Source organism: Mesocricetus auratus, unplaced genomic scaffold (genome assembly GCF_017639785.1).
Source record: "Mesocricetus auratus isolate SY011 unplaced genomic scaffold, BCM_Maur_2.0 Super-Scaffold_100011, whole genome shotgun sequence".
NCBI lineage: Eukaryota > Metazoa > Chordata > Mammalia > Rodentia > Cricetidae > Mesocricetus > Mesocricetus auratus.
In genome coordinates, this window is record NW_024429195.1 from 11,898,196 (window position 1) to 12,042,374 (window position 144,179).

The 144,179-nt window shown below is 43.1% G+C and overlaps 1 protein-coding gene and 3 long non-coding RNA genes across 7 annotated transcripts in view; 3 read left to right on the forward strand and 1 right to left on the reverse strand.

Moving 5' to 3' along the window:
• Window positions 1-4,631: 4,631 nt before the first annotated feature.
• Window positions 4,632-50,738, reverse strand: LOC101831865 (zinc finger protein 120-like; the record flags this gene model as incomplete). The annotated part of the gene is made up of 5 exons (XM_040755206.1): window positions 50,691-50,738; window positions 6,351-6,477; window positions 6,090-6,150; window positions 4,941-4,989; window positions 4,632-4,787 (listed from the first exon to the last, which is right to left on the reverse strand). Coding segments are annotated over exons 1-5 (441 nt in total), but the record flags the coding sequence as incomplete, so codon positions are not given.
• A 6,136-nt stretch (window positions 50,739-56,874) lies between these two features.
• LOC121143184 lies at window positions 56,875-72,076 on the forward strand. Of its 2 annotated transcripts, none has more exons than XR_005880343.1 (3): window positions 56,875-56,979; window positions 71,421-71,567; window positions 71,941-72,076. It is a non-coding gene; the product is annotated as an uncharacterized LOC121143184 (long non-coding RNA). The 2 variants fall into 2 exon arrangements; XR_005880344.1 differs by lacking the exon at window positions 56,875-56,979 and adding an exon at window positions 65,535-65,640.
• A 25,020-nt stretch (window positions 72,077-97,096) lies between these two features.
• On the forward strand, window positions 97,097-99,065 carry LOC121143053. 2 transcript variants are annotated; one of them, XR_005880187.1, is made up of 3 exons: window positions 97,097-97,310; window positions 97,494-97,572; window positions 98,863-99,065. It is a non-coding gene; the product is annotated as an uncharacterized LOC121143053 (long non-coding RNA). The 2 variants fall into 2 exon arrangements; XR_005880186.1 differs by lacking the exon at window positions 97,097-97,310 and having other exon boundaries at window positions 97,396-97,572.
• Window positions 99,066-138,745: 39,680 nt separating this feature from the next.
• Window positions 138,746-144,179, forward strand: part of LOC110342297 — a 5,440-nt gene continuing 6 nt past the window's right edge. The window contains exons 1-5 of one of the 2 annotated variants that reach the window (XR_002384325.2): window positions 138,746-138,910; window positions 139,016-139,198; window positions 139,745-139,833; window positions 140,919-141,022; window positions 144,077-144,179. The exon at window positions 144,077-144,179 is cut by the window's right edge and continues 6 nt beyond it. This is a non-coding gene — a long non-coding RNA (uncharacterized LOC110342297). Of the gene's footprint in view, window positions 138,911-139,015; window positions 139,199-139,744; window positions 139,834-140,918; window positions 141,023-141,423; window positions 141,553-144,076 lie in introns of those variants that run through there. The other variant, XR_002384326.2, reaches the window with a different exon arrangement.

Here is a 144,179-nt window from a genome sequence, read left to right on the forward strand (position 1 = left end):
ACAAGGAGCACAAATCTCTCTGATGTTCTAGAAGAGCCTAGACTATATAGTGAGTTTCAGGCCAGCCGGAGATTCATAGCAAAACTGTTCTTTAAAACAATAAAGCCGGGCGTTGGTGGCGCACGCCTTTAATCCCAGCACTCGGGAGGCAGAGGCAGGCGGATCTCTGTGAGTTTGAGGCCAGCCTGGTCTACAGAGCAAGTTCCAGGACAGCCTCCAAAGCCACAGAGAAACCCTGTCTCGAAAAAAATAATAAAAAATAAAACAATAAAAAGAAAACCATAGAAAAGAAAAAAGAGCAAATTATCAATAAAAGTTGTAAACGACATTTTTTCAGTGTGACTAATAGAAAACAGGGTTAGATAGTTGTGAGAGATATGCACAACTAAGTATTATAACTGAGCCATATAATGAAAGTTCCCCCACCTCTAGAACCCTCCCCCAACCCCAGCTTCCGTCTCTCTTGCAAGGTGGTCAGAAAAGGAGTAAATGTTTCTTCAGTAGACACATTCTCATCTAGAGCAACCAGTCTTTTCCCACAATGAATTTCTCAGGGAAATTAGAATTGTTAGCCAAAGGGAGAGATATAAATGTCTCTTAGAACACCCTTATTCCTGTACGCATGCAGGTGCCAGGGATTGATGGGGTGGAGGCTGAGGAGTTTTAAGGTCCCAGGGGGGACCACAAAGTGGGGACTGCAGGAAGCTGTCCCTGACAGCTATGTAAGTTGCCAAAAGAGAGTGGAAGACCCGGAGATGTCACCGGACTTCTCAATGGAAACTATGAAAGCCGTATCCTGGACAGATGTCCTATAAATACTAAGGGAACAAGGATGCCAGCCCAGACTACTGTACGCAGCAAAGCTTAATTATCATAGATGGAGTAAACAAGATATTCCATGACAAAACCAGATTTAAACAATACATATCCACAAATCCAGCCCTACAGAAAGTAATGGAAGGAAAACTTCAACCCAATGACGATAACTACACTCACAAAGACATTTGCAATAGATCATCCCACTTTACCAAACACCAAAAGAAAAAGGGAGGGAAACCCACACACAATAACACCACCGCTAATAAATCCAAAACAAACAAGAATCAGCAATCAATGGTCATTAATATCCCTCAATGTCAATGGTCTCACCTTGCCTATAAAAAGACACAAACTAACAGAATGGATACGAACACAGAACCCATCCTTCTGCTGTATATAAGAAACATATCTCAATGTCCAAGACAGATGTTACCTCAGAGTAAAAGGTTGGGAAAAGATTTTCCAATCAAATGGACCCAAGAAACAAGTGGGTGTAGCAATCCTAGTATCTAACAAATTAGACTTCAAATTAAAATCAATCAAAAGAGATGAAGAAGGACATTTCATATTCATCAAGGAAAAGTCCACCAAGATGAAGTCTCAATTCTGAACATCTATGCACCAAATAAAAAGGCACCCGCATTCGTGAAAGAAACATTACTAAAGCTCAAACCACATATAAAGCCCCACACACTTATAGTGGGAGACTTCAACACCCGACTCTCACCACTAGACAGGACCTCCAGACAGAAACTTAACAAAGAAACAAAAGAACTAACAGAAGTTATGATCCTATTGGGTTTAACCGATATCTATAGAACATTCCATCCAGACACAAAAGAATATACCTTCTTCTGAGTGCCACAAAATCGGAAACATAGCAAACCTCCACAGGTACAAAAAAAAAAAAAAAACGGAATAACCCCTGTATCTTATCAGACCACCATGCTTTAAAATTAGAATTCAACAACGCAAATTGCAGAAACCCTGCAAACTCATGGAAATTGAACAATGTGCAATTGCACCATCCCTGGGTCAAGGAAGAAATAAAAAAAGAAATTAAAGACTTCCTGGAATTCAATGAGAATGAAGACACAACATAACTAAACTTATGGGACACTTTGAAAGCAGTGCTGAGAGGAAAGTTCATAGTACTAAGTGCCCATATGAAGAAGCTGGAGAACAGTCGTCATACTACAGAATTAATAGCACAACTGAATGCTCTAGAACAAAAACAAGCAAACTCACCCAGGAGGAGTAGACGCCAGGAAATAATCAAATTGAGGGCTGAAGTCAATAAAGTAGAAACCAGAAAAACATTGCAAAGAATCAGTGAAACAAAGAGTTGGTTCTTTGAGAAATATCAACAAGATAGACAAACCTTTATCCAAACTAACCAAAAGGCAGAAAGAGAGAATGCACATCAACAAGATCTGAAATGAAAAGGGGGACATAAAACAGACACTGAGGAAATCCAGAAAACCATCACGTCATACTTCGAAAGCCTGTACTCCACAATATTTGAAACTCTAAAGGAAATGGACACTTTTCTGGATAGATATCACTTGCCAAAATTAAATCAAGAACAGATAAGCAGTCTAAGCAGACCTATAAGCCCTAATGAAGTAGAGGCAGTCATCAAAAGTCTCCCAACCAAAAAAAGCCTAGACCCAGATGGCTTCAGTGCAGAATTCTACCAGAAATTCAAAGAGGAACTAATACCAATACTCCTCAAAGTTTTCCACACAATAGAAGCAGCAGGTTCACTGCTAAACTCTTTTTATGAGGCTAAAATTACCTTGGTACCCAAGCCACACAAAGACACAACTAAAGAAGAGAACTATAGACCAATTTCCTTCATGAACATCGATGCAAAAATACTCAATAAAATACTAGCAAATTGAATCCAAGAACACATCAGAAAAATCATCCACCATGATCAAGCAGGCTTCATCCCAGGAATGCAGGGATGGTTCAGCATAGGACAATCCATCAGTTTAATCCACCTTATAAACAAACTGTAAAGGAAAAATCACATGATCATCTCACTAGATGTTAAAAAAGCCTTTGACAAAATCCAACACCCCTTCATGATAAAGGTTCTAGAGAGATCAGGGATAGCAGGAACATACTTGAACATAATAAAAGCTATATACAGTAAACCAACAGCTAACATGAAACTAAATGGAGAGAAACTCAATGCAATTCCTTTAAAATAAGGAACAAGACATGGCTGTCCACTCTCTCCAGGGAGGAAAGATGAGCAAAGAGATAAAGAATGGGCTGGTAAACCCACAAACACAGCTGACCTGAACAAGGGGGAGCTCTTGGACACCAGACCCACAGCTTGATGGCCAGCATGGGACTGATCCAGACCCTGAGTGTGAGTGTCAGTGAAGAGGCCTGGACAATCTATGGGGCCCTGGGTAGTAGATCAGTATTTATCCCTAGCATACAAATGGACTTTGTGTTTCCATACCACAAAGAGGGATGCTCTCTCAGGGTGCACTCTTGTGGGGGTCCTAGGCCCTGCCCTGGACAAATGACAGACTCTGTATATCCCATATGGGGAAGGGAGTAGGGTAGGGTAGCGGGTGTAGGAGAAGGGGAGGGAGAGGGAGCTGGGACTGACATTGAAGAAAGCTTGTTTCTAACTTAAAAAAATGTCCTAAAAATAAAAATAAAAGAAGTTGAGAGATAGGCTGTATTTCATTATCAGGGAATGGTTGGTTTCGAGCCCACGGATTGGTTGGTTTTGCGTGTGGGTTTTCAAGGGAAGAGTGTGTTTGTTTGGCTCTGGTTTCAAGACCACAGTGTGTTTCTTTCAGTGGTCCCTTTTAACCATTTGAATCTGGCTTCGGAGCTGGGTTGTTTCTTTGGTATCAGGGTCAGGGAGCGTTTCTTTGGCTCTGGTTTCAGGGCGAAAATGTATGTACTTCTCTTGCTGTGATGTCAGGGTCAGCGTGTTCCTTTGGTTGGCTCTTTTCCCCTACACATATGGATTCATAAATTCATTTTTCCATGAGTTTGCTGATGCAAGCAATATAAAAGTCATCTTAATGCTTGAATAGATTGATGACAAATTATTTCCTACAGAATAAACATGTGTTTTACTGAATGTAAGTGTGTTGGCAAAAATCTTACCAAATTCTTGATAATAAGGAGCCCTTAGTATCTTTCTCAGGTACTCAAAGACTACTGTTACATGCAAAGGCATTAATAGATTGATTTCACACAAAAAGTTTTACTCACCGATAGCCTCCAAAACAATACAGAGAAACCCTGTCTCGTAAAACCAAAAAAAAAAAAAAGTTTTACTCATGCATGAAGTGAAAACTTTACCACACTAATTACATATGTATAGTTTCTCTGCAGAATGATAATTGTCTCATGATTTTGAAGACTACTGATACATGGGAAGGCTTTACTACACTAATCACATTCATATAATTTCTCTCCACTGTGGGTTCTCTTATCTAGCCTGAGACTACTGACACATGACTTTCATGCATTTGCAGGTGACTGGGGCATGCGAAGGCTTTACCACACAGACCGAGTTCATAGGAATTCTCTCAAGTATGGGATCTTTTATGCTGTTGAAGAGTACTGTGACATACAAAGGCTTTACCACACTAATTATATTCACAGGACTTCCCTCCAGTATGTGTCTTTTCATGCATTTGCGGATGACTGCAGTGTGCAAAGGCTTTACCACACTGATCACATTCATAGGGTTTCTCTCCAGTATGAGTTCTTTCATGTGTTTTCAGACTTTTCTTATTTATATAGGGTTTACCACACTGATTACATTCATAGGGTTTCACTCCAGTATGTGTCCTTTTATGAATTTGCAGATAACTTGGGCATGCAAAGGCTTTATCACACTGATTACATCTATAGGGTTTCTTTTCAGTATGGGTTCTTTTATGCCTTTGCAGATGACTGCTATATGCATAGGCTTTACCACACTGATTACATCCATAGGGTTTCTCTCCAGTATGTGTTCTTTGATGTGTTTTCAGACTTTTGTTATTTGCATAGGCTTTGCCACAGTGCTTATATTCAATGGGTTTCTCTCCAGCATGAGTTCTTTTATACCTTTGAAGTGCAAAGGCTTTAACACATTGAGTATATACAGAAGGCTTCTCTCCAGTTTGACTTCTTTCATTTCTGCAAGAATGATTGGCACATGTAAAAGCTTTACCACAGTCAATGCATTGTTGAATCTTTGTATCTGTATGAATTAATTTTACACTTTGGTCCAATTGTAAAGAGGAATCAGATCTTACGTTTCTATCACTGTGTTTACAGTCATGTTGTTCCCCATTATTTAGGGTTGTTTTGCCTCTTTGAAGATAACTGTGGTAGTAAAATCCTTTATTATGTGCTCATATTTATAGAATCTTTTTTCTATATGAGATTTTTCATAAGTTTAAAGTGAACTGGAAAAACTCAGAGGTTACCACCTATTGCATCCATAAGTTTTCATATACTGTGAGTCATACTACATTTGCTAAGTGAACTAGAACAAACAGAAGCGTTTATGCAGTCCTAGTACCCATAGGGCTTTCTGTAGTATGAGTTTGTTGATGTACTAACAATGAAGTTGGACAGCCAATTATTTCTACACTTGTAACAAATTCAACCAGTGTACTCAACATGGGGACTGAGACATATCTTCTGATTGTTCTGAGAGACACATGTTGCATTTTTCCATTGCCCTGTGCTCATATGGCTTATATCCAGAGTGACATATGATAGACCTACTAAGGGAAGAATAACAAATGGTTTCCACACTGAATTCACAGTTTCACTCTCTGTTCCTCATAGACCTGTTGTATAGGGATTAAGGGTTTTCCATAACAACTGCCCCTTGACCCTTAATTCTAACTGCCTCCTCACTAAGCTTAGCATAGTTACAACAAGCTTACTATTTGCTAATTAGTATTTGGAGATTTACTTTTCAATGTATATACCTTTTGTAATATGAGTGGTATGAAATATATGGAATGAAAGTTCTGTAGCACAGCTCTCATGCTGCTATGATTCAAATCTATTAAGGCATTGTTTCTTTGCCTTCTTTCTTAAAAGATTGCTATGCAGATGCAATTCACCTATCTGAAAATGAGGTATATGGTTTTGTGAGAATTTAACAATCATCAATGCACTTTAAGCTGTGCTTATTTACACTGTTGCTTTTGTTTAAAATTTCCAGGACACTTACAATTTCTTCAGAGGCACATTTGTGTCATTTTGCACATGAAAATTACTTTTCATATCTTCTGGAATGTTGATAATATTCTTCAGTACGATGGTCTTCCCAACTGTATCCTAAAATGTAATACCAGAAAATGCATATTACATTAATGAAAGCTGTGAAAAACTTAAGTTACCATCTTCAATGAACCATAGAACTATGCATTATTTTTTCACCTCATTCTTCTTCTTTCTCAATCAAATTGCAGAAGAGCATCAACAACCAAGTCAAAGTTGTCTCCTTATTTAAAACATGAAGGAAATTTCAGTCTTACCTATAGCAGTGAGGTTCCTGTAGGTCTCCAGCATCACATCTTCATAGAGATTCTTCTGAGAAGGATCCAGCAAAGTCCACTCTTCCCAAGAGAAGTCGATGTGCACATCATCATAGGTCACTGCATTCTAAAAATATCCCACACATGTGTGCAACTGAAGATATGATACCAACCACATTGTAAATGTCTACTTCTTTGACAGTATAGTCATACACTTCTGGTGCTTCCCACACATATTAGGTGACAAGGACATTATAATGTAATCACCAAGTCACTTTAGAAGGAAGTTGACTAGGAGGTTCATCTTTGTCATTTCCATACCCTTTGAATAAAACATCACCTTGGAAGAGAAAGACAAGTAAATAAGTCAACAGTACGGAGTACACACATGGGAGAAATTGTATGAACAATTACTAACTACAAAAGAGAAAAATAAGATGGACAAGCTGGGTTTATTGGCTCATGCCTTTAATCCCAGCACTCAGAAGGAAGAGGCAAGAGTATCTAACTGAGTAGAACATCAGCCTAGTCTATGCAATCACATCCAGGACAGTCAGAAGAACATATTGAGACCCTGTTTTCTGTCCAGAAATCTGTCAAACAAACAAACAAGGTAGAAAGAACTCAGAGTTTATGCACAGAAATTCCTACAAAGAGTTATGCGTTCACTCCAGTTCTGTTTTCATCTTCCAGAAACCTGAATTGCCCTGACTTAAACTGTATCATAAATAAGACTTTACTAAAAGTCACTGCATGTTTAAACAGTTAGAAATTAACAGATGAAAACATTAGCAATATAAATGTTGATCGCAAATAATCAACACAGGGCAGAGAGCTGGCTCTGCAGTCAAGGCTCTTGCTGGCCTTGCATACAGGTGGGCTCAATTGCCAGTACTTATGTGCGGAATCACAACCATCCACTATTCCAAGTTCAGGATTTCTGAGCCCATCTTTTGGTCACTGTGAGGACCAGGTACCCATGTAGTACATATCCCTGCATACAGGTGAAATACTCAAATTCAAAATAAACCCAGCAGGCAAGGAGAAGGTCATGCCCCTGCAATCAATGACACAGAATGCTCAGGCAGCATCAATGTCATGAATGCATCTCATCCTGGAAAACAGAATGACACCCTGTACCACATTTTAAAATTCAATATATGGGTGAAGCTCAGTACAACAACCTGTGCTTAACGTGCACAAAAACCTACATTCCAGGCCCATCACCCAATAATACAAAAACAAAACTAGCCAGGAATGTTGGCCCACCATAAATCCCAGGACTTGGGATTGAGAGACAGGGGGACCTATAATTTTGAGGACAAGTATGGTGTACAGAGCTACTTTCAGGACAGTCCAAGAACACATTAGAAAAATCATGCACCATGATTAAGTAGGCTTCATACCAGGGATGCAGGGATGGTTCAACACATGAAAATCCATCAATGTAATCCACCATATAAATAAACTGAAAAAGAAAAACCACATGACCATCTCTTTAGATGCTGAAAAAGTATTTGACAACGTCCAACACCACTTCATGATGAAGGTCTTAGAGAGAATAGGGATACAAGCAACATACCTAAACATAATACAGGCAATATACAGCAAGCCAACAGCCAGCATCAAACTAAATGGAGAGAAACTCAAAGCAATTCCTTTAAAATCAGGTCTTCATATCTCTTCAGTATTGTACTTGAAGTTCTTGCTAGAGCAATAAGACAACAAAAGTAGATCAAAGAGATACAAATTGGAAAGGAAGAAGTCAAACTTTCACTGCTTGCAGATGATATTATAGTTTACATAAGTGACCCGAAAAACTCCACCAGGGAACTCCTACAGCTGATAAACACCTTCAGCAAAATGGCAGGATACAAGGCTAACTCAAAGAAATCAGAAACCCTATTATACACTGACGATAAATGGGCTGAGAAAGAAATCAGAGAAACACCCTTTACAATAGCCACAAACAACATAATATTTCGGGGTAATTCAAACCAAACAAGTGAAAGACCTGTATGGCAAGAACTTTGAATCTTTAAAGAAAGAAATTAAAGAAGACACCAGAAAAACAGGAAGATCTCCCATGCTCTTGGATAGGTAGGATCAATGTAGTAAAAATGTCAATCTCACCAAAAGCAATCTACAGATTCAATGCAATCCCATCAAAATCCCAGCACAATTCTTCACAGACCTTGAAAGAACAATACTCAAGTTCATATGGAAAAAAAAGCCAGGAAACCAAAACAACAGAACCCTCTACAATAAACAATCTTCCGGTGGCATCACCATCCCTGCCTTCAAGCTCCACTACAGTAATGAAAACAGCTCCCTATTGGTTCCCAAATAGACAGGTAGACCAACGGAATCTAACTGAAAACCCTGACATTAACCCACACACCTATGAACCCCTGATTTTTGACAAAGAAGCTAAAACTATACAATGGAAAAAGAAAGCATCTTCAACAAATGGTGCTGGCATAAGTGGATGCTGACATGTAGAAGATTAAGATTACAGATAGATCCATGTGTACAAAACTTAATTCTAAATGGATCAAAGACCTCAACATAAATCCAGCCAACTTAATCTCCTAGAAGAAAAAGTGGGAGGTACCCTTGAACAAATAGGTACAGGAGACCCCCTTCCTGAACATAACACCAGTAGCACAGACACTCAAATCAACAGTTAACAAATGGGACCTCCTAATAATAAACTGAGAAGCTTCTGCAAGGCAAAGGACACACTCAACAAGACAAAACGGCATCCCACAGAATGGGAAAAGCTCTTGACCAAGCCCACATCTGACGGAGAGCTGATTTCCAAAATATACAAAGAACTCAGGAAGCTAGTCACCAAACACCAAATAATCCAATTAAAAAGTGGGGGTATAGAACTAAACATAGAATTCTCAATAGAGGAATTTAAAAAGGCTAAAAGACAAGACACTTAAGAAATTGGTCAATGTCAAAACAATTCTGAGATACCATCTTACTCCTGTCAGAATGGCTAAATCCAAAACACCAACAACAGTTTATGCTGGAGAGGATGTGGAGAAAGGGGAACACTCCTCCACTGCTGGTGGGAGTGCCAACATAACAGCCACATTGGAAATCAGTATGGTAGCTTCTCATGAAAATGGGAATTAGTCTACCTCAAGATCCAGCAATTCCACTCTTAAGCATATACCCAAAGGATGCACATTCATACAACAAGGACATCAATTCAACTATGTTCATTACAGCATTATTTGTAATAGCTAGAACCTGGAAGCAACCTAGATGCCACTCAACTGAAGAATAAATAAAAAAATGTGGTACATTTACACAATGGAGTACTCTTCAGCAGAAAAAAAATCAATGAAATCTTGAAATTCGCAGGCAAATGGATGGAACATAAAGACTGAAGGTGGATCTTATTTTTTGTTTTTTGTTTTGTGTGTTTTTGGTTTTTTTTTTTTTTGGTGTTTTCAAGAGGGGGCTTATCTGTGTATCCCTGGAACTTTTTCTGTAGACCAGGCTAACCTCAAACTCAGAAAATGTGACTGCATCTGCCTCCTGAATGCTGGGGTTAGAGGAGTGTACTGCCACCAAGCAGGTAAAGGTGGATCCACATTAAAGATCATTAAAGATCACGCAAAGAAGAAAACTGAATAACATACAAGGAAAACAGCACTGGAGAATTGGGACAATACAATACCTCTTAAAGTAATTTCAAGTGACTGGCGCCCATAGAACAATTTTCAAAGATAAACATGGCCAAGCATGTGAGTGAGAACATGCCATTAATCCCGGCCACTTGAGAAACTTAACACTTGACAGTGGGCCACCACCTTACCATGCAACCTGAACTTCCTGTCCATCTTGAGCTGAGTATTGTAGGACCCACCAAGTCATAAAGTAGACAGGCACAGCTGTCATCTGTTATCAAATGATAGTGATATAGAAGAGATCAGGCCCAAGAAGGTCCTCAAGTCACAAACAAGTCCCATGAAGGGGTTTCCCAAACGCGTCTGGTTTCTACTTCTGTCACAATGCCCTCTGATGCCAAGCACACACCTATAACCCCATGGGGTGTTCCCTATGATTGGTTGACTGCAGAAGAGAAGACCAGTGGCCTGGTTCACTGATGGTTCTGTATGTCATACAGGCACCACCCAGAAGTGGACAGCTGCAAACCCGGAAAACTCTGTCTCCAGTTCTAAAGCCACCATTTAGAATTGTCTTTGAAGGACTGAATGACAGGGCTGGAGAGATGACTCAGTGATTAAGAGCACTGGCTGCTCTTCCAGAGGGCTGGGGTTCAATTCCCAACAACCACTTGGTGGCTCACAGCTGCCTGTAGCTCTAGTTCTAGGGGACCCAACGTCCTCACACAGACACACATGCAGGCAAAACACCAATGAACATAAAATTAAAATAAAAAATTAAAGTACTGAATAAAATTTAACATCAATTTCTAAATGGAGGTATCTTATTCCATTATCATCCTGACTTAAATGATTTCCCACGTGTGTGTATGCTTCAGTTGCTAAACCTGAAGGTATAAAATTGGAATATTAAAGCTTTAAAAGTACAGGTTAATAATGAAGTTAGACTCTATAAAACGATATGCTTAAGAAAATTTTCGGAGTCTTTTTTTTTGGTTTTTTGAGACAGGGTTTTGTGGGAACAACAGACCTTGGCTGGAGACCCACTTCCCCATCAGCCTGGGAGCAGGCAGCTGTAAGACAATGTTTACTAAAAACATGTTTACTGAAAACAATCCAGTGTCCATAAGAAATGTTTACTGGAATAATAAGTTTCTGAAAAGGGCTCGCCCACGGGAACGCCCTGACCTCGACCTTTCCAAAGACTAACCACCTCTTCCTGACCCACCGACCTCTGGTGTCAGAGCAGAACCAGCCAGGGGTAAGGAAGGGAGCTTTTCTTGAGGGAAGTCTTTCTTGGGAAGTTTTTTCTTGAGCCTTCTTGGAGCCTGTTTAAAGTTTTCTTTACACCGCCGACTGGTCTCTGTGTCATCAATCCTAACACCCTCGCCACATTCTGGGATACAGGCTGTGCAGCGGGTGTGGAGGCTGTCCTGGAACTTGCTCTGTAGATCAGGCTGGCCTTGAACTCACAGAGATCTGCTTGCCTCTGCCTCCCAGTGCTGGGATTAAAGGCGTGTGCCACCAATGCCCGGCTTTCGGGGTCTTTTGCAAGTGAGTAAATTAGGGAAATTTATTTCATATATCATTTTACTTTCAAAATGTGAAGGAACAGGCATCTTCAACACATAATCTCTACTATGCTATCTCACACAGAAAACTTGTTATTTCTTGGGTATTCACTGACATTCACTCTTGATTTGTGTCTGAAATATTTTTGTTTCTGAAATTTTTTGAGTGTGCATTTTTTTCATTCTTTTTTTTCTCTTTGGGGACCCACTACTCAGATCCCAAATAAATTACACGCAGAATTATTCTTAATTATGAATGTCCAGCCTCTGCTTGACTTGCTACTAGCCAGCTTTTCTAGCGTATCCCATTTCTCTTTAACTACATTTTGCCTGTGGGCTTTTTACCTTTCTTTATTCTATAAATCTTTCTTTCCTTCTTACTCTGTAGCTCGCTGGGTGGCTGGCTGCTGGCATCTTTCTCTCTCTTTTTCTCATTGCTCTCCTCTTTTAACATTTTTTCTCCTTTTTATTCTCTCTGCCTGCCAGCCCCACCTATTTCTCTCTCCTGCCTAGCTATTGACCATTCTGCCCTTTATTAGTCCAATCGGGTGTTTAAGGCAGGCAAAGTAACACAGCTTCACAGATTTAAACAAATGCAACATATCTTTGTATCATTAAACAAACATTCCACGGCATAAACACATAGCGACACATCTTCAACTAATATTTCATATCATAAACTAGTCTAAAATGTACAATAGACAAGATCTGGGGCTTATATGTAATTTACAGTGACTAAGCTAGGCCTATGTTAAGACACAAGTTATTATGTGAGTTATAAATCACAGCCCTGGGAAGAACTGGTTGTAACTGAATGTTATGATTGGTAAACCATAATTGAACTTAAAAAAGGTAATTGTAATGGCATGCACGCTGTCTTCTGCTTCGAGTCAACTGTGTCTTGTAAACTATTGACAAGTTCTAAGTGGGATTTTAACGGCTTGCAAGAACGGAGTAAGTACAGCAGAAGATTTGAGGGCCTAGGATCAGCAGGTAGAATGGTGCTGGCTCCCAGACTGTGTGTAATTCAACCTGTGAGGAGCTCAGTTTTGTCTCTGCAGTTGTTTAATTAGAATAACGTAAAGTATCTGGTATGCTCTTCCTAGTAAGTGTGCACTTGATAGGATAACTAATATTATATCTTTTAATAAAATATAAGCACTCATGAGTGAAACCTTTTTGTATGACTTACATATCAAGGATTAGTTTGGGGGTACATATTTAATTAACAAGGACTCCATCTATTGCCTATTTGCTTTGTAATCATGAACTGTAATTTACATCAGTTTGAAAAAATGTTAAGTAGACAAATAAGAAATATATTTACAAATACTGTATGCTTGCTTACTGCTTAATTCTTTTCTTGACTCCCTATTTTTCTGACCTTGTGACGAAAATAAAATGGCAACATTATTCAAATTAAATTACCCTTAAAACTCAGCAAGGTAAACACCACTGACTTTTTATATTGGGTGTGTCAAATTTACCTTCTGAAATGTTTTTCTGAGATACAATTTACTCATGTTGATTTCTCCATGCTCTGATTAGTATATCATTATTTATTTAATAAAAAAGAACTCAATAGTTTTTAAAAATATTGTTTATTTAAGTTAATGTAGTAGGAAGCTTGTATGCCGCCAGTTACCATGTGACTTACTAGAGGCGCATACAGATGAGGCAATAAAAGAGCGGTTTACCACACTGCTAACCACATCCACTTTAGGTATGACTAAAGACGTATACGGATGGACGTAAAAATGTATGCGTACGTAGGCGGTGAACTATGTCACTAGCCAGGCCCACTTTTGGGCATGGCTAGGGGGCGTTACGGGGGAAGGCATAAAAGACCGAAGAACGGAAGTCTTGGTCTCTTTTTCCGGATTTCGGCTTCCAGTTCGGCAGCGGAAAACTACTGGGCTCATCTGGGTTACTTGTTTGGTATCATGTGAGTAATTTCTACAATAAACACTTAGTTTTACTTTCAGTAAGTGTGCCGTTTATCGTTACAGCGTCATTTGGAGCATCAAGTTAAAACAATTTTTTGGGGGATTTTCAAGACAGGGTTTTTCTGTATTGTTTTGGAGGCTGTCCTGAAACTCGATCTGTAGACCAGGATGGCCTTGAACTCACAGAGATCCACCTGCCTCTGCCTCCTGAGTGCTGGGATTAAAGGTGTAAGCCACCAATCCCAGTTCCCTTTTCCTCTCATCCTCCCACTCCCTCCACAATCTCCCTATTCCACCTCCCTCATCCAGTCCTCAGAGAGGGTGAGGCCTCCCATGGTGGATCATCAAAGTCTGGCACATCATTTGGGGCCGGTCCAAGGCCCTGCCCCCTATATCTATGCTGAGAGAGTCTCCCTCCATAGGGAATGGATTCATAAAGCCAGTTCATGCACTAGCCATAAATACTGGTTCCATTGCCAGTGGCCCATAGACTACCCAAGCCCCACAACTGACACTCACATCCAGGGGCCTAGTTTAGTCTTGAGCAGGTTCCCCAGCTGCCAAACTGGAGTCCATGAGCTACCACTTGCTCAGGTCAGCTGTTTCTGTGTGTTTCCCCAGCCTGGCCTTGACCCCTTTGCTCATCACTTCTCCCTCTCTACAACTGTATTCCAGGAGTTTGACTCAGTGCTTAGCTGTGAATCTCTGCTTCTGCTTCCATCAGCTACTGGATGAAGGCTCTATGATGGCATTAAAGGTAGTCATCAGTCTCATAGGGGAAGGGCATTTAAGTTACCCTCTCCACTATTGCTTAGATTCTTAGCTGGGGTCATCCTTGTGGATTCCTGGGAATCTCCCTAGGTTTCTCGTTAACCCCATAGTGGCTCCCTCTTTCAAGGTGTTTCTTTCCTTGCTCTCCTTCTCTGTCCTTCCCCCAACTCAACTTCCTGATCCCTCATGTTCTCCTCCCTATCCTGTTCTCCCCTCCTCTCTCTCCTACCTCTTTGTACCTCCCCCCATGCTTCCAATTTACTCAGGAGATCTTTTCCCTGTCCTCTTCTCCAAGGGTCCATGTATCTCTCTTAGGGTCCTCCTTGTTTCCTAGCCTCTCTGGGGTTGTGGATTGTAGGCTGGTAATCCTTTTCTCTGTGTCTAATATTCATTTATGAGAGAGTACAAAAAGAATTCAATGTTTTTTTTAAACAGGTTGATATTTTAAAGGTATAAAGAATGCTCAGATTAAATATTTCCTCTTGAGAATTCTGGAGTTAGAATCTACAGCAAGTGCTAATTAGTCCTCCCTTTTAATTTTGGGTATTGGTTTCAGCATTCCCAAGCAAATGAGTAGACATTTGTTATGTTTCCAATATGAACATTTTGGGGAAGGGAAATTTTTTGACACAGGGTCTCACAGGAAAACTTAGTCTGGTTTGTAGCTAGTGGTGATCCTCCTGCATCCGATTGCTAAGTACTAAGATCTAAGGTGTGAACCACCAAAAATGGCAAGTATGATGTTTATCTATTTGTTTCATTTTGAGACAGGTTCTTGCTATGTAGACTAACCTGACCTGAAACTCAAAATCCCCTTGTCTCCATATTCAATATATTGGGGTTATACGTGTAGATCACTGTGCCATCTGAAATCTGGGTCCTTTGTCAGCCTCTGATGCATTTCAAAGCCCTCAGCCTTGAGCTGGGAAGTTTGTTGAGAGGATAAAATACTTGCTACCAAAGAGATGACCTCAGTTAAATCTTCTGTATCCGTGTGGTTGAAAGGAGAGAAGCAACTCCAGAAAATTGTGTTCTGACTTTCACACATGTGCTGTTTTATCCATATGTCCACAAACACAGATACATAGACACACATCCAAAACACACATAAACAGGGGTTGGGTAGGAGTATCAAATAAGAATTTAACAAATATAAACAACACCAGTTGTAATGTGTAGTCTTCCTGCCTGTTGCCTGGGTCCTGTTGCTACTTTCAGCCCCTCCAAAACACACAAGACACTGTATTATGAAGCTGTTGGCTGCTTGTTTTTTTTATCAGCTACTCTGACTTGTTTATTAACCCAAAATTACTAATATATACATATTTGTTTGTTTTGTTTGTTTTTCAAGACAGGGTTTCTCTGTATTGTTTTGGAGGCTGTCCTGGAACTTGCTCTGTAGACCAGGTTGGTCTCGAACTCACAGAGATCCATTTGTCTCTGCCTCCCAAGTGCTGGGACTAAGGGCGTGCACCACCAATGCCTGGCATTAATATACATTTTTGTAAGGACTTATCTTTCCAAGGACACAGCCTTATGCGTCCCTCCTTTCCCAGTGATCCCATTCACTACATTTCCCAGAATCCTCCTAGACTCCTAGTCCCACCCATCTTGCTTCCCTATTGGCCAACAGTGCTTTATTGACATATACACAGAAGGACTTCCCCCATCAACCAGTAAATCCTGTCAACACTGAGACCTGATCTGACATATCAAAAACACAAGAAAAGTGTAGGAAACTCTGCGCTTTCACTCTAGAGACCCCTGAGCTCACCTGGGAAGAGCTGCATTGGGAATGATGGGATCTAAAGGCCCTGGCAAAGGAGAGAGGTGGGAGAGACACGCTGTGGGAAGTCAAGCTGGCCTCCCGAGGCTCGAGTCCTAGTCAAGGCAAGGTGTGGCCTCAGCTATTTCCTCCCAAATGTACCCCAGAAAATCTTTGAACATCACTACATCAGAAGAGCCCAGGTAGACTGGATATACGGGAACCTGTAGCTTGCTTGCTAAGAGGCTGGGAACCTCTGGACTTATGAAGTGGTGTGTCCACTTAAATAACATAGAAGCAAGGAATTTAATGGAGGTCTTATTTTTGGAAATTTAGTCAGAAAGCTGTAGTGTAAAAGGAGTCCTTAATTGGTCTAGATAATAAAAAGCCAGAGTCAGAAATAGAGGGAAATGCTGAGAGATCAGAGAGAAGGAGAAAGCCACAACACACCTTACCTCCTAAGTGTTTCAGCAGAGTAGAGAGCAATTTCCTGTTTGTCCCTGCTTATGTCCTGTTTCTGTCTAGCTACATCACTTCCTGTCTGTCTGTACAGACCTCCAGACCTCTATGGTTAGCTAGTGGCCAGCTTCGTTCTCTGACTCCCCCTACCCCACCCAAAACAGGCTTTATTTGTGCAAGAAGGATATCACCACACAGTAGTGAGGCGTGCACAGGACATTCCCTTGGAAACCTAGCTGTCCTCCCACCAGCGGCTCCTTCTACAAGAGATCTTTGCTCATAGCACCATTCAACAAATGCCCTCCTGGAAGGAAGACTTGAGATAGGGGACCTCAGTAAAGCCAGGATGCTGACCGCTCTCCTATCCATACCTAAGCTGGCATTGCCTCAGCACATTCCTTCCAAACTCGAGGAATCTAGATCTCCATGATGCCAAAAGTCCGTCCTCTGACTATCAGTTACGAACCATGGCACAATCTGAAGTCAGTGCCGGGCTCATTAAGAAGCTTGACTTCCTCCTGGTTTCAGCTTCTCTCTTCCTTCTCTGCTCTGTCTTTAGCTCAGTAGTGATCTTATCCCCAGCATTGTATTTGATCTTTAGGAGCCCATGGAATGAGTCACAGCTGTGTGTTGGGGGGAAGTCCTGTGCATTTGTCAATAAAGCACTGCTGGCCAATAGGAATCAAGATAGGTGGGACTAAGAGTCCAGGAGAACTCTGGGAAGGAGAAACATGGAGAGTCAAGATGTAACGCCATGGGGTAGGAAGCCTGGAAACTTCTCTGGTAAGAGACATACTTAGGTTAACAATTATGGGGTAATTACTTAAGTCAGAGCTAGCCAGTAAGAAACAAGCAAGGCCAACAGCTTCATAACTAATATAGCCTCCTTTGTGTTTATTTGGGACTGATGTGGCTCTAGAACCAGGCTGGCGGGAAGGCTTCTCTCAAGGAAAAGGTTTCTCTTTACATAATGGTGATCAGGAATCATGAATTTCCACGTAGAATGGCAAAAGCTTTAAAGGCATTTTAGAAACAGAAGAACAGAGAGAAGCACAGATTTTTGGTAGCAGCATTTTTCTCAGGTGGGCTCTGTTTTGCTAGTGACAAGCCAAGATTCATGCGGCTCACTTACAGGAGTCTTCCTGACTCTGAAACAAACAAACAAACAAACAAAAACCCATCAAGTTTCTTTTAAGAGGCTTTGCTAACGATTTAAAAGTTGTACGTACAGCTGGAAGTGCCAGTGACCACATCTCCAAGCCGACAGCTGGAGTCACGCTTACACCCGCCATCTTGGAAAAACGGCAGTTTAAAACAGCCGCAGTTTTAACAGATAAGACACGTGACCAGAAAAACATAAAGATTTACAATTATGGGGTAATTACTTAAATCAGAGCTAGCCAGTAAGAAACAAGCAAGGCCAACAGCTTCATAATTAATATAGCCTCCTGTGTGTTTATTTGGGACTGATGAGGCTCTGGAACCAGGCTGGCAGAAGGCTTCTCTCAAGGAAAGGTTTCTCTTTACATAGAAGTGAAAGGAAAAGGAACCTCCCTTTTCTCCTAGAAGCCAGCTATGTTTCTAACTCCTGGTTTGTGTGACTCTCTTTCTCTCTGGTAAATAAATATATTGTTTTCCATATAGCATTGAATATCATTGATAGCTGTGGCCTTCTCCAAGCATTGTCACTTCTCAGAAAACAGACCACATTTTCTGAAAGAACTCTAACAAGTGTAACAGCTGCCCCATGTCCCAACCCTCCTCTTACCCACAGATTCTGCAAAGGATTCAATTATCCATTGAAGTGTATGTATGTATGTGTTAATCATTACACATACACACTTATGATATAAATATGTAAAAATATATTATTTTAATTTTTAGTGATTAACTACCCATATATATTTTGCCCTTTTTGCTTGTTTCCTTGTAATCTGTAATCTAAGATATTTAGAAAAACAAGGCAGAAAGTCGCAAACTTGAGGCATGCCTGAATAATAGAGCAATATATTTTGTTTCAAACAGCAAACTCTGAATGGTTATATTTTTCCCATCTTTGTCTGGAATGTACTGATGAACTTTGCTTCTCTCTTATAGTAACTAAGTTTGAGTTTCCACTGACTCTAGTGGACATACCAAGATAACTACTTATATATGATTTGTCTGAAAACAATTATCCTAATCTAAAAAGGTGATACCTATTAAAGTACAAGAGGCATACAGAACACCAAATAGGGCCAGAAAAGAAACAATGCATGACTCATAAATAATCAAAACCCTAAATGTGCAGAGGAAAGAAAGCACTAAATGCTTCAAAGGAAATAGACCATGTCACATACAAAGCCTGACCCATTAGACTAATGCCTGACTCTTTAGTGGATACTCTAAAATATAGATGTACCTGGATGGACATTCTACAAGTTGTCACAGACCACAGATGCCAGTGTAGAACACTACACCCAGCAAAAGTATCATTCACATCCACAGAAGAAGAGAAACTTTTCACAATAAACTCAACTTTAAGCAATTTCTGTCAAGAAACCCAGGCCTACAAAAGGAAAGCACATTAATGGCAAATAATCTTGTAACGGTTCATCAAAGAGGGTAAAAAAACCTCAACAACAAAATATCAGGAGTCATAAACACGACCCATTAATAACTCAACATTAATGCACTTACTTCCCCATAAAAAGACACCGACTAACCGGTTGTATAAGAAAAAAGGCATGCATCTTTATGATGCTTCCAAGATACATACTTTACCATCAAGGTCAGTCATTGCTTATTTTAAAAGGCTTACAAAATATAACAAGGAAATGTACCTAAGAAGAAAGCAGGCATAGCTATTTTATATTATCTGACAAAGTAAACTTCAAACAAGAACTAAACAGAAGAGGTTGAGAAGGATATTATATACTTATTAAAGGGGAAATGCAGCAAGAACGTATTACAATTCTAGACGTGTATGCACCAAATACCAGGGCAACAAAGTTTGTAAAAGGAATAGTAGCACTGCTAAAATCCCACATTGATCCTAACACAGTGATGCTGGGTGACTTCAATATCCTAATCACACAAATACGATGCTCTTCCAGACATAATCTAACATATGGATCAAATGGAGTTGACAGACATCTATGCAATACCACAACCAAACACTAAAGAATGTTGTTTTTTTCTAATGACTCATGGAACTTTCTCCAAAAATTAACCACAAATAAGGAATAAACAAGTGTCCATCGTTATGAAAAAAAACTGAAATAACACCCTGGACTCTATCCCACCACCGTGAATTAAAGATGGATATCAACAATACCAACAGGAAATGTTCAAACTCATGGGAGCTGAACAACTCAGGACTGAATGGTCAGTGTGTCAAGAGAGAAACCAAGAATGAAAATGAAAACCCAGCATGTCCAAAGCTATGGGACACAATGAGGACAGTTCGAAGAGGCAAGTTCAAAGCTCTGAATGCCTGCATGAAAATATTGGTGTGCATTCATATGAATAACTTCATTACACACTTGAAATCTCTGTAAAAGCAATTCAGTCTGCTAGAGGGCGTTGGCTTGAAGGCCTCTGGGATTAGTGCCCAGTTGCATAGCAGGAGTGTGGATTAGGGAGGCAAGAGAGAAGCAGATTTTGAGAGTATGTTTGAGGTGTTTATGGAGCCCTGGGGGAATTTAAATTGTAGTTCCCTTAAATTGACATGGGTCAGCTGATGGAATTCTTTAGCAGTGAGGGTTCCCAGAGTGAAGGACACAGTTGTGGCAATCTTATCGACTAAAACATCACCACCAGAAAGCAGCCCAAGTTGAGATGGGTGCATTCAAATATGGGTGATAAAAATGGGGCATTCTCTTCTTTTAGAGTATATTTGACATTTTTTAATTATTAGTGGGAAGAGGGGGTTACCATCAAATTTAACATAAGGGTTGACTAGCCCAGGGAGCAATGCTGTCTGAATACAGATTAAATGGTTCTTTGCTATATGTTATAACCAGAAAGATGGCAGACGTTTCTTTGAATTGGGGGGACTTATCTGGGAGGAAGAAAAGATAGCACTCAGTGTCATTGTCTCCTTGATACATTGCATATGCAGCCCCTCATCATCCCTACCGTATATGAAAGCTGTGGGACCTGTGGATGGGGGGGGTGAGTGGAGCTATCTGAAGAGTATGGTTGCCAGATATCAGTTCTTGGATGGTGGTTATCTATGTGTCCTGGAAAGCTCCTGAGACTGTTAGCAAAAGAAGTGTGGTTATCTATGTGTCCTGGAAAGCTCCTGAGACTGTTAGCAAAAGAAGTGTGGTTATCTATGTGTCCTGGAAAGCTCCTGAGACAGTTAGCAAAAGAAGTGTGGGTTCTTAGGAGCCACTGGGTATCTGGAAGGGGAAAGGTAGAATAATCTTGTCAAGTTCTTTCCCTATGGTTGGAAAGTGCATTCTCTTCCTGTTTTTAGCATGTTAGATAAAGGGTCAGCCTCAGTTAATAGTCGAGGAACTCCTACTACTGGTGTGTGGAGCCATTCTAGGATCCCTTGAGAGGGGTATAGGGCTCCAAATACCATGGGTAACTTACAGGGTTACGCCATCTATTTAAATTAAACTATAAACAAACAGGCAAACAGACCAAACAACAGTCCTGCAACCCTCCAGACATAACTATGGCTGTACACCCATACAGTTGTCCTGGGGTTTTGTGTTTGTTTTGTTTTTTTTGAAACAGGGTTTCTTTATGTTGCACTGGCCATCCTAAAACTAACTCGGTAGACCAGTCTGGCCTCGAATTCTCAGAGATCTGCCTCCTGAGTACCGGGATTAAAGGCGAATGCCTGACCATCTTTCTCTCTCTCTCTCTCTCTCTCTCTCTCTCTCTCTCTCTCTCTCTCTCTCTCTCTCTCTCTCTCTCTCTCTCTCTCTCTCTCTCTCTTTCTTTCTTTCTTTCTTTCATTTTAGATTGCATTCTTAGTCCAAATGGCAGGAGGGAGGTAAGTGGAAGCAGTGTTTCTGTGTCGCTGATTAGTTTTCAGCTAGGAGCCATTACAAGGCTGTCTTTTTTGTTTTTGTTTTTTTTGTTTTTGTTTTTTTTAGTTGACCAATGACATTTGAGAAAAAGTACGGAAAGTAGAAAGCACGCCCGGCCCTCTGTGAACCGCTTTATTTCACCATGAGAAATGCATAAAGACTGATGTGCCAGGAGAGGTCGCCAAAACACCATCTTGGGATTCGATCCTTTGAACTAGGGACTTCCTTTGGTTTATTTTCACTTGTTCATTGAGGTTCGGTTTGTGTAGCCCTAGCTGCAAGGTTCAGGCATTACGCGGGCCTGCCCTGTTACCTGGCAGAATGCATTCAGGCAGCACTCTGGCCAGCCCAGAGTTCCATGAGAACCAGTCCGCACGCAGGTGCAAAGGACCCCTTTAAAGGACTGACCCCTGCCCGCTTCCGGTCTCTTATCCTCTCTCATCTTCCCTTACTCTCATCCACTCTCTGCTCTTCTCTCTTACCTTACTCTGTGTCTCTCATGTCTGTCTCCCCCATTTTGATCTCGCTATAATGAGCTGTGATTTATATGCTCTCCATGGCTTGTGCTCCGTCTTTCATGCCAGTCCTGGTTCCTTAATTAGCAACACTAGCTGTCTCAGAACTGGCACCGTAGACCAGGCTGGCCCAGAACTCAGAGGTCCTCCTGTCTTTGCCTCCTGAGTGCTAGGATCAAAGTTGATTGGGACCGTGTTTACACATGACTCTGGGCTATGGAGAGCACATTTCTGTTCTGGGACCCCTTGATTACTTACTTACTTACTTATGTGAATGAATGAATGAATGAATGAATGAATGAGGGGGCGTACCTAGGTGTGTATGTGAAGGAGTCTTTTCTCTTCTAACATATGGGGTCTAGGAACACAATTCATTTGCTAGGCTCAGTAGCAAACACTTTTATTTGGTCTGCCGGCTAGGGATGCAGCACTTTGATCCCAGCACTCAGGAGGCAGAGCCTTGTTTTCAGAATAAAAGGAACAAACTAAGAAACAAGGGAAGACAGTGCTGGGGGTCGGTATGACTTATAGAGGAAGGGTTTGATGGGATAAAAACGAAACCCTATCCTCGCTTTGCCCACTCTGCCCTCACGGGCTCCTCCTGCTTCCTGCTGCTCAGACAGCCCTCCTTTGGTCTTCGCAAGGTTCAGCCAGCCGTCAGACACAGTGAACTGTCTCCAAGAGCCCAGAAGGCTTGGGCAAGGGAGCTTACAGCCTGTGAGACAGTGTCTGGGTGTTCTGGGGGAGGGCTCTGGTTTTTTCTGCTCACCACCCACCAGAGATATGGGTTCTTATGCTCCTGACTCCAAACCCACTGTAATGGTGCCTTTGGCCCATCATAAAGGAAGAGGGCGCCATCCATGTACACACATGCTTGTCACCACACACATATGCAAGTCTGCATGCCTGCCTAGCTGTGAACCCTGCCAGTGCCTGGTGCCTTCGAAAGTCAGAAGACGGGGTGGGTCTGCTGAAACTAGAGTTATGGATGGCTGTCAGCTGCTTGTTGGTGGGACGTGAAGCCACCAAAGAGACAGGACAGACAGACAGACAGACAGGGGGACACAGAAACAGGCTGTTTTCCATGTCAGTGTTTCAGAGTTATGTCTGAGGAGCCTCCTACCTACATGCAACCAAAACAAATCCTTTCAAACGTCCTCATGTCCTCTGAGGGGAATCAAATGGTTGTTGAAAAGAGAAACACTTCTTTTAGGTGTTCCCTAAATACCCAGGGACACTCTGAGGACATGGAGAACAGCAAGAGTTCACTGGGCACCTGTTCAGCTCCTGCTGAGTTGCTTCAAGTTTTTCAGGATTTAGGATGATATTGGTTGTAAGAGTCTCGTCTTGTGTGATGCTTTAAGATTCTAGCTTTTATTTGATAGACACATGCTCACTCTAGTCCTGGTGGCCTTCGATCACGAAGGCATGTTGGATTTTTCTGTTTGTGTTTGGTGTTTGAGACAGGGTTTCTCTGTGTAACAATCCTAGCTGTCCTGGAACTCAATTTTGTAGACTAAGCTGGCCTCAAACTCACTGAGATCTGCCTACCTCTGCTTTTCAAGTGCTGGGATTAAAGGTGTTCACTACTCCCACCCAGCTGGCATGTTGGATTTCATCAAAGAATTTCTCTACATTTTATATTTCATCTTTGATTGTTATTACTTGCTTTCTAGTGGGTTCATGTGTGATTTGTTTGTATTTTTCCAATTTTTTTTTCAGGACAGGGTTTGTTTGTATAACAGTCCTAGCTGTCCTGGAACTGTAGACCAGGCTGGCCTCTGCCTCCTAAGTGAGTGCAGGGACTAAAGGCATGAGCCACCACTGCCCAGTTTTCCTAATTCTTTGAAAGGTGTACTGAAGGCGTTTCTTTCTAGTGTTTGATTTGGTTATTTTATGATGTTTGAATTATGTACTGAAATCAATTACTTGAGCTTTTAGATTATTTTTTAAAGGTGGGCAATAGAGCTATAAATTTCCTCATATGACTGATTTTACTGTGTGCCAGGAGTTGCATAGTGCTTTCTTTTTATTTTCTTGATGGAATCTCTCTCTCTCTCTCTCTCTCTCTCTCTCTCTCTCTCTCTCTCTCTCTCTCTCTCTCTCTCTCTCTCTCTCTCTCTCTCTCTCTCTCTCTCTCTCTCTCTCCCTCCCTCCCTCCCTCCCTCCCTCCCTTCCTCTCTCTCTCTCTCTCTGTCTGTCTGTCTCTGTCTGTCGGTCTGTCTGTCTATCTCTCTGTCTGTCTGTCGTCTGTCTCTCTCCCATTCTAGATTTCTGTTTTGTCCCATTCTGCATGCAGTGTGTGATGAGTGATGCTGAGTGTGTTGTTAGCTAGCCCTCTTGTCTCTCTCTCTACCTTGGCACTGAATTTTTGTTGTCTGTTTTTGAGTTTATTATTTCTTATGTGTCGGTGTTTCACCTGCGTGCTGGCCTGCCTGCAAACCCCAGTGTGGAAGGTTTCACATTGAGGGTTCGATTTTGTGCAGGGAGATAGATACCTGTCTGATTTCCTTTTAATGATTTACTTAGGCCATGCACCAGCTGAGACAGAGACTGAGGCTTTCTTCCTTGGGGAGGGGAGGAAGGGACGTCTAACTTGCTCCAATGGATCCAAGAATCAAACTGAGGTGGGTTGGGGGAGGGGACATCACACAACTCTGAGGGATTTTGTCTCCATCTGTGAGGTGAAAAAGGAGGTTTGGAGAGACTGATAGAAGTTCACCCTTTGAGTCTCTTGGCCAGACAGGGTGACTCTTAGCTAACAGGAGGGGTGGTTGGCTGCATAAACACAGGGTAATTTGCACTTAGCAAGCATGCAGTATAAAAAGAAGCAAACTCTAGTGGGGATTCCTGTGATGGGAAAAGGAGGATGACTCCAGAAAGAAAAAGACATTCTGGTTGCTTACACACCTGCTAGGGACACAGTCTTCTTCTCCTTGGTGTTTGTAACACCTCACCGATAGGACCGTTAATAACACCAAGGAAAAATGCATTGTTCCTCCAAATTAGACACTGTTGCAATGGAATCTTTTTATTGTGTGCATGTGTGTGTGTGTGTGTGTGTGTGTGTGTGTGTGTGTGTGTGTGTGTGTAGTTGTCTTTCCTTGGGAAAGTTGGTCAGTCCTTCAACAGTGGTCGTTCATTGGTTTAATGACTGGGCCCCTGAACATTCACTGCTCTGGTCCTTTCTCTGAGGCCCTCCTCCTCTTCCTTCTGTCCCTCCTCCTCCCCCTCCTCCTCCTCCTGCTTCTCCTCCTCCCCGTTTTCAGTTTTTCAAGACAGGTTCTGTGTGTAGCCCTGGCACTCGATCTGTAGACCAGGCTGGCCATCAACTCTGAGACGCCCCTTGCCTCCAGAGTGCAGAAATTAAAGGTGTGTGCCAAGACTCCCTGCTCAAACCTGCTTTTTTGTTATTGTTGTTTTTGTGTTTTGAGATAAGGTTTCTCTGTGTAGCCTTGGCTGTCCTGGAATTTGCCCTGTAGTCAGAAGCCACATTTCTGACACAGTCATCTCAACCACCCTTTAACATTCTCTTAAAGAAACTCACTGTAGAGTTACAGCCATAAGTTAGGGCTATGGCGGTATAGTGTATGGAAATGCCAGTATTTCATCAACTAATGATGTTTGCTTTAAATTTAGAGGTTGCATTTAAGGCATTCTTTGAATCTCCTGTACTTTTATTAACATTACTTTCACAAATGCCATGTATTGATATTAGAGGTGTTAAACTTTTTGTTTTGTGGAGAAAGCATCTTGCTTGGAGCTTTTCTCTTTGAAACAAAGATGGCAGTAGAGTTCTATTCATTTGGAACTTCCTTGCGGCATTTCCTCTGCTCTCCAAAAGGAATCTGGGTTTCCTTGCTATCAAATAGTTAGAATTCATTTAAGATGGAGTGAGTCATGTCAGAAATCATATTGTGAGATAAAAGAATATTTACTCATAGCCCAGATTAATGCTATAGCTGTGAGTAGCAGTGTCGAGGGAGGAAATGCAGATATATTATCATTACCCGATGAAAGCAAATAGATCTAGTCTCTAGAAAGCAAAAGTCTCTGTTCATTTTGCACGCATTCTTATAGGTGAAACAAAGAAGCATACAGTCAGAGGTTTAATATGCCACGAAAGGTCGTGTGTGTGTGTGTGTGTGTGTGTGTGTGTGTGTGTGTGTGATAGAGAATGAAGAATTAATGAGAAGGGGAGGATCTTTAAACAAGGTAGGAAAACAAGAACAAGTGCTCATATTTGGGGGTGTGTGATGGTTGATACTGACTATAAACTTGGCAGGATTCAGTGTCACCCAGGAGACAAGCCTCTGGGCAGGGCTGTGACAGTGTCTCTGGGTTGGGGTAACTGAGATGGAACAGTCCACCTTAATTGTGGACAACACCATAACATGCACTGGGGTCCTGGACTGTGCACACATCACTAATTGCACGCCTAATCTTTGGCACCACCCAATAAAAGCAAAGACACTAATGTCCTGTGCCTCCGTCCTCCAATGTGGTAGCCCTCGGGCCGTATGTTAGTGAATACCTGCTATCTAGCCTGTGTGCTGGAGAGACTGCACTTTCTGCCATAGTTTTAATTCAATTATCATATACATGGCTGCTGTCTGCTGTGCTACACCACATAGCAAATGGCTCTTGGTTCATCATAATAACACAGTTCATTTTTCCTCAGTTTCTTTGTTGTGTATATATATATATATATATATATATATATATATATATATATACCTGCTTCTACTTTTCCAGTGCCCAGCTTTGTTGAGGCTCCAGAACAAGAGCAGCTAACCCTGTCCACACAGGAATTAAAGGGGAGCTGGCCAACATATTTACACCTTCTCCTCCCAACCTGGACACTGGCCTGATACGTAGTGGTCAGACTGGACACCGGGTAGTCTTTCCCAGAGTACCTTGCTTAAGCCACTGAATGTCCTCTGCGCCTTGTTTGGAGTGAGCCCAGCGAATGTCTGTGTGCCCATCTCAATGGAGCTGGGAGTCCAACCTCCGATCTTGTCTGGCGTCCAGGACATACCCTTCCTGGTGCAGTTCCTTGTTCTTCAGAGGGAAGGCACAAGTTCAGCCTGTCACCACAGTGGGGACATATAGAAGATTGTACGTAGAAACCTGGGCTAGCAGTGCCTAAGAGTGAGGACGGGCCCGCCTATGGCCGTTAGGATGTGGTGTGGAGCTGGCAGCTCTCCGAGGGGACACAAGCCTGCTTCCGATGTGGGAAAGTAAACATTTGGAGGTTGAGGCAACATAAAATTCTAAGAGCTCGCCGGAGCCATTCCTGGCAGTTCCTTGAGGTCCTGCTGATCAGGTGAGACCCTCCTGCTTGGACCTTCGAAATGACTGCTGCTTGAATTGTAGCTTATTGCCTGCGTGAATATTAGTGCAAGGGAGAGACCCCGTACCCCAACAAAGCAAATTATTTTGTCATTTGAAAATAGTGATTTTTCTGATCACCATGCGGTCTATGCCCGGAAAGTTTAGGTTAAGATCTACTCTGCTTTCATGGGTTCTGATGTGACATGCCCAGTGTGCTGACTAGATCTATGACAACTTGACACATTATAGTCGGCTGAGACAGAGGCGCCTCGGTGGAGAAAACACCTCCCTAAGATCAGGCTGCAGGCAGGTCTGTAGGGCATGTTCTTAACTAGCGATTGATGGGGGAGCCCACTGCGGGTGGTGCCACTCCTGGGCTGGTGTTTCTGTAAGAAAGCAGGCTGAGCAAGCCAAGAGGGAAAGGCAGTCAGTAGCATCCTCCATGGTCCCTGCTGCATCAGCTCCTGCCTCCAGGTTCCTGCCTCGTTTGAGTTCCTGTCCTGGATTTCTTCCATGATGTGTGGAAATGTAAGCCAAATAAACCTTTCCCACCCCAAGCTGCTTGTGATTATAGTGTTTCATCACAACAATAGTAACCCTAACCAAGACAGAAATTGGTTGGTACTGGGATAGTGGAGTATTGCTGTGACAGAGCTGACCATGTTGTTTTGGGGAGGGTTGTAGGAGGACTCTGGAACTTTGGGGCAGAGAAACCATTGAGTGTTGAGAGCCCTGGGAGCTGTTCTGTAGGAGCTTGGAAGATAGAATGTTGAGAGCCGTGTAGAAGAGGGAGGCCTGGCTTGGGTCAGAGTGTGTGAGCTACAGAGATGTTTGTAGCTGAATGAAATGGCCTCTGGGTGGGCTATTTGATACACACTTTACAAAGTGTCTGCCCTGCCAATTCTGGTGACTCTTTTTGGCATGATTAATATTGGAGTCCCTTAATACTGAGAGTTGTTATGTAACCAGCAACTGCCCAAGTCTGTTCATCACATGTGATTGTTAAGCCGTGTTATCAGATGTAGGAAAGAGAAATTTTGTTTGAGATATAGAGACAGACAGACAGACACACATACACAGACACACACAGAGAGAGAGAGAGATTTGCACATGACTGTGCCAAGCACTGAAAATATTTTTACACTCCCCCTATTTTTAATTGTAAGACATTGAACTTATGAATCCAACTCTCTTTAACTTCACATTTTGACGGTGTTAGCTGTGTGGGCATTGCTTTGTTACAGAGTCTTCTTACAGAACTGAAACAACTCATCAAACAAGCCCCACTCTATCCCTCCAGTCCCTGGCAACGAGCATTCTCCTCGCAATCTCAGTCTCCATGAGTGGGACTATTCTCTCTCTTTGTGCTTTTTCTCCCCTTCTCTGGTCTCCTCCTCCCTCTCCCTGAGTCTCACTCTCTGTCCTACACCACCTGTTTGAATAGCATTGCACTTAGCTTGTGATCCCCAAGCATCTGGGTTATGAATGCTAGGATTCCTTTACGTTTAGAGGCTGAACTGTATGTGTATAGTATATTTAAAAATCTTGGCTGGGCAGTTGATGCACTTCTCAGCTGTTGTAAATAAGGACAGAATTGACATGGGTATACATGTGCCTCTTGAGATCAACCTTCAGCTCCAGAGAAGATAGTACCAAAATGGGATCCCTGACCATATGGTAACTCTATTTTTCAGCTTCTGAGGATGTTCCACGTGGCTTTTCCTGGCAGCCACATCATGCGCATGCCCCAAGCAGTGCACAGAGGTTCTCCACACTCTCATCCACAGGTGTGACTTCTTGGTTCCCTTGGATGATGCTCATCCTAACTGGTATAACTTTGAGTGTTAGAACGTCTGTGCCTCTGCACGTGAGATGCTCTGAGAAGTAACAGCTGCCCTTTGCTGAACACAGCTACAGACAAGGTCCTATCTAAGCAGCCGCCATTAGCTCTGGAAGCCCTCGCCAGGGCCCTTGAAGTCAATAGGATATCTAGCTGGACGAGTTGTCACAGCTATTGTGAGTAGCTGCAAGCTACAGGGGTGGGATCCAACCCCAGGAACTGAGTCAATCTGCCTCTCTCTCCCAGGAGGATGCACATGTGCGCAGTTTATGAGTGTGCTGAGGAGTGGTGAAGCCTGTGGTAGCCATTGAGAAAGATCTGGAATCCACAGTAAAAGACATCAATGTAGAATGTGTGAGTGGGGGCGAGAGAGAAGATTCGGGAGTTAAGAACACTGTCTGCTCTTCCAGAGGACCTTAGTTCAATTCTCAGTCCACAACAGTCTGTCACGGTCAGGTCAGTTCTGGGGGATTCAGAGTCCTATTCTGCATTCTGTGGACACTGCATACATAGATATGCACATATCCAAACTACCTGTACACACAAAGTAAAAATAAGTAAATCTCTAAAAACAACAGTTTTCTCTGCATAGATCGCTTTGTGCTTATTAAAATTGACGATTATGAGGCCAGCATGGAAGATGGTTAAGATTAAGAAAAAGAAGTGGGAAGGATACGTAGGAATACGGGGCTGTGCTATTCTACTCATTGTTGCTATATTAGAGGCACGCGGCATGTTCCATCTTTTCTCTTAACTCTACCGTTCTTAGCACTTTTCTCTGCCTCTGTCCTTTTGAGTTCTCCAGGCTGAATTGTCTCCAGCTCTGGGCTAGTTCCCGATTTCTGCCAGGGTTCATCTACCTTACCATCTAAAGAAATCGGTTGTCATCCCGATGCTAATAAACTCATTAACATCTGGGCTTCACATGGCTCTTTTGTACTCTGCATGTGGATAGACAATTACCTCCTTGACATTTTGACTTGGCAATTTAATGGTTATTTCAAGTGTAACATGTTCAGGATAGATACTTGATTTCTTTCTCTCTGTCTTAAAGAGATTAGAAACCTTGTATTCCACCCCCTCCCTGCCCAGACTTTCTGACTGATCTTCTGTCTCCTTGGAATATCCTTGTACCACTTTTGCTCAGATTCTGCTCAAATACGACCTCTTTAATAAACTGGGTTCATTTAATGTGGTTGTGTCATGACTGTCCCCCGAAAGCTCAGGTGTTAAATGTCTAGTGGCACTCTTGGTCTGTGGTGGCACATTTGAGAGGTGAGGTTTAGTGTGAAGTTAGGACACCAGGGGTATGTCCTTAATGACAAGACAAGCCACTTCCTGTTCCGCTCTTTGACCTAAGGAGAGCAGATCCCATTGTCATTCCCAATTACTGTGGCACACTGTGTGGCCACAGATGGAAAACAGTGGGACCAGGGGCTAAAATCTCTGTAAGAGATGTGTCACTAGCTTGCATTATATGATGTGCCAGAAACATAGACGAACACATTTGTGCCTTTCCACGCTGTCAGAATTTATTGAATAACAATAAATCTATAGAGTTTAGAGGATTCAGTGACAGCAGTGTGTCATATAATCCTACCTCACCAACCTGGCTGAACTGAGTGCAGGTGCTTTTATTCCAGTCTTAATTACTAGTATTAACTCTTATCAGACAGAACATAGGAAATATGTCTTTAAACCTATCTGCGTACTATAGCTCACAGAATGAACCCTAGTTAAGGAGGCCGCAGCTGGGTCGGAAAGGTTTCAGAAGTGGCGGAGAGAGTCCCTGTTGGTATAAGGGACCTGACCGCTGTTCAGAGGCAGCTACTGCTAGAGCTGATGAAGACAGAACTGAGAGCCAAGCTGTAGAAATAATCTGCTGGGTGAAAGGCTTAATGGTCCCGACCAGAATCAGGTCAGGAGTGGGAAACAGTGGGTCAGGTCCAGTGAACGGGAGGACAGACAGTTGACAAGGTCCCATCAACAGCGGGGCACTGAGCCAGGCTGAAACTCCATCATTACATGGGGTCCAGGTGAGGGGGTTCACCTTTTCCTCGTTCTGGTAAGTTGAGGCCTGGATTGGATTCTCTGATGTAATTTTTATATGACTGTGGGTCCCGCAGCCTCAGTTCACTCTGGTAAACGTGCAGATGGCTCCCTTTATATTACTCTAATCATAGCCTGATCTCAGTATACATACTATGCTGATCACAAGAAGATGGAAATAAGAGTAAATACTCTAAGATTCTACTTATTTGGAATTCTAGAAATGGGACAAAACTGTAATATGAAAAAGATCAGTGTTTTCTCTGAAGCCATAATTACTGCTAGATATTGACTGGATAAATAAGCTTTTTTCATAATTAAAAAAATTCATTTTAGCAATGGAGTCATAAATACACATATGTACATATATATGTCGAAATTTGTCAGATTACAATGAAATGCGTATTTTATCGCAAAATTAAATCCCAACATTTTTTGTTAAAAACAAAAAAAATATTGTAGAATGGGGGAAACAAAATAGAGGATTGGAGAAAGGAGAAGAAACAAAACAGAAGCAGACTTTGAGCTGGACAAGTGGCAGGAGAATGCTTGCTCCCTAACCGTGACTGTGGGATCAGCAAAGAGGGCTAATTGCACAGAGGAGAGTCAATGAGCTCATTGTCACCTGAAGCTAGCAGGAAGAGTCACCGTGCCAGGCCTCCTCCTTTCTCTTGTCCCCTCCCGTCATGGTTTCAGGTCAGAGAAAACAGGAATTGGAGTTCCAAGGACACAGGGTTGCAGAATGCATATGGCCGGTGGGAAATGCCTGCTGGAGGGGCTAAGTCGTTTAAACAGGATAATTAGGGGGTAGAGATGAGGCAGAAGTGCTAACCCTTGGGAGAGGCCAAGCGTAGGTGAAAGGTGCTGAAAGCAATAGGAGAATGAGCTGAAACGGGAAAAATTAGCTGCTATCATCAGTTGATATATTAGTCAATTAGAATAGTAATGACAGACAGCTAAGGCTGGATTTAAAAAGCAGTCCCTCTCTCCTTTCTGAGGGGGAGTTTGTCTATAGGCAACATCCTTATCGTTTGTAGCTTTGGTACCCAAATACTTGGCATCATTTTTTACTTATGATTCCTATGGACAATCTTTAAAAAGATTGTTTTCTGCCCAACTTTCCAGTTTGTGGTGAGCCTTATAGTCTGTGATGTAACTCCAAGAAGGAGGTAAGATTTCTGTAGACAAAAATATGGACTGGAATGTCTTTAGCCTCTCAGACCCTTAATGGGGCTGGCGATGGACAAGTCTACAGGGGGAGGGGGCAAGGTGGTCTCTTGGTTCCTCAATAAGGTGACGAAGATTCATATTTAAAGTTGACCTCAAATTATTTTGAAACAATGCACAGAAAGATTCTTGCCTTCCCTATTCAGATATCTCAGACTTATAGCTACAGAGGCAACAGCATATAATCAACAGCAAAAATGAATGAATGTCTATGCATGGCAAATTTTAAACAAATAGACTAGATGTTGTTTTCATTATGAGTTTCTTTTAAGAGCACTAATTGCTCTTGTAGAGGACCCAGACTTTGTACCTGGTACAATTCAGAATTTGTAACTTTAGTTCCATGGGATTCAACATCCTCATCTTGCTTCCATAGGTATCTGCAAGCACACGGTACAAATAAATTCATGCATACATATATAAAAAACTTTAAAATAACAATTACATATTATTATCTTAATTGCCACATTCTTTTTTTTAAGATTTATTTATTTGTTATGAATACAACTTCCTGCCTCCATGTATGTCTGCACATACCAGAAGAGGGCGCCAGATCTCATTACAGATGGTTGTGAGCCACCATGCGGATGCTGGGAATTGAACTCAGGACCTCTAGAAGAGCAGTCAGTGCTCTTAACCTCTGAGCCATCTCTCCAGCCCCATAATTGCCACATTCTTAACATCCTATTAAATTTTGTGCCTCTCTTCATGCAAACATTAGCTTTGGGAAGAAGGCTGAGGAAGTATTCTGAGCCTGAGAAATAGTCCCGGGGCAGGAAACTACACTAAGAAATACTATGCCAAGATCCCTCTCATGCATTATTTCATTTACTCCCGGCAGCCTCCGCCCAAGGCAGCTATGGTCGTTATCATTACTGTAAGGAAGCTGCGTGCCAACACTATTTGCAAGGATAGAGACTGACCAAGCTGGGCTTCAGCCAACGTCTCCCTCCTCTCGAGACTCACTGTTCCTTCTCATCCTAATTGTGCCTCACAGCTCATAAGCAGGGCTAGCATCATCTCAGGCCACAGGCCTGCTTATGAAAGAGGACCCACAAAGGGGATTTGACCAACTGACTCTCAGAGATGCCTGGAAGTTTAAGTCACAGCTTTTCTTTAGCTGATGTTCCTGGATACATTACGTCCTGTGCCACTCAGGTCTGGTGTCCATCAGGGAGCTCAGACTATAGGAGGATTGATGGACTGCACTCTTTCTATGTGTAACATGTGCTACTGTGCTTGGCTGGTGTAGTGTTTGCTGTGCCGTGCCACACGTGGGAGAGACAGTGAGTCATCGAGTGGACTCGGTTAGGCTGTGCATCTGTGCTACAAATGCAGTCATCTGTCTCTGGAAATGCAATCATGTGTGCACTGGAAGGAAGGTAGTTTCTGAGTTTTAAATGTAATTAGTTGCTGTGTGGGATTTTAATCATCCAACCTAATAAGTTTATTGAAGATTTATTTTTAGTATTTTATGTGTATGTGAGTGCATATATGCATATATTGCATGTGAACCACATTCATGGCTTGTCCCCATGGAGGTCAGAAGAGGACAGTGTATGCCCTGGAATTGAACTTACAGATGGTTGTAAACTACCATGTGGGTACTGGGAACTGAACCCAGGTCCTCTGCAAGTGTAGTAAGTGCTCAACTGTTGGGCTATCTCTCCAACCCAAAATACGATTATTTTTCAAGAAGAAGACAGCATAGAATTTTGCCTTCTTTGGATCTACAGATGAAGAACATTCATGGTGATTTCTGTGATCACACCAGGAATCCAGTTCTATCAATACTCTTCCCTATTGTCAACTGTAATTAAGGGATAAGAGTCTTGGTCTAGTGAATGATTATGTGGATTCATAAACGACTGAAGGTAAACCTGGATCCACAGGTATCTCCTCATTCTCTTCTGTTGTAGACACTCTGGGTGTTTGTCACAGCTTGGGCTCTTCTCCACACACAGATGACTACTAAGGTGACATCACCGCAGTTTTGCTTGTTCGTTCTGTCTTGTAACAATAGGCATTTATTATCTAGGATATTACTTTTTGGCTTCCAGAAACTCCTGTGAATAATTTACAGTCTAGTCTTAGCCATTGTCATTCAGATTCCACAATCAAATGGCTCCTTAATTTGTAGCGGGGTTCCGTTATATTCATTTCATCTTTGGATATTTAACACCAAGCATGATATATATGGCATATAATAAATGGATCAATATGACACTTGATTCTTTTTTTTTTATTATGAAGCTGTTGGCCTTGCTTGTCCCTTACTGGCTAGCTCTGCTTTAAGTAATTACCCCATAATTGTTAATCTAAGTATGTCTCTTACCGGAGAATAGTTCCGGGCTCCTACCCCAATGGCGTTACATCTCGACTCTCTTGTCTTTCTCCTTCTCAGAATCCTCCTGGACTCCTAGCCCCACCTATCTAGATTCCTATTGGCCGACACTTGATTCTTGATGGGCATCTTTACCTTCTTCAGCATCATCAAATGTACACACCCTTTAGAAAATGACCCATTGTTTTAGTTTCATTTCTGTTGTCATAAACACCTGTGTGGTGGAATATTATTTTTAAGGTGTGTGACTTTTGTTTATGCTGCATTTGTTTAACTCCATAAGCTGTGATTCTTTGCCTGTCTAAACACCTGATTGGTCTAATAAAGAGCTGAATGGCCAGTAGCAAGGCAGGAGCAAGGAGAGGTGGGGCTGGCAGGCACAGAGGATAAATAAGAAGAAGAAATGAGGAAAAGAAGCAATAATAGAACAAGGAGAAGAGACTGTCAGGGACCAGCCACAGAGGAATAAGGAACATAAGATACACAGAAGTAAGAAAGATGAAAGCCTAGAAGGAAAAGGTAGATGGGATAATTTAAGATAAGAAAAGATGGCTAGAAACAAGCCAAGCTAAGGATGAACATTCATTTTTTATTTTATTTTATTTATTTATTGGTTTTTCGAGACAGGGTTTCTCTGTATTGTTTTGGAGGCTGTCCTGGAACTTGCTCTGTACACCAGGCTGGCCTCAAAACTCACAGAGATCTGCCTGCCTCTGCCTCCCGAGTGCTGGGATTAAAGGTGTGTGCCACCACTGCCCGGAGTTTTTTATTTTATTTTATTTTTTTCCCTCTGTGTGTGATTCATTTGGGAGCTGGGTGGTGGACCTCCCAAAGGAGAAAAAAAGTCATTATTACACACCTAGGCCAAAAGCAACACAGGGGAGGAAAGGATTTGTTTGGCTTACAATTCCAGGTCACAGTCCATCATCTAGGGAAGTTAAGGCAGGAACTCCAGGCAAGTACAGTGTTGTCCCTCTCTAAAGGACTCACTTCCCAGCCAGAGCAGTGGGGGAGGAACTGTGGAGGATGCTGCTTGTTGGGTAGCAGCCATTTGCTTAGGGAATAGTGCCTCCACCATGGGCTGGACCCTCCTCCATCAATTGACAGTCAAGACGCTCCCCTACAGACATGCTTGTCTAAGCAATTCCTCAGTTGAGATTCTCTTTCCAGATGATTCCTGGTTGCATCAAGTTGACAAAGCTAACTAGACACCCATGAACCCAGTTTTGTTTCATACCATCTCAAGATTTGAAAACGAGAACATGAGGCACACGGATTCTATAGTAGGAGGATATCATAAGATAATATGGTCTTAAGTGCAAACATTTCTTTCCAGCTGCACATGGCAGCAATGATTTTATCCCACAACAGTTCAATAGAAATGAGCAGCAATGTAATTATTTGAATCTGCATCCTGTGTATATAAATCAGCAGTCACTGTCTCCAATATGACATTGCTTACTGTCAACCCTGTGAGCACTGATTTAGGTGTTATCAGAAAGGGATCTCTTGTTCAGTCTACTGGGTAAGCAGAGACAAAGGTTTAATATTCTGCTCAGTTCTCCATATTTCTCATCTTTCAAGTGAAAAAAAGCATTGCTGTAGATAGAGAAAAGTAAGCTTGTAGGCTGGAGTTTCATTTCGTGTCAGAAGGGCCCAGTTCAGGTGCTTTGCCCTTGGGTTTTATAGGAGAAGACAGCAACTTCCCTTAGTGTACGGCTATTCAGAGACACTACTGTTCCAGCCAATTTGGATGTTGTGATGGCAGACACACAAAACATGGAAAACATAAAGAGGAAATCAAGACTTAACTTCAGTGGAAGTAGCAAAGGGTAGCCTTTTGACTCAACTGTGACATTCACTGTGCCACTGGGATAATGCTTTCACCTCTGCATACTTTCCTATATAAGAGGGAGGGTGTCTGTCATGCTGGACAAGAACACAGAGTGCCGGCCTCAGTTTTATAGATTTTATACTTGATTTTTACGAGTGCAAGTTTTTATGGCCTCGAAAGTGAGTTTATATCATGAGATGAAATAACCCACTTCAGTGACCAAGATGTCAATTGGGACTAGGAAGATGAAGCCTCTGCCTCACCAGCATGAAAATCTGAGCTGGCATCTCCAGGACCCATGTAAAACCAGGCACAGTGATGTGTGTTGTAGCCCCCTGCTTGAGGACAGAGTGGGAAGCAGAGACAAATTAATCCTGGAAGCTCATTGGCCGGCAGCCAGCATAGCCAATAAGAGATCCCATCTCAAACAAAGGTAGAGAGCAATTGAAGAAAGACAACCTATGTTGATCGTGAGTCTCCATAGGTGCACACACATGAATGCACACACGCATGCACTAACCAGAGTATCATATGTGTATATATATATATATATATATATATATATATATATATATATATATATATATGCACACAGCTTTGTGACAGTAAATTCCCTCCCTCCACCAGGTGAGATCCAGGAATTGAATTCAGGTCATCAGGCTTAGTAGCAAGTGCCTAACTGCCTGAGCCATCTCACTGGCCCCATAATCACACATTCTGTTGCTTATTTTTGTTTGTTTGTTTCTACACACCACATGCCTTCTTTGTCCCATGTCTTCATCCCAAGGTCACATTTACTTTCCTGGTATGTCCTGTTTGCTTCTTTATGAATTGCATTATTTTCTGTATCTTCTTTGAAGTTAGTTTCAACATCTTTAAGGAGAAAGTAGGTAGGCGGCTGTGACTGCACATTCCCGACATCCTAGCAGTTGGGAGGCTGAGGCAGGAAGTCTGCAGTCAATTTGAGGCCAGCCTGGGCTACGTGATGTACACTGGGCCATGCAGAGATACATCGGAAGACCTGTCCCAGACCTGTCCCACAAGGGAGTAGAGCTGCTTGCACCCTTTGTAAGCTAGAATTGATGTGAAGGCATTGCTTGTTTATTTACTTCCTCTTCTATCTGGATGGCTGCTATATATTGGGTGGATTTGAAGTCCACATATCACACATCCAGCAGCTTACATCTTTGTTTTTTAAAAAAACATAGTAAGTGAAAAGAAATTTGGTCTGTGACCCACTGTGCCACAGGGTTGCCGCAAGCAAGTCCATTTGTCTTTCTGGGCCTCATTTTCTTCACATCTGAAGTGAAAAGCCAAACCAGGTTATCTCTAGAGATCCTCCCAGCTACTAATGGCATGCTCTCTGATGCCTTTCCTGCATTTTAGACCTTGCAGTCGGAGCTGCATCTACTATGCTAAACACTATTGCAGAAAGCAAGTGCTCATTGCAGTTGCAATAGGAGGCTAATGTATTCCTATACTTGGCCTCTCACCCCCATTTCTCCAGCAAACTGACAATGTTACTCACCTTTATCCACTTTTTCTGCTTGGAATATAAGGAAAAACTTCAGGGGTATTAAAACGCCAGAAGTAATTGACTCATTTAGTGGATTGTGCTGTGGGCTGAATTTTCCAGCCTCTGAGCTCCACGGCTTGTTCAGTAATCCTTGTGACTTTCATGGTTCAATTAAGGGCCACAGTTGTATTAGAAGAGGAAGGAGCTGCTTCCAGAAAATAGGAAGTTCTTGGTAGCAGCTTAACAGTGCCTGCTTCCCTCAAAGCTCCCTGTGGGAATTGACTGTGCCACTAACAGTGGCTTGTCACTTTCTGAGTGCTTCAGTAAGTGGGAAGGGCCATGGGGACACAGTGCCCATATACCTCCTTCATAGTCGAGTAACTTAAATAAAAAAGGAATTCCTGCCCACTCCTTAGAACTGAATTAAATAAGTTATTGCAGCTAGATTTAGTGACATTTTTGTGTTTTCCATTTGTGTGAGGTCGTTGGCACTGTTTGATTTCTAAGGGTTATTTTTATTTTACCTGTATGAGTGTTCTGCCTGCAAGTGAGTACGTGTACAGCATGTGTACCTGGTGCCCTCAGAAGTCAGAAGAGGGCATTAGAGCACCTGGGAGCAGGGTTATAGGTGACTGAGCTGGGAATTGAACCTGGGTCTTTTGCAAGAGCAGTCAGTGTTGTTAACCCCTGAGCCATCACTTCAGCTCCCAGTTTTTTTTTCTTTTTGCTATTTTTTATTTAAATTAGAAACAAGTTTGCTTCACATGTCAATCCCAGCTCCCTCTTCTTCCTCCCAACCCCCCACCTAATCCCCACTCTGCTCCCCAGAGTGAGGCCCTCCATGGGGGGTCTCCAAAGTCTGTCATATCATCCTGGGCAGGGCCTAGGTCCTCCCCCATGTGTCCAGGCTTAGAGAGCATCCCTCCATGTGGGATGGGCTCCCAAAGTCTATTAGTCTGCCAGGGATAAATAATGATCTACTACCTGAGGCTCCATAGATTGCCGAGGTCTTCTCACTGACACCCAAATTTAGGGGGTCTGGATCAGTCCCATGCTGGCCTCTCAGCCATCAGTCTGGGGTCCATGAGCTCCCCCTTGTTCAGGTCAGCTGCCTCTGTGGGTTTCACCAGCCTGGTCTTGACCCCTTTGCTTATCACTTCTCCCTCTCTACAACTGGATTCCAGAGTTCAGTTCACTGTTTAGCTGTAGGTATCTGCCTCTGCTTCCATCAGCTACTGGATGAAGGTTCTAGGATGGCATATAAGGAAGTCATCAATCTCGTTATCGAGGAAGGGCATTTAAGGTAGCCTCTCTACTATTGCTTAGATTGCCAGTTGGTGTCACCCTTGTAGATCTCTGGAAATCTCATTCGTGCCAGATCTCTCCTCAAACTTACTTTTAAAGATAGTTTTTGTCTTAAAGAATCAGGGAAACAGCACAGAGTTATAAGCCTTCCAGCCTGTGTTAACATCTTCCTTACCCATCTATATACAGACAACTTTGTTTATGTTGACATTGTAATCACAGCATACTCTTCAAAACAGCAATTGCAGCCTTACCTCAATGCTATCATCCAAAAATTAACACAATAAGAGACAAATTATTGACTCCATTGTTCTCACAATCACGTTGGTTTGGTTCCTCATTGTTTCCCTGAATTCCTTGTCTCTAATATTTTCTGAGAGTGTGGCTCAGTAATGTAATGTAATGTAATGTAAATGTAATGTAATGTAATATCCCTCCAATATACTTTGCAATGTGTGTGTGTGTGTGTGTGTGTGTGTGTGTGTGTGTGTGTGTATGATTCAGAGGTTGTGTGTGAGTGGGAAGAACAGGACAGAAGAGATATTTCCTCCAGGTGTCCTATCTGGGCAAATGATGTCTAGATGTCAGGCCTTGGAAGCTGAGTGGCACTGGTTTCAGGACCCACTGTAGACACCAAACTTTTCATTCCTGGTATAAAATGCCACAGTGGCTGCAGCTGATCTGCAAATATCCTCTCACACCCTTCTAGTCATTTCTGTAGTGCCAACAATATCTAATGCCACACACATGCTTTTGTGACGGCTTTTCATCTGTACTGTTTGGAGATATGTGACAAGAACAGATGTCTGAACATGTTAAGTACGGCTGCAGGTGGTTTTCTTCACATGTGTTAGGTGTTTGGTTGGTTGGGTTCATGGCTTGAAAATGAGTGCAGAGGGTTACCTCTGTCTCCATGTTAGTCACAATCTGTTAGCTAAAATGAAGGCAGCCAGGATGCTGCACTCAATGTCTTTCCTTTGTAGCTACTGTATATCCAGAAGGAGCTAGTTCTGTAAAAATACCCTGTGATGCCAGGCTACCCAGTGTCTAGTCTTCTCTGGGAATAAAACAGAAACTTTTGGACTATTTAAATTAACAAGCATCTTCCTTGCTTCCTTAAAATGTAGACTCAATTTTACAAAGGTTTACCACTTCATTTTAGCCCCATAGGAATTGTTTTGTGCTGTTTTACAAGATCAGTTGGCACATGTAACAGAATGCTTGGTGTGTTTTATTCAGAACTTTTTGTTATGTAATGGGAGTTTTTTTCAGATGAACTATACAAACATCTTGCTGAAAATGACCTTGGTTTCCACCTTCCTACACACAGACACCAATGTATGTAAAAGACCTTCCCTGATTTGTGAACCTTTTTTTTTTGTATGAAAAGACAGGCGTAAAAATTTAAATTATTACACAGAGAAATCCTGGCTTAAAACACCAAAAAACAAAAAAGTTAAACTTTTTTATCTGATCTTTAGTCAATCATCCAACAACCCTCTTTGAAAGCATAAAATGATATGAATTGAGACAATCATAGAAAATGCAGGGCATATGTTGTCTGTTCCCACGGCTCATTAGTCAGTGTTCAACCTCTCCATCTCTGATCAGGGCACAGCTGCATCTGTGGACCACTGAGCTCCACTGAAGATGAGGGAGGTGATGTCTACAAGAGAAATAATTGTTTTCAAATGACAGCTACACAGCACAGTTTACAAACCAGTGCTTAGTATTCCTTAGACTTTGACTCTAGGGGCTGGAGAGATGACTCAGCAGTTAAGAACATGGGCTGCTCTTGCAGAGGTCACAGATTCAGTTCCCAGCACACACTTGGTGGCTCACAATTATCCCCAATGCCAGTCCCAGGGGATCATATGCCTTCTTCTGGCCTCTTTGGGCACTGCACACACATGGGATACATAGATACATTGAGTTAAAGTACCTATACACATAAACATACATAATTTTTAAAAATGATGTTAATTCTATCATACGCTGTTTTATTTCGTTGCCCGAGTTTGACTTATATACTGATACCCTTCCAGATCATTTCTTTCCATGGAGGACATTTTCTTTTTTTGACTGCTGCCATCTGTCATCATAATTCATCTTCTCTGCTGCCTGTCTTTGGATGTGACAAGTGCTGGTTTCTAACTCTCGTGGACCTCATGGTTCTCCGCCAAAAAGGAGGACCTCCCTGTGACAGCCATTTGATACCTGACTCATCTGAATTTCCTGCTGAGATTAAAGCTTGAAGAGGAAAGCCAATCAAGTGTTTTCTGTTTAGGCTGGGGTAGGGTTTTTGATTTTGTTTTTTTTTTTGTTGTTTGGGGTGTGTGTGTGTGTGTGTGTGTGTGTGTGTTGGAATGCATTTGTGCTCATTTGGAGAAGGCAGACATACATTGCTAAGCTAAATCCCATCGCTCAGTAAGCAAGGAACAGATGGTGCTGTCAGTTTCAGGCACAGGACAATCACACACCATATGAGCATTCCTAAACAGGGCTGCATATGCAAACCCAAGCTGCCAGCAGTCCCTCTGCTATTCAAATCCCCAGAGCTCCCAGAGAGCATATTGCACCGCATTCCACCGAACAATAGAAATTGCTTGTCATTCTGCTTCCCTTACACATTCCTTCCCAGACCCTGCTCCCCAGGGCAAGTCAGATGAGCGCCAAGCTCACATTTTATGAAATCAACTCTTATAGTCACTTGTTCTGTAAAGCAAAGAGATCTGGACATGTGGCGACTTCAGAAATAAAAGAGGAAATTCATTGCAAAAGGTGGGGCTGGCAATTTGGCTGCATACAGTTCCTGCCTTCAAACCGATGCTGATATTAGAAGAGATAAGACACACAATTGACCAAATACACATGGGGACACCAACTGCCTAGTTGGGAGGGTAATGCAAGCTTCCTAGCTAAGGTAGGAGATTTCAGTTGGATTTTGTGAAAGTCATCTTAAAGTTGCAGGACCAAGGGATATAGTTTACTAGTGATGTAGAAAAACTTAAGTATGCCCCAAGAGTAACAACCATCTCTATCAATGATTGGCCTTTATCCCATGAAAAATACATTAAGCGAGTTGGGGACGTAGGCATTTTCTTCTGACTGAAGCTGCAGTGTTTTCCATCTGAAAACTAATGCCCAGCTAGAACCCTCACAGTGCTGTTTGGGTGTAAACAGGCACCGCCACTTTGTGAAGCTGGCGCTGGCCGTCCTCCTGGGCTGTGTAGTCCACAGTACGCACAGCGGCACCTTCAGTCTGTAGGAAATGTGTGTCATAATTACTTTTCACCATTGGCATGTCAACAGAGATCTTTCAAAGCCACAATAAGGAAGAGTACAAATGTATTGGCGTAGCATTCATGAACGTACCCTGCTGCCTGCTCTGGATTGAGTTATGCCCTCACACCAATGATGAATTCCTAACCCTCCAAAGTAAAGGGATTCAAGGTGGGCTCTTTGAGAAGTAGGTTAGGTAGATGATTCTGGAAGGGGGATTAGCTCATGAATCTCATCAGAATTAGCTACTGCTATCTGATATTGGGAACCTCTGTGAAAACATGTGCAGTATTTCTCTACAAGTTATTGTTTTGTCTCGATTGTACATTTGAACTGGCCGGTGGATACCAATAATTGGGCCGTGATCAGTCTGTGATAATGTACAGTCACAAATGATTACATGAACCACAGCCACTTATCACCTGCAAGGGAACTGAGTAATCCCACCACCCTGGAAAGTGAACCCAAAGCCTATTGCCTCCCAAGTAGAGTCTGCCATGTCTGTATGTTGAGAAAACAATTAACTACTTCCTTCTAATTGGCTGCTAACATGATAACCAATGTTTTTTTTCCTCCATCGACCCACAGGAAAATGGGAAAGCTTTTTATTTATTTTATCTTGTTTAATTAAATTTAGAGCTAGGGGTCGAACCCAGCGCCTCTTGCATGCTAAGCACATCTTTCTCCACTAAGCACACTCCCAACTCCCACATACACTTAGGACACATTGAATTTTAAGAATCCAAAAGTAGCGCTAGCCATGAGGCTCAGCTGGTAGGGTGTTTATCCAGCAAGCACTAAGCTCTGGGTTGAATCCCCCCAGAACAGCATAAACATGGGGGAGGGTCACGTGGAGAGAACTCAAGCATATGGAACGCAGAGGCAAAACGATTAGAAGTTCGAGACCATCTTCGGCTATACAGCGAGTCAGAGGCCAGACTGAAACATGTAAGATCCTGTCTCAAATAAAATAAAATGCAAACCCATTAACTTGGTTATGTTTTTAGAAAACTCAGTCTAAAAATAAAATAAAAAGTCCTTCCCACTTTCAGTTTCTCCCTAGAGAGGATTCAGCTGGATCCAGCCAGCTGACACTGGATCCATACTATTTCATTTAGAGGGTTAGCGTTTATATCTTTAAGCCCAGCACATGGTTGAGGAAAAAACGTTCTGGGCAGCTGCATGGACAGCTACATTCCCTTGGACTATAGCCAAGGGGACAGACTCCCAAGTTCAGAAAACTGGAACCGCTGTCACTCGCCCAGGTTAGTTTGGTGGAGAGGCCCGCAAGCAGGTCTCATGCTTTAAAGGAGTCACACATTCGGCTTTTAAAAATCTCCAAATTTGTGTTGATTTGGAAGATCCTCTATCTGGCTTGCAGAATATTCTGAGTTTGGAAGGCCTAAGTCAGCTTGGTGTCTCCTGACTGGTTTGTCCAATTGGGAAAGACAATTTGGTGTTCAGAGACGATCCCCGAAGGGCTAATTTACATGGCATATCCGGCAGTGCAATCGAACTCTTACAACGAAGCAGATCAATGCTCGTAGCACAGGGCATAGGCTCACAGGGCAGTGTGCCACCACCAAGCTCTGAGAGGGAAGCAATGCTTTTCGGACAAGCCTTTTGAGGTTTTCTCTCACTTCTTATTGGGGAAGGATTATTATTCTACAGTTCGTTAGCAAATTACCAAGCCGCTGGTTCCCAGAGTGGTAAAATATTTAAGCATCGAACTGAAAATACCCCAATTCTCCAAGTAAACTTTCTTGAGGCTCCTGTGTGCTGTTTCTCCCAGCCCCTTGGAAGGGAAACGGCCTTGGAACTGGGAGGTAGCGATGGAAGATCTGGTTTGGTCATGAGTTGCACTTAGTTACTAGGGTGCTAAGCAGCGGGGGAAGGGACCAGGAGGTCCTACGGAAGGGAGCTTGCGTTTGAAAGATCAACACAAATCGGGCGCAGAAAACACTGCCCAAACCTAAGAATTTGCTCCTTGGTCCCTACTGGAAAAGTGGAACAGTGGACTGAAGAATGGTGTGACCAGTCAAAACCAGTCACCACCCAGCAGCAACCACAAGGCTGCTGTTAACTTGCAAGGCAGGAATTGAATGATGGGAAATCACATCCGGAGTGGATCACCCTATCCATCCAGGACCGCGCTCCACCCAATCAGGACTGCTCTTATACCCTTGGAGGGAGTTGCCTGCTTGGAAATTGTACCCAAGGTGGCTCACCCTGAGCAGTGGAGACCTTCCCGCCTCTCACCACATGTGGGTTTCCTCTCTCCGCATGCCGGTTGCTCTCTTCCCAGGGTATCGACTAAATGTGTTTTCTTCTCACTCCAAGGGTTCATGCGCTTAGCCACCCCCCACCGCACAGAAGGTCGTACTCTTTGGGCTGCGTTTGTAGCACGACTGCTGTGAGTGTTACGATTTTCCACTCTGTTTACTGCCCTCCTCTCCCGCTGCTCCTTTCTGGCAAATTAGCCTGGAAGTTTCACAGCTACAGCCTTCTAGGGATGAGGCATGATGGAGGTGACCTTGGCTGCCTCCACATAGTCCGCTTCCCTGAGGCTCTGACCAGACCCAGAACTTTCAGGACTATATGACCTTTCTGCACTATGTCTGGGTTTTAAGCGATTAACCAAGAACTCACCATTGTAAGTGTTTATGTCCAGTCCTCATGATTCACGCATCAGATTATTTAAATTTTTTTCTTTTCAATGTTGAGAATTAAACTCAGATTCTTTTTTTTTTTTTTTTTTTTTTTTTTTGGTATGGTTTCTCTGTATTGTTTTGGAGGCTGTCGGTCCAGCCTGGCCTCGAACATGATCACAGAGATCTGCCTGCCTCTGCCTCCCGAGTGCTGGGATTAAAGGCGTGCGCCACCATAGCCCGGCTAAACTCAGATTCTTACACACTGTAGGCAGGCACTCTACCTGTGAGCTCTATTCCCAGCCCAAGATTAAAAAAAAAAAAAAAAAAAAAAAAGATAACTCTTAACTTGAGGCTACCATTCCGGAGTGTTGTAATTTGTGTTTGAGCGTTATGATATGTATCATGTTTTGTAGATAAAAATCTGCTGCTGATCAAAATATGGTGCACACTTCAAGGATAAAGAATGTATGTAAGTCCAAAATTTTGGCTTTATTAAAAATGGTTGTACATATTCCTGAGGCAAGAGTGCTCATGTTGGCCTCCACTGCTGGCTAATAGGCATGCCGGTCATTTGTAAGAATTTCAAAACAATAGATCCTAAAGCCACATTCCATTTTCATCTTCTCTACAATAAGTAATTTCAAGAAGCAGCCTCTCAAATATATTAAAACTCACACACTCAAGTAAAAAGTCATAGAATCCGGCTGAGCACCCACGCCCCGACTGAGGTGCTTTGTAATTCAATTCCCTTAAACAAGGACATCATTGAGGGGACATTTGATTAGTTACCAGGAGACAACAAGAACTCCGAGGAATGTCAGGTTCAAGTCGCCCGTAGGTAATTACCGATGCGTGTAATTAAATCATGTACAAAGACGCTAAATATTTGACCAAAGTTTGTTTTAAGTCGCTTTACCCCCTTGAAAGACACTAATAAAAAATCATTTTCTCAGGTAAACAAGAGTTAGCTGCATTGGTGGGTTGGCCAGACAACAGCTGCGGGTTTAATTAAACGTTTGCCTAACCATATAAAAAGACAGTGATGTATTTCCATAGCATCTGGTAACTTCACCATCCTCCGGTCATTCTTTAATTAGCATGCTGGTGAATCTAAGAGAAAATGGCTTTAGCACCGGGGCAGATGGTGCTTCTGAGCGACAGGGGGAATGACAATCTCTGTCATGCTTACTTCCTGTGTAGCCCTCTGGTCTGAAAGATTCCTTCAGCGCAGGGCCTGATGGGATCAGGAGTCAGGTTTCAGAGCAGCTGACTGAAAATTGAAAAGTATGACTCCTGAGTCCCTAACCATAAGTCTCATGCTTTAGGATGAAGTTGACCTCCTTAGGCTACAAGTTTGAAACAGTTTCATGGTATTCTTGGGGGTAGATAAAACTGAGGGATTCAGTATAGGCTCTGAAACCATATGCATCATCCCCTTTTGAAGACTAGGAAACCTGAATCGCATCTCCCTCTTGGGCGGGGCTCTGGTAGTTTATAAGCTCCACCCCCAACCCCAAGCATAATGCTGAGAGTTTTGCTTGAGTTTTCCCTGTGGGAACCGGTGATGAAGGGGCATGGTAGTCCCGCAGAACACTGGAATTCACCACAAGAAGGTACTACAGCATGTTACTAGACTGTGCTGGAGTTCAATAGACCTCCTCAAAGAGACCTGGCTCAGAGATGTGCTGAGTACGTCAAGCTCAGGAGAAAAGACCGTACTTATAGGTGCATACGCCTCTCAAGCACGCTCCTTGTCTGCGAAATGTTGTGCAATGGCTGACTTACTACATGGTATTTTCTTCAACTTCCTATTAAACAAATTTCCTGCTAGTACTTTTGGGAAAATGGAGCATCACTCAGAAGTGAGAACTCTGTGGTGTAAATTAATGGTTGATGTAGATGTTTCTGTTTCTCTGGAGTTCCCACCTTGGGGACACATTTAAACTGAAATGAATTCACTTTGCCTCTTGGCAGCAAGTTACTAGCACTTGCTAGTGGCAGTAAACACGGGTATTTGGTGATGGAAAGAAAAAGGTACAGGCTTGAGTTTATTAATACAGAGAAAACATTACAGAAATAGAGAATTAGGGGAGCATCACGGGATGGGGGAGGAGGAGGAGGAGACAGGAAGGAAAGGAAAGGAAAGTTAAGATTACCTAGCTAAAGAAAAATGTGAGGCCAAGAATTCTGGTGCCCTAACAAAGTACCTTCTCACCTCCAGCTCCTCACACATCTTGTAAAACCTTAAATCAAATCAGGACACATTTTATATAAAAAAAACTACAAACAAAAAAACTCCCTGCTTATATTTTCCTGCTAATCACAACTTGGTAAAAAAAAAAAAGTGATGAAGCAAAAATCTAAACCTTAAACTCTCCAAAGAGTGGATATTGCCAATAGCACAGAGATATTATATTAATCTTAGAAATAGAGTTATGAGTCATGTCAATCTAGTCTTTGTTTCTGATCCTGAGCAAGGGCTTGCTACCTAACCTGCATAGCTTTTTATGGGATAGCTTTTTGCTTGAAAAGCCTGTTCTAAATCATCATTGAGTGGATTCTGGAGACTTTTCCTGAAAGATCACATGCACAATTTGCTTAAAGAATCTATGTTTGAGTGTCTAGGCCTTGGCTGATTTTCTTTATAATGGGGATTCAGCCTAGACTATAGAAAGAAATGTTTTATGCATTATAAAAGCCTCACTACAGCATTTTCTTGGAAGCCATAAAATGGTCCATAACCATGTGCAAAGATGCTCTATTTGACTCCTAATAGAGAAAATGTAAATTAATGCAAATTAAGATATTACTTGCTTTATCCATCACTTTGGCAAAAAAATAAAAATAAAAATAACAGCACACTGTCCACAGGATCATGGGAATAGTTATTTTCATACATGACAGGAGCACAAAATGGCATAACTATTGCATCACTCTGCAGAAAACAAAAAGGAACCAATTGCCCACGTGCTTGTGCATGTGTGTACATGCATGTGTGTGTGTGTGTGTGTGTGTGTGTGTGTGTGTGTGTGGTGCATGTAAGTGATGCACAGCAACAGAAGATCCTTTCAAGGATTTGGCCCATGCTGTTATGGAGGATAACAAGTTCTGACACTGCAGGTTGGGGCAGCAGCCTGCAGACCCTGGAATAGCTGATGCTCAAGTTTGACAGGATGGAGAGTTTCCTCTTGCTGTGGTCTTCAACCAATTGGCTGAGATGCAGTCACAATAGGGTTTATTGGTTTGAATTTTAATCTCAATAGTTGCATCCTCAAAGACACATGAAAGGATAATGTTTGACCACCTATATATACACCGTGGTCCAGACATAATGACACAGAAAATTGACCATCACAACCACGGTATAAGAGAATTCAATAATACTATATCTGTATTTTACCTCTTGACCTAACCAACCTTCTGGGAAATTTGAAAAAAGAAATCCACAGCAGGAACTCAAGTTTGCATTGCAGTTGTGTATAAAGTATGAAAATATTGGAGGAAAAGTAGAGTTAATTCAAAGAGAATTGGTTTACAAACTATGACATATCATCTGTAGGACAGATTATAGGCTACTAATAAAGATGCTAGGATGTCCTTATGAGGAGATATACAGCTATTTCTAAAATGCTTGCCCAAGTTTAAAAGATAAGACACAAATTAATACATCATGTTACACTGTATGAGAAATAAGATACAATATATACATAATACATATGTGAAAATACACCCATGTTCATAAAATATAAACATGCACACATATGTACAGCGTTTGGCACAGTTATACATGGGAAGGATAAAAATTAAGCAGGAATATGATTAACTATAGAGGTCAAGTTTAAGTAAGTAAGTGTAAGTGGTATCCTTTCCTGCATTCCACCTTGGATCATTTATTTACAGTTACTGATTGGGCCAGCGAGACAGCACAGGGTAAAAGCATTTCCCACATAACCTCATGGCCTGAGTGAGGAGAGAACTAATTAACCAGAGTGGACCTCTGACTTCCGCATGTGTGACATGTGAACATCTGAACATTCTCTCTTCCTTCTTTTATCCCTCAGTAATAATAATAATAATAATAAATAAATAGAAACCATAAATAGAAATAAGTTATGGATCTTAAACAATTACCATACAATCTACTTAAGATTCATATCCCAGGGGCTGAGAGAGGGCTAGCTGGCTCAGAGAACTTGCCGCTGTTACAGAGGACTTGGATTCTGGTCCCAGTACTCACATGAAGGCTCAAGACTGTTAGGAAATCCAGTTCCAGAGGATCCCATACCCTCTTCTGGCCTCTATGGTCAAATTATGCATGTGGTGTACATACCTGCGTTCAGGTGAATACTTAAACATTAAATTAAAGTGAACCTTTTTTAATTAAAAAAATGTTCAGATACTAGTCACCAAGTCTTGCATTCCCCCCATACGTGTGAGTTAAGAGCCTGAGTTCTGTCGATTCTACGACATAGAAGTTTTCTTCTGGGTGGGGGCACATGGTTTATCTCTGGATGTCAACTCTCTTTCCAGTGACAAGCTTCCCAAAGCTTTCCTAGGTCAGTCACCAGAAGAGGATGGAAGAGAATTGGCGGCCGTTTGAGGAGGCTGAGAGGGAGGAGAGAGGCACGGGGCACTGGATAGCTAATGACTGCAAGGGCCTGAACTAAGGCACTGACAGCAAAGAGACAAGGAAAGGTGGGTGGGTCGTCCCTGTAGATGCTCAGACATTTGACTGCAGCATCTAGATGAGTGGTTCTCAATCTTCCCAATTCTGTGACCCTTTATTTAATCCAGCTCCTCATGTTGTGGTAACCCCAAGCATAAAATTATTTTGTTGTTTTTTCCTAACTGTAACTTTGCTAATGTTATGAATCATGACACAGATATCTGACAGGTAGGACGTCTGATATGGGCCTCAAAGGGTTGGCGACCCACAGGTTGAGAGCTGACGATCTAGGTAGACAGTTGCCTAAGGTGACAATCCTGGCTTATGTACTATGCACTAATGTCAAAAAGGACCACAAAACAGTAAAGCTGACAAACAGGAAATAAAATAAATCATAACAAACCAAAACAAAAAGTGGTTAATATTTTTGATGAACTGGTTCTTTGGGTCCTAATTACATGAGAAAGAAATTACAGATTTTTTTCCTTCCATGCTAGGGTAAAATATAAAATGTGCTTTTCTTGTAGTCTTGAGGATGTTGGGTAGTATTTATCAGTATCCTTTTTGATATCCATGAACTTAGGAGCTCACCTTTCCAAAGTGATGCGGAAAGAATGTGATCTCTATAACCATAACCATACCGGACAATTCTGTTTGATTTGGAAAATGAATACTACCTGATTTCCCTTGGAAAATACTGATGTTTGAAATACAGAGCAGTGTTGATGTACTGGGGAGAAAATGTCAAGCTCTATATTATTGCCTGTCAACCCTGTGAAGAGTGACGTGCCCACCCTACTCGGGCAGGGGTGGGGAGCATGACAGCTGGAAGATCCGCTTGAATGCACAGACATTCTCTTTGCTTTGAAGATTCAAGGGAAATATAGTTCAAGACAATAAGGAAAATATAAAAGATGAGGGCAGGGGTTGGAGTTAATCTCTCCATAATAAGTACTCAAAATGTTCGAATACTGCTGCGGTAGGTTTTATTCTTTCTTCCACAAGTAGGAGCTTTTCTGTGAACCGTCTCTGTTAAGATGTTGCTGCAGGAGGACTGTGCTCTCCTATCCTGCCTAGACATAGCTGTGCAATCCGTTTGCACCCAGTATAGTATGAATTGGGTCAAAGGTGATGCTTCTGAGTAAAATTTATGAAAGCTAATGAATAGTTCTTTTTTGCTTGTTTGTTTGTATTTTGCTCTTGTTTTTGTTTTTCGAGACAAGGTTTCTCTGTATTGCTTTGGAGGCTATCTGGAACTTGCTCTGTAGACCAGGCTGATCTCGAACTCACAGAGATCTACCTGCCTCTGGCTCCTGTGTGCTGGGATTAAAGACGTGTGCCATCAATGCCCAGCTAGTGAATAGCTCGCTATCTCTTTGCCCTCTGATAGACTTGTAAATCCAGGTGGATTTTTTTTAATGTCAGACAAAGTCCCTGAGTGAAACGATGGGACAGAACCTTAGTTGACTCATGATGGCAAACAATGTGAGAAATTGAGGGGCAGATGCTATATTGTGTCCAAAGCAAAAATTAGCCTACACTAACAAAATCATATAGCTTTCTCTACCCATTATACTACATAACATAATTCTGTAGATACACTACAAACTTTCAGTTAACACAGCAAATGAGTTACTTCTTGGAACTGTGGATTTGACACAATGCTAGAGTTCTTGGCTTAGTATTTACAAGTTCCTGGCCTTGATTACCATGTCAGCAAGCAAATGAAACAAAACTGGGTGTATTTTCCTACTAATACAAGGAAAGAGAAATCAAAGACCTGCCTTTGCCTGTAGGAAGTCTTAGGGTCTCTATTGTTGTACTCTCATGTCGAGAAGAACATCCATTGGCCAGTGCAGTCTGTGGTTTGAATAAGAAATGCCCCCATAGGCTGAGCAATTTTAACACTTGGTCCCCAGTTGGTGGAGCCTTTGGAGCTTTGCTAGAGGAAGTATGTCACCGGGGAAGACCTTGAGAGCATGCAGTTCCCCCACTCCCGGTTCTTTTTCTGCCTTCCTTCCTTCCTTCCTTCCTTCCTTCCTTCCTTCCTTCCTTCCTTCCTCCCTCCCTCCCTCCCTCCCTCCTTCCTTCCTTCTTCTTCTCTCTCTTTCTCCCTCCCCCCTTCTCTTTCTGTCTTTGTCCCAGTGTGTGGATGAAATGTCCTGCTCCTGTGATCATGACATGCCTTCCGGAACATGATGGACTTGTATCTTTTAGTAAGTGGGAGCCACAATAAACTCTTTGTTAACTTGCTTTTGGCCAACAGAAAAGTAACTAATAAACAAAGCAGGTAGCTGAAGTCTGCAGCAGGACTGTGCTGCCTGTGTGGTGAACTCCAAGTTTAGGACGAAGGTGGTATACAAAGAGAAGGGAAAACAATAATCTACCAATTGTTCTGAGAGTGTGGGTGACTGTTCATCACCAGGACTGAAGAGTCATAGGAGCTGTGTGCTCCCAGCATGAGAACAGGTCATTGAAGGGCAATGACACTGAATTCTGTGGGATCTGAAGTTTATGCATTTGGTATACCATCTCCAAGTAAAGAACACACACACACACACACACACACACACACACACACACACACACACACACACTGTTAGCTTCACTGGGGTCCTCAAAGAGGCCCATGCAAATCAGAGCCCCTGAAACTTCGATAGCTTCAGATTAAATCATCCCCAGATCATAGGTTCACTCCTGAGCTTTGCTGAGACCACCAACTCGCCCATGGTTTTTGTTTCCCGAATTGTGTGGGTCCTCAAAAAAGCTGAGTTCTTCTGGGTCATCCTGCATTATCTTGATTCCCATCCTTAAGGTAGTTAATTTAAATTAATAAAAGATAAGTTATTACCCTGTAGCCCAGACTGGATATGAACACACTTTTGTAGCCCAGGCTGGCCTCAAACTCACTGTTTCTGTCTCCACTTCTACAAAGCTTGGATTCAAGGCATGCACTCCAATGCCCAGCTTCTTAGGGCTCAATGTGACTGTCCCAAAGTCTTTTTCTCCCAGATCCATATAAAATCATCTCTCTTCCTCGAACCCTCCACTGCTTTCTTAATTTCATTCTTCTCTATAGATGCTACCATTGTCTTACATACATATTTTATATATGTATTTATTTTCTCCCACTAACACGTAAGATTCAGGAAGGAAGGGATTTTCTCTTTCAGTCTTGATTGTAAATACATCAGAAAGTTCAGAACAATGCCAGGGACATAGTAAGCCATCCCAAATACTTATGAAATGCATGACATTTTAAAAAACATGCCTTTTGATATTTTTAATTTGATGTATGTTAAGAAAGAAAATGACTAGAAATAAAATTTATATTAAAACAGAACCAAAGGATGTAGTCCTCAAGTTATAGTCTGACTTTATTAGTTTATTTAGAAATTTAAGCCAAGTGGTGATGGTGATGGTGGCACACATCTTTAATCCCAGGACTTGGGAGGCAGAGGCAGGCAAATCTCTGCAAGTTCGAGGCCAGTGCGATCTACAAAGTGAGTTCATGACAGCCAGGGTAACACTGAGAAACCCTGTCTTGAAAACAAAACAAAACACAAACAAACAAACCCAAATCTTGTAAAGATCTGCATTTTGAACTTTTTGCAAATTTGCCATTTTAAGTAGACCAATTACATTGATCTTGTAAATGTGGCCAGTGAAACCTAAATGTTGTCATAATTTTATACCATTACTAGCCATGAATGACTCCATGAACAGGATTTGCAGTCACAAGAATTCTTCAATCTTTTAGCTTGTATTTTCATTCCACTTCTCTTACATGTACCCTAAGTTACAATATGTTTGTCTGCTTGAAGGGGTGGTTTCACTGGTTATTATATCATAATAAAATAAGTAGCTGTTTATATTTTAATCAAAATCTTCTGTGACTGTAATAAGGTCTAAGACAATTTCTTCCTGGACTCAGCTTAAACTATAATTGTTACATTAAATTAACCAAAGCATCACAAACATATATCTTGCTAGGAAATTATTGAACAAAGAAAGAAGCATTAAATTCGTATTTCTTAATAATATGGAAATTCAAAACAAGTATCTTATATAAATGTTCACACATGCTCATGTATACTTACCAGCTAAAATGCGGTATTCAATATTGATTTTCTTCTCTGTTCAGTATGTTTTGTACATAAAATGGCAAATAAAATCCATTTATAAGTTAATAGAAAGGACTAAGAGGAACTGTGATGGGAATGTGGTTTAAGTCTTTGAATGCCTAGATACCAAAAGAAAATCCCATGATGGTTGAGTATCAAAATTATTTTTACTTATCTTTCATCACTTGACAACAGGATTGCATCCTTTCAGATTAGCTGAGAGCAACACATCGGAGCCCTCTGATCACAGAGGTGCTAACGGCTTACCGTTCAGTACCTGTGTACCTATGTGCATTGCTCTTTTTCGTCTGTTGCCCAACATTTTAGAACACTCCTCCCTAAAACGCCCCCAGAACAAGAGGCGCTAGTGAGGAGAGAGGCACCGACCTCCCTGCACTCCCAGAGGTGATGGAGACCGGTGCCTTCGAGGAAGAGCAGCCTGGACGAAGGATGCCCCAGCGAGGGGAATCTTGGGACAGATTTCTTTCCCTCCCTGGAAAGCCTTTTCACAGTCCCCAGCCCTCTTGCTGCCACCCACGAGGACTTGGACAAGGAAGCGGTGGGAAATGTAAACAGGATGTTCAGTCTTTCCTCTCAAGGGGTTAAATGAGACAGACGCCACTGAGACAGACTGCAAAGAAGCCACTTGGCAGAAATTCAGATGCCTCCAGGGTCAGCACTACTTGAGATCGGAAATACCTGCTCAGGCTTTATTTCTCCCCAGAAACTGTGCAGCTCTGTTTTAGCCGGGTGCATAAGGACTGGAGGCTGAGCTCTGACCAGAGGGAGGCACGGGAACCCACTGTGTCAGGAGTCTCTCACGGACATGCCTGCTTCTTTCTTCGGTGTGGGCACACACTCCTCAGCACACACCCCTCTACAGAGGAAAAACATTTGGCCTCGTGGAAACACTTGTGTCATTTCCTTGAGACCCCTCCCAGACCCTCTTCTCACAGCTGCTGTCTTCTGATGCATCTGTCTGTTTGGCCTGCTTAATGTTTGCCCTGCGCTGATGAAAGACCACATATCCCAAAACCGCTAAACACAAATCAAACCATCACGTGTTAATGATAGCATTGATCTCCCATGCAAATCATTACTAACCTGCTTTATGTTATAATAAACTTGATGTGAGAAAAATGCATTTGAAAGAAAATTGTAGAATCGTGATTGGAGAATTTCAAATTCGAATTAATGTCCATCATAATATAGATTAATGTTAATTTGTACCCAGACACAATGACTTTTATAGACAGAATTTTTTTAAGATTTATTTTTGTGTATGTATGTGTCCATATGAGTATGTCATGTGAGTACGGTGCCCTTGGAGGCCAAACCAGGATGTCAGGTCCATCGTGGCTGGAATTACAGGTGGCTATGAACCACCTGATGCAGGTCTGGGAACAGAACCCAGGTCCTCTAGAAAAACAGTAAATACTGTCAACTGCAAAGCCATCTTTCCAGCTCCACAGCCTGAAATACTTTATAAGACCACACAAATCATGTCAGGGCAACTAATGAAAGACTACCGGACCATGCTTGCTCTATCAGGATTTCTGCCTTAAAATTTAAAGCTAGTTTGTAGTGTTTTTTTTTAACATACCATGCTAAGGGTCCAGAGAGAGATGTCTCGGTAGGAGTACATAAAAGAGAGTGAGTAAGAGCCGCACAGCTGGCTGTGTAGACGAGTGGAGTTCCCTTGGTCTCACGTCCATGTTCATACGTAACATCTTGCTTCTCATCCCAGAGTCTGAATGTTCCTTTGTGTACTTTGAAAATCTTTCAGTTGATTCTGCTCTCTATAAAAATATGATGCCACAAAAACCTCTGAACAATTGTCTGAAACAGGACACATAAAGCAGCTGAACTCTAGGTAATGGGAGAGAAAAGGAAGGACTTCCGAGGTCATGAGTAAACCAAGCACATTCTCGGGCACAGAGAGATGACCAAACTCAAACTATGGAAACTTAAGCAGGAAGTGGAGTGAACACACCTGCCTTTGATTCTACCTGGCACTTATTAGTGGGGTGGGGGTCCAGCTTTCCCCAGCTCCTGCCAACATGGGTGGGGTGGGGGCCACAGTTTTCTCTGTGATGGAAGACGGCATAGAATGGTAACTGTTTAAAACATCCCTTCTTACCAATCTGGCCCTTTGGCTAGAGAGAACTAGCAAGCAGGCGTTTGTTGGGCGTATGTTTGCCATTTCTAGGTTTCTGATTGTTGCTTCCTCAGCCCTATTCCGTTCAAGTCCAGTTTGATGAAGCAGTTTACTTGGGTTTCTTACAGGAGCAAGGGTGACTCCATGACACTTCCCTCTGCAGCATGGGTAACTATCACAAAGACTGCTCCAATGGAAGGCCTCACCTCCAGCTGAACATAGAGGAGGGTGTTGTAGAATATTTGTTTAACTGGGCCAAGATGTGTGACATTTGTTTACGCTTTGGAATATTACTTTAACTCTGTAAAGATGTGCTGCATTTGTTTCTGCGGCATTTGTTTAACGATGTAAAGATGTGTTGCTTTGCCTGCCTAAGACACCTGATTGGCCTAATAAAAAGCTGAATGGCCAATAGCTAGGCAGTAGAGGGACAGGCAGGGCTGGTGGGCAGAGAGAATAAATAGGAGGAGGACTCTAGGCTCTGGAGGAGACATGAGAAGAGAGAATGGGAGAGAGGGAGGGAGCTGCCCCACATCCAGTCAGCCAGGCATCTGTCAGCAGCTGGCCAGACATGGAGTAACACACAGACTGAAATAAGGTACCCCCCCATGCCTTTTTAAAAAATATGTAGATGAAGAGAAACTGGTTAAGTTATAAGAGCTAGTGGGACGAGCATAAGAAAAGGCTGAGCATTCATAACTAGTGACAAGCCTCCATGTCACCATTTGGGAGTGGTTGGTGGCCCAAAGAAAGCCTGCTGTAGGAGGGGCAGGCAGGAGGGTGTGGGGAAGAAAATCTCAGGTGGCAGTCTGGTTAAGAAAGGAATTAGGCTCCCCTTTAGCCGCAAAGGCAGGGCTCATGGTGGGTCATGAGCTAGTATCACAGCACACGTGACCTCTGCTCTAAATTACGTAAATCTCTGATTGGACAGAGGGATCAATGGTGTTTGTGGTCTCCTTGCTGTATCAGCCCTTGATGTGCTCCAAAGCGATCAATCCCAATAAAGAGGTGCCCCCCCTCCGTCTCCATCCAGTTCCTGCCATACATAGGATGCACAAAAGCCTGTTTGTCAGGGCAGCATGGGGACATTCTTCCCTTTGTCCCCTCCTGCTCTCTGGAGCGCTTGCTTCTGTCTTTAACACTAATGTGTGGTCGATCTTTTCACTCCCACTCCCCAGCCCCTTGTGTTTCTCAGCCGTGGGACAATAAACTTGGCAGTGGTTTTGGTGGCTAAGTAAGCCACCCTAAAGTAAGAGCACCAAGAGCCAGGAAAAAACTGTTACATCCAAAGAACCCACATCATACATACACAGATACATGCGCGCACACACACATACACACACACACACACACACACACACACCACCCCTAGAGAGATGTTAGCAAATACATTTCTTTTGTCATAACTGATGCCATTACTGCATTGGTCTGATTGCTCTGCAGTTGTGACTCGGGGGCCAAGGGGTTTTGTAGGTGGCTGCAGGCCCAGTTCTTCCCCACGGCCTGTATTGATGATGTCACACTCTAAGACAAGCTCTACTACAACACTGGGCTTCTCTAGAATGCACTGTGGGATCTCTAAGGTGAAAAGAAATCCCGTCATGCCTCAGGTCTGCAAGCCCCTGTTTCCTCGTCTTCTTCCTGCCTGTCACAGGTTTGTTTTATGCTCTGTCCAGCATAGGGGAGGAATAAGGCCTGAATGTGTGTGTGTGTGTGTGTGTGTGTGTGTGTGTGTGTGTGTGTGTACACTGTACATGCTTCTGTTGACTCTGCTTCACTTTGTCACTCTGAGGAAGACGTTATTCTGTCTGATGTTTTAATGCTTCCACCCATCTTCTATGTTAGCTGCCATTTACTGTAAATACTTCAGAAAAGACTTCATGCTTGTGTTTTTGACTCTAGCCACAGGGGACATTGTTTAGTAAGGGATGTAATAGCCTATAAAATAGAGATGAATTAAAAGGCTCTTAATTTTTCTAATGAATGCATTATTCTGCAGTCACAGTGCCCACTCAGGGGTCTAACCTAGCAGGCTGTGCAAGGAACGCTTTTGTTCTAAACACAACAGAGCACAGAGCATCGACTGGAAGCATTTTTTAGCAGTTGGAAATGCTTTCCTTTTTTTCCTTAAATAAATGTTACGAGGGGCTGTGATGGGAAAAACGGTTACAGTCAATGACCAGATAGATTCCCCAGTTGGTATATACATCGTTGCTGTTTGCAGAGCACCAGAGCATCTCCAGGAACCAGTGCTTAGGGACAGAAGCCGCCTTACACAGCTCCCTGCTGAGGCAGACTGCAAGGGTCTTTGGATTAATCCCGTCCTCCTGATGGAGTCTGCAGGAAACGAATGGCAACTCTTCGGGAGTCCTTCTCCTCCATTTTCAGAGCAGCACTGGCTGCCAGGGAAGCAGGGTGGGCTAGGCCTGCCTGCAGTCTTATAGGGCAGTAGCCATGCTGGTTGGTTATTTCATCAGCCTCATACAAGCTAGAGTCATCGGGGAAGACGGAGCATTATTTGAGGGATGGCCTCCATCAGATTGGTCTGTGGGCATTTTCTTAATTAATGATTGATGCGGGAGAGCCCACCCACTGTGGGTGGTGCCACACCTGGGTTCAATGTTGTATTAGAAAGCAAGAAGCTGAATAAGCCACGGGGGGGGGCTAGTCAGCAGCGTTGCACCACAACCTCCTCTTCTCTTCCTTGATTTCCTGTCTTTAGCTCCTGCCTTGGCTTCCCTCAGTGATGGACTATAAATTTTCAGTCAAAATAAACCCTTTCCACTCTAAGTTGTTTTGGTCCTGGCATGGCTGGTCATGGTTTCCTCATGGAAATAGAGAAGCAATCTAGGACTGTAGCTGAGGGAAATACATAGTTCTGTAGCCTCTGGGCCTATGGTGAGGTAGAGCATTCTGAGGAGGAGCATGAGTGGGACATGGTGACTCAACTAATGGGGCAGGGCAGTGGGAGAGAGAGAGTGCAGGGGTGGGAATCATGCATAACCTTCAAATACAAGCTCCTGGGGGACCTCCTAAAGCTTCTCCCAATAGGTCACTGAACTACAACTCGATCAATGGGCCAGTCAGTTGATAGGGGTAGAGCACTCAGAAGCCAATTATGTCCCGAGGTCCCACTTCTGAGCACAGCCAGATTGCTGCCTCAGCACGTGAGTTCTGAGGGATGGTTTCAATTCCAGCCATAGCAACAGCTATCGGCTGCGTTGGGGCAGTGTACTCTGTGCAGACTGTGCTGTTGTGACCTGGATGTGATTTGGATGTGTTCTGAAGGAGAAGTTGTGTGTTGGGAACCTGATCTTCAGTGTGTTGATGTTGACATGTGGAATGTCATTTAAGAGGAGAGGCCCAGGGAACAGTCACAAGACTGATCTCTCTCCATGCTCTGGCTTCCTGACTGGTGATGTCATCTTCCCCTCTTGTATCAAATCCGTCTCGAATGCCATCTGTCTTGAGGCCCTCACCAGAACTCACCTGATTAACATTATAAACCTGAATCTCTAGCTCCGTGAGTTTAATAAAGTACTGGTCTTTATAAAAGTAACCTCCCTCGGGCATTGTGTAACAGCAATGGAAAACTGATCCTGTCTTCTCATGTAGACCCTAATACGTGCAGTGGGCAGAGACAGAGAAGGGATACTCAGTTCAGGGTCACCGAGTTCTCTTGCTTTGGTCTCGGCTATATTGTGCCTCAATAGTTTACCTTCCTATGAGATTTTATTACTACTCAAAAGTCTTATCTGGCTGGGCACTGGTGGTCCATGCCTTTAATTCCAGAACTCAGGAGGCAGAGGCAGGCAGATCTCTGTGGTTTGAGGACAGTCAGGTCTACAGAGTGAGTTTCAGGACAGCCAGGGCTACACAGAGAAATCCTGTCTTGAAAAAAAAACAAACCAGCAGCAGCAACAACAGCAGTTTCATCTGCTCCCAATAGTCATTCAACTGATTTTCCATAGTTTCTTCACTGGAGATTACAGTTATCTAGGGTTAAATGTGAAGTGGATAGTACAATGATGTCTAGTAGCATCAATGAAGTTGTAAAGTCACTCATATAAGAATATGCTTCCTGGCACTGCCCCCCCAGGAGAGGAAAATTAACTGTCCATTCACCTCAAATGGGGAAGGACCCAACAGACAATAGGAAGATTTCTCTAAATACAGCTTAGTGACCAAATGGGGTTATTGGGTGTTACTTATAGAAACATGGGTGACTTGTACACAGATATGCCACTGAATGGTCCAAACCTAGTCATTTTTTTATTTCATACACTTTAGCATAAAGTATGGCCAGCAGAAGAGAGCCAATAATGGAATCCCCAAGGAGGATATTTTGCAGATCTTGTGACCCCCCATCTTCCTCCTAGAGGGAATGTCTAGAGTGCCATTACAATGACTATATACCTAGCTATCTGCTGTATTGCGATAATTTTATTACCACATCGAATAATCTTGATTTTATGCTTTGTTTAATTGGCTTATTGGAGACTGATGGCCAAGCTTCCAGGGCCTAACCTTTCCCTGGGCTCTAACCCTAACAACACGGGCAAGAGAATCTGACTTCCACAGTGGAAGGATGGTAGGTGGGCTACTCGATGAACTGTGTATTTCAGCTTATAGAAACCAGGTGGTTCTGCTGTTGATGACGGCCTTGAGTCTCTCTGTCTAGTGGGCCAAGATGAAGAGTTCTCTCCCCCCACCACCCAGTGCCTGGCAGATAATGCTTCCCTTCTTATGGGCATCATTTCCTGAGAAGTGCAGAGAATGGTTTCTTTGTTCTTCCCAGGCCTTTTATTAGTACCTGCCTGGGTTTGTCTCTCAGGCACTTACTGAGTTAGAGGCATCAGTGTAATTCATGGCTGCTGTGAAGAGTTCCAAGACAGGAGAGTTCAGCCAGCCAGCCACGTTGTTCTCCCGGAGCTCAGGGAGTGACAGATCTTGAGAACTTACCTGTGCTAGTCCTTCCTCAAAGACCATTTGATGAACCTAAATATGTAGAAAGACAGGAAGGGATTAAGAAAGAAACTTAGAAATAGAGAGTCCCAATAGAATCTGGTCTGTAGGATACAAGTTTAGCAGCCTTCATCGAGGAAGATGCTGACCTGCAAGTCTCTGTTATCCAGAACCCAGAGAGATTTAAACATAAGCACCTGAGGTCTCCAGCACATGTGGCTGGGAGAGATCAATCTTATTTTCAAAGCTGACACAGGAAAAGGAGTTTTCAGTGTGACATCTTCTGAGCTTAGATTTGGAATAAGCTCTCTGTAGGGTCAATATGCTAATCACCTAATAATTCCCATCAAATGAGCTCACAGTCTGAGCATAATTTCTACAGTGAGGACTGACCTCCAGGCTGCTAACACTGTAGGAGGAACTAAATATAAGTCAGCTCACTTAAGAGGAAATGGCGTGTTGGTTGTAACCATGATGCCTGTGGCAACACGTTCTTAGGGTTTCTGCACCTGTTCCCCAACAGGAATGCCCCTTCCACATCATTTCCTGTTTCTTTCCTACTTCCTTCCACATGAGGTATGGCCATGTACAAAGTAAGATTCTGACTTCTCCAGAACCTTTTTCAAGTAAGGACACATGCAGGCAACAGGAAAGTAAAAGGCTGGGTTGTGTTTCTAAAGATGAAGGTGATCAGAAATGAGGTCTCTCCTCAGAGAATTCCAAGTCCTCAATCACCATAACAACTCAGGTCCCACCACAGTTCTAGTCTGGAGGCCCCAGTCCAGGAACTGTTGGAAACGAGGAGGATGGGGTCACTGATCCCTAGCTGGAAGGCTATCCTCAGAACTAAATGAAACTCATCCCTCTTTTCTTCTTTTTAAAATGTGAATGAATATTAAAAGTGCCAGTGTTAGAGTCTAGAAATGCAGCCGAGAAAGTCACAACTCCAGCTAGCTGGGGACATCTGTTGTCACTTGTTTACATGTGTGTAAACAATACTGACTGTGGTGACTTTGGGCTAGCAGCCAGCCAGGAGGACATTTTTATCCATAGCCATTGCTAATTAGGAAAGATGACTCTCAGACAACTAAAAGGTGACCAAAATTAAGAGGTAAATAGTAGAGGAAAGGTATATGGGGTAAGGCCTTTATCCTGAAGAGCTGCCCACAATTATAGAAATTAAGTATGTATTTATTATAGTTGACAAAAATTCCACCAAAAATTTGCTTCTATGCATTGGTTCACATAGTGACAGAGACAAAAATGAAGAACGATTTTAGGAGTCATATAGGATTTTCTGTTGACTTACATGACAGCCTTATGTGTTGTCATTCACTGTGTGATTAAACTTGTTGCTTCAGCCCTTCAGTAACTCCATTTGTAAAATATATCCAAGGGTCTTACCTGTTCTCAGGCAGTCCTGGCCCCAAACTCACTATGTAGCTGAAGATAACTTTGAACTCCTGATCACCATCCTCATGCCTTTGTATGAAGGTACCACAAGGTCTGGATCCACACCCTCTTTAAAGTCTTGAAGCATTGAAGACATTTTTCTTGTGGAATACCACTGGCCTGCTAGAGAAGAAACTATAAATCAGTTGAGAATAAACTTCAACACGTCTAGAAACAATCCAGCCATTACTTATCTAGCCTTTTGGTCAGTTCTCATAAATTTAGCCAATCATGTCACCGTGTCACTCATGTGTGCTGGTGCTGGACATCCAGAGGCCCCCGAGGTCAAATCAGGCAGCTGTATGCTTTCTCTTTCTTCCAAGTCCTGGTTTTTCCCACCTGATACATCTCTGGACATCCTGGTTTGCACTTGATTTCTCCTTTCTTTCAATGGAGACTAGAGGATGCACCACACCAGAACGGACCACCTTCTTCAACGAGGAGCCTCTGTGTGTATGGACAGGTCACAATTACAGCAATGGAGAGCAGACACGAAGGCCGGGACTGGCCAGGAAGCGGTTGGAGTCTCCGTATCCTTCGCTCATTTCCAGTGTCGGTGCAAAGCACACCTTTGTCCTCAATGGCAAGAGAAGGTAATTTATTCTGAGCCAAATATGAGTGACCATGGCCCAGGAACACAGATTCTGTTACCCAGAATTGCAGAAGAGTCCAAAGTCAAGGCATCTCCCAAATACATTAGTTGGTACAGTAAGTAGGCAAGATGCAGGAGAGAGAAGAAAATGGATTTTAGATGTTATCTGGTGGCATTCTTCAATTTCGCCTTTAGGTTGATGGACTCTTGTGGTCTGTTAAGACACTTTAAAGATTTTATCTGAGAATTAAAAGGCTGTTAAGTCATTCACAGATGTGGGCAATGAATGGCCATTTAAGGGGGCTATTTTTACAGATAGCCCAAGATAATTTGTCTCTGGATCTGCAACATTCCAAGCCTGAACAACCATGGCATTCTAACCGGTCAATCAACTTGCTAGGACCTTTTTTGTTGGCATTGTTTTTTGTTTGTTTTGTTTCATTTTTCAAGACAGGGTTTCTCTGGGTAGCCCTTGCTGTCCTGGAACTCACTCTGTAGACCAGGCTGTATTTGAACTCCGAGATTCACCTGCCTCTGCGTCCCCAGTGCCGGGATTGAAGGCGTGTGCAACCACTGCCAGCTCTGGTAGGATCTGTAGCATAGGAATGGCTTTGTCTGTACTGTTCAGTTTACAGTGGGGAACTCTTTCAGAGCACACAGTTCCATGCCTCTGTGTGCTGCTCTCTGGTTATCCCTCAACCCATTTTCAGCCTGCTTTTTGTTCTTGTTGCTCTACTTGAATGTGCCAGATTTACAGGTAATGTCCCATTTTCTTAGTCGGCCCCTCTGTCTTTCTCTTAATGGTGGCTCTTTGTCACCCTTTGTTTTGTTTTGTTTCTACACTTTCCCTTCAGAATTGTGCTGTTGACAAACATTTCACACCCTGTCCCTCTGTTTAATTATTTTCTTTCTTTCTTTCCTTCTGTCTTTCTTTCTTCCTAGAGATTTATTTATTTATTATGCATTCAGTGTTCTGAATGCAGGCCAGAAGAGGGCACCAGATCTCATTGTAGATAGTTGTAAGCCACCATGTGGTTGCTGGGAATTGAACTCAGGCTATCTTCTAGCTTTCATTTTACTCTTTTTTTGATTCCAAATTTAATTCTAGTGTATGCTCCTCTTTGTGAGGTCTAGGTCCTTATGGCCTTGGAACTCCTGGGACATCTTATTTGTATTTCCATGGGCATATCAAGCTCAATGTGTTCAAATCAGGGATCCAAACTCTTTTCTCACCTAATCTCTCCTGTGTTTTTTATGTCTCCATTGTCATACATAATGTCATTTTCCATGTTTGTTGAGGGGGCAGTCTGCACAATACTTTTTGTTTTGTTTTATTTTAAAGTATGGCTGTTTCGCCTGTGTGTATGGCCACGTCCCACATGTGTGTCTAGTGCCCAAGGAAGCCAGATGAGAGTGCCTGCTTTAAAGATGCAGGTTCTAGCATTCCTTTGCAGCTTTGTCTCAAAGGTCTAGAAAAGAGTTCTACAATCAGGAGGAATGTTACACCAGAGACAGATGTGAAAGAAACTCTCTGCACCTCAAATTACTTTCATTGTTTAAGATACCAAAAAGACTTCTAAATTATGAAAAAATATTGTAGGGTAGGAAGGTGGGCAGACTGAATTCCATTTCCTGAGGTTTCAGGAGCAGAGAGAAAGCTGACAGGCATGCTGACTTCTTATCGGTCATGGCAGGAGAACCCCGGAGGAGTCAGGCAGCTGGGAGAGAAAGATGTCATGCAACAGAGCTCAAAGGGAGGGGTTCTTTTTATTAGGGAAAAGGATCATAGAAAGGGGAAAGGGCAGGGGGGAGACTGGCCTGTGGGGACAGGAGCAGCAGGAGAGAGGAGAAGAGAGGAGAGGGAGAGAGGGAGAGGGAGAGAGGGAGAGGGAGAGAGGGAGAGAGGGAGAGGGAGAGGGGAGAGGGAGAGAGATGGGAGGTGGGTAGGGCTCTTTTAAAGGGGAACATATTGAATAGGCACACGTGGTGCTCTTAGTGCTAGCAGCTGAAGGTGTATCTTGTCAGAACTCCAAAGGCAGGCCAATCAAATGCCTAAATACTAACAGGTCACAGCCCCTGCATCAGCCCTTAAAAACAGAGGCCCTGCTGAGAAACCTCACTGCCCGTCTTCAGGCGCCAGAGTTTCCTACCAGGAAGTGAGTTTACACTGAAGAGAGTGTTGGTGGCCATACCTCCTGCTCCCCACCTCGTCTCTGCCTCCTGCCTGGGAGTCTAATAGTCTACCTACAGGTTTGTGCTAAGAAACCTCTCCACCCTCTGAAGGTAGAAGAGACAGTCAGCCCCACATTTACATCACACAGACCCTGATTTTTCCCTTTGCAGCTGGTTCCTTGTCTGTCTCTGGTGCTGGGGTCTGAAGTCGCCTCAGAGCAACTCCATGTTGCTATCTGTCTGCCTGTCCACAGCTTTAATAACCAACAGACTTCCTATCCCCCAACAATCCATCTTAGCGTTGCTCTTGAATCCTCCATCCAAGGCCTTTTGCTTCTTACGGCACATACTCTGGCCAACTATGAGTGACACTATTGGGCACTGTTCATGAGCTGCTAGAGGTGAAATTGACTACTCCCTTTTCCAATACACCATGAATCAGAGATTTTTACAGTCAACTGCTGTGTCTAATGTACTGAAGCTCAATTCAGTTTAATTCATAAAAGCTCAATTCCATTTGTAATTCTAAAACACGGCTTAGAACTGTTGATAACCCAGTTAGCATATTGAGTTGCCCTGTGTTTCTAGCTTATCTGAGGCCACTTATTATTGATCTAAAAATAAAAATGTCATTTTTAAAAGCATGATAAGTAAACTACTCTCCAGAAATGGCTGAAGTCAACATGAATCAGAAATACCTTTTTTAATTGGCATAAATGTAGGGACAGAGGGAAATGGGCCTCCAAAGTCTCCATTTTGGGGTACTTAGCCAAATTATTCCAGAAACCCCTGAATGACTTAGGTCAGTGGTTCTCAACATTCTAAAAGCTACGACCCTTTAATACAGTTCCTCACGGTGTGGTGACCTCCAAGCATAAAATTATTACATTACGACTTCAAAACTGTAATTTTGCTGTTATGAATCACAATGCAAGAGATCTGATATACAACCCCAAGGGTTGAGAACCAAAGGGATCGTGACCCACAGGTTGAGAACCCCTGACTTAGATAATTAGCCAACCAACTTTTGGGAAATCAAAGCAGATATTAAGGCTAATTCATCATTTCTTCAAACTCTCTTCCTAAACTTGTAAAATTGTCCTTGGATTCTCTTTTTCTTTGGAGGACTCTATAGAAACTCTGAGGGAGGGAAGACTTTGGGTCTCCCAGCGACTATAAAAGAAGTCAGCACATTACCAGAACGAGATGAATCAAAGCGCCTTTGATCACTGGCTTAGCTATGTATCTATTCTTTCAAAAGCTGGGACAAGGGTTTATGAGACGATTGTGTTACTTTCCATGAGCGTTTCTTCCCATCCCGTTTCTTAACCTGCCAGCAATGACAGTTGAAAGCAGGTGGTGGCCCAGAAGAGGCTCGTCATCTCCATCTCTATGTTTTCGTGTCTGGCCTGTTGATGTCTTGAGTCTGTGTTGGACCTGTCAGTGGGGGCCTCGAGGAAGCTGTACTGCTGCATACGCTGCTGTGAGTTATGCCTGCCAGTAAAAACACTGCAACCCACAAACCTACCGACTCTCAGTCATGAAGCAAAAACACCTGCCAAGAGAGTTCTATTCTAACTTGTTAATGACAAGGCACAGACAGTGGCCAATGCCATCATTCTAGGGGACAGTTTTACATAGCAGGCTTCTTGCAGGGCATTCAGACATCATCACTAATTAGGGAAGCATCTCTGCAGACATCGTAAATCAGCTGTCACCAGGGAACTGTCCTTCTCTGCATGTACGGAAGTTTAGAATGTGTTAGTACAGAAGCCAAGCACTAAGACATTGAGGCTCAACAGTTCCTAGACATGGCACATCTGAGATGATGAAGTGGCTAATTAGGTGCCATCTTGCCTATTGCAGCACAAGAATAACTTTCCAGTGCTTGTGACATGGGCTGAATTTAGAGAGTAATTCACAAACGGCTAGAACCATCGCTTTATTAAACTTTCCAGTAACTTCAGAGCAGTAAGGAAGTAGATTGGACACTTCCAGGCAAACTCCTCCTATTATCTTGATAGCTAATTTGATGGGATCTTTAATCACCATGGAAACAAACCTCTGGTCATGCTCATGGGGGGGCATTCTAGATTAGGGTAATTAAGGTAGGAAAACCCAGTCTCAGTGTGGATGACACTCTTGCACAGGCAGAACAAAAGGGAAAAAGTGACCCGAGAGGCAGTATTCATCTCTCCCTGCTCACAGCCTCTCCTGGCTGGTTTTGTGTGTCAACTCCACCAGCTAGAGTCATCAGAGAGGAAGGAGCCTCAGTTGAGGAAATGCCTCCACGAGATCCAGGAGTAAGGCATTTTCTCACTTAGTGATCAATGGGGTAGAGACCAGCCCATGGTGGGTGGTGCCATCCCTGCGTTGCTGGTCCTGGGTTCTCTAAGAAGGTGGGTTGAGCAAGTCAGCAAGTAGCCCCTTTCCGTGGCCTCTGCATCAGCTGGGATCCTGCCCTGCTTGAGCTCCTGTCCTGACCTCCTTCAGTGATGAACAGCAATGATGAAGTGCAAACTCCATAAACCCTTTCCTCCCCAACTTGCTTTTTGGTCATGGTGTTTTATCGCAGCAATGGAAATCCTAAGTTACGACCTGAAGTTGCAATGTGGCCATCTGTCTCAAGTTCCTGCCCCCATGCCTTCTCAGCCAGGACAGACTGTTTCCTGAACCGGGAACCAAGTCACCCTTTCTCCCTAAACCACTTTTATCAGGCATTTTGTCACACTAGCGAGACACATCACTCATCATCATCTCACATAGCAAGTGCTACCCAGCCTAACACTGCCACACAGAGTCCCCTAGGCTTGCTATTGCACCATGGATACTGGGCGGAGGCATTCAATGGTATTCATAGCTTCTCTTTATAGGGCCATTGTTCAATATAGCACCACCAACGAACCTGGCGCTAAGCATCATTAGGAATTGACTGTGACCCCACAGAACTCAAATGCTGAAGTTATGATTCTCCATGACTCAGAACATGACTATATTGAGATACCTAGTGTAGTAATAGAGCTAATAACCTCATAACAAAGCCATTAGAGAGAGTCCTAAGCCAGTATGGCTGGTATTCTAATGTCATTGCACGTACAGAGTGAAGACTCTGTGGAGGACCCAGCGGAAAAGCGGCTCTTACAGACCAAGGGGCGGGGTCTCAGGCTGCTGGCACCTTTATCTGATTTAAAATCTCTTGAATTGAGAGAAAATACAATTCTGTTGTTGAAGCCATCCAATCTATGGTATTTAATGACAGCCTGGACACATTAACACAAACCTTCTTAGAATCTCTGTGGGACCATATTTTTAAAATAGATTGTGATTGTCTGATGATCAATGAGAATCACGGTTCCTTGACTCAGCCATGCACAGAACAGGCTGAGCAGTTTTAAGTGGATAGGCTGTATAGAGAGGATTATTAATAATTTGTTTCAATAAATGATTATGCTTATTTCATTTTGCAAAGAGCCGTATGTAGCTTTAAGAACATGGACACTTGCCTAGCTAGTGCTGGTTCAACCCCCAGCACAGGCAGAATGGATGCTATCCGACTTTGTCTAACACAGATGCAGTTTGCGTAATAAAGATCAAGGTGTTTCCATGTTACCTTGGCAGCGCCGTGAGGATGCTACACCAGAGTTCATGTTTTCTCAGTTCCTGCCCTGTGCTCATGCTGTTTCTTTATTTTGTGGCAGAAGCCAAGCGTGGAGGACAAGTGAGACCTTTTCTGTCTTCTGGGAGGACTTGAGTTTAGACCTCAGCACTCACCAGGTGGCTCAACATCACCCGTGTCTCCAGCTCAGGGTATCTGACACCTTTGGCTTCCAGGGGCATCTACACACACACACACACACACACACACACACACACACACACACACACGCACACGCACACGCACACGCACACACACGCATGCACGCACGCACGCACACACACACGCACACAGGCACCTGCCCCTATGGACAATCAAAATTAAATCTTAAAGAATACTTACCGTTTATTCCTTATATAGCCCTTTTGATTAGTGTGCGTAGAAAGAGTGTCCTTAGGCGTTATTTATACATGGTAGATTTTTCTTCCTCTACAGATTTTCTTTCTCTCTTTCTCTGTCCTTTCTTCTTCCTTTCTCTCCTCTTGTTTGAGCAGGGCAGAGGCAGAGAGTCTGAGCGGGACAGACACAGAGAGTCTGAGCAGGACAGATGCACAGAGTCTGGGCAGGACAGATGCAGAGTCTGGGCAGGGTGTCTTCAGGGCAGAGTCTTCAGAACCAATGGTGGGATACTAAGATTGGCAGTGAGAACTGTCCCGTGTCCCTAACAAGTAATTGTGATTAGGAGTGACTTGGAGTAAGGTACATCTGGAAATGATTACTATCAACGCAGGAACAGAATGATTTTCAAAGTGTGGGCCATTTATGGACACTCCCATCACAAGTCTCTGCTTTTGTATCCCCATTCCACAATGTACCCCCACCAACCAACATAAAGCTCGGTACCTTAAATGACAATTGGAATTGGTTTCTAGTATCACTGTGATATTAGGAAACATAATCACACTAATATTTTGTAGCACTTATTATATATAGGCATCATTCTAAATGATTTATTTTAACTCCTCCAACATGTGTACCAATAATAGGTAGCCACTGTTATTGTATAAATATAGGCTTTGGATCTAAATAACTAACTAAATAACTAAAATAATCTCAAAAACACATTTGCTCATTAGATTCCAGCAGTCTAGGTCATTCCCTTGATCACTCAGCTGTTCCCATCTTAAAGCAGGTGCTAGATGTGTGGTCTTATGACATACCCTAGGTTTCTGAACCACATATTTTCAAGCATTCTGTTTATTGTACCTATATAAACAACAGTATTCCAGATACTTTTGGTCACATACAGTAAGTATTTGTAAGTGCATGTAGAAATTCCAGGCACCAAATATTCTAACTGTAGACACTCCAGTAAAAGCTGTAGGCTTCAATGGACGCTGTAACGATATGCGACACACAATTACTGAAAGTAAAGCTAAGTATTTAATGTAGAAATTACTCACAAGATACCAAACCCAGAGGAGCCAAGCAGTTTTCAGCTGCCAAAGCGGAAGCCGAACTCCAGGAAAAGAGACCGAGACTTCCTGTGTGCTGTCTTTTATACCTTCCCCCGTAACGCCCCCTAGCCATGCCCAAAAGTGGGCCTGGCTAGTGACGTAGCTCCGCCTATATACGTATACGTCTTTACGTCCAGCCGTATACGTCTTTAGTCCTGCCTAAAGTGGGTGTGGTTAGCGGTGTGGTAAACCGCCCTTTAATTACCTCATCTGTATGCGCCTCTAATAAGTCACATGTTTAATGGCGGCATCAGACTTCCTCCTACAAAAAGCAATTTCTGTAATTTTTTTTATTATTTCTCTTCAGGTGAGTAAGATGTTAGACTCATAATTCACTGAGATGAAGATGCTTAGCCTCTCTGAACCTTAACCACCTCATCTTGGACATGAGGGTACTCCTAGGTCAACATTACATTTGGTATCTGTCATTTGCATTCAGGTTTGGTTTCACTTCTACAGAAGTAGTGTGTGACCAGCATCATAGAAAATGAGTGTGAAAACTCATTCGTTTCTTCTCTGGTCCAGCACAGCACATTCCTAAGCTAAACACACTTGTCAAATCAACAAGACATTGGCCATCTGTATCTCCAGGTAGATTAATTACCAGTCCCATCATTAAGACTCTACCCTGTTTTATTTATCTTTAGAGAAATGTTCTCTGCTTTAACTCCTAATTTGGCAGCAGCAAACACTCATTCAGGCCATACATTACACTTATTGGTCTTCATGGCCTCTGTTTCCTACAGGCAAGCTGCTTATCCTTCCACAAAAATGGCGGAGTGCACCACACACAAGATATCAGATGAGCGCCACTCAGTGAATACACCATATGAACCAAATGGGACGTGAGGTTCATCGTAATCCCGAGCACAGCCATGAGGACTTGCAAAGAGGTGAGAAATAAGTCATTGAAATAAACTAGAAGAAATAAGAGTTCAAAAATAACTCAGCCAGTTGCAACTGGTTTAACATCTTCATTGAGTTAAGGACCTCTCTCCTGAAAGCACTTTGGTAGATGAGGCATCCAGAGGGCAAGGCGAAAAGAAAGGACATGGCATCCGTGGGCATCATGTGTGTCTCCCCGTGGGCACTGGGGAGAGTCTTATCCTCATAATATACAAATAGCAATAAACATCTGTCTTATGTACAGAGCTCTAACTGCTTCACATATCTTAACTTATTTAATCCTCACATCAACCCCAAGGAATAAGTATCATTTATATCCTTATTTTTATTGACCAGAGCCTCTTTTGTCTTTCTCTACAGGGAAGCCTGCAATTGAAAGGCTCTATCTCAGTGATTCTCAACATGTCGGTCGCAACCCACTGGGCAACCTTTTCTCTCCAAAAATATTTACAGTCTGATTTGTGACAATAGCAAAATTACAGTTATGAAGTAGCAATGAGAATAATTTTATGACTGGGGGTCACCACAACACGAGGAACTGTATTAAAGGGTTGCAGCATTAGGAAGTTTGAGAACCACTGCCCTAGCTGGACACCCACACAGCAACATATTCCTTGTTAAATTGCAGTACCTGTTAAAAAGCAGATTTCAGAAGGAAAAAGTATAGGTCAAGGGCAAATCGGGTTGTAGAATTTCTAGCCCAGCTCCTGAGGATCTGAACTCTTTACTTTTCAGATCCTACAGTCTCTGCCCAGTCTGCAATAATGCGCTCCTAGTTGTGAATCTTTGACAAGATAGACGTCATCTCTCTCTCTCTCTCTCTCTCTCTCTCTCTCTCTCTCTCTCTCTCCTCCCTCCCTCCCTCCCTCCCTCCCTCCCTCCCTCCCTCCCTCCCGTTTATTTAATGCATATGTGTGGCTTGCCTGTGTGTATGCTGGTGCACCAGGGCTATGCCTGGTGCTCATGGAGGCCAGAAGAGGACATTGGATGTGGTGGGCTGGAGCCACACACAGAGGTGAGTCACCTCGTGGGTGATGGGAATTGAGCCCAGGTCCTCTGGAAGAACAGCCACTGCTCTTAGGCCGTCTCTCCAGCCTGCTGTCATCCGTCTTAATGCTACACCACATCACTGAAAAAACCCTGCTTCTGCTCGGCCTTACGGCCAGTGTTTGATCCTAATAGCTTGGTACGTTTTACGGGGCTTAGCTGTAAGTGCTGCTACTGAGGAAGTAGCCAGTCAGGCCAAATGGAGTATTAATCATTCAACACACACAGGCACTGGCGTGCCAGATTGTGGTTTATGGGTTAGATCTTGGGAGAACTTAATCTCTTAGTCACAAAACCAGCATTTACATTAAATCACACTCAGGTTCAGTGAGTTCGTTCATCTCGGAGGAGGATTTACAGGCCTGCGTTGGCAGCTGTTAGCTTCCTGTCCTTACATGTGTCTGAATTCACCTGTATGGAAGCTGAGTATGGAAGCTGAGGCTGGAAATGTGAGGAGGGTTGGCTCCTCATTTGCTGACCTTGTTTTCCAGGGACAACTTTGTTTCATGGGATACAGGAAACGGTTTCAACAGAATCTTACATTACCACTCAAATACACTAATTATGCAAGGCACGAGTCACACTCGTCACACTCGTCAGGGGCCAGCATCATTTACCCTGCTTTCAGAATACCCTACCTTTTGCTGATTGTACCTAGACAGCTAGAGATAGCAACTTCTCAGATGTATTGGTAAGACACCCCCACATCAAAGAAATAGAAGTGATACAAAAACATTAAAAGGTTTCCCACATATGCAAAGTTTCTAGGGATCTATAAACATGTCAGAAATCCCCCTTCTGTTTTGGTTTGAATCTCAAATGTCCCACACAGGTACATGTTTTGAAAGCTTGGTCTCCAACCTGAGGCTACTTTTGGATGTTCTAGAAACATTGAGAGATAGGCCTAGCTGAAGGAGTTAGGTCACTGAGGGAGGTCTATGGAGGTTTGCTATACCTGCTCCTGCTCCCCCCCACCCCCTGTCTCTCTCTCCCTCCCCCTCCTCTCTCTGTTGATTCTGTGCGATATGAGCCCACGTTCACCATATTCCCATGTCAACATGAGCTGAGTTGAACCACTATGAGACAGTATGAATCTTCCTTTTTAAAATGACTTCTTAAGACTTCGTTAGATCTTACTTCCAAAGAGATCAGATTTCCGCCCCTTGCCCTTGTACATGTTCTCTAGAGTCCCGGGTTTGGAGATGTGATGTATTAGTTACACGTCTTCAGGTGAGCTGGTTATCCTGAAACCGTGGATGGACATGTTATAGGAGAAAGACAAAGAGAGCCTTGTCCAACATGCACAAAGAAGAGACAGAATAAGGCAGAGGTGGAGACTGAAGTGATGAGGCCACAAGCTGAGGGATGAACTAGAAGAGGAAAAAATATCTCTAGGGAGTAGAGAATCTGGTCCTGGTGACAGCTGATCTTTTGACCTGCTAAGTGACCTGCTAAGTGGCATGCATTTCAGGTGCATTAGGCCAAAGGCTCCGCAGCAATGTGTGGCTACAGCCACAGACAACAAGGACAGATTTTACTGTGAGAGAAAATACCTGATATTTCTTATCTGCTCGGCTCCTTGCAGCAAGCCTGGATCCTTTGCATCCTAGGACTGAGCAAGTGTTCAGATACAAAACTCCCAGACTATAGAAGGTGCTCTGACTGACAGACGGGTGAACTGTCCACAGTGGTTGTGCCAGGCCAGAGCTGTGGAGGAAACGCCTGGTTGTACAGAATATATCTAAGCTCTGCTCTCCAACCTTCCAGCAATTCTGCAAGGTACCAAGGTTCTTTCAATGCCCCGCCTCTGTGCACAGAACTGAGTCGCTTTCTGCTATTTAACTAAAACCCTCGCTAATCCAGCCCTCCTCGCTTGATTGAGTAATCCCTTAACACAGAAGCAGAGGCAACGATGTCATCTTTGAAAGGGAGCCGAGGAAAGCATACTCAATATGCTCTGACTCGCCTTCTGTTTTCACCTATGAGACGGCATCGTGGCTGACGTCATGGCTGGGTGCTGCCTTTGCGTGTGCTGTATCATCTGTCTCAATATGTAAAGTGTCTGTTCACTACATGGCTGATTGTGTTAAGGAGCATTCTCAAGAGTGAAACTGATTAACTCCAGTCTCGCCGACAGTCACTTTGAATCATGAACTAAAGTGATTCGATTTATCTCAAAACTGCCTCAGTTTTGAGTGTATTTGTTGTATCCATTAAACTGATCATAAAAAAAACTTTCCACAAAAAGGCCTTTCATTCCATCCACACTCTGTTTTAGATGCCTGTTTTTATAAGGTCAAAGTGGAAATAAAACTGTGCCAGAGTGCTTTAAAAATACCATTTCCTGAGTAATATGTGCGAGACAGAATTTCTGGATCCGCTTGCCAAGCTGCCATCAATCTGTCATCTCAAAATATTTTCACTGTCTTAGAGCCACAGAGTCACATGGTGACTGCGATGGAATGAATGTTGATGAGGTGGTGGCAACAATGCTCTTGGGAACCCTGATGCTTCCTGTCTTCCAAGTGGGTGGTGAGATGCAGTTAGCAAAGGAGCTGCAACGGTGTGTGCTAGGGAGGACACTGAGCAGCTCAGGAAAGAGGGGAGGGAGGGCGGGAGGGAGGGATGGAAGGACTTAGGGAGGGGGAGGGAGAGGGGAGGAAGAGAGGGAGGGAGAGGGAGAGAAGGAAGGAGGTGTCAGGACAACATTCATAGACCACAGGAATGGTTATCACAAGTTATCCTGGTCATTTTTGTCCTTTTTGTGTGTGTTTGTGTGTATCTCTGTGCGTGTCTCTCTATATGTGTGTTTGTGTGCCTGTGTGTGCGGATGCGTGTGCACATGTATGCACATTCATGTGGCGCCCAGAAGATAAACTCTCATGTCAGTCCTCAGATAGTCAATGGCTTGGGGCTTGTCAAGTAGACCAGAGTCGCTGACCACTGAGCCCTAGATATTCTCCTGACTAGGCCTCCCTAGTGCTGGTGTTACAGGCCATGCCAACACGCTTGGCTTTTTAAAATGTGTGTTCTGGAATCCAATCCAATGTAGATCCTCATGCCTGCGAGACAAACACCTTACTGACTAGGCCATCTTCCCAGCCCATATACGGGCATTTCCCCACTTAGCTCTCGGGGTCCCTGTTTACCTTGTGCCCTTGCTGTGGACAGAACAAGAGGACGTCAAACAGAATCAGGGCTTTTAAAATTATGTGTGTGTCTGTACACATGCGCATGTGTCTGCACACATGGTTTGTGTGTCTGGTATGTGCCTGGAGATCGGAAAACAGCCACAGGACTTTGTTTTCTCCCTGTAGCATGTAGGCTCTGGGGACTGAACTCAGGTCACCGAGCTGTAGAAAGCACCTCATCTTCCAATCCACCTTGTCATCCCACAAGTGTGGCTTTAATAAAAAATAATTTGCCAGAGATGCCCCTAAGAGTTCCTTGTTGTACGCTAAAGAGATTACTTCAAATTAATTCAAACAAACATGAAGTTTAGTAAAACTATACCATGTAGTCCACGGATCAGCAACGGGCTGGAGAAGGACGGTGGGAGGGTGTCATGGTTTTGCTGTAAAGTAAGTCATCGCACCTGGTCTCCACCTGTCTATCCTTCCAGAGGTGTGGCCAGCTGAAGGAAGTGGGTCTCTCAAGTGCAGGCTGTGTGGTCTATAGCCACCTCTGCTTCCTGCCCTCTCTCTGTTTCTTGTCCTGTCAAAAAGTGAGAGGCTCCTCCCCACCTCACACACTGCCCACTATACCCTCCCACCAACAGCCGCCTGAGTCCTCCCTTCTTTAAGTTGCTCTGCTAGGTATTTTGTCATAAGCATGGGGAAGTAACTAACGTAGAGGATACACAGTCACACCACAGTCCCCAAGTCACACTCCTGAGCTGGTTGCTGTCTTATGCAGCTTGTGTTACCAATATGCTTCGCCTTAAATAATAGCTTAGCAGCCAGGGGATACCACAGCAAGCCCTTCTGTCATATTGTCTTCTTCTCTGTCTCGTCCACCAGAGAATTCCTCCAGGACTTCTCTGAAAGTCCCTCTGTGCCTCTGCAAGTCTAGGGTAGATATATTATAGGATATACGGAAGAAAGGGGGGGCTACCGTAAATTGATGGAAAAATGGTAATTTTTCCCAGCGTTGCATGCAATTTAACTACTTCTGTTGAGAAATGTAGACTCTGATGTAGCCCTTTCCTCTTCTGCGAGGTTCCATCCTTCACTGGCCATGTTCTCTGTCTGAAGAAGCATAGCTAAAGGACATTCAATCAAGTCATTTAACCCTGTTTAGGATCCTTGGGTCAGCCACTGTCCTTTCTGTAATGTCTCCTGTGCCCAATAAACTATAAACTCAAAACCATTTGCTTTCTCATGCATCACAAATACACAAACAGCGTGCAACATCAAAGCAGAAAAAGATAACCGTAGACTCCAGTTTGGAGGAACGGAAGACTAACAACAGCTCACAGAATTTGCTAGTCTTTAGCAATGATGAAATTCCAGGAAGCCGGAAGTAAGAGCAGGAAGCACAGGGACTCTTTTTCCTGCCTATGTGAATCCCAGGCAGTTGTCTCTGATCTTAGAAGTTTGCATGCTCTCTGGCTTTGCTGTCTTGAGTTTTGTCCTCGGTATTATTCTCCAGCCCACATCTGAGCAGGGATTTAGAGAGAGTGCCCTCCACCATGACTGCTCGAACATTCGAGGACTATACAGGCCTACCTTATAATCGTCACCTCCTGTGTTACAGTTGCCCCTCAAATAGGTTCCTGCCCCAGTTGCTTCCAGTTGGTTACATGCACTGTTCTTTTCTCCGTGCTTTTCTTCACTTCACTTCCTTCTGTCTTTGCTTGTAAACTGGACAGCTCTTTCCAAAGTTTGTGGATCTCCTATCTGCACCCGCTGAAGGCGGTCAGTAACCAGCAGACATGTGAACATTCATTTCACAAGCCTTTTGTCTACGCCTGCCTGCACCTTGCGGGCACATGGTCTGCTTTTCGTTACACAATAGGTCATGATTTTGCCAAATACTGTGTTATCACATTTTAGGATCACGACCCACCCTTTTTGTTTTGAAAATCCTGTATTCTCACCAATTTACAATGGGCTACCTACCAAAACACTGATCTACATGTTAGGTAGATAGCCCAAATATTCCACATTCAAGGTATTTGCTCCATATGCTATCAATCAGACATCCTCATTTGAAACACATAACAAATTCCCAGAAATCACCAAAAAAGGGGGAAATCACATGAGCAGGGATCCCACAGAAATTAAAAAAGTTGTTAATGTGAAAAGGTCCTCTATTTTCTTGATTATCAAGAGATTAAAAAATTAGGTGCAGTTTATTATTAGTAAAAATTAAAATAGGGCAAAAGATTTCATAAGGAAGAAGTTTGGTGTTGCTAGTAAAGTTGTAAAAAGTTCCAAACAAAGAAATTCTTGTGTACAGGGTAAGACCTAGTAAGTGCATGGTGATACCGCTTGTGATAGCAAAATGGAAATACCCAAATATTCACCCTCGTAAGAAAGGAAAGCATCTGCCCTCACTTTTATTTCATGGAATGCTGCTCATCAGTGAGACATCACGAGTAGCAGGTGCACTCATCATTGTATATTGATCTCAAAAACAATGTAAAATAAAAGTCCAGAAGAAACCTACAGTGCACTCCACAAATAAAAAGTTGAAAAATATGAAGCAGTGTTTGAAGGATGATCATCATTATCTAATTGCAAAGAGGAATGACATAGCAATAAAAAATTAAAATCATGAATGAACATCGAGGGAAGAAATTGACAAGAGCCACTAGAGTAACACACAGCTCTAGTCTCAAACTTCTGAAGGTGGTCAGAGATCATGGATTGTTTATTTTAGTTATGCCTAAATAGCCACAGGTACATTTACTCACTCTTCTGATATATCACAAGTTTCACCATTTGCTGTGGAATAATACTCATGTTCACTGTAGAGATTTGTCACTCGTATTGGTTTAAGAAAACACTGACTGGCCAGTAACCAGGCAGAAAGTATAGGTGGGGCTACCAGACTAGGATAATTCTGGGAAGAGGAGAGGCAGAGATGCAGTCACCAGGAGATGAGAACGCCATACTGAGAAAAGGTACCAAGCCAAGTGGCTAAACATAGATAAGAATTATGGATTAATTTAAGTTGTAAGAGTTTGTTAGTAATAAGCCTGAACAATAGGCCAAACAATTTATAATTAATATAAGTCTTTTTGTGTTTATTTGGGCCTGCATGGCTGCAGGACTATTCTGTCTACAAGCATTACATTTGTAATTTCTATTTTCTTTTGTTTGTATGTCCAGGTTGAACCCAGGACCTTGGGCGTGCAAGAAAACCTCAATGTGCTGCAAAGTAGATCAGGTACTAAGGAATGTTAATTACACAATAAGCAGATGTTTTTGGGGATGATGAGTGACTGTGGTCATGTGGTAGACTCTAGAATTAGGAATTTTATAGGGGTCCTGCTTGGGATCAGCTTCTTACACGCCTTGCCACCATGCTGAGTGTTCACAACAGGTTTCAGAGAAAAAAGACAACTGAATGGGAGGCATTAGTGAAGGGGCTATGGGTATTCTGCGGGCCCTGGTCTAATAGCTGTAAGGTACCCTACTGTCATGGATTGTGTGTGTGTGTGTGTGTGTGTGTGTGTGTGTGTGTGTGAGAGAGAGAGAGAGAGAGAGAGAGAGCTGTGTGTACACATGCTGCATATTGTTTTTAAATTACAATTTAACTGTCCTTCTCTATGCTTTTTGCCCAATGTCATGTGTTTGATGTCCACACTCCAGGTGCCTCACCCATGGTCTCTCTCTTGTTCCTGTAGTTAACCTCTCCTCCCTCCTGTGTCTCCGATTGTCCCAGCTCTGAACTGACCAGGCTTTAGCCAGGGCATCCATGTTGTAGTGGTCTTCCTTGGGTCTCTTCATGTTTTGTTACCTTTCGCCTCCTAGCCCGTGAGGTCTCGGTTGTGTTTCTCTTCTACCCAGTTACCACCCCTGCGTGAGGAAGTATGGGCGACTTCCACCAGGATGTACTTTCCTGCCTGTGGAGAACACGGCAGGGTGAATTTTAGCCCGATGGAGGTTAGGGCACTTACAGAACTAGGAGGGGCAGGCGTCTCCCCTGGGCTACAGCTGTTCCTCCTCTTGGGTAAACAAAGTCTAAGGCATCTCCTCCCAGTGCAGCGTTCCTTCCAAAATCTTCCAGTGCACATGGGAAGTTCATAGCCTAGAATGAAGCCTCTACCCCCTCTAATTTTAATTATTTTCCAAACAGCACCAGATGCTATTACTTATTATATTAAGAGAGCTACCGAGAGAGATTTAAGCTGAGTTGCATCAGGAAACCCTTTTTTGACCAACATTGGAGTGCTTAGAGAAGCAAGACAGCTATGAAGTCATTGTGGGGCTATTCCAACCGAGCAATCGGTTTGGATGAATGGTACTTTCCCACAAGGGTAGCCTTGGGCAAGTGACCCTACTGCTGACCATCAACTTTCTCCAATACACAGAAATATCAGCAACTGCCCCCCTCCCCAACACCATGAAATAGTTTATATAAAATACCTGGCACATGGCCAAGTTTCAATGTTAGTTATTATTATTATATCATGTACCAATCACAGTGGTCTATGTATAGTATCGAGTCTCTCCTGTGAGCTGTAAGTGAGGGAAGAGGGAGGCCAGACAATCTGAGGAAAACTGAACAGTTCCAACAGCACTGGGCGGTTTCTGCAAAGTACGCATGCCTGTGAAGTGTAACAGGTGTTTCTACAGCACCACAGGCAATAGATTGAAAAATGCCACATAACAGAAAACAGCTTTGAACTAAGAATATTTCTTGGATCTAAGACCATCACTTAAACAAAATAAAACAAAAACAAAAATAAACAAAAACCACACAACCAAATCTTTTCTTCCCTTTTGAAAATATCCTTCCAGAAAGCTGTGTGAGCATGTTTGCTTTTAGGAACAGGCTTGTAAATTTGTCTTCACTTGAAGCTTTCCTCTGAGGTACAACATGGCAAATGAAGGTACATAATTTCTCTCTCTCTCTCTCTCTCTCTCTCTCTCTCTCTCTCTCTCTCTCTCTCTCTCTCTCTCTCTCTCTCTTCTCTCCCCCTCCCCCTCTCCCTCCTTTCAAGAAGACACGGCCAATACAAACTAAACTCTTTGGAGAACAGATTTTTTCAGGGGCGGGGGATGTACCTTAGGTCTGTCAGCTCTGAGGCGTTCAAAAGACCCCTGGGAGGCAAATCAGAGAGCGCTCCAGGGGCCAGAATGGCTGGTCTGCCAACGGCATCAGGGAGAAGGAGCTAGCGGCTCTATTAGACAGACATAAACTTGGAAGCAGACAGTAGGTCACAGAATGCTAAGTTGGTGTGTATTACTTGGGGTGTGATGGACAGTCGAGCGCCCTCTGGAGGTAACAGACTGGCAAAGCTGGTGTGCGTTAACTAGAGTGTGATGGACAGTCGAGCGCCCTCTGGAGGTAACAGACTGGCAAAGCTGGTGTGCGTTAACTGGAGTGTGATGGACAGTCAAGCGCCCTCTGGAGGTAACAGACTGGCAAAGCTGGTGTGCGTTAACTAGAGTGTGATGGACAGTCAAGCGCCCTCTGGAGGTAACAGACTGTGCCTTTTCAACCTTAGGTGCTCAAACCTTAAAAGGACACTTTTCAAGTTGGGGCTTGTAGCTGACAGCACCTTAGCTGTAGTTGACAGTGGCTTGAGAATAGAGAGACGGTGATTTTATTTAACTTCATCATTTAGCTCTCTAACTTTCCTGTCAGTTTCGCTCAATGCACATCTAGGGTCCTACCTGAATGAAAGACTGATATAAATTGTAAAAGGCAGTGAGGAGAGATAAAGAGAGGGAGAGAGGGTAGGGGAGAAGAGGAGGGGAAAGAGGAGGGAGAGGAGGAAGGAAGGCATAAAGGCAGCCTTCCTCTGTAGAGGGCGTGCTGGTGAAGGGACTTGCAGAGGAAGTCACAGGATGCTCAAGTTTGCACACAAGTTTCTAACCCCGAGAGAAAGAGGTGGAGGGAGAGAGAAAGAGAGAAGAGCCTGGATGAGCATCTGCAAAGGTTCTATCTCCAGGACTCAAACACAGTCTCTGGATCTCAGTTCTCCAAGGGAATAGAGGCACTGTGCCACATTCCTTGGCTGAAGGGAGGACACGGGCATGTGTGTGAAGGTAGCTTTGATGGTTTGTAGCAGGGCATGGTCAATAAGCCAGGTAGCTGTTTTAGTCAAATACACTCTGGTGCAACCAGGGTCGCTGGCTATCACTGCCACTGTGGTCTGTCTGCTATGGGAGCATGTCAGTCCACAGCATGTGTGAACTCAGGGTCTACTCTGAGAAGGGGTTTTAATTTTTCTGATATGCCTGAGACAGGCTTACTGAGATTTGTTGTGAAATAATAGGAATTAGATACCAGACACCACCTCTCTGTCTCTGTCTCTGTCTCTCCTCCTTCCTCTTTCATTTCCTCCCTCCCTTTCTTCTACAGATCTGATGACATGCAAGTGATTATTTTACAGTTGTATTAATCATTTATTTTTCCAAGTCTTATTACAAGAATTGCATAGTTTACAAGGTGAGTCTGCTCTGTGGCCACTCTCCTTGGGCACACATGTAAAATGGTACAAGTCCATTTGCACATCCTAAACCAAATCCATGTGCACTTTTTTATTTTTTCTTTTGTTTTGTTTTGAGACAAGATCTCCCTATGTAGTCCTGACTGTCCTGGAACTCATGATGTAGATCAGGATGGTCTTGAACTTACAGAGATCTGTCTGTCTCTGCCTCCAGATTGCTGGGCTTAAAAATATGTGACACCATACCTGGCTCCCACATACAATACCTAAATTTATTTATTTATTTATTTGTACTTGTATGAGTGCTTGCCTGCATGTGTGCCTGGTGCCCCTGGAGACCAAAACCAGGCATCAGATCCCCTGAACTGGAGTTACAGATGGTTTGGAGCTGCTGTGTGGGTGTGGGAACTAAACCCAAGTCCTCTGTAAGAGCCAGAAGTGCTCCTAACTATGAGCCCTCTCTCTAGTCCCCAGATACACCTTTACATATGTAGACCAACTTTCAAACAAACACTTATACCCACCCCAAACCATGAGGTTTTGGGGGGACATGGACTAGAGGAAAGGAAATAGGAATTCAAGCCTTCACTCTCTTATGAATTGATTGTATAACTTTCCTCTTTTCTACTTGGTTTCTTCATAATGAGGCAAGTGGGATTTGAGGATATTGTTTGTTTATTTGCTTTCTTTGAGGAGGCACTAAATAAAGGGATTAAAATGAATGGCTAAGCATTTAAGTCATTTCTAAGCCATAAAGAAAATGGAAATATAATCAACTCTTGGGAAATTTAGGTTAGGCTCACATGGTGACTTTATGCTAATGCAATGCTTGGGGCCCTACAACTAACAGGTTTTCTTCATATTTCAGTATGACGGTTCTCAAATGGCCATCTTTCTCTACTTATTGAGGTGAAATGTTATTCTTTTCTACAGCTCCTGGGGCAGCCCAGCAGAATCTACAGTATTCTTTAAATTGAGATAAAGCTGTCTAATTCCTGCACTTCCCATTCTTATTTGAATCTTTTTTTCCCAACCAAAAGGGAGACTAGCAGAGACTAATCAGAAGTGGCAAAAATGGGCAGAGGACTGCTTCCCAAGGGGACACCGAGTGCCAATAAGCAAATGAAAACACACATTCATCCCCCGACCCCACCCGAGCAGGGGGCTGTTAACTGAAACCTCCACACACTTGGAAATGGCAGAGCCGAGTGTCTGGATCAGGGGGAGGGTGTGCTGGCAGAAACCCATGAGTGTCACAGAAACTATCCATTTCCATCACAGCAAACACGCCTGACTTAAAAAGCATACCCAGCAAGTGAGAACTGTGCAAGAACACAAAAGAAAACTCGCTGAAACATGCATACCATGAAGGAATCACACAGAGATCAGGTTTAATGAAGAAAGCCATAGGCAGGGCATGGTGTCTCGTGCCTTTAATCTCAACACGCAGGGGCAAAGGCAGGCTGGTTAGAAGCAGTAAGAGGGGTTTATTGTGGCTCTCAGTTTGAGTGTGCAGTCCATCCTGGCATGGCAGTCGGAGCCAGAAGAGTTTGTTACATTGTAACTGCAACAAGAGAAGCCTGGGCTCAGCCTGCTTTATACTTCTTCCTTTTCCATTTAGTCTAAGACACTGGCCCTCCGCATGTTGCCACCCACATTCAAGGAGCATCTCCCCTTCTCGGTTACTCCTCTCTGGAACCACCCTCCTAAAACAAGCTAGACCATCCTAGAACTCAACATCTACCAGTGTGTTTCTGTCTAGTATTTGACTCTCACTGAAGAATGAAGACACCTCAGAGTGGTCTTACTCCCCTGGGAATAAATTCCAAGCTAGAGATTTATGGGCATGGAGCATATTTAGAAAGAATACTAGTAAGGGACAAGAGTAAGAGGACCGGCCAGTGGCCAGTTGAACGACTTGCTGACTTAATTTAAACAAATGACAGACAGTTCTTTGGGTACCTACGGAGGTTGGCTACCTTCAGGGCTGTCCCAAACTGAGATGAAAAGAGCCAAGCCTTTGCAGCACACAGCAACCATTCATTAAACGTAGGCTATCATGGAATGAGACATAGGTTAGAGAAAGGCAAGTTCTATTGGCCAAGGCCAGCTTGAGAGAGGTTTGTCTCTGAAGCCTGAGCTTCTAGTGGCATCTAGGAGCTGTTACAGTGCCGTGAAGGGGAAACCTGGTAATGTATCCCATTGTTTGCCATAGCACTATATGCTATGTTACATTACATTACATTGTGTGTGTGTGTGTGTGCGTGTGTGTGTGTGTACCCGCCACAGCCTGTGTGGTAAGTGAGCAGTTTGAGGTTTGAGGAGTAGATTCTTTGCATGTTCTGGCTCACAGCAGCTCTTTGGGCTGATGTGTTTCTTCCTATTATCCTGTGACCATGGTTCAGACACTCGATATTGAAAGGCAAACACATTCCAGGAACATGGGACTGTTCCAGTCAAACTGAACCCTGGTACCTTTCTGAATGGAGGTGCTTCCAAGTATACAATTTGCCAAAATAGTTAATTTAGTCCTTTTGGGGATGGTGTCGATCCTGGTCAGTGTTTATCAGTATTTTGAGCAGTTTGGATGTGCAGAAAGGCAGAAATCTAAATTAACATTATGAGCAGGCATCTATACTTTTGAATGCTTTCTTCAACGAATACTTCAACAAACGCTCAGGCGAGGATTTGCTGTGCCAGAACAGGGCAGCTGATGGAGGAGATCGGCTGACTCCAACTGGTGGAGTCGTTCTTTGCTTGTATTTGGGGAAGCTTGCATGGTGAATACTCTCAGTGTGTGTGTGTGGGGGTGTAGGGTTTATGCACAGGTCACCACTCTTGGTTCCCACTCCTATGGGAGCATCTACACCTTTTCTTCAGCCCACTTTCTGACTGCATTTCTCCAGCTAGACTGCTGGCCATTCGCCACCATTTACAAGTCTGTGTTTATAGCCGAGCACTCTGCTTCCCTTACGTCATGCTAAGCTGTGACGCCTGCATCTCTGATAACTTGACGAGCTCCATTTCCTGCGCATTTAAGTGCAGCTAGGAGTGGGGATACATATCAGTGATCATTTACCTCATGGTTGGACACAGATACCACGTCAGCCTCTCTTAAACCCTTTCCTCCCCTGTCATTTGTCTACAGAGGACAGGAAGTGGCCAGCTGGTGGAAAAGCAGTGGTTTTAGTAGGTAACATAGGATTCTAGCCTGCTAGACTTCAGCTCTCTGGCCCTGGTCCAGAAACTAAGCATGGATCATAACTTTTCATTGAAACACCTTCCGCGGCCTTTGATTGTCCTGATTTCTTTTGGCTCTATGGACTGAACTTTCTGGTTTTCACCTGTCTTGTCCCTAGAAATTCTGCACTGTATCAAACTGTGTTCACAGCTCTCTGTGGTTCAAATTCTCCTAACAGCCCTTGACGTAGCATTGACACTTATTGCATCATTTTATTCATTCATTTTAAGCTGTTAAGCACCCCAAAGTGGCCTCCATTAGTGCAAAATCCTGCCACCTCTTACCTATAAGAGACACAGCTGCACAGTGACACACTGGCCGTCAGCCTGCCCTGTAGAAGACAGACACAGCCGAGCTTTCCAGTGAGGCTGGTTTCCTTTGCGCCCTTCCAGTCCGTGCATCAGAAGGTAGGAAGTAGGAAGCCCAGACTCCTGCAAATCCATTCCCTCTAGGGCATCTGCTCCTATGAGCCTTGGATTTTTTTCCCTGTTTGCCACACCAGTTTGCTATTTCCCCAGGCTTTCAAAAGCCAGGCCCCTGGCATAGACCAAACAAGATCTGTACCAAGATGCTGAAGCCTGAGTCTCAGGAGAATTCTTACCCTGGGTCCACTTCCCTTTTATGACTGGGCTTCCTGCCCTCCATGATCCAGCATTCTCTGGCCCCAGTGTCCTCTTCTGGGTCTTTGTTGGACGTTCTTCTCTGGGGGTAGAGTCCCTTTCTTCCTTCAGGAAGGTCAGCACTTACAGAGATGACTCAGTGACATGAGGCCACACTAAGCACTTTCTTCAAGACAGGATAGTGTTAAGGCATGCTACCATTGCAGAGGAAAACAGGGAAATACTCTACAGGCCCAGAGGGCATAACGTTTCAAAGTTTTTGAATGTATTGACCCATATGTACCATCCCAATTTTCCCTCTCCTCTTCTTTCTTCCTTAAGGCTCTGTGGCCCTGGAGAAGTCAATGTAATGCATTTGATAATTTAATAATCTCCTGGGTCATGAGCTTGGTCTTCGGTCTCTCTTCTGCCTTCTAGCTAGAGAGAAGAAGGGAATCTTTTTAAATGCAATAAATGAACCTCGTTGGCTTCCATAATTTACCTTAAGTAGGTTGTTAATCACCCTGATGGTTTTAGACACATTAGCAAATTTTGACATTCCTGACAGGCTTCACTTCTAACAAATAGAATGTTGCAAAATTGGTGCTGTGTGACTTCTAAGATGAAGTCATAAAAGGCCACACAGCTTCCAGGAGATGCTCTTCCCTCTCTCAGGATGTTTTCTGAAGAAACCCAGCTAGGGAGGAATGTGGCTCTGCATAGTTGTTCATTTGACAGCCAGCGTCAATCGGCAGACTTGGAGGGAGCTAGACTTCCTGTGGGTTCAGCTTCTCGGGTTTCTGCCCTCTTCCATGGGATGCTCATGAGAAAGAGATGAGCTACCTTCTCTGGGGCCCTGCCCAATTTCAAATTTATGAACATATAAATGTCATGTTTGCCACCAAGCCCAGCATGTTTGTTAGAGAGCAATAGCAGTCAGGACAGCATCCCAGCTCTCCACTGCTTTGCTTCAGGCTGTGAGCAGCACTCAGGATCGCTATACTTTTACAAAGACTGGAGTCATCCTTTCCCAGGACCTTCTAGGATGCTCTTATATTGGTACCTTCTCCTTCATTTGCCCCCAGCCAAACTCTTTACTGGTAAAGCCTTAGCTATCACATAGCATGCACAGTCCACAAGGAGTCCAGCTACTCCCAGCAGACAGAAGTTCACTGTTATCTGCCCATAGATTGGACAGCCCCTAGCAGGGGGAAGTTCACTGTTATCTTCCCATAGATGACACAGCTCCTAGTGGAGAGAAGTTCCCTGTTATCTTCCCACAGATGACACAACTCTACAAGTTCATGGATGATGGGAGATGTCATTTTGTAAATCTGTCTCTTATTGGTTATTGAATAAAGCACTGTTGACTAATAGGGAAACAAGGTAGGTGGGACTAGGAATCGAGGAGGATTCTGGGAAAGAGAGGCAGAAAGAGACACCATGTAGACTGCCAGGAGGTCCGGACCCCTTTCTCTGGTAAGAGAAATACTTAGATTAACAATTATGGGTTAAATACTTAAGTCAAAGCTAGCCAGTAAGAAACAAGCAAACGACCAACAGCTTCATAATTAATATAGCGTCCTGTGTGTTATTTGGGGACTGCAACTGTGGCTACACTCTACACATGCTGATTACTGTTTTTGGAGATTTCATGCCCCACCCCACCCTTTTTGTTACAGGATCATGGAGACCAGCTTTGTCTGAGAAGATCTGAGTACAGAATTTTATTGAGGGGTGTTGGGGGGAAGTCCTGTGCATTTGTCAATAAGGCACTGCTGGCCAATAGGAATCTAGATAGGTGGGACTAGGAGTCCAGGAGAACTCTGGGAAGGAGAAACACAAGGAGTCGAGATGTAACGCCATGGGGTAGGAAGTCCGGAACTATTCTCCGGTAAGAGAAATACTTAGATTAACAATTATGGGGTAATTACTTAAGTCAGAGCTAGCCAGTAAAAAACAAGCAAGGCCAACAGCTTCATAGTTAATATAGCCTCCTGTGTGTTTATTTGGGACTGATGCGGCACTGGAACCAGGCTGGCGGGAAGGCTTCTCTCAAGGAAAAGGTTTCTCTTTACAAAAGAGGGGTACACTCAGAAATAACACAGGTTAGGAAATAAGAAAATCAAATGAGGCAGAGAGATAGCAATTGAGCTGTGATATGGTTCAAATAGACTGTAGCTTATAACATGATGCTCTGTGTAGCAGGGATGACCCAATTGTGGCTAGGAAGCTAAGGCCTCTGGGTCTTTCACTAACATCATTAGGAAGCACAATATTGAATGATACAACTCTCAGAGGATAATCTACAGACTGAAGTACAATACTGGCCTTCAGAAGCCAACAGTCCTGGCATCTGAATGAATAAATCCCAGACTGGATTTTGTGGAGAGGACTCCTATGATATGCCACAGAAGATAACAGGAACTGTATCTCTGGGTGATGAGGCTGAAATCCTCACAAGAGGAAGCTAACGAATTTTCCAAGATTGGTAGTGAGTGTCTATTGTGGTGATATATTATTTATGATTTATTAAAGTTTTCCTGAAAGCAAAGTCAGACTCAAGCTATAGTGATCAGGCAGCAGTGGTACACACGTTTAATCCCAGGACTCAGGATTACGAAGTAGACAGATCTCTGTTAGTTCAAGGCCACCTTGGCCTACACAAGAGTGAAGAGTAGCAGAGCTCATGTCTTTGATCCCAGGACCTGGAATTACACTCTTTAATCCCAGGACTCATGAGAGTACATAAAACAGAAGAAGGTCTCAGAGCTGGTGTTCGGTATCAGGCATTCATTCTCCAGCCACATTGAGGACAGGGAGACACTGAAGACTCAGGATTCTCCAGCCATGCTGAGAAAAGGTTTGGTGGAGCTAGGGTCACCTTTCAGTTTTAGGTAAAGTAAGAGCTAGTGGCTGGCTGTTTGCTTTTCTGGTCTTCAGCTTGAAGCTTGAACCCCAATATCAGTCTCTTGATCTTTTATTTATTGTATTAAAAGTCTATGAATTGTTTACATAATTGGTTCACACCCAGTCATGAAACTCCATGCAGTCAAATTAAACAGAGATGAAGAAATGTGTTTTACATTATGCTAGGCAATAGACACTCTTACATACACACACACACACACACACACACACACACACACACACACACACATGAATACAGACACTCATACATACTCTATCCCTTTAGAATCAGCAACTTGAAATAGCTTTCCTTAAATGTCTTACTGACTTTTTTAGTTAAGCAGCAGCCCATTAATTTATTTTTTATCCTACCAATATCCCAAATATTTTCAGATTGTCTTAAAATATTTATCTTGGGTTAGTTTTCAGTTTTGCTTAATTCATCTTGTGTTTCCTCAAGGAGAAATCTCCTTTGATGCCATCAGTAAACTGGTTTTTGAAAAACCACATGTGGCTATTTAGAAGATGAGGAAGGAACTTGGACAGATGATGCAGGTTGTAAAGTGTCCATCTTTTAAACTCACCCCCAGTGAGTCCTTTCAGAACTTTTAACCTGCGAGATTGTATCTGACTTTTCTTCCTTTCTGTTATTTGATGGGGGAGAGGGTTTGCTATACTTGCCTCTTAAAAATACCCTTATCAAATTGGCCCATGACCCCACTACCTGCAATAGAAATCTTTGCTCCAAGACAACCTTCTGCAATATTACTTCCATTTCACAAAATGAAGTCTATTTGCTGTATATGAAATGCCTTTTATTAACATCTCCTCAAAAAGTATGTATCTGTTTTCATTTTATGTATATTTGTATGCGTGACTGTGTACCATGTGTGTGCAGTACTCTCAGAGTCCAGAAGAGGGTGCTGTATCATCCAGCCCTGGAGTCGCAGGCTGTTGTGGTACTAGGAATTGAACTCCAGACGCTTTGCAACAGCAGCCTGTGCTAGTAACCACTGAGTAATCTCCACAACCCCAAGAAAAAAAAATTCACTTTTTTGCCATTTATGTGTATGCATCATATGCAAGAGTATGTGTATTTTGCTATGTTCACATGTGTGTGGAGGCCAGAAATTAATGTCAGGTATTAAGGAAAAGTTATACATTTACCAGTAGTGTTTGTCCCTAGGCAATTTGATAATGACCTGTCTGTAGTATAGGTCCCTCAGAGCCAAGATGACTGTTCTGAAGACTCGGAGAGCTAAATGGTTCAAGAAGTCTAGATGTGATTAATTGGTATTTCTTCTTTTTTCTTTTCCCATTTTAAAATTTTCTCCCTTCCCCCTTGGGGTTCCTTTGCCCACAACTCAATTAGATATAACCCAATCCTGGTACTGGAAGCTTCATTTATTGACAAGAGAAGCCTGTCTGGGACTCTGTCTCTCTCATTATTTGGTGATTTCATCTACATCACCTTCATGAATGTATATATTTTAGGAAGCTTCTACTGTATTAGGTTTCAACACTACCCATCAAATGGCACTTAATTTTAGCTGTATTTTCCAGTATGCCCACCCTCATCCCTCTCTTCCCTCACCCTCCCCACTTGATCCTGCCTGCCTCCATCCGCAATTGTTTATTGTAGTTTCCTTTCTTAGGGAGATCTATCTGCATCGCCCACCACCAGTCCCTTACTCTATACCTAACCTCTGTGGTTCTATAGATTGTAGCTTGGTTATCATTGATTTAACAGCTAATATCCGCCTAAAAGTGAAGCCATATCATATTTGTGCTTCTGAGTCTAGGTTACCTCACTCAGGAAGATTTTTTTCTATTTCCATCCACTCACTTGCAAATTTCACAATGTCAATATTTTTTAATGGCTCCGCAATAGTCTGTTGTACCACATTTTCTTTATCCCTCTGTTAAGAAACATCTCAGTTGTTTCTAATTTCTAGATATTGCTAATAGAGCAGCAATGAACATAGTTGAGCAGGTGTCTCTGTGGTAGGATGAAGCGTCCTTTGGGTATATGCCTAAGAGTGGAATAGCTGATTTTTGTGGTAAATCAATTCCCATTTTCCTGAGGAGGCGCCACACCCATCTCCATAGTGACTTTCAAGTTATCACTCCAACAATGGAGGCATGTTCTACTGCTCCACACTGTAACCAGCATGAGCTGTAACTTGAATTATTGACCTTGGCCATTCAGATGGGTATCAGATGAAATATCAAAGTAGTTTTGACTTACATTTCCATGATGTCTAAAGATGTTGAACATTTCTTCAATTAGTTTCTTCTTTTGAGATTTCTCTGCTTTAGACATGTACCCCAGTTATAGTTGGATTATTTGTTTCCTTGATATCTATTTTTTTTGAGTTTTCATTATCTTGTAGAGTAGCCCTCTATTCGTATATTAGCCCAGTAGTTGGTAAAATCTTTTCCCATTCTGTAGGTTGCTGCTTTGTTCTAATGACAATGTCCTTTGCCTTACAGAAATGTTTTAGTGTTATGAGGTCCTATGTATTGATTGTTGACCTTAGTGCCTGTACTAACAGTGTTCTGTTCAAAAAGTCTTCTCCTGTGCCAAATCAAGACTGTTCCCAACTTTCTGTTCTATCAGGTTCAGTGTATATGGTTTTATGTTGAGGTTTTGGGTCCATTTGGACTTGAGTTTTGTACAGGGTGGTCAGTATGGATCTATTCAGATTCTTCTACATGCAGATGTCCAGTTTGATTAACACCACTTTCTGAAGATCTCGACTTTTTTCTAGTGTGTATTTATGGATTCTTTATAAAAAAAAGTGTCCATAGATGTGTGGATTTTTATCTGAGTCTTAAGTTCAATTTCATTGATCAATATGTCTGTTTTTTGTGCCAATACCATGCTGTTTTTTTTTAAATTCCTATAGCTCTGTACTACAACTTGAAATTGGGGGTGGTGATACCTCCAGAAGTTCTTCTATTGTTTTAGCTATCCTGGTTTGTGTGTGTGTGTGTGTGTGCGTGTGTGTTTATGTGACACTGAAAATTGTGTTTTCAAGATCTGTGAAGAATTGTGTTAGAATTTAGATGAGGACTCCATTGAATCTGTAGGTTGTTTTTGACAGAATGTTCAATTTTTGCTATGTTGGTCCTACTCATCCATGAGCATGGGATATCTTTCCATCTTCTGAATCTTCTTTGATTTCTTTCTTCAAAGACTTGGAGGTTTTTTTTTTTTTAAATCATACTAATCTTTCACTTGGTTGGTTAGAGTTATCCCAAAATATTTTATATTATTTGAGGCTATTGTGAAAGGTGCCATTTCCCTGATTTCTTTCTCAGTCTATTTATCATTGTATATAGGAGGGCTACTGGTTTATGTGGGTTAGTTTCGTATTCAGACACTTTGTTGAAAGTGTTTGCTGTAGGAGTTCCCTAATGGAATTTTTAGGATTACTTATGTCTACTATCATAGGACTTCTCAGGATGGAGAATTTGGGAAATGTTAGATTAAAATATTTATATAGAAATATTCAAAACACAGACATTCTGAGACCCTTTAATATACAGAGTACCCAATGATCTACTTATAAGGGTTTACAAAGTATAACAATTAACAAAACTGTCTTACAAAGGCTCATTTTCTCAGAGTGTCATTGGGATAAATGCTCTGGGCCACCAATTAGAAGCTGTGATTAAATATCTGTGGATGTGTTTTAGAAACAAAATGTTCTTTGGGGTTAAAAGCAAATGACCTTGCTGGCAGGGGACAGTCAACATAAGACCAGCGACACCTAGGAGAAAATGAAGGACGGGGTACAGAAACGGACGCAAGACAAGATTCTGATCAAGCTGACAACCTTTATTCATCCCAAAGGGATTTTTGTAAGACCGTAGGCGGGAAGTGAGGAGGGGAGGGAATGGGGTGTTGACTGCAGCTGCGATGAGCCTGGCGGAGCAGAGGTCAGTGGGAGAGTTAGGTCATCCTGTGTCACCTGGTGACCTCACTGCAGGCTCTAACTTTGTCTTTCACAGTCTACCCTCTATTTCTCAAGCCTACGCCCGAGTGACTTGGTAATTTTCACTAGATGGACAGCTTGCTTCCTATCTTAAGAGGCGGTATTTCTACAGTGTGGCCTGGAGTCATGTCTTCTCTATGAGGAGGGCATGATAATGCTATGGCTGGATTATGGTGGAGGTCCCTGCCATGGAAGGGAGAGAGGGAAGAGTAGAAGAGGGATGGGAGGGAGGAAGGAAGGAAGGGAGGAAGGGAGGAAGGGAGGAAGGGAGGAAGGGAGGAAGGGAGGAAGGAATGGTGGGGGGGAGAATGATGTACTATTTTATACATGGTAGTAACCTCACTAGACCTTTTATACAGGATTCAAACAGCAAAAACTATAACGATTCTCACTATAACCTCCCATGACAAATACAAATGGATGCTTGAGTTCTGGCACCAATTATCAGTCAATTTTATACAAAGTGGCACTGTCAAAATAAAAAAATTGACCCTGAGAGTATATTAAAGTATAAAAGAAAGTCCAAGGGGACATTGAGGGTGTACACATGTGCATAATGTCTACAGGAATTTCTAGAGAAACAAGGTGGTCAGTGAAACAGACAAAATAAGGGTAATTAATCATTCCTTGAGGAAAAGAGTTCTGAGATCTCTCTCCCATGCAATCATACTGTCTCATCTCTGGAAGGGATTTCTTTGCTAGGAGAATACTCATCAAGCTGTGCTCGCATCCAAACCCTGAAGCTATCATGCAGCAAAGAATCCAATGAGTAAACTGATGTTTATCTCTTGCAGTATCCACAAGGTTGAATAATCTTGAATCATGTTGACTCTGTCTGGGTAATTGAAAATTGAGATTCTAGATGCATGGAATAGGGTCAAACAAACACCGTCAGGTCCGTTTTCCAAGACAACTCAGCACACCTCCCTCCACTACAAGTCTGTGTCCTCATGGGGTTTCTTTTGGGCTTGCAATCTCTTGGGGACGAGCTTTTTCATTTTGATCTATTGTGGGAAAACTGACAGACACGGTGCTCCTGGGAGCGCTCAGTTTTTCAAATGCCATGAAAGGCCACGGTGAGAGTCACTGTAGCTCCGTTTACCACCTCCTGGGACAAAGCACCCAGTGACAAATCTGGCTGTGAAGCATATGGTTCAGTAATTCCTTCCGGCTAGGCATCACAAGGCTATGCCCATGAGTGCTGAGCTCCCTTGCGAGGACATACCTAAAGCATGGTATGAGTTCTGAATGAGTAATGAGGCCTTGTTTTGGTGGTGAATTTGCCTTTGAATCACCTTTTAATAGTTTTCCTTTGTGGTGTGAGTGTGTGTGTGTGTGTGTGTGTGTGTGTGTGTGTGTGTGTGTGTGTGTGTAGATGTCAGAAACCTTCTACAGTCACTCTCCACCTCGGTCTCTGAGATAAGGTTTCTCACTTTGTCTAGACTGGCCAGTCAGCAAGCCACAGGGGTCTTTCTGTCTCCACGTCTCCAGCACTGAAATTACAAGGTCACGCTATACCCAGCTTTTCCCGCAGGAGGTAGGCCCGCGAGGTCAGGCCCTCTTCATTGCGTGACAAGCCCTTTACAGACTGAGCCATCTCCTCACCTTATAAACCTTTTCACTTGTCAACCCATCTCTGCAGCCACCTGGAGGAGGGCGGAGGCCGCCTCTGCTGCACTTCTGGGCTGCCTTGCAGTCGCTGTCCCCAGAAAGACGACTGTCACCTTTTGCTCTTCAAAACAAGAATGGGCCCGTGGCTTTCCACTGGGTGTCCTTCTTGTAGTCTGTGTCACAAGGAGAGAAGGCGATTTGTCCTTTTTGACCTAGAACATGAAAGACTGTTCACACTAAATAGGCCTATAAACAGGTGTATTCCACCTCAACTGTATTTATTATTTTTTTTTACTTTGAGTGGCTATCCATTCCACCCTGTCCCTGTCCAAGGAGCGTGAGGAAATGAGGGAGAGAGGTCAGCTAGAAAGGAACAATGTATCAAATATTAAAGAGCTGAGGTCAAAGCATTATAGTTTATTACCATCATGATTCACAGGATATATGGGCCATTAAAACTCCAATACTGTACCATATTATTGTGATAAAGGTTGTAATGAGAACAAGGAATGACACCAAACGAATCTGTCCCCTTGGCACTGATGATAACATGAGCAAGAAAAGGCATAAACAAAGCCAGTTCCTGTCACAGAATTAAAACGAGAATCTGACGCACCTGTCCTGAAGCCCAAGACTCTTAGCGGTATGCAAATAAGGGCAGGGATATCATCAAGAAGATGAATATGTCGTTTTAGTAGACAATGGAAGGCAATTGTTCATTCTTAATGCTGCAACATGATAGCTATCCCTAGCCTTAGCCAGCCCGTTTTTAAATGTCCCGCCTCCACCGCTCACGTTTGTGATGGATTGGTATTTGCGTGTGTTTAATCTCACGCTGGCGTCAGAAGCCCAGTTTTACGTTTATTAGTGGTGTGATCCTTATCCCAGACTTCTCTCATAGACAAAACGGGGTGAAGAGAATTTTTACTGCAAGGGAACTGTGTGAAATCCAACAGAGAACAGAGAGAAGAAGGGGGAAAAGTCAGCTATTAGTAATGGCAGTCATAATGAAAGGAGTTTACTCTCCTCGCCTCAGCTCAACCCACAGTACCAAGGCACTTTTAGATGCTCCGAGTTCACACCTGTGAAGTGACCCTCACGTGGCACTTTCCTCCCTGCATTGTTTGGGAAGATGGAGTTCGTCTTGGAATATATCTGAAAATGATTTCCACATGAATTTATCAGGCAACGTGCTAGGCAAACTTTACCTGAGGGTTATTTGTTGGGCACATGAGCTAACTGAGTTAACTGCTCAAAGTCGGAGGGCTTAGCTGGGTGACAGGAGCACCCTACTGGTCCTGTCACACTGCACCTGCCCGCAGTGACCCTACAAAGAGACGCTTTTAGCTCTGGTAGGAACTCTCAGCCTCCCTGTTCCCTGTGCAAACTGACTCCGCTTCCTTCTTTTCTCCCAATACTGAGGTCGTTTCACTGTCTGGTGTGGGAGAATGTTGTTTCAAGAATGTAACAAATATTTGTCTAATGTCAGAGGTGTGTGTGTGTGTGTGTGTGTGTGTGTGTGTGTGTGTTCCTCTTTCCTTTGGAGAGCAGGGTTTTAGAGATTGTTGTACATTCTTGGACAGGCCATTGGTTTTTGGCCCATGATAAGGCAGTACATGACAAGAACACATGACGGGACAAAGACGCTGACCTCATGGCCAGGAAGCAGAAGGAGAGGAAGAGGACAAGGTCCTACAGCCCCTCTCAGTAACCCAATAATGTCCCTCCCACTGTGCCCATCTCATGAAAGTATTGCTTTCTCCCCAAAGCTCTATCTTGGAGATAAAGCTTTGAACACATGTCCTGGGAGACACATTAAAATACAAACTCTCTTGGCATTCTACACATACAGCCAATAGGCTTTTCTTCTTAGCAATTTCTGTGGAAATTCTCAATTGTGGTCATGCCTGAGACCCCAGCTCCTAATCAAAAGAGTAAAATCATAAGAACAGATTCATCTACACTTAGAGAAACGTCATTTGGAAAGTGAATGTGTAATTGAAAGACCTTTCGGGAATGTTTCTAAACACTTTAATTACTTGTTAGGATCAAATCTGCCCTCTATTCCCTTCCCTTCCATGCCCAGTGACACTCTTTCTTCTCAACCTCATGTGCTCTCTCTCTCTCTCTGTCTCTCTCTCTCTCGTGTGTGTGTGTGTGTGTGTGTGTGTGTGTGTGTGTGTATGTATTCCGAGTCCATTCAGTGCTATCTGCATGCGCATGGGTATGGATGTGGAGCATAGGCAGCCTCTCAGGGCCTATGGTCCTGAACAAAGACAACTCCCCTTCCCCAGCAGCCGTCAGTTGCCTACAGCTCCTTAGATAGGGTAGAGCATCATGAGCCGCTCCCGCACTGAGCTGGGATTTTGGCTGGCCTGGCTTTGTGCAGGTCTCATGCGTACAGTTCTAGCTACTATGAGGTCATATGTACAACTGAGCTGTCACATCCAGCAAATACTATTTCACTGCAGACATGTACTCTTTCGGGATCTCAGTCCTTCTTGCCCCTCCTTCCGTGATAATCCTCCTGCCTTATAGGAAGGGATGTGATGTAGATGTCCTGTTTGGAGCTGAGCGCTCCAGTCTCTGACTTTTCTAAGTGTTGAGCAGTTGTGAGTCTGTATTAATGGCCATCTGCTGCAAAAAGCTTCTCTGATGAGAACTGAGAGATGTACTAATATACGGGTATAAAGGTAAGAACTTAGGGGCCAGTTTATCACCATGCCAACCTTTCTTAGGGCCTATGACCCACCTAATAAGTCACAGAGTTCACCTCATTTAACGGTGCCAGGCATGGACTCCATCTTGTGGGGTGACTTTAAGTCCTTCTGTTGCCTCTTTATTGTGTCTTTTTTTAAGCTTTTACTTATTTCTAGTGTTGGGGATGGAACACAGGATCCTGTACGTGTGAGGCAACTGTCGAACTTCCGAGCTTTCTCTCTCTCCACCTGTAATGTGAGTAGGCCCTGGATTTACATAATGAAGGCACTGTGTCTCTGCTTTTATAGCCTTAGAGCTCACCACCCGTCACTGAACACACTGTCCAAAGGACTTACCATCTTTGTTCTACCTTGAGTTAAATCTTGTCACTCATGTGGGGCCCATTCCACAGATGGTTGATTTAGCCCCACGACACCCATCTTAACTCCGAGGTATGCATAGCACATTCATCCTGTGGCAGCCTCTCCCCGAGTGCTCAACCGATCTATTTTACAATTACCTTAGCCCCAACCAACGCCAGAAAGCAATTCAGGATCAAAGATTAAATCTGTACGCTCATGCCAATCATCTGCAAATGCTTTGAACTGATTTATGTTTAAGTCACCACAAAGTTAAGTGATAAAATATGGGACAGATACCCCAGTATTACAGATAAAATAGTCTGAGTGGATTAATATCAGTGGGCAAAAAGCCCTAACCATACCCCACATATACTGTACCCTTTAATAATGTAGCCCTTTCTTTTCTTATGATCATTTGGCTCAGAAGTTGGCAGACTTCTGCTGTAAAGGGCCAGGTCATAAATATTTAAGGCTTTACCTGCCAAGAGTCACAATCAAGGATGTTGTGAAGGGAACTTATGTAATCACTTAAAACGAAACCATGGGGCAGGGCAAGGCAGAGCAAAGAACACACTGGATTGGGCCAATTCTAGCTGTAGTTGGCAGATCCCTGACTTAGCTGTGTGTCATTTGCCATCAGCAACTCAACTAGCTGAATCCAGCGTGAAAGGGTTCTTTCTCTAAATTGTTTGGAACATCATACACTCTTGACTTGTTTTAAGACACGAGGGGACGGACCCTCACACAGACCTTACCAAACTCCTTCCAGTGAGTGACTGGAAGGTTGGCTGTATTCCACTGTTTCCCTTTGAAATGTTTACTACTGCAGTGTTTCAGTTTTCTTCCATGACCTATTTAAAAGAAAACACATTTTCACTGGGCCTTTAGTCTTCCCCAAGCTTGGCACCCTTTAGGATCTTCTAAAAGAATGGTGGGGGGCTGATTAGTCCAAGCTTGTTTGCAGCCGGGGAGGAGCGTTCTTTGGTAGATGTTGGCCTAAATGATTAGAGTTGTTTTAACATATTAATATTTTTGAGTAACTATTTATTTCCCTGTAGATCTGAACTTTGGGGAGCCAAGCTTTCTTAGAGAGGGTAACTTCCACAGAATTACACATGCTTGTGAGTCCTAAATCCTTAAAGTTAGTGAGATCATTCTGGGGTCTCCTTGTCTCCACATTCAGATTTCAACTCCAGCAGGGATGTCCGGAGCTGAAAGGAAGCCCTAGTCTGCCTCCCCCCAGAGTCTACTGCTGTCTCCACAGCCTGTCTTTGCAGTAGTTAACCTGCCTCATTATGAAGAATCAAGACTAGTCTCAGTACACCATCTTACTATTTTTGCATCTCCAATTTAAATTTCACTGGCAATAAATATTAAAATAATGAATATCCTCTGCTACATTACTGCTTCTAAGGAGAATGGAGTCTTCCCCCTGAGTATGGCGGTACTCAGCGTCCTCTTGGTCCCGGACACTAACTTCAGGGCTTTACCCTAGCCAGGATCTGTTTGGTGCATTCTTTTCTTTTTGCCTCATCTCTCCTCTGGTCCTATATGTATGTGCTTCATTTTTATTAATTAGTTTATTTATTTTACATCCCAACCACAGCCTCCCCTCTCTCCTCTCCTTCTACTCCCTTCCCCTCCCTCCCCCATCCACCCCTACTCTGTATTCACTCAGAAAGGGGCAGGCCTCCCTTGAGCATCAGCAAAGCCTAGCATAGTGAGCTTCCATGAGACCAAGCACATCCCCTGTGTTAAGGCTGGGCAAGGCAATGAAGAATAGGTTCCCAAGAGTCATCAAAGCACCAGGGACAGTTCCTGCACCCACGGTTAGGAGTCCCTGTTCAACAGCTGCATGTGCTGTACGTCACAAACACTTGGAACTGCCATCCTATTTTGAACATCTGATATTTCCTTCCCTCTCTCCCCTCTCCCTTCCTTCTCCTTCTAGAAATTTTTTTTGTTCATTTTTCCTACATAACCATAAGAATTATTTTTTATGTAATGTAAACACACACGTAGAAACCATATTCAATTTTTGTTATGCTCATCTTTTTTTCTTTGCTAGGATTTAACCTACAACCACCCATTACTGAGATACATCTCCAAGCTTCTTTTACATCTTTGATTTTGAAATTGAAGTCCTACTAAGTTGCCTAGGCTAGTCTTGGACTCATCTTGTAGCCCAGGCTAGCCTTAGACTTGTGTGATCTTTCTTCCTCAGTCGCTTGTAGCCCAGGCTAGCCTTAGCTTTGTGTGATCTTTCTTCCTCAGTCACTTATCTCCTCCCACCGTGTGGGTTCCATGGCTTGCACTCAGGTTTCCAGGCTTGGTGGCACGTGTACACACTGAGCCGTCTCTCTGGCGGGGTTCTTCCTTCTCATTTTTTGATGCTCAGCGCGTTTCCCAGTGTCTTTCAATGGAGGTCAATACAATGCTGTCTTACTTCCCCGGTGTTAATTTGACATCATGAATATTTCATATTAAATGTTAATATTTTAACAAGCTGACAGCTTGCTCCAAACTTCACAATGACTGATTTATTTCATGCATTCTGTCACAGTGTTTCATGCGTTTCCATTTGTGTTTCTTTGCTTTCTTCCTTGATTTCTCTTATCAGTGGAATTCATTAATGACTCTTTCTTTACCAACTTGTGATTAGTTTTAATTCTTTGGTACAAATGCACAGTTTTATGGATTTCCTGTCTTAACACATGCCTTGCAAACAATACAAAAGTTGTTGGAATTATTTTTCATTCTGATTTTCCATTTCCATCACCTGTGCTATTTTTTTTCTTGTCTTAATTTTACTTTAAAAAAAACCATTTGGGTCTCTCAGTTTTACTGTTACATTTTTATGACCAATATGAATTTTTAGTTACCAAAGCTTGGGAAGCATAACTGCTCACTTGCATTTCGCTGTCTGGTTCTGCTTGTCTCTTCCTAAACCGGGCCCTTTAGCAGTTATGTGTTAAATCCCCATGAATAGCAATTTTTTCAGGTGTTTGTGAACATGGCTTTCAACCAACCTCTCTTGAGCGGCTGCAATGCTGGTGATGAAACTCTAAGCTGACAGTTACTTTTCTTTAACAATCTGAGGACATTATTTTACATGTTTTGGCAGCAATTGCTATTGGCAAGTCAAATAACCATTAGTAGTCACATTCAAGTACTAAAACGTAGAACGGTGGAAAAGGTAGAACGATTTCAAATGACACATCTGTCCAATAAAATGTGCCACATAGCATCTCAACCAATGTTTACGAATGCTTGTGAGGTTGTTGGACAGAAGCTCACAAATATATAAGACCCTGTAACAATATATATCAGCTGTAACTAATCTCTTTGGCAAAGAAAATGAAGCTGGCCCATGGCAAGACCAAATGGAGAGGACTGAGAGAAGGGAATGTCGAGATTGTCTAGGAGAGAAAACGGGCCCAGTTTCAAAGCTGTATTGTTGTGCCAAGCGAGGCACGTGTGATTCGACAGCAGCCTTTGAAACACCAGAGAAGTAGAAAAGAAGAAGCAATAGCAAGCTGCACCACTTAAAAAGGACACATGGGATAAAGAGATTCGCTGCAGGGCTGGGAGAGTCAGGGCTAAGGCAGTCAGGGGTCTGGGAAGGAAGGTGTGGCAGGATGGAATAGGAAAGGGAGGCTGGGCTAGACAGGTGCAGGATGGGAAAGCTGATCAGAGCAGAGCCAAGGAAGGACCCCGGGACCGGGCTTAGGCACTGGGGAGAATGGTGGTGTCCTCTCCAGAGAAAGATCTAAGTTAGCACACCATAACTGGAGCATCCTTCAGGAATGCTGTGGGAAAGAGGCTGGGTGTGAGGACCAGAAGCTCATAGCTGAAATGTCTACTTTCAAACACCAGCCGAGACCAGAAAGCCCTAGAGGCAAAGAACGAGGAGTGGAACAGGACAAAAGAGAGGGGAGCCTCTTCAGGAAGGTTGTTCTAGGTGGTCCGGAGAATGGGCTTCCAAGAACAGGTGGAGGCATCCATCCTAGACAAAGACGCTTCATCTTCTCCCCTAAACGCCAGCCAGTTCTGTAGATACAGTGCAACTAAGCTAAAGGCAGTCTTATTTGATGGCAGCTAATTCTCCTGCAAAGTAGGAGGCAGACCATTTGCTGGGAATTAAAGAAAATAATTAATTTCCTAGGCTGCCTGGAAGTTCCTAATTTATATTTCTATGGAACATATGCCATACCCTTAGGACCTCCCTGGGAACCATTACTAATTAAGGCATTTTAATAGGCCAACTGTAAGTGCTAATCTTCGTCATTTATTTCCTAATTTATGCTGCTTTCCAGCAAGGAATTTGTTATGTTATTTGGCAAAGCTAGACACCCATCCCTCTCTAATTATTGACACAGACATCCTGCGTGCTTATCTACCAGGGATTTTCCTATTGGCCTTTATGAATTTGATGGGTGCTGCCGGGCAGACAAGCTGCATTTATAAGGTAATAAATAGATTTCTATTTCATTGTTTTCATGTAACATTTGTTCTTAGCCAACAAAAGTAACTAGGTCAACAAGAGGATTTCTGTATGATCAATCTGATTCCAACCAAAAGCGATGGAGGATGACATCTGTTGCCTTGTGCCATACTCCCAAGGCCAGATGTATGCTGCCTCTTGGGCTAAAAATGTTGAAAACAACATTGGCATCATTTTATTCCAGTCCATAGTTACTAGGCTCTGGTTTCCTGTGTTGTGGTGAGGCCAGAACATTATCATAGGGCTGAGCATTGCTAATCACCTCAAGATAGATGGGGAAAAGTTAGGAGAGAGGGAGGCGGGAGGGAGACAGAGACAGAGACAGGGAGAGACAGATTGGCTCCCAAGTGCACATCACCCATGATCCACTCCATCAACTAGGTTTCTCCTACTAAGTTCAGTCTCCTCACCAAAGCCCGCTGGGTTGCACTCCATCAACTAGGTTTCTCCTACTAAGTTCAGTCTCCTCACCAAAGCCTCCTGGGTTGCGAATGATCAGTGGATCAATCCACAGATGAGGTCAAAGCCCTCAGAACCCAAAGCTTTGCCTCTGGCCATTGCTGCATTGGAGACCAAACTTTCAACATATTGCTCGTGGGGGACCCTTCATACCCAAATCATGACAACATATCTGAAAAGGATAGAAACTGGAACTTGAAGGAATGACATGGTATTCAGGGAAGAATTGTGACAAGGGACCCCAGTTAAAAAGGGGACCAGGAGGCCCCACAGAAGTGCCACTTGAGCAAAGGTTTAAGTGTGATTAGGATTTAATTAGAGGTAGGCAGGGGCAGGAGAGGTTTCTAGGCAAAAAGAGAGGACATTTGAATTCTGGTTATTCCAGCGAGGTCTCCCTACCCCTCCAGGGTGCCTGGGAAGCAGACAGGCTCTTAGGTAGCTCAGAATACAAAGTAACCATAAGGTATGATTCTCAGTTGAGGTTCATTTCAGGCCCGTTCATTAACTTGCCAGGATGACTTCAGCAAAGGGTGACTCACTTACAGTAAACATCTCCCTTCTCATAGCCTTTTAATTAAATCCTGAACAAAGAGGTGACAAGAGGAGCCAGAGTGACCTGCTTTGGCCACAAAGGTGCTATGGCTTCCCTGTGCATGCTTGTCACAAAGGCACAAACCCGTTGCTTGGGATGAACTTGCGAAACCCAATTACAGTGATGAGAAAATTAGGGCGTGATTCGCCCTGTCCCTCCCAGATGACTGGTGAGTCACACAGGTGTGCCATCCAGCCAGCACAGCCAGGGAGCCAGAGGAAAACCTGTGGCTGTCAGTGTTCAATGCCCCACAGACTTTGAGGGAGAAGTTCTTCAGCATGGCCCAAGTTCCAACATGACACTTACAGGTCAAACCGCAGTGATTAGAGCTAATGTTTGTTCAAGAAAAGCAGCAAGAAACCAACACACGTCATGCTTTCAGTGGGCAGTGCTTAACAGGCATATCCCACATCCCTGAGGCATCTTACACAGCTGTTTCTGTGTTTTTCAACCATTTGTCTCCTGAGGAAGGAGTGACTCTGCTAAATCTCAGAGACACTCCTGACCAGTGAGTAAGGCTAGCTAAAGCCAACATTTTGGAAGGTGCATTTGCTCTCTATCCTGTCCAAGTCTCTCATTCTTCACAACATCACTTTAGACAGTCTATCCCTTTTTAGACAAATATGTTGTCAGATATGTTTACAACTGGGGACCCAAGTCATTATAGAATACACACACATATATATTGTACATGTGTGTTTTATGCATGCATACACACGTGGTGATCTTACTTGTGCAAATAAAGCCTGTCTAAGGGTCAGAGAATGGAGTTTGCCACTAGCTAACTGTAGAGGTCTGGAGGTCTGTACACAGACAGGAAGTGAGGTGGCTGGGCAGAAACAAGATATAAGCAGGGAGAAACAGGAAATCGCTGCCTTGTCTGCTGAGACACTAAGGAGGTAAGGTGTGGCTGTGGCTTGCTCCTTCTCTCTGATCTCTCAGTATTTCCTCTGTATCTGACTCCAGCTTCTTATTATCCAGACCAATTAAGAACTTCATTTACACAAACATACACACACACACACACACACACACACACACACACACACACACACACACAAAGTCCAGTCAGCCCTGAGGAGTTCATATGATAATTGCAAAGAATATTTATTTGTCCCAATAGGAGTTTCACTCATGAATGTGTGTGTGTGTGGGGGGGTATTTTCTAATGTATGAAGGCTACTGTAATAAAATATTTGCAATTATAAAGCTTTATAAGTTTGTTGATTATGCTTTTGTTGATTAAACCAGCTATTGATGACATACCACAGCAAGTTGAAAACAAAGCCCCTTGCACGTGTGTTTATTCATCAACAATGTGCACACAATGCCTCACTAGAATATGCCTGCGTTTAACACAAGCTCCTTTTGCAAAAATAAAACTTTCCTGTGGTAGAATATCATTTTCAGGTGTATGACTTTTGTTTATGCTGTGTTTGTTTAACTCTGTGAAGCTGTGTTACTGTGCCTGTCTAAAACACCTGATGCTCCTAAAACAGAGCTGAACAGCCAATAGCGAAGCAGGAGCGAGGACGGGCGCCCCCAGCAGGCAGAGAGTACAAACGGGAGAAAGGAGAAGGAGCAAGGAGAAAGCAAGGAGAGGAGGGCACCAGGGGCGGCCAGCCAGCCAGGAGTAAGAAGGAAAGTAGGACATGCAGAAGTAAGGAAGATAAAAGTCCAGGGGAAAAAGGTAAACGAGATTATTTAAGATAAGAAAAACTGGCCAGAAACAAGCCAAGCTAAGGCCGGGCACTTATAACAAAAAATACGTATCTGTGTGTGATTTATTTGGCATCTGGATAACTCCCCCTCCCCCCACACATACACAAAGAGCCAAAAGGCCAAAGAATGAAAAGAGAGAAAACATCTTACAGCAGTTTCCAGTTAACAAGAACTAAAGTGGTGTCACTAACAGTGAAAACATGAGCCCTCCCCAGTTTCTCCCTGATCTACCCCGCTAGTTAGGTGACTGGGATTGAGAATCCCATCCTGCACTTCTGCTTGGGTTTCTGAATGCTTGTGGTGATGCTACACCGTTTCTGAATCTTCCATTCCAGAGGCCCTGCTGCTCCCCATGGAGCTGAGTGGAGCCATGTCACCGTCATCAGTTCTGATCAGTACTGACGCCCCTGGGATTCACCTTCATCTTGTAGCACCTTCCTTGCCAACAGCTTCAGGAGTGATGTCAAAGGAGAGCAATACCACATGCCAGCACTGCGCTGTCACAGCTCCCTCTCTCAGGTCTCAGGAGGAACCTTCCGGACAGTGGGGGGGGGTTCCCCTACAGTAGCCCCTCCCCCAGCAGAAGGGGGCTCCTAAAATGCAAGCAGCTAATGAAACTTAGAAAGTTCAGGGACCGCATACGGATCCTGCAAGCCCGTCCACAAGGGTGTGGAAGTGGTTAATAAATGCTGGCCAAGGGGCCTCTTGTGGAGCTGACTGGGAGCCCTGCAAGCTCCAGGGACACCATGAGTGCTCACTCAAGCTGGCTGAGCTTCCCAGTGATGCCTTTGAGTCACACAGGTTCTTGGAATAATCCCAACAGATACACCAAGTTAAAATCGGATGGGAATGTTTCTTCCATCTGTCAATTGAGTCCTTTATTTTGTGGCAAGTGTTTATCTGTGTCTCCCCAGAAAAAAGTCACTTGACATACCTGGAGGCTTGTAGAGAGGATAGCCTGACTTGTCAGATAAAATGAAATTTCAAAGACAAGGAGCATAGCTTAACACAGCTAAGTAAGAGATCCAGAGCCCGGAAGGTTCCTCCTGAGACCCGAGAGAGAGAGCTGTGACAAGGCAGCGCTGGCGTGTGGTATTGCTCTCCTTTGACATCACTCCTGAAGCTGTTGGCGAGGAAGGAGCTACAAGATGAAGGTGAACCCCAGGGGCGTCAGTACTGATCAGAACTGATGACGGTGACATGGCTCCACTCAGCTCCATGGGGAGCAGCAGGGCCTCTGGAATGGAAGATTCAGAACCGGTCCAGCATCACCACAAGCATTCAGAAACCCAAGAAGAAGTGCAGGATGGGATTCTAATCCTAGTCATCAGACCAGCGGGGCAGATCAGGGAGAAACTGGGGAGGGTTTATGTTTTCTCTCCGAGACTGTTAGTGACGCCACTTTAGCTCAGAAGGAGAATTGTGGAGGCTCACCTCTATCTCTCCCAGATGCCTCGCTCCCGATTAAGCGTGGCGGTGTAGGGAGTGCAGACTGGGCAGGGGTGGGAGGTGGGGGGGAGGAGGAGGTCTGAAGTGTGATAGCTGATAAGCCCGCTTGTCTGTTCACAGCACTTCTCCAATCCCCACTAGTGAAATGGCAACCAGTGGCAGAAAGTCACTAAATTTGTGGCCTTCATATGGTGGATGGCTACAGAAAAAAAAAGGCAAAGTAATTTCAAACGCTAGACAATCACTACAGTCCTAGAGAGGGGTAGATAGGGCAAAATACAGACGTGAGTCTCGTGATACATGCGCTGTGCGACTTTTAATGAGTAAATCCATAGATCCAGCAGCAAAGTGAAGTAATTCAGAAGCAGCTGGGAGCTGGGCATTTGGTGTTACGGTTTCTGTGATGACTACAGAACTTTACTACTGTGACTGTCCTAAGTGAGCCCTGTTCTACAGGGAACCAAGCTCTCTGGGAGGCTAGAGGGGGAAATGCCCACAAGTTGGAGTCCATGGAGAATCGAGTCTGAAGAGGGACACCTAGGAAGATCAGAGCAGCATGTTCACCTGGCGGGTGCATGGGTGCCTTCTCTGTAGTCTGGCCCCAGGAGACTGAGCCAAGCTGTTCCCCTAGGGGCCGAACACAGAAGACTCACCACTCTGACGCCTCTGACCTAACTGTCCATCGGCTTTTTTTAAAAGTCCCTTCCGGGCTTGCTTTTATCTTGGACTTTACTGGCAGTGGCACAGGCTGTCTGGAAATGTGGGCTGAGACTGGCTAGCTCCTGGTACAGCAGACGGAGGCGAGGCAAGGTGCTCAGTGAAGGTGAAAATCCCTGTGATGCAGTGGGAGGGGCTCCAGTGTTTGCTCCCGCTGTCAATCAGCAGGGTACCCTCAGACAGCATCCAGAGGCTCCGTTTCCTCCTATGCACACTGGAAAAGTGGACACTAGCGTCCCACGGTGGGAGGAAACTAAGGCTGAGAGGCCAGCATGTGACGAGGGACCTGGCGAGACTATCAAAGAAATGAGTTCACCTGGCTCCCTCCTCCGTTCTTTGACACAGCGGTGACTGAGGAGGGAAGCCCAAGCATGGAGGTTTCAGCAGCTTGCATGGCTCATCCAGGCCTCTGCTAATGGGCTCCTGTGTCCACAGCTTGGGTGAACCACTGTTTAATGATCGGTTCATCTGTTTCTCCATTTTAAAAAAGTGCTCGGCACAAAGAACAGCAGCCCTGTTACCTGCCCCTTGCAGCAGCTCCGGGGCAGCCTAATTCTGCCCCCTGCGATAGCTTGCTATGGGCTCCTATTGCTGCCCAGTGTTGTATCCCTGTCAGAGCACAGTGGCAGGCTCAGTGCCTGGGCTGACTGGGGCTCCCAAAGCTCTGCTTTAACCCTTTGATGCCCTGGGGCAAGAGTCCACAGCAACCGTAAATCATCTTGATAGTGAGGGATGGAACCTGCCCCCTCCCCAGAACAAGGCAGGATGATGTCTTTGTATCCCCGTGCTTTAATCATTGGCTGTCTGCATTCCACTCCTGACACAAGACCGGTCCTAGCAGTGTACCCAATATCACTCATCCCCTCCTGCCTCCTTCTCCATTCTCGGTGTCCCCTTACCCATCTATCAGTCAAGAAGAACCACACGGGAAAGATGTCTTTTCCAGCAAAACCGTTTCTTTGTCTTTCTTCGGGTTAACCTGCAAACTTCAAGTATCCATCAATACTTTATGAAGTAATTTGTTTTGAACTGCAGCCTGGGTTCTCAAAGGGCTTCCCAAGTATTGCCTCATATATCTCTATCCAAGAACATCATTATTGTCTCAGTGACAGGAAAATGAAGGCACAAAATTGTTAAGCGTCCCAAAGTCTCATGTTGAAAGACCCCCCCCAAGTCCTTAAACATACTCTGTGTCTGAGGTCAAGGGTCGAGAGAGAATGGGTGAAGTACCAGCCCCACTGGGCCCCTCCACTCTGGTCTCAAGCTGTCGGTCTCTGGCTACTCACGGCTCCCTGACGATCTGCTGCCTCTCTAGAATTCCTAGCCATGCTGGGTGTTTCTTTACCACCTAGCTTCTCCGGGACCCCGTACCTCCTAACCCAAGTCTGCCATCTTAATTAGCTTTCTCCTACTCCTGCCCCGTTTTAACTCCTGGAGAGATACTTCTAGCATGTAAAATGGAGCATGGAATTCCTCTTCCAAAAAAAGATGTAATTGTAACAATCTACTGAAGTTGCCTTAGCACTATACATACAGATTTTCTAGTTTTAAACGCCCTTTCCTCTTGTTTTTATTGCTGACTACTCCTAGCCGACTCCACCTCCGTGGTCTGAGGCTTAGCTGCACGGAGGCCGGCATTTGTTGCACCATTCTTCTTGGGCCAACACCCACATGGCTTGGGCTGTTGTCACTGACCCGGGACTTCTTGCACATTTCTGGTCTGTAATGGGAACTGGGAAGGGACTCACCATGCAGTGTTAGGATCTGTCACAGGTCCCATGCTTGTAGTCTTAGCCTTCTTTGAGGTGTCTCGCCAATAGTCTCCCCCTTTCCCCTCCCCTCCCCTCTCCTGTGGCCAGAGTGGCCAGAGCAGGATTCATTCTGCCAGGTTCCCATGCAACCACTTCTCTCTTTCTTTCTTATTCTGTTGCTAATTGGAATTAGAACTAATTCGCACTTCACTTAGGGTGGATTTTTCTCAGTTGTTCTTGCCCCTATATGGGAGGCATTCTTCCCGAGGGGGCACTATACCTTTAACTCACAATAACAACCTAAATCCTTTAAGAAATGTGCTGTAGCTAGACATATTTCATGGTCACATGTAATTAAATATTTCGTGCATTGAAGTTGCTTTATAAATGTTAAAGAGGTCATATTGCATTGGCAATAGCATTTCTAGAATATGATGGCATTTATCATATCATAGTTGATTATAATTATATTTACAAATAAGTTAATGAATTAATAAAAAGATTGTTATGTGGCGACCCAGGAATGTGGGTGAGTATTGGGTCTTAAGTCTTGATTTCTGGGCAATGGGTGGGTAGATGGACTGGAGTGCCACCAAATGAGATACTAAAAGAGAAAAACAATGGATTTGAGGAAACTACTCAGCATTTAGATGCATTATGATAGTCGTTAAAATCCATTCCTAAATATGCTCAGTTCCTCCCCTGGGCAGAAGGAAGATACATTTTATAATTCATTTATGGATGAGTGAGGCCATATAATTAGTTCTGGGCAATGTGGTTTTTAAGAGACGTCACATCACTGCCAGAGTGGGACTCTCAGAACTCTCCTCTCTTCTGCCTCAGTGACTGGCAATGACTTATATGGTGACTGCTCTGTCAGCCTCGTTTTCAGGTGAAGACCATATTAAGTAGATCCCTCAGCCAGCTCATGGTGGTGACGTTTGGCGTGTTCGGTGTGGCGTGAAGCATCTCACATCACGCAGGCTGACACGTACCTCTTCCCACAGAGCCCTGTGCGTACTCACGGACTGTGCTGTCCCAGACTTCAAACTCAGTAAACCTCTTCCCAGACAAAGATTCTTGTCAAACCCTGAGCAGAAGAGAAGGGGGTGATGACACTCTACTGCTGAGCTATATTCCAGCTTCTTAACGATAATCTTGAAAAATTATCTATTTAGTATCTGCCCCCCAAAAAGCACAGAGCAGCACTGAATGTAGTATATTTTAAAATGTCTATTTAGGCTCATGTTTACTGTAGCTTTAAATTGATTTGAAGGATTTGTTTTCCCTAAGATGACAATGGAAGCCCCAGAAGTCACTTTTGCTTTTATTACTGTGAATATACTTTCATTCAATCACATTGTTTTAACTACACATTAACCAAGGGACCTGTCACCTCCCAGGATGAGTGTACTTAGCAGGCATTGGAGTCTTCCACCTCGCACAGGATAGAGCTTTGGGGCAGAAGCCGCCAGGTAGCACAGGTGATGGGAAGCCACAATCAGGACAGAGCAGCTGTGAGACTGTCGCTGCTAGCTGTCAAAATCTTTAACTTCATTATAACTCAAGAGCTGTCTTCATCATGTGAACCTTGAGGGAATTTCTTGCAGTTCTCATAGACCCCAGTGAGTCTCTATTTCAGAGTTATTAAGCTGCGCTGGATCTGGAAAAGGAACAGGACTACATAGCATCATGGAGGATAGATACAAGGCTCTGAGATGTCACTTAGAGAGAGTGACTAAAATGCTACTAAAATAAACAATATCTATTTACCCAACTTAATAGTTCCCTCTATTCTGAAGGCACCCAAGGGAGAATTTGCAAATTCCAAATCAATTTTAAAACTCTGACTTTTCCTGAAGACTTTGTCACTGAAAATTCATGCATATGCCAAATTGGCTAGAGCATAGTGCCCTGTTGTTTGACTCAGTACAATTCTAGATTTTATTTACTTTTAACTGATACTTAAATTTGTCTATTGAGTAAAGTTGCCTACTTTACACCAACTGGGAAGACTCATCCAATCAGTCAGAGGCCCTAAGCACAAAGAATGAGGGCGCTTCAAGGAGGATGAGAGTCTGTCTGCGGCCGGTCTTGAAATCATGATTATAGTCAATACGATGAAATTTCCAGCCTGCTTCTCTACCCTACAGCTTCATCATTTGCCAAGCCCCACAACCACATGACTTCTTCTTTAAGGCAAGTCTCTTGATGAATGATTGATGGGTAAATAAAAGACATGATGATACATGATAGGTGGTAATAGGTAGATGACCAATGATAGACAGAGAGACTGCATATGGGAGAGAGAGAGAGAGACAGAGACAGAGACAGAGAGAGAGAGAGAGAGAGAGAGAGAGAGAGAGAGAGAGAGAGAGAGAGAGAGAGAGAGAGAGAGAGAGATTACATCCTACTGACTCTCTATCAGGGAAACCCCAGCTGACACAGGCCCCAGTATGTTAACAAATAAGCAGAATTTAAAAGTTACCCGCTGCTCATGGATCTCTTGCGTCTTTTCTCATATTCCTTGTTGTTTTTCCCTCTCTTGGCACAGATTGGGGAATGAGAATGGGGGACTTCTGCCCTCCAGACCCCTCCCCCAGGCCCTTTAAGAACGATGGGACAAATAGAGCAGCTATCTGGGCAGCGGGAGGAAAGTAGGTTTGTCTTCATATATTCTGGAGTGGAAAGACACCAGGATTGTGCCTCAGCGTGGTGCAGCTCTCTGTAAACTCTGCATACACACCAGGTGTGGTCCTGGACAATGAGGTGTGTAGTCACCTGGGCTTGGAAGGTTTAGCCCTTGTGCTTCTGCTAGAGGTCCTGTGACAGTCTCTGTAGAGACTGGATTCATGGCCTTGTTTCTCCCCTCTCTGCTCACTTACCCCCTCCTCCCCTGCTCTGCCCTCCTCTCCCCTCCCCTCCCATCCATCTCCACTCACACTGTCTGAGACCCGCCCCCTCCTCTTTTCTCCTCCTCTGTTCTCTTCTGTCTGCTTCCTCCCTCCCTCCATGCCTTCTGCTCTCCTCATCCCTTGACATAACTCTCTTTGTGAGCTATCATCTCACTAAGTAGCCTAGGTTGGCCTTGAATTCACATTTCTCTGGCCTCAGTTTCCCATACGTTTGGTGTACAGGTATCTGTCTTCACTACCATGCCTCCTGGCTAAATTTTTCTTTCTTGACAGAGAAACTTCTATAATTCTCTCTGGGAACTGTCTCAGCACCACATTACACCTAAAATTCTTTAAACATGAACAAACAAACCCTCTCACATTGTATTTGGAAATTAGCACAAGTGAACTCAAGCTGCATGTGGTCGATTTGTTCAGATGAATACTTGTTGAAAGATTTTGAGGCAATAATCTTTATACAGGAACAATATTTTCACAGTATCAAGCCAAGGGTTTTTTTTAAATAAGCTTTTTAATAAGCAATAATAAAGGGAGTCCTTAGTAAGGAGTGAGTGTCCCTCCCTTGCAAAAGCCTCATTATTATAATACCAACATTTTAACTCAAGTAAGAACTGTTGGAACCCAACACTCTGGCTTTCCATTTTTTAAAAATTTTATTTAAATTAGAAATGAGTTTGCTTCGCATGTCAATCCCAGCTCCCTCTCCCTCCCCTCTTCTCCCACCACCCTTCAGCCCTCCCCCAACCTCTCCCCCAATCCCCACTCTGCTCTCCAAGGATGGTGAGGCCCTTCATAGGGGATCTCGAAAGTCTGTCATATGATCCGGGGCAGGGCCTAGGCAGAGACAGCATCCCTCCATGTGGAATGGGCTCCCGAAGTCGATCTAGATGACAGGGCTAAACGCTGACCTATTGCCCAAGGCTCCTAAGAATGCTGAGGCCTCCTCACTGAAATCCATGATCTGGGTTACTCCCATGCTGGCCTCTCATAGATCAGTCTGGTATCTATGAGCTCTCCCTTGTCAGGTCAGCTGTTTCTGTGGGTTTCACCTGCCAAGTCTTAACCCCTTTGCTCATCACTCCTCCCTCTCTGCAACTGGGTTCCAGAAGTTCAGTTCAGTGTTTAGCTGTGGATGTCTGCCTCTGCTTCCTTCAGCCACTGGATGAAGGCTCTAGGATGGCATACGAGGAAGTCGTCAGTCATGGTATCAGGGAAGGGCATTTAAGGTAGTCTCCCCACTGTTGGTTAAATTGCCAGTTGGTGTCATCCTTGTAGGCCTCTGGACATCTCACTAGTGGCAGCTCTCTCTTCAAACCTATAATGACTCCCTCTATTATGGTATCTGTCATCCTTCTCTCTTCTATTCTTCCCCCAACTCAACTTTCCTGCTCCCCCATGTCCTCTCTCCCCTCCTCCTCACCCCCTTTCTTTCTCCAAGCTTCCTCACCCATCCCCCCATGCTCCCAATCCCCTCGGAAGATTTTGTCCTGTTCCCCTTCACTGGGTTACCATGCATGCCTCTCTTAGGGTCCTCCTTGTATCCCAGACTCTCTGGCTGTGCAATTGTAGGCTGGTACTCCCCTGTTTCATGCCTAAAATCCATATATAAGTGAGTACATACCATGCTTGTCTTTTTGTGACTGGGTTACCTCCCTCAGGGTGGTTTCTTCTAGTGTCATCCATTTGCCTGCAAATTTCAAGATTCCATTGTTTTTTTCTGCTGAGTAGTACTCCATTGTGTAAATGTACCACATTTTCTCTATCCACTCTTTAGTGAGGGGCATCTAGGTTGCTTCCTGGTTCTGGCTGTTACAAATAATACTACAGTGAACAGAGTGGAACAGATGTCCATGTTGTGTGAATGGGCATCTTTTGGGTATATGCCTAAGAGTGGAATTGCTGGATCTTGTGGTAGACTGATTCCCATTTTTCTGAGGGATCTCCATACTGATTTCCAAAGTGTCTGCACAGGTTAGCACTTCCACTAGCAATGGAGGAATGCTCCCCTCTCTCCACATCCTCTCCAGCATAAATTGTCATTGTTGTTTTTGATTTTAGACATTCTGACAGGAGTAAGATGGTATCTCAGAGTTGTTTTGATTTGCATTTCCCTGATGGCTAAGGATGTTGAACACTTTCTTATGTGTATTTCAGCCATTTTAGATTCATTTATTGAGAATTCTCTATTTACTTCTGTACCCCACTTTTTATTTGGATTATTTGGTGTTTTGGAGACTTACTTCTAGAGTTCTTTGTATATTTTGGAAATCAGCCCTCTGTCAGATGTGGAGTTGGTGAATATCTTTTCCCATTCTGTGTGCTGCCTTTTTGTCTTGTTGACTGTGTCCTTTGCCTTACAGAAGCTTCTCAGTTTCAGGAGGCCCCATTTATTAATTGTCAATCTCAGTGTCTGTGCTACTGTTGTTATGTTCAGGAAGTGGTCTCCTGTACCAATTTGTTCAAGGGTGCCTCTGACTTTCTCTTCTAAGAATTTCAGTGTGGCTGTATTTATGTTGAGGTCTTTGATACATTTGGACCTAAGTTTTGTGCAAGGTGATAGGCATGGATCTATCTGCAGTCTCCTACATGCCAATATCCAGTTATGCCAGCACCATTTGTTGAAGATGCTGTCTTTTTTTCCAATGTATAATTTTAGCTTCTTTGTCAAAAAATCAAGTGTTCATAGGTGTTTGGGTTAATATCAGGGTTCTTAATTAATTTCCATTGGTCTACTTGTCTATTTTTGTGCCAATACCAACTGTTTTCAGGACTGTAGCTCTATAATAGAGCTTGAAATCAGCGATGGTGATGCCTCCAGAGATTCCTTTATTGTGCAGGGTTGTTTTGGCTATTCTGGGTCTTTTGTTTTTCCATATAAAGTTGAGTATTGTTCTTTCAAGGTCTGTGAAGACTTGTACAGGTATTTTGATGGGGATTACGTTGAATCTGTAGATTGCTTTTGGCAAGATTGCCATTTTTACTATGTTAACCCTACAAATCCAAGAGCATGGGAGATCTTTCTATTTTCTGGTATCTTCTTTAATTTCTTTCTTTAAAGACTCAAAGTTCTTGCTGTACAGGTCTTTCACTTGTTTGGTTAGCATTATCCCCACATATTTTATGTTGTTTGGGGCTATTGTAAAGGATGATGTTTCTATGATTTCTTTCTCAGGCTGTGTATTGTCTGTATGTATTAGGGCTACTGATTTTTTGAGTTAACCTTGTATCCTGCCACTTTGCTGAAGGTATTTATAAGCTGTAGGAGTTCCCTTGTAGAGTTTTTCAGGTCACTTATGTAAACTATCATATCATCTGCAAATAGTGAAAGTTTGGCTTCTTCATTTCCTATTTGTATCTCCTTTCTTGTCTTATTGCTCTAGCTAGAACTTCAAGTACAATATTGAAGAGATGAGGAAAGCAAGGACAGCCTTGTCTTGTTCCTGATTTTAGAGGGATTGCATTGAGTTTCTCTCCATTTAGTTTGATGTTAGTTGTTGGTTTACTGTATATTGCTTTTATTATGTTCAGGTATGTTCCTGTTATCTCTAATCTCTCCAGGATCTTTATCATGAAGGGGTGTTGGATTTTGTCAAAGACTTTTTCTGCATCAAGTGAGATGATCATGTGGTTTTTCTTTTTCAGATTGTTTATATGGTGAATCACACTGATAGATTTCGTATGTTGAACCATCCCTGCATCCCTAGGCTGAAGCCTACTTGTTCATGGTGGATGATTTTTCTGATGTGTTCTTGGATATGATTTGCTAATATTTTATTGAGTATTTTTGCATCAATGTTCATGAGGGAGATTGATCTGTAGTTCTCTTTCTTAAGTTGTGTCTTTGTGTGGCTTGGGTATCAAGGTAATTTTAGCTTTGTAAAAAGAGTTGGGCAATGAACCTCCTGTTTCTATTGTGTGGAACACTTTGAGGAGTATTGGAATTAGCTCTTCTTTAAATTTCTGGTAGAATTCTGCACTGAAGCCATCTGGGCCTGGGCTTTTATTTGGTTGGGAGACTTTGATGACTGCTTCTATTTCATTAGGGGGTTATAGGTCTGTTAAGATTGCTTATCTGCTCTTGATTTAATTTTGGTAAGTGATATCTATCTAGAAAAGTGTCCATTTCCTTTAAATTTTTGAATTTTGTGGAGTATAGGTTTTCAAAATATGACCTAAAGATTTTCTGGATTTCCTCAGTGTCCCTTGTTATGTGCCCCTTTTCATTCCTGACTTTGTTGATTTGCATGTTCTCTCTGCCTTTTAGTTAGTTTGAATAGAGGTTTGTCTATCTTGTTGATTTTCTCAAAGAATCACCTCTTTGTTACATTGATTCTTTGTATTGTTTTCTTTGTTTTGACTTTATTGATTTCAGCTCTCAATTTTATTATTTCCTGACATCTACTCCTCCTGGGTGAGTTTGCTTCTTTTTGTTCCAGAGTTTCAGTTGTGCTGTTAATTCTCTAGTGTAACTATTCTCCAGTTTCTTCATATGTGCACTTAGTGCTATGAACTTTCCTCTTGCCTTCAAAGTGTCCCATATTGAGTATGCTGTGTCTTCATTTTCATTGAATTTTAGGAAGTCTTTGATTCTTTCTTTAATTCTTCCTTGACCCAGGCATGGTACAATTGTAAGTTGCTCAATTTCCATGAGTTTGTAGGTTTCTGCAATTTGTGTTGTTGTTGAATTCTAACTTTAAAACATTGTTGTCCAATAAGATACAGGAGGTTATTCCAATTTTTTTGTACCTGTTGAGGTTTACTATGTTGCCAAGTATGTGTTTGATTTTAGAAAAGGTCCCATGTAGTGCTGAGAAGAAGGTATATTCTTTTGTGTTTGGGTGGAATGTTCTATAGTTGTTTGTTAAACCCAATTGGGTCATAACTTCTGTTAATTCCTTTGTTTCTTTGTTGAGTTTCTCTCTGGTGGTCTTGTCTGATGTTGAGAGTGGGGTATTGAAGTCTCCCACTATAACTGTGTGAGGTCTTATGTGTGATTTGAGTTTTAGTAATGTTTCTTTTACAAATGTGGGCACCCTTGTATTTGGTGCACATATGTTCAAAATTGGGACTTCATCCTGATGGATTTTTCCTGTGATGAATATGAAATGATCTTCTTCATCTCTTTTTATTGGTTTTAGTTTAAAGTCTAATTTTTTCAATACTAGGATAGCTACACCAGCTTGTTTCTTGGATCCACTTGATTGGAAGATCTTATCCCAACCCTTTACTCTGAGGTAATGTCTGTCTTTGAAGTTGAGGTGTGTTTCTTGTATTCAGCAGAAATGGATTCTGTCTTCGTATCCATTCTGTTAGCCTGCGTCTTTTTATAGGCAAATTAAGACCATTAATATTGGGGGATATTAATAACCATTGAGTGTTAATTCTTGTTTGTTTTTGATTTGTTGGTGGTGGTGTTATTGTTTGTGGATTTACCCCTTTTTTCTTTTGTCTTTTGGTAAAATTGGATTAGCTATTGCATATGTTTTTGTGAGTGTGGTTACCTTCCTTAGATTGAAGTTTTCCTTCCAGTACTTTCTGTAGGGCTGGATTTGTGGATATGTATTCTTTAAATCTGGCTTTGTTGTGGAATATCTTGTTTTCTCCATCTATACTGATTGAAAGCTTTGCTGGGTATAGTAGTCTGGGTTGGAATCCATGGTCTCTTAGTGTTGGTAGTATATCTATCCAGGACCTTCTGACTTTCAGAGTTTCCATGGAGAAGTCAGGTGTGTACAGGTTTGCCTTTGTATGTTACTTGGCCTTTTTCCTTGCTGCTCTTAATATTCTTTCTTTATTCTGTATGTTTGGGTGTTTTACTATTATGTGGCAAAGGGACTTCCTTTTGTGGTCCACTCTATTTGGGTTCTGTAGGCTTCTTGCACTTTTATTGGCATGTCTTTCTTTAAGTTGGGAAAGTTTTCTTCTACGATTTTGTTGAATATATTTTCTGTACCTTTGACCTGGGTTTCTTCACCTTTTTCTATGCCTATTATTCTCAGATTTGGCCTTTTCATGGTGTCCCATATTTCCTGGATATTTTGTGTTTGGGATTTGTTGAACTTAAGATTTTCTTTGGTCAATGAATCTATTTCTCCTAATGAATCTTCAATGCCTGAGACTCTCTCTTCTAACTCCTGTATTCTGTTGGTTATGTTTTCATCTGTAGTTCCTGATCATTTACTCACCTTTTCTAATTCCAGCATTCCTTCAGACTGTGTTTTTTTATTGTCTTTATTTCAGCTTTCAAACCTTGTACTGCTAGAATTGTTTCTTGTAATTTTTGGTTTGTCTTTTCTTCCACTTCTTTAAAAGATTTTCTCATTTCTCCTTTTAGGGTCTCTATCATCTTCATGAAGTTGTTTTTAAGGTCATTGTCTTCTGTTTCATATGTGTTGTGATGTTCAGATCTTGCTGGTGTAGAGACCCTAGTCATATTCTTTTTTCTGTAGTTGAATTTGTTCTTGTATTGTTGTCTTCCCATCCCTTCTTCCAGTGAGTACAGGTGGGGTCTCTTCCTTTCCTGGTGAGTACAGGTCCAAGGTTCTCTTCTGGTGGGAGCAAGCAGGTCCAGTTCACTGAGGGGTCTCACCGTGGGTGCAGATGGGTCCCAGACGCTCCCTCTCCCGGTGGGTGGGAGCTCTGCCCTCTGCCCTCTGCCCTGAGTAGGCCTGAGTAGGCAGGCTCTCTCAGCAGGCTTCTGGTCACTTGGTCCTCCAGGGGCGAGTCGAGCTTGTCACAGTTCCCAGTCTAGGAGATCCCAGAGAACTGGCTTTCCATTTCTAATCAGGTGTTTGGTAGGCAGTGTCTGTGAGTTCTGTTAGGCTACAAAACTGACTGTCCCCAGGTCTCAGATTGCAGACTATCACTCACATTAAAGACAATTTATAGCACTGTTTGGGAGCCAGTCTATTATCTGTCTCCATGCAAAGGTCTTCTACCAGCACCCTCTCCCAGGAGACCACCTGTGTTAGCACCATCCCTCAGCCCAGCTGTAGACTGAGGAAGAGCAGAAAAACCATTTTCTGTGGAGACTTTCTCTCCTTGGCACTCCATGGATGTCAGAATGAATGATAGATGCTAAACCCCAATCAGTAAGTCAATTTACCTCCAATCAGGAAGCAGCTAGCCATGTGGATTAGAGAATTTCCCTCCAGAGAGCAATCTTTTTCCTTGATCAGTCTTAACACTGTGATCTACAGATACGGCTCACAAACATCCAGAGTGATTGCTGGGATTTCACCAGTCAGAGAGGAAAAAAAAAAAAACGACTAAGAGCCCTTCCTCTCAGAACCATCAGAAAGCATAGCATGCCAATGTGTCTAGTCTGGGATTTAGGTTCCAACCAATACTCACCCATAGCACACAGACTGGACTCATGTTTGGGTGTGTCTGTTTTCCCTTAAGGACCAGTTTCTCATAGCAATGGACAATGACTTTACTCTTAAACCATTTCATTCCCTTTAGGATGTTTTTGATCTGCACGAAGTTTTAAAACATTAGTTATTTATTTCTATACATATGAGTGTATGTATGTGCAGCATATATATGTAATGAATACCTATTTAAAGATTTTAAAGCAATAATCTTTATACATGAACAATATTTTCACAGTATCAAACCAAGGAGTTTTTAAAATAAGCAATAATAAAGAGAGTCCTTAGTAAGGAGTGAGTATCCCTCCCTTGCAAAAGCCTCATTATTATGATACCAACATTTTAACTCAAGTAAGAACTGTTGGAATCCAACCCTCTGGCCTTCCATTTTTAATCAGGTGTTTGGTAGGCAGTGGCTGTGAAAAAGGCATTGGATCTCCTGTACTTGTAATTGTAGATGGTTGTGAGCCAACATGTGGGTGCTAGAACTTGAATCCAGGTTCTCTGCAAGAGCAGTTAAATACTCATAGCTGTGAAGCCATCTCTCCGGCTCCTGCACTAACATTTTATTTGAGAATAAGCCATATCTTGCTTATAATTGTTTGTTAAGTATGTCATGTAGCTGCTTAGCAGGAGAGACATAACAGACTGACAGTCTGGGTGCTTGCCATGCAAAAATAACAGACTGCTCATGCTTCTGTAGACAGCCAGGCACTATTAGGGTCATTTATTACATACACTTATTACATTAGATTTTCATTATTCTGGTTCAGAAGGTAAGGTTAGTCTTAATGAAAGACGGTCAGTCCTTGTCACCAAATAATCCCCTTGCATCATACGAGCACCTCAGAGAAGCAGCTCTCATATTCCAGACATTTGCAGCAAGAACTTGGCTTGTACAGCTTGCGTAGGATGGGGAGAGCTAGGTAAATACAAAATCCAAGATGTATAAGCAAGAAGTGAGAAAGGGCCAGTTGGAAATCTCAGACAGAAAGGAGCCACTGAATTATTTCTTCATGGAAGCCTTGAGTGTGCTCCTAAATCCATTCTCCTGGTGATGTCCCGGTCACCTACATTATTCCAGATAATTTAGAATTCTGAGGTCTGCTCATTACAAACTTCTGTCCCACAACCATAGTCCTTCTTGGCCAGATAACATTGCTGGAGTACCAGCGTGATTCAGAACTCTGCCCCCACACACATAGGCTTTCTTTTTGAGACAGAAACTTCACATGTGCTTTCTGCCCCCGGCAGATTCTCCAATCGCCCCTAAGTAAGGTCTTTGTTTTCTTTTCTTACCATGACCCTACCAAGGACTTCAGAGAATTCAACAGTGGGGCACAGCTCTTGCAGATGATGAAAACTGTTAGATTTTTCTCCACCTAGCCTCGCTGTGTACAAATGATTATTTCTAATACCCTAAGGGATTTATTTTTAAATTGTTACCTAGTTTTAGAAGAAGACAACATTACAGAAAAAATAGATTGGATATTAGTGTAAGGTTAAAAAATATGTATTGGGGTCAGGGGTATTAGCAATATTTATTTTGACCATGTGAGTTGTAGATCTTTTCATTGAAATTTCAAAATAATAAATAATTTTCCAGAAATTATTATTAGAAACCATATAAAGCAAGAAACATTTTAAGAATCTGAAAAACTACTTCTACCTCATAAAAGTGCAATTTGTAATCTCAAAAGAAACAAGTGATACTCTAATTTAATTAAAGATTTGATAGACTTATTGTGTTTCCTCTTCAATATTTTTAATAGGTTTTTTTCTAACAATTGGGAAGAATGTTTTCTCCATTGGTTTAAACTATTTCTCAAACTTCATATCTGAAATTATTAATCTTCTTTTAAAGGCAAAACCAGTCATATATAGTTCATTTTTCATTTTTAAAGCAATGAAAATGACTTTTGATTTGAAAGGAGTAGGTAGAAACACAGTAAGCATGAAATATACTCCAGGGTATCCAGGCCCATTAACGTTCCTGGGCTTTTTTTTTATCTCCTGACAAACTCCCCCTACTTTATACATGGGGAAATGAGGCAAAGGTAATTTTTCTTTAGGACAGAGCTAGAGTGCAGATCTCCAGTTAACCAACTGAATGTTCTAGAATGCACTGCCCAGAGTCACCACAGGCCCACATGTTAAGGGCTCAATCCCAGGAAGCTTCCTTCTGTTCAGTGCACCTATTCCCATTTGTGGTTCAATCCTCTGCTAGAATAATTCACTTAGCTGGAAAAAAAAAAACCCAAAAAGTCAACAGTTTGCATACAATTATCAGTGTGTTATGAAGACTACCAGTCAAATGGAAGACAGACAGAAGCCAAGGGTGGGAGAAGAGTACAGACTTCCTCAGTCTTCCCAGGAATGCCCTCAGTGTGTTCACTGACCAGGAAACTAACAGAAAATCATGTTCTTGCTTTTTGTGGAGATTGCACTGTCACTCAGGAGGCAGAGGTAGGCAGATCTCTGTGAGTTTGAGGCCAGCCTGGTCTACACGGTGATCTCCAGGACAGCCAAAGCTACATAGTGAGACAGTGTCTCACCCCCCCCCCCAATTACAATCTTTTAATCACAACTTAGTCTTGCTGACCAGAGGCTTATGTAATGAAGAGAACTCCCCAATTACGTCATTACTGTATAAAAGACACAGCCTTAGGATTGCAGACGTCCCAAGAATTTTTGGAGCTGAGAGCCAAGAGGGAAAACTGTTTCTTCCTGCGCGGCAGAATCTTAGAAGCATGTGATTCTTTTAAGTAAGCGATTGGGCAGTGTTGCCACTGTGTTAGGCAAGCGATTGGGCAGTGTTGCCACTGTGTACTGTGACACTGTGGAGAAGAGCTGAGTTGCCCGGGAACCATTGTTCCATTGTCTCCACAGGCATCGCTTGTTGTTGATGGGGCTGCCTCAGCGTCTGTCTGGTCTGCTGCTTGGTGGAAAGCACTCGGTCTCCCTCTTTGCTTCATTCTTTCTTCATGGAGAGAGAGAAAGAGAGAGAGAGAGAGAGAGAGAGAGAGAGAGAGAGAGAGAGAGGAGGGGGGAGAGAGAGGGGGGAGGGGAGGGAAGGAGCGACAGAGAGAGAGAGAGACAGAGACAGAGACAGAGACGGAGGGAGGGAGGGAATGAGGGAGGAAGGGAGAGAGAGAGAAAGGGAGAGAGAGGGAGGGGAGGGGGTAAATGGAGGAGGAAGCCAAAGACTTGTCTTAGTGATTAATGTACAGAAGTCAATCTCTCCCCCACCCAGCTTGACTGTGGACTTTTCCGTCTGAAGCACAACTATAGCTTGCCGTCTCTGTCCTTGGGTTTGGCATACTAGTGGCAGGAGGGTTGAAAGACAAAAAGTGTTCAATCGATGCAAGTTAGAGAATTTAATCTTCCTGTTTTCTTCTTTCTTGTCTTCATTTGTCTACTCTTGAAGGGCCTTTAGCTCATTCCTGATTTTCACATGTGCTTATATGATGCCTGCTGTTACCAATAGCCCCTTCTTGGCTGAGATACCCATGTGTGCAACTGGTGTGCACCATAGACACATCACAGTACCACCTCAGCTCCTCTCCAGCCACCCATAGCTTTGAGAAAATTCAGTCAGATAGTCCATAATACACAGTGGTACTCGACAAAGGTACTATATGCTATAAACAAAAAGAAATGGAATATGAAATCAATTTCTGTTTCCTTGTTTCTAAGTAACTAGGGGGGTCACCCTCGATTCTCTAGTGTGGTCCCTTGGTCCCCATCCTCATGCCCTGAGAGTCATCAGTCATTAGGATATCTGCAGTGTGCATCAGAGACCACACATCATTCTAGGAAGGGTCTCTCTTTTGTTCTCTGTATGTTCATGGGTGGCCACCTCTGCAGGCTGTTTCTTCCCCGCGGTACGCACTGCATGGTGCTGGACCACATGACACCTTTGGACAGACACTCTTGCTTCCTCTGCTGAGACCTGGAGCTGTGGAGAGAGACTCCAGCTTTAGGACAGCCGCCGCTCGGGGTCTCCACCGAACTCCACATATCCTGGAAATGCATTAAATATGCATCAGCACTGAGAGACTTTGGTTTAGTGGTTTCTTGCTTCTGTCTTGAGTCCTAGTTTGCACTTTGACCAACTTCATCACCTCCTCAGTCTCAGAGAGCCGAGATACCAGGATTTGCACTGAAGTGACCAAGCTGCTGGGTGTCTGTGGCTCTGTCCATGTCTGTGTTTCCGAGCTATCCCACGGGCAATGCCAACTACCATGCATCCACTTTCAAGGCCCGGAGGAAATGCAAAATGCTATAAGCCGTAGCTCCTTCCAAGAGAGTCATAAGCCATTTGTGTGATTTATTAAAAATGACTACATCCTAAGGTAAGAAGAAATCTGTCTAACGATGACTGGCAGTAACACGAATTTATTTGACCGTTGGATCCCTTTGTCACTAGGCGCTGAGAAGGAAGGACTGTCAGCACAGCACCAGTGTTCCAGGGGACACCTTTTGTGAGTTGCTGCTGATGCACAGGGCACCGCTCTGTTCTTCATTTCAGATACTTTTAGAAACATTGTGCTTTTGAAATCACTACAAAAGGGCTATTTGTTTTATCCCCTTTGGAATGCACACAAGATCTGTAAATTTAGGTCCTAAGTGGCTTACATGATTACCTGATAAGTCTGAAGAGCATGAAAATTACCCCAGAATCTGTAGCGTTAGCTCCACTGTAGAAGATATTAAGCTGCGGGTTAGCAATTAAGCAGCTTCATAAAATCTGAAAGCAGAATGGATGGCACAAGGCTATGACCAAAATTTAATTTGCCCACCATACCATTATTTCTGTGAAGCTGACAGCATGCTATACTCTTGGAAAGAAGTCATGTACCATTCTCTTATCACTACCTGGATTTGGAGAATTAAGTTCTAAAGGAAGTGGCTTACCCAGACAGGAAGAAAGGGTATCCATGGTCCTGGTTGGAGTTACACTTTGTATGTTCAGAAACAGCACGTATCCGTGCCTTTAGTAATATCTAAATCCAAGGGACTCATGTGACTTTACACATATTAGAGTAATAAATCTAAACTTAAATTTGCTCATTTAGAACTCAACTATTGCTTTTAAAGACAGGCAGGGTTTTTCTACAACAAAGAGGAAATTTGTAGAGACTGAGACACCCACCCAGGTCTGCGCACAGCCTAATGAGTTTCAGAAAGATGAGTTTCAGGCCCGGCTCCTCTTCCTCAGGAATCTTACTCCTCGTCTATTTCATCCATTTATCTCTTCTCCAATTTTAAACAAGCTACAACATTTTCTAAATTGTATTTTGTATGTATAAGTATTTGTCTGCATGCATGTGGGTCCTATGCTATATATTTATATTCCTAGGTGCATGTAAAAGTTTCTCATATGAACAGGGGTCATGAGTAAAAACGGTGGAAGACCTGCTGAAACTGTGAACAGTACATCAGGTGGGCACCTTAGCTGCCTTTGGGCGATCTTATTTGTCCTTGGGAAAACTTTTTAATAATTAAATGGCGGCACGTAAGGAGAATTTCTGGGACATGGTGAAATCCACAGGGTGCACATCCGAGCTGACAAAATACTCAGACGTGTTCTGCAGAGCCCAGGGATGACAGTAGCTGGAGTCATCGTCTCAGACGCTGCCAGGCATGGCTTGCTGTTTGCATGATTTGTCTTGACTATTGGGGTTAAACAAGCATGGCTTATGAATTCTTCCCTATGGATGCAATTAATAAACAGTCATGCTGACTGGGGTCTAGGCAAGTAGGATCTCATGGTAACTCCTCAAATGCATGAGGTATTTATAAGCAGATTCCGCACTTTCTCATTTCCAGTAGAGCAACAGAAGCAGCCCTGAGATCCAACAGGAGGATACAAGCTCCCTCTTGTTGGCATCTCATATGCGTGGTTCACAGTGGCCACGTGGTTCACGGTGGACACTTCTGGTCCATAGCATCATTGTCCTCTCCTTATGAACTTGTTCATGGAAACTGAGCTTCTTCTTGGATTTGCCACTATAATTGCTGTCCCTAGTCCAGTCTAACACAGCAGGCACCCAATAAACATCAGTTGAAGAAACAAATGACAACTGCTTAGACTACACTCCTCAGATCCTTCAAAACTCAGCTAAGATGTTGGCTTCTTGAAGATTTTCCTTGACTCTCCCTTGTGTCTAACCAGACGCTTTGTCTTGTGTGTAAATCTGATACAGCTCTCATATTTGTGTCTCTCTCCCTGGGCCATGATTGCCTATGGGCAAGGCATATTACACTTACACCATCTCTGGCATCTAAAGGGTGCTTGTCGTCTAAAGCCTCCTGTCAAAGAGGATGCTCCCAAAGGCAAGCTACAAAAGCATTATAGGTACCAGCTATGATGTCCAGTGTATAACCTTCTACTAATGAAGACCCTGAAATGTCATTCTCCCAGGTTCTCTGGATTCACAGGACTTCCTGGATTGTCACAGTTTTAATATCATTTGTCTGCCTTCTGCCTTGGTGTAAACCATGGCCAAGTATTTTGGAAGTTTTAGGCCTGGCCCTATTTCAAACAATTAAATTTTAAGCTGGCATACAAAGCAATGGGTTTCATTACATCCTTGCCATGTGTATGCCATTATACTTCATTTTTATTCATTCCCTCCTCTACCATCATTCCCCAACCCTGCCTGCCTCTTGCTACCCACCCCCTTTCTCCAAATAGTCTCTCCTTCTGCTTTCAGGGATTTAGAAAGAAGCACTGGGCCCAGCACTTGGGAGGCAGAGGCAGGTGGATCGCTGAGTTTGAGGCCAGCCTGGTCTACAGAGCGAGTTCCAGGACAGCCAAGACTACACAGAGAAACCCTGTCTCAAAAAAAAACCCAAAAAAACAAATAAACAAGAAGTAGAATTGGTGTTGATTTTGTCTCAACTAGTCCTTCTATCCTCTTTGATTGGCAGACTTGGAAAACCGGTGCAGGTGTCAGCAGCAGAAAGCAGTGTCTCCTGGGATGTAGGAGTCTCCTCCAGTTGACCTGCTCACAACCTACTGAAGCCTGTCCTCTCCGGGAACTTTGCCACGCTGGCCTGGGAGTGGGGCCGTGCACTGCTTCATGCAAATCCGCATGCCTCGCTTGCGTTATAGGTCTCTGGCCCTGCAGAGGACAGCTGCCTCCCACTCCCCCGAGGCTGGATTTCTTTTCCATAGAAGTTTTCTGCCTGAGGAATTAAGTCTCAGGCCCTGTGCTCCATCCCAACCCCGACAGCCCCATCAATGAACCCAAGCACCGACTCCCCCTTGAGATACATCTGTCCTCATGTGAAGGGAGCAGCTGTCAATCATCCGGCTGGTTGTCAATGACCTATATATAATGCCTGATTCCAACACAAAGCCGGCTTCCGTCCTCACCCAAAGACCCCAGGTAAAAATAATAAGGGGATTTGCATCTGTGAACACTCAGCCAGCTATGACCTCATGACCATCAGTGGGGGCATCGATAAAACAGGAAGAAGCACCCGTATGTGGGGGCAAACAGCTGTCAGATTGGATTAATTCTGCTGATACTTGAAGCGAGCGATTGCCAAATGTACACGCACCACAGTGGCATGTGTGACACGGCTTTGAAACTGAGGCTTGCGCCTACCCTCCTGTGCTGCAGAATCAAAGATGAATGAAGCCACTTATACCTGTCTTCACTCGCAGCTTTCATCCTCAGAGCCTTTTCATCTTACACGTATCTCCTCCTCCCACTTTGTTCATACCGAGTACAGAATTACAAGTTTCCAATGAAGTTCCTAACACAACTGTAAATTAGCTGCACTGTGGAGGCGCGGTAGTCAGAAAACGAATGGAAGCGGATTCTTTAAAGTAAGACATTACAGAGAGCATGCAAATCAGATGTGCCGGTGTAAGCCGAAGTCCTTCTTGAGGAAAATGGGGTTCACACGGGCCTGTGTGTGATGGCTGAATGCATCTCTCTCAATCTCTCTCTCTCCTCTCTCTCTCCTCTCTCTCTCTGTCTCCTCTCTCTGTCTCCTTTCTCTCTCCTCTCTTTCTCTCTCTCTCTCCTCTCTTTCTCTCTCTCCTGTCTCTCTCTCGCTCTCTCTCCTCTCTCTCTCCTCTCTCTCTCTCTCTCTCTCTCCAACCTCTCTTTCTCTCCCCCCCCTCTCTCTCATCTGTCTGACTGGAGTGTGTCCTATTTAGATCCGCCCCACACCCAGACAGCCTTGTAGGCACCTTTTTCCATTCTGAGATGGAGAACAGCTTGCTGGATCTCCTGGTCAGTAACCTGGGGTGACCTAAGTGTTCTTTGCTCTTCAGACTTGGTCATGCTTAAGGCATCACTCAGAAGGACAGACAGAACCAGCAGCCAGACAATATATAGGAAACTGGCCGGGAAAACTGGCAGTCAACTATTTTTCTAGATTTCTAGTTAGAAGCACCTTGTCAACTGCCTTTCAAATGTGGGTTGCGTGGGATAAATACAGTCTTTACAGAATGATTCACAAAGGTGAAGAGAGAACGATTTTACTTTAAATATGAATACTTTTTTTTCTGGTGCAACTTTGTTTAGGCTAACACGAGGTGTATCTCCTAGAACAGTGGTTCTCAACCTTCCTCGTGCTGCAACCCTTTAATACAGTTCCTCATGTTGTGGTGACCCCCCCAACCATAAAACTGATTCATTGCTGCTTCACAACTGTAGTGTTGCTACTGTTATGAAGTGCAATGAAAATATCCTATATGCAGGATATCTGATATGTGATCCTTGTGAAAGGGTCGTTCAACCTCCCCAAAAGTTTTTTATCCACAGGTTGAGAACTGCTGTCCTAGAAGAATCCCCATTCCCTTCTGACCTGTAGAAAACTCTACAGTAGGGTTCTGGATTTACAAACTAACTGCCTGCTTATTTGCAAACAAAAGAGCTATGCAAATGTTCATAGGAAATCACTTCCCAGTACTGAGCCTCTGTGAGAAGCTGTACCAGCAAAAAGCCACCACAGAATTCTGAGGACAGATTTCTGAAGTGAGGTCACTATAATCAGTTATCTCCAGTCGAGCAATTTGACAATCCCCATTGTGGTGGTTTGAATAGGAATAGCTGCTTAGGCCCTAAGGAGCAGAGCTATTTGGAAGAATTAAGTGTGGCCTTGTTGGAAGAGATGTGGCCTTGTTGGAGACGTGACACTGGAAGTGTACTTAGGGGTTTCAAATGCTCAAGCCAGGCCCAGTGTCTCTGCTCTTCCTGCTGCCTGCAGATCTGGATGTGGAACTCTCATCTCCTTCTCCGGCACCATGCCTGCCTGTGTGTTGCCATGCTTCCCACCATGAGAATAATGGAGTAAACCTCTGAATCTGTAAGCCAGCCCCAATTAAGTGTTTTCCTTTATAAGAGTTGCCATGGTCATGATGTCTCTTCATAGCAATAGAACTGACTAAGACACCCAGTTTCAAGATAGTGATTATTTGTATTTTATTGAAATTCCAGTAATAAAAAACTTGTCTCTGTTCCAGGACTTAGGATAATTCTCAGTTGACTGTCACCACTCAGTTAACAACAGTCAGAGAATTCTAAAATGCTGACACAAATGCTGGTGTAGGTGAACAGATGATGTTCAGTTCTGAAAACATTTTCTATTTAAGGTGTATTTTGGAGAGTTGGTATAGGGTATTGCATGACTCTAGCCTGTAGGAAGATGAGGAAGGAGGATTATGGTTCAAGGCCAGTCCAGACTACTTTAGAAAATCCTACCTAACAAAACAAAACCTCATTTTTAATTCTTTTGAAAATAAAAATAATTAGATTTCTACATACTGACATTCTATTTCATCAAGCAATCTGGGGAAGATACTGTTAAAGTGCCCTTCATCATTAATACTTCTATTATTAGTTGAAGTCCATTCAGTAAAGTATGAGTCATGGTTAGGTGTTGTATGAATACAAAATACATATTGCTTTAAAAATAAACTTTTATTTTCAGATTTCAGGAACATAGGTATCGCATTAAATCTGCTTTTATTTTCTCCTTGGATATGTGGGTAATACAACTTTTGAGGTCTTATAACTTTCCAAACTTACAAGGATATACTTACAACTTTGGAAGATTTATCACAGAAATCCTCCTCATAAAATGCATGCAAAGATAAAACAAGTAAGTCTAGGAGAAGTAACAATGGAAGATGTCTTTGGTTAATGACCCATCTTTGAGAAAACAATGTCGCCGAGCGTTGGTGGCGCACACCTTTAATCCCAGCACTCGGGAGGCAGAGGCAGGCAGATCTCTGTGAGTTCGAGGCCAGCCTGGTCTACAAAGCCAGTTCCAGGACAGCCTCCAAAACAATACAGAGAAACCCTGTCTTGAAAAACCAAAAAAAAAAAAAAAAAAAAAAAAAAAAGAGAAAACAATGTCATGATGCAGCTTACTGTCACCAAATGTTCAGTAACTTTGTGTTCTTCCTATTATCAGTCCAATTACATCCTTCTTTTAAAAGAGCATTTAGGGAAATGAGATAAAGAGATGTTTAACCAACATTAGATGTATGTAGTACAAAACCCATGAGGTCAATTTCTTATTGAACGGCTGAAAATAAATATTACCAAGTGGTGGGGGTCCTTTCTGCAGACAGGATACTTCTGGTCTACCTACTGGCTTCCCAGGACCTGCTGTGGAGCAGAGAGAATCATTGTATATTGTACTGAGCTGAGCCTGCACACCAAGGAGCTAGAGACAGGGGAGGGGTGATGTCATGAGGTGGGAAAATATAGTTCTCACATTCCCCACTCTCTTCACACATCAACTATGTCTGCAGAGTCAGCACTTCCAAGACACAAAAGCCCCAACGTGCCTGTGTGCTGATCTTAGCAGTAAAAATCTTTACTTATTTATAAGTACACATCACACTTCTATTTTCATCTGAGGATCCCAAACAGCTTCCTAGGCAGAGAGGCATGATTAATCCCACTTTACATGATTGGGTCAAAGTTTGCCAGAAGCCATCATCTTTCCCTAGGCATTTCCAAGTTCAAATTTTCTGCATGGGAAAATACATCTTGAAAAGAATTTTTCTTGAAAGGTAATACCAGGACCAAGCACACGAGTCTCTACCTTGCCTTTTCCTTGCGTGACTTAAATTCTTTTAGCATCGTAGGTACAAGTCCTGAGCAGTTATGCTAATGGAACCCCATCTCTGAATGCACAGTTCATTTATTCCTTGCATTAGTAAGATAGAGGGTCCTGGGATGAACCTATACCATATGCACTGAGCTGATGAAATAAGGTGGCTTTTCCTCTTTCCTTTTCAAACAGTCCAGCTAGCCAGCAATGAGGAAACCCATGTGTCTGTGGAGACAGACTTCAGAGTGTCTGACCTACCTCCCATATTAGACTTTTATCTCCATGACAGAACACCCAGCAGAATAACTTCCAAAGAAAGGGTGATTGATTAGGTCTCATGTTTTCAGAACTATCTGACTGTAGTTCTTGGCTCTGTTGAGCCTGAACCTGAGGAGCCAAGCACTGTAGTGGGGGGTGGCTAAGCTACTGGTTTCAAGAGGGACAGGAAGAGAAGGGAGAAAATGCCTGTGCTGGCTGACATCCCCCCTTCTGCCCTTCATTCCATTCAGGGACCAGTACCATGAGAGGATGCTGCTCCAACTCAGGGTGGGTTTCTGCAGTCCCTGTTCCTAAGATTATCCTCTCTAGTTTCTAGAGTTTCACCCCCATGGACACACCCCCTAGGCATGTTTTCCTCATCTGGGTACCTCTCAGTCTAGTGAAGCAGACAGGACTGACTACCAGACCTCACGTACTCAAGAGCAGCTGACTGGACGGGACTGACTTGGGTCTGCACCAGGTCAGGCTGGTGACCTCAAGAGAGAAGATAGGGAATGGGAACTTCCAGGCAATGCGAAGACTGAAACTGAAAGACGAATGTGTCAGTCATCTTTCTTTTACTGTAGCAGATATCTGTGACAAGTAGTTTGGGGGAGGCAACATTTGTTTTGGATCTGTGGAGAGGCAGCACACCGTGGCGTAAGCCCCGAGAGAGGCTAGAAGAAACGAAACTGGAACTCTACCCTTTGAAGGTCTCTGTCTCTGATTTTGAGAGAAGAAAAAGTTTAGGAGAGATCAGAGTGGTTTCTCATCAGCAAAGGATGCATCCTTCGCTAATTCTAAGGTATGCTAAGTAGGTAATGATCTCATTTGCCTTAGAATCAAGGTGAGGTCAAACATTCCAGCCATGGGGGTCACACACTGCTTAAGGTTCATTATAGTTCAAGTACCTTTTAAAATTTTTATTTCACATAGTTCAAACACAAGTGCCATTGAGCTTTATAGGTGTCTATTTCAAGCTCTCTGATTTTCTGATGCCTCCTCCGACAGCTGAGTTAATGAATTTATTCTAAGGAACTACACGAAACAGCAAGAAGATCCTTGAACTTAGAGACAGAACTAAGGTTTGGGGTGGCTGCCATTGATTAGCTGTGCCACTTCTATGACTTACATAAACTCACCAAGTCTCATATAGTACAGGGAAAACAGAAAATACACATGAAAGCATTTGTATCAACTTTCAAGCAAGAAACAATTCTCTCTCTACATTAAGAGCTATTTTAATTAACATTAGGCTGACCCTGGCACTGAGCTGAATGCTTAACAAGTCAAATATATACCATACAAATTGGAGTATTTTTAGTTATAATGTAGCCCATAATAGGAAGGGCAGAGACAGACCATGGTCAGCCTTTAATCTTCCTAGAGTGGGCACGTTACCGAGAACATTGGCAACACAGCCGGTATACGAACGCTTCATTTCAAAAGATGAACTCTTTAGCATGAACAACTTGAATATATATTAACATTTAACTGGTGTCATTTAAGGGACATCTGCCCCTCACAAATGAATTTGAAAAAAAAACTGAGTATTAAAGAGGAAAGGTGAGAAGGCAGGCCATCTCACAACCGAGAGTGAGGTTGGAGGAACGCTGTCCAGCAGCAGAGCCTGGTTGTGTGCTGTTAGCCAGCTGGGAGTTGGAGAACTTGATTCCCTTCCCCAGTCATCAGAACAATTCACCAAGGACGTTGTCCATCCATCATTCCTGTGCTTCCTGGGCAGAGAGCGTGGAGGAAGGACAAGGGGGAATCCATGTTCCCTGCAAATCACTTACTGCTAAGAAGAGCACAGCTCAGGTACTTAGGTCCAATTTAATTATTGAAATTTTACCAATAGAATAAGGCACCGCTGCCCCTTCCCCTTGGGGTGAGTGGGTTAGGGGCAGAGAGATGCTGGGATTACATTGAATTGTGTTCCTTTACAGGAACAAACATTCCTCATGGCGTTTTCACTCCGTTATTCTGTTCGTTTGCATCTAGCGTTCAACCCCTTATATGGAAGGGCCATCAGCGTTTCAGAATATGTCTGTTTTCATCTTTTTAAACAAGTTTACTTTATGAGTGTTTGCACGCCTGTATGTATGTATATGCAACACCTGCATGCAATGCCCTTGTTTGTTAGAAGATGCCGGATCCCCTGGAACCCGAGTTACAGATGTTTGTGAGCTGCCCTGTGTGGGTGCTGGGTCTGAACGAGCAACCAGTGCTTTTAGCTGCTGAGTTTCTCTTCTTTCCCTGCTGGTCCCATCCATCTCAGGGCATTTACCCACTAAAGTCCATTTTCTTCTGTGTCCACTCCTCAGGCTGGTAGATGGTCATCCCCCATGTCTCCCCATGGCCCGCCTTCAGAAGCAGTTTCTTTCCTAATCATCTTATGGATACAAGAGTCATATTGAGTTAGGACCGAATCTAATGACCTCGTTAACTCAATTACTTTTCCTCCACATACTATCACATTTGGAGATACTGGGAACTTGGCTTTAATGTATGAATTGAAGAAGTGGGATTCAATTTGGCCCATTACAGTTGAGATGTCCCAGATTTTAATATAACTCCCTTTTCATAATTTCACATTTCCAAGGACAATTTACTGTTAAATTCCTTTGCAGGTTGAAGTTCAAAGACTTCACAATCCAATATTAAATCACCTTGCCCTGAGGACTTAGAAGTTTAAAGTCCAAAGTTCTTGTTAAGTAAAAAACAGTTCTTTCTAATTTTGTATCCTGGCCAAGCAGAGCGTGTGGAATGCTAAGAACCTCAGTTGCAGAAGATGGCAGATCTCCTGGAACTGGAGTGGTTCCTGGTGGTTGTGAGCTGCCTTTCATGGTTGCCGAGAACTGAACCTGGTTCCTCTGAGAAAGCAGACAGTGCCCTTAGCTGTTCTCTATCTCGTCAGTCCTGGGTCGTCTGCAAGGGCAACTTCAGCAACTGTTTCAGGGTTTGGTTCACCTGGAAGGTGTGGAGTTTCTTCAGAGTCTGGACATCTAGGCATGTGTTCTCTGTTTTCAGCTTTAGTATCCAAAAACAACTCAGACATCTAGCATTAATATAATAGAGATAATAGAAAACCATACAAGTGCAATCATTTGGAAAGATAAAATAATGTATGTAACATAGGGCAAATTTGAAGATTATAGAAGAAAAGATTCCTGAAAAAAATATAAAATGCTCAAATTAAGATACAAACCTTTATTAGACCAATTGCCACAAAGAGAGACTGGGGGATATTAATGAATGTCCACTAAACAGATCCTGGAACCAGATGGGCTCACAGCTGAATTTTATTTACCCATTAGAAGAAAAATGATCCTATCATTTGTTAAACTACTTTCATTACCAAAAATTGTGGAAACTCAATAGTTCTTTTCATCAGTTTAAGTTTGAGATAAAATGTTTAAAATGGTTATATGTATAAAAAGATTACAAACCATTGTCTGCATTAAGTATAGGTAAAAAATAAGTATCAGCAGATTAAATCTGTTGATAAATCAAAACACTGATATCCTACTTCTAAATTGTTCACAACACAACACAAATTGCCATTGTCATGTGAAAAGAAATCAAACACAAAAAGCCTTAAATAAATACAGTGACAACATGAGGAAGCTTGTACCAGGCAGAGTTCTCTAGAGAACTGACAGAATGAATTAGTATGTGTGTGGGATTTATTAGAGTGGCTTGCAGTCTGTGGTCCAGCTAGTCCAACAATGGCTGTCTACCCATGGAAAGTCCAAGAATCCAGTAGTTGTTCAGTCCATGAGGATGGATGTCTCAGCTGTCTTCAGTATGGGCTGGAATCCTGAAGAAGTGGGCTCTAATACCAGAGAAGGAATGGACTTACTACCAAGAGCAAACAAAGAGCAAACTCTCCTTTCTTCGTTGTCCTTTCTGTCAGCTGCCAAGGGAGGTGTATCTTCTGACCTCAAATGACAATTAGCAGAAAATCCTTCACAGGTGTGGCCAGCAACTTGGGGTTTTAGTTAATTCTAGATGCAGTGAAGTTGACACCAAAAAAAGCCATCAATCACAGCCTGTTCTCCCAAGTATTTGGCATTCTCTTTCTATGACTGAAGTTGATGTGATTTCTCCTCCTTCTCTGCCCTTCAACTCATCCCAAGAAAAAGCACAAAGTAGGACTAACAGATCTGCTTGTGGATAGTATGACAAAGTAAACACACACACACACACACACACACAAACACACACACACAACTTTTTTGGTGTTGTCTTATGTATTATAAGACCACAAATGCAGATTGGATTCATATCTCTACAAGTCAGACAGCCATATGACAGCTGAGTGAGAGTGGACAGCTTTTCCCTAGGAACTCCAGGAAGATGTGGACATGTCAGCCCCTGGGCTGGGGATTTCCGAACTCCAGGACTGGTAGAGATTCATGTTGGTATAAGCTACCCGGTACTCTGTGACGTTGTTTCCCAGGTAAGTGACATTCCCTACACATTGGTCTTCTGTTTCATTGTTTTGTCCTTGAATATTCTGCCCCATTCTGAAATATGACATCACATCACATCTTGGCTTAAAAATGACCAGTGAGACTCTGTTTCTCCAAGTTATCACTGAACTTATTTTTCCTGCTTTCAAGACCCCAGACAACTGTGTAATTATTTGTAATGCTGTCCCCTTTCCAATGAGGTTGAGATTTTTATTACTGCCCAGACACTCCTTTTCTCCTTCACTTTTGTTTTTATCCCTTTGAGCAGACTCTTGACTATTTCTATCTCAACCTCACATTTTAAGGTCAAAATTAAAATTAAAACCAAGTTCTTCATTAGTTAAACCAATGCTTCTTATCTCTGTCCTCCAAATTTATAGAAAAGTTGTCGGCTACGTTACATAATTTGCCTTCTCATTCTAGGTTATAGTTCTTTATCTGTGTGTATCTTGGTGATTATTCTCTGAGGTGAACAGCATTTACACTTCTGAGACTCCCTCAGGTCTATCACAGTGATAAGATACGCAAACATTTCTAATTACTTGGTCTCCGCCACAGGAATACTAAATATTGTACCTACCACATGCATAATAGATATTTAATTTAAGCAGACAGGTACAAATCATGGCCAATCATGGTTCTGTAAGAATTACTCCTTTGGGGTGGCTTTGATCTAATTATTTCCATAGTTTATGACAACTAGGAGGGAAAGAAACTTCATCTAGTTGAAAGAGTAGATAGTACATGAGGAGCAGACCTGACCCACAGGGTTAAAGCTTCTTCTGTGGTTCTGGACTCAAAAGTCCTTTACCATTCAGGGACTCAATGGATCAATGGAATTTCTCTCCACATTCATAAAACTCTCAACTTTGTAGGCGATACGGCTACTTCAATACCTGGCCCCAGTATCCCCACTTTTGATGTTGATCACTCATTGTGCTGGCTAGTTTTATGTCAACTTGACTCAAGTTAGAGTTGTTGGAGAAAAGAGAAGAGAACCTCAATTGAGGAGAAGCCTCTATAAGATCCGGCTGTAGGGGAATTTTCTTAATTAGTGACTGATGGTGGAAGGCTTAGCCCATTGTGGGTGGTACCATCCCTGGGCTGGTGATCCTGGTTCTGTAAGAAAGCAGGCTGAAGAGACCCCGAGGAGCAAGCCAGGGAGCAGTACTCCCACTATGGCCTCTGCACCAGCTCCTGCCTGCAGGTGCCTGCCCTGTGTGAGCCCCTGTCCTGACTGCCTTCAATGATGGACTACAATGCATAAGTATGAGCCAAATAAACCCTTTCCTCTCCAAGTTGCTTTGGTCATGGTATTTCATTGCAGCAACAGAAACCCTAATTAGGACATTCATTTTCTTAAAAGACAATATGCAATGGAGCATCCTTTAACAAAGGCCTTCCTTCCTTTCCCTGGACCCAAGCCCTAACGCTACTTGCAAATAACAGGGGAATTAGGAGAAACAGCTAATCTCCTCCAGGCTCAAACCTTCTTCAATTCATCTCCTAATGAAGGTAAATTCTCAAAGAAAACTGAGAGGAACCGATTTCTATAAACCAAGTTCCTTTCCCATAGAATGATTAACAACAGCCTGGCACCTAGAGATTCCTCTCAGGTCTCCCTATTGACAGTTGAATTAGCAAGAGGCTCAGCTGACCCTGGAATTCTGTCCTGATCAGGGGTCCGCCCTGATTTAACTCTGTTTCCCTTCGCTTCCTCTGCCCTGTCCACTCCCCTTGTCCTCAGAGAAGCCCTCAGTCACATAAGCTCCCTGCAAGGTACACTTCTTCTCGAGTCTTCTTGTCTCTCTCTCTATTCCATGCAGGCTTCTTCTCAGCTGTCACACACCCCTGTGTGTTGAAACGCTTGACTAGAGAGGGGCTGGCATATGTGATGTTGGGAAGCAGTAGCATTGGTCATGGGTACAGTGAGGGGGTCGTTTGGGGCAAGAGACTGCATTATGGCTGCCAGGGAGCAAAGGCAGAGCTAGAAAAGGCTGTTCTGAATAACCTCAGAGAAACAGTAATCTGTACCCGAACTTGGGATGAATGAGCAAGGAATATATTGGCCTCACGCAGGGGAGTTGATGGAGGTGAGGAGAATTCTGGAAAAGCACACCTCAGGACAATTAGTTGCAGTCTTCAGGATTTGGATAATCCTAGAGGATACTGCCCCTCCAGGCTCAAAGCATGAGAATATGGAAACTGAAAGATTGCTGTAAGTGGCAGAGGCATTCACCCTGACTGACCTCCACCTGTGTCCTTCATGCCTGCATCCACAGTCATCGCACCTCAGAGAAAGCACCTGTGTTGTCCCCACTAGAATGTACCTCCATCAAAACTTCCGCTCCCCTGAGGTCCCAACTACATCTCCCATAGAAGAAGAGAGCTGAGACGCCCACCAATGCCTCTTCAGCCAATGGCTGATTGCATACATGTGTGTAAATAGCTTGGACTGTCATTTTCAGTATTATCACTAAATGTGGATTGCTTACCACCCAAAGTTATATTATTTAAGGTGATATACTCTCCAAGAAGGTGCTAATGATTAAAAGTACATCTAGTAATGACAGATATTGGTATTGAAATATACGGAAAGAATTTTAAATATTTTTCAGGAGGTGTAAGAATGTAAAACTAGTATTTCTAAATTAAATACTGATATATATTATGTAAATCTGCATTCACAATGTTGCCATTACTTCAGTTATGATTGATGTGTATAACTAAACAACCCATCAAGTATTATTTACATCTCCGAAAAATGCGTGTGCTGGATTATTTTATATCACTTTGACACGTGATAGAGTCATCTGGGAGGAGGGCCCCAACTGAAAAAGATGCCTCCATAAGATCAGGCTGTAGGCAGACCTGTAGAGCATTTTCTTAATTAGTGATTGATGCTGAAGGGCCTAGCCCATTGGGGGTGGGGTCATCTCTGGGCTGGTGGTCCTGGGTTCTACAAGAAAGCAGGCTGAGCAAGCCTGTAAGCAGCATTGTTCCATGGCCTCTACATCAGCTTAGAGCTTCTGCCCTGATTTCCTTCAGTGACAGAAAATTGCTTTTGGTGATGGTATTTCACCATAGCAATAATAACCCTAATTAAGACAATGTATATATTCAAGTTGGACAGAACAATTTTGGGAAAATTCCATCAAGATTGCTTCATGTATAAGACCACTAAAGACTTGAGACTACTTATCTTGGGTTATGCTAATGTTAAGGCATTGTTCATAATTTTTTTTGCTAAAAAAGACTTTTTGCTCCAAAACACTTTCCAGAAGTGCTGTCAGCCATGAGATTACAGCTATATAGCCAGAGCCCCAAGTTCTCTTCTCATCTTGGAAGAGAAAAAGATCCCACGTCCTTCATGCAAGGACAGACTGGAGGGCAGGACAAGCAGAAATCGCCCAAGAGAGAGTTAGCTTTCCTTTGGCAAGGGAGGGCCATTCAAGGGCAGCAGCTACAGGTTTCACTTTGAAAACCGCAGAGAACTAAGTGATGCTCCAGTCTGACTGTTTGAGAAGGTAAAGAAGCAACCGTGTGCCTGACTGGTAGCCCTGAGAATCAGTGTGTGGGCTGCAGCCTGTCTGAGAGCTGGATCCCACACTTTCAGTTGTGTGGGAGAATGTTATCCTAAGGTGTGTGACTTTTGTTTATGCTGCATCTGTTTAACTCAGAAAAGCTGTGATTGTTTGCCTGCCTGAAACACCTGATGGCCTAACAAAGAGCTGAACGGCCAATAGAGAGGCAGGAGCAAGGATAGGCGGGGCTGGCAGGCAGAGAGGATAAACAGGAGAACTGAGGAGGAGCAAAAAAGAACAAGGAGAGGAGGCCATCAGGGCCCAGCCACCCAGCTCCACAGCCATCCAGCGGAGTAAGAGGAAGGTGACAGAAGGGAACAGGAAAAGCCCAGAGGTGGAAGGTAGACGGGACAGTTACAGTTAAGAAAAGCTGCCTAGAAACAAGCTAAGTTAAGGTCCGACGCGTGCAACTAAGAGTAAGCCTCCGTGTGTGATTCATTTGGCAGCTGGGTGACAGCCCGCCAGAAGAGAAAACACGTCTTACTACAGTTTGCCGCGTTCCCAAACATCCGAGAGGTCCTGAAGAAGGATGAGGCGAACTATACTGATCTGCATGCATCAACATCATTCCTAGACTTCAGTGGGCGCACTCTGTCTCCGCCCCAGAAGAGGAATTCAGCTGCTCTAAGGTAAGGCCAGTGGATCTTTAAACGAAGCGTCACAGTTTAGAGCTGCAGGTCTTAGGAGGAAATAGATGCCAGGTTTGGTCTCTTCAGGGGTTTCCAGCACCAGAGTAGCAAGGTGGAATGGCTGAAAGGAAAATGAGTTTTGTACCTGGGTTTACATTTTTGTTACCTCCTAGGTATCGGGACCTTTAACAAGGCAATTAACCTGATTGCCCACACCCATTTTCGACTCGTGTATCTTTTCAAATACATGCGTGACATTAAGATGTTTCTAGTCTTCCTCCTTTTCCATATCAAATTCTTAAAAACTGGTTGGTTTTAATCCACTTGGACTCATCTATAGTGGACACCTTGGTTTTTTTTTCTGGAAAAATCTGTGGTTGTTGGGGAAATGGCTCAGTTGTTAGTTCTTGCCTTGCAAGCATGAAGTCCTGAGCTCGACTCCCCAGAGTCCTATAACGCATGGTTGTAACTGCTCAAAGGACGGAAGGTGAGTGTCTGGATTTGCTCGGCCTTAATGGGACATCTATATTGTACCTCTTCCCACAGGACGCGGAAAATTGCAGTGAATTGGTGGTTCTCAAGTTGTGGGCCGTGACCCCTTTGGGGGTCAAATGAACCTTTCACAGGGGAATCATGTATCCTCCTTACCAGATGTTTATGAATCATGACAGTAGCAAAATTACAGTTATGAAGTAGCAACAAAATGCTTTCATGGTTGGGGGTCACCATGACGTCAGGAACTGAATTAAAGGGTTGCAGCAACAGGAAGGTTAAGAGCCATTGCAGCAGAGGGAGGCAGAGATATTATGAGTTAAAGCTGGTGATGGTGGGGAAATACTGTGTCATGGACTCGGGAACTCACAGCAGCTGTGAAGGCCCGTGGTAGATTAAGCCCTAGCTGAGGCAGTCAGTTTTCTTCAGGTGTACAGCCCATGGTCCAGTGGTCGGTCCCATACCACGTGCATATGGGAAACAGTTAGTTAGACTCAGTGATGGTGTAAGTGTAAAGAGAGCATGAATATGAGCGGGAACTGTGGGGGGTCCTAAAGGAGTTGTACGGGGAGTGGAGTATGGATATAACAATACATTATGCATGTTTAAAGTATGCAAAGAACAAATTAAAATGTGTTTTTAAAATCTGGGCATGGGGGGCCAGGCGTTGGTGGCGCATGTCTTTAATCCCTGCACTCAGGAGGCCGAGGCAGAAGGATCTCTCTGAGTTCAAGGCCAGCCTGGTCTATAGAGCGTGTGCCAGGATAGGCTCTAAAGCTACACAGAGAAACCCTGTCTCGAAACAAACCCCCCCAAAATGGCAGGTGTTGGTGGCACAGAGGGCAAATTCCAGGACAGGTTCCAAAACAATACAGAGAAACCCTGTCTTGAAAAGCCAAAAAACAAACAAAAAATCTGGGCATGGGGGCTTGCCTGCAGTCCAGCACTGGGAAAGTGGAATCTGGTAGCTTCCTGGAGCTCACTGGCTAGTCGATGTAGCCTAGAGAATGCCTGAAGAATATTACCCAAGGTTGTCTTCCGGCCTTCATATGCATACGTATCCACATGCATGCACACCTGCACATACATGTACAAAAACACACACACACACACACACACACACATAATGACCAGGAATGGTTTTCTTGCTAACCATGTTGCACATTTAATTTTCTGGGTGTTCAAAGAGTTGTAATAGTCACCATTGCCTTGACATGGCCTGTGACAGATGGTACCCATTTAAGCTTCCAAGACAGACAATAATTCCTGGCAACCAACAGTGGAAAATATGCATGCAGCTCCAGGTGGATCACAGACCTCCCTCTTAAACAGGTACACATCTCTGACCTGCATGCTATCAGATTTCTGTGAGTTAATTTTGCTTTATACACTATAGAACCTGAAACGCTCTAACTTCCATGCTATATAGGTAATTTTGATAGGAGACTAATAACATTTCAAACAAGAAATTGAATCTGACTTTTAGTGAGGAGAAAGGGAGAGGGAAAAGAGGGACAGAAGAGGAGGAGAGTGAAAGGAGGAGAAGGGAGGGGTGAGGAGGAGGAGGAAGAGGAGGAAGAGGAGGAGGAGGGGGAGGAGGGGGAGGAGGAGGGAGAAGAAAGCCCAATAAATTGGACTAGAAAGAGAAAGCTGGAGAGGTCTTTAGGCAATTTATGCTAGTACTGTAGTCTGAAAAGTCAGTTGAATTAAACATCTAATCTGCATGTTTGCAGTTGGAAATGTTTCTATTGGCATTCGTGTCTTGGCAAATACTAATTTTCTCTCAATGGCAAGAATTCATCATCTGCAGCTCCAAGAAAAAGAACCAAACACATGTGACTGGAAATTCCTTCTTACTGGCATTCAACTCTAATCACCTACAAAATTGCATATCATCCAGAAACCATTATTTTGTCTTCAGATTTGACCTCTAGCCATTCATTTTCGTTTTCACTATGTTGAATCAAGAAAAAAAGGGATCTGGAGACAAAATTTTGTATTAACTTTTGCCAAAGTAATGTTTATTAGGAGACGCTTCTTTCTAGGCCTCTGGGTTTCTGTGTATTTCATGAGCAGAGGTACTGGCCTCTTTTATCCTGAATTATATATTTTCAAGGTTATGGATATAATAGCACCATGGAAGCTAGAGATGCTATCGCCACACATGCCAAAAGGTAGATTTATATATTGTTCAATAAAATAAAAATAACATGATTTAGTCCTTAAATGTCCTCTGATACTCCATTCCCCATTTGGCAACCAGCTCATGATACTCTGGAACGGTCTGTATATGAACACTTGGTCCCCAAGAGGTGGCGCTGTTGAGGAGCGGCCCTGGACTTCTTAGGCTATGGAGACTTGCTGGAGGAAGTAGTCACTAAGGGTGGGACTTTAGGGTTTATAATTTGATATCTCTGCTTCCTGTGAGTGTGGTTAAGACGCAATTGCTCGGTTTTCTCCTGCCACGGCACCTTCCCTGCCACTATGAGCAGCTCTCTCTCCAAACCATCAGCCCAAATGCACTTTCTTCCCTAAATTGCTACAGGTCACGGCATTTCATCACAGCAAGAGCTAACAAGGAAAGCTAGCACTTTTTGTTATTTTGTTCAAGTTTTGGCATCAAAATTTTAGTGACTTCATAAAACAATCTGGGATGTATTCCATTCTTCTCTCTGGGAAATTTTGTATGGACTTCAAATATTTAGAAGAATATATGAAGCCACATGTGACTAACATTTTCATCGAGGGAAATTCTAAATTTGTAGATTCCGGTTACTTAGCAGGTAGACTTTTACCAGTTTTACATTTACTTTTGCTCATTTCCACGATCCGTGTTTTCTAATTTCAAACATTAGTGATATATTGGTTTATGAAAAGCTTCACCTGGATTCTGTCACTCTCATTTGTGTCAAATGACATATTGTTGCCTCTCTCTGTTCTGTCTCTCCTGTCTTTTCCTTCTGTCTTCTTTAGATTTAATTTTTATTCTTTAAAAAAAAATTGAAGCATATGAGTCTTCATCAGAATGTATGGATGTACCATATGTGTGCAGAACTTTCAGAGGCCAGAAGAGGGCACCATGTTCCCTGGAGCTGGAGCTATAGGTGGTTGTGAGCAGGGCATGTGTGTGCTGGGAATTGAACCTGGGTCCTCTCGTGCTCTTAACTGCTGAGCCATCTGACCAGCCCTGCTCTGACTTCTTACCCTGTGCTCAGGTAGCTCAGGGTGAGAGTTTGCTTTTGTTTTTGTTTTAATCTATGCATTTAAGATTGTAAATTAAGCATGGCTATAATCCCATCCCAGAAGAGCTGGTAAGTCCCTTTTCATTGTAATTTACTTAGAAGTCTTTTATTGAAACCACTCTCCCTTGACACATGGGTTATTTAGAGTTAAACGTCTCCAATTTTCAGACGTAGAGGAATATTTCAGTCGGCTTTATCTTACTGGGAGCAGTCTTAATTGCAGTGTAGTCAAAGGATGCAGAACACTCTGTGTTATTAGGACTATTTACTTTGGCATGATTAACTTTATGGCCTATCACATCTTTTTGTAAATGTGTGTGTGTGTCTACAAAGGATGCTTACTGGGAAATTATACGTCCACAGCTTCCTACTTATCTATTTGACTAGCTATGTAATTGGTCTTTGCATGTATATTCTTTTTTTAATTTATTTTTCATTTTACATACAATCCCAGTTCTCCCTCACACCCTTTCCAGCCCCCATCCACCCCTCAGAGGCTGCAAGGCCCTCCTTGGGGAGTCAACAAAGTCTGGCATACCAAGTTGAGGCAGGGCCAAGTCTCTCCCGCCGGTGTCAAGGCTGAGCAAGGTTTCCCACCGTAGGGAATGGACTCCAAAAATCCTGGTCACTTTGCGTTCTACATGGCTGTTTGACAGGCTTTACAATTGGTCTTTGCATGAAATTTCATCAGGAACCCTTCTTTAGTGAGAGACAATTGTGTCAAATTGTCTCATTGGATACATTCTTTTGATTTGTTCAATTTTTGGTTTGTGTGTTTTGAAGTTATGCATAATTTGAATATCATAAAATATTTTTTGTTTCTAGCTGGGTATGACTGCCTCATAAACGCTACTGTCTTTTTTTTAATATTAACACACTAGCTTTTTTTTCAATTAGATTTTGTCTGGCTGTCAATGTTTTTATATTCTTATATTTTAACTGTCAGATTGTAAGCAGGCAATAATTGGGTTTTGTTTTCTAATCAGCACAGCTGTCTTTGTCTCTTTGGAGCCAGTTTAGCTAATGTAATTGCGTGTCTATGAGGTTAAAGATAGCATCTTACTATGGCTGAATTGACCGTTCTATGTATTTGCTTTGTAACGAATGCACTTGCTCCTTCTTTTGATTGGTTTGTGGGCAGCAGGCTGGAGTCTTCAGAAGGAAATGAAGTCGAGGCGAAGAATGAGATGCACAGAAATCATGTGGTCTGGGAAAGCCCTGACACAAAATAGTGAGATTATACATTT